The sequence below is a fragment of the Pteronotus mesoamericanus genome, unplaced genomic scaffold, assembly GCF_021234165.1.
Source record: "Pteronotus mesoamericanus isolate MK-2021 breed Mesoamerican mustached bat unplaced genomic scaffold, CSHL_Meso_final contig_228, whole genome shotgun sequence".
Classification (NCBI taxonomy): Eukaryota; Metazoa; Chordata; class Mammalia; order Chiroptera; family Mormoopidae; genus Pteronotus; species Pteronotus mesoamericanus.
In genome coordinates, this window is record NW_026555095.1 from 737,588 (window position 1) to 881,766 (window position 144,179).

The following is a 144,179-nucleotide window of genomic DNA, read 5'->3' on the forward strand; positions in this document are numbered from 1 at the left end:
GTTTCTTTTGAGAAATCAGTTGATAGTCTTATGGCACTCCTTTGTAGGTACCTGTCTCCTTTTCTCTTGCTGCTTTTAAGATTCTCTCCTTATCTTTAATCTTGGGTAACTAAATTATGATGTGCCCTGGTGTATTCTTCCTTGTGTCCATTTTCTTTGGGACTCTCTGGGGTTCCTGGACTTCCTGGAAGTCTATTTCCTTCACCAGATTGGGGAAGTTTTCCTTAATTATTTTTTCAAATAAGTTTTCAGTTTTTTGCTCTTCCTTTTCTCCTTCTGGCACCCCTATGATTCAGACATTGGAGCACCTAAAATTGTCCCAGAGGTTCCTAAGCCTCTCATTTTTTTGAATTCTTGTTTCTTCATTCTGTTCTGGTTGAATGTTAATCTCTTCCTTCTATTCCCATTTGTTGACTTGAGTCCCAGTTTCCTTCCCTTCGCTGTTGGTTCCCTGTATATTTTCCTTTGTTTCACTTTGTATAGTCTTCATTTCTTCCTTCATTTTGCAACAAGCTCAATCAAGTCTACGGGCATCCTGATTACCAGTGTTTTCAACTGTGTATCAGATAGGTTGGCTCTCTCCTCCTTGCTTAGTTCTTTTCCCAGAGTTTTGATCTATTCTTTCATTTGGGCCATATATCTTTGTCTCAGAGCTTCTGGTACAATGTAATGTGTGGAGCCTTAGGTGTTTGCCCAGGGGGTGGGGAGAGCAACCTTTTTTGCTGCCTTGTGGTGCTGTCCATGGGGGAGGGGTCAGAGAGGGAACTATGCCACTCGCTCTACTCTCCCCCAACTTCCATTATTCCCTCACTTCCCACAAGTAGATTGTGCCCTTTCAGATGCTGATTTCCAGGTGAGAGGGTTTGTGTACATTCTAGGACCCTGTGGGCCTCTCCAATGAACTCCTGTGAGACTGGGAGTTGCTCCCACCTTTGCAGCCCCCACAGGATTTTACAGCAAGAGTTTTGTTGTTGTTGTTCTTGTTGTTTTTTTAAGATTTTATTTATTTATTTTTAGAGAAGGGAAGGGAGGGAGAAAGAGCTGAAGAGAAACATCAATGTGTGGTTGCATCTTGTGCGCCCCCTACTGGGGACCTGGCTTGCAACCCAGGCATGTGCCATACACTGGGAATTGCATCTGTAACCCTTTGGTTTGCAGGCTGGTGCAGAATCCACCGGGCCACATCAACAGCTAGAAATTTTTGAGTCTTTAGTTTCCTGGTCCGCCAGCCTCCGCCTCGCCTTCAGTCTGCCACCTTGCCACTGGGTGGCACTGGGCCCTCTCTGCCCAGCTGCCTGTCTCCGTCCCTCCTACCAGTCTGGATGAATGTTTCTTTAACTCCTTGGTTGTTGAAGTTCCATGCAGTTGATTTTCTGTCAGTTCTGGTTATTAGTTGTTTTTAAATTGGTTGTTATCCTTCTTTTGGTTGTGCGAGGAAGCAAAGCATTTCTACCGATGCTTCCATCTTGGCTGGACCCCCTTATATTGATAAACTTTGAATTTTTTTTTTTAAGAATTATTTTTAGACAGAGGGGAAGGGAGGAGAAAAAGAGGTCAAGAAATATCAATGTGTGGTTGCCTCTTATGTGCCCCCTACTGGACACCTGGCTGGCAACCCAGGCATGTGCCCAGACTGGAAATCTAACCAGCGACCTTTTGGTTCACAGGATGGTGCCCAATCCACCAAGCCACACGAACCAGGTCTAAACTTTGAATTCTTGATTAAGTTTTCTTACTGACTTATAGGAGATTTTTACACATGGTATTAAATCTTTTTTCAGTATATAGTTTTTCCAAATTTATTTGTCTTTTGACTTTTTAAATGCTTTTGCGATGCAAATTTTTTAGTGTGTTCAATTTATCTGTATTTTCTTTTTATAATTTCTGAGTGTGAATCATACTTATAAAGGTACCTCCCCCCACACTTATAGATTATAACAATATTTATCCATGTTTTCCACAGTGTTATGCACTATTTTATAAGTTTTGGCATATGTATACATATGTGAAATTATCACCACAATCAAGATATTGAACATATCCATCACCCCTAAAATGTTCCCCATTCCTCTTTATTATTCCTTCCTCCTGTATCTCTCAGACCTCAAGCCCCAAGCAAATGTTCTGTTTCCTGTTTGATCTGTTTCCTCTCTCTAGAGATTGGTTTGCATTTTCTAGAGTTTTATGTAAATAAAATAATACAGTATGTTCCCTTTTTGGTCTGGCTTTTTCTCACTCAGCATAATTTTGAGCATCATATGTGAGATGACATGAGGACTTAATATCACCTTTATCTTATTTCTGTCCGAAGTGCATAATTGGAATTTAATCATGAAGAAACTATCAGACAAACCCAAAGTAAAGAATATTCTATAAAACAACTGGTTTGTACACTTCAAAAATGTCATGAAAGACAAGGAAAGACAAACTATTTCAGATTAAAAGAGATGATATTAGTTTGCTAAGGCTTACATAACAAAATACACAGGCTCGTTGGTTTAAACAACAGAAGGTTTTTTTTCTCATAATTCTGGAGGCTAGAAGTCCAACATCAAGTTGTTAACAGATTTGATTTCTCATGAAGCCTCTTTCCTTGGCTTGTAGATGGCTACCTTCTCCTTCGTCCTCATACAGTCATCCTCTGTCTGTAATGTCTGCGTCCCAATCTCCTCTTCTTTATAAAGACACCAGTCATATTGAATTAGGGCCCACTATTTCAACTTAATGACCTCTTTAAAGGTCCAGTTTTCAAATATAGTCACATTCTGAGGTACTGGGGGTTAGGACCTCAACAATGAATGGTGTGTGTTTGGGGGGTGGGGGGAGGGTGTGGGTAGAAGGGAATACAACCCGTAACAGAGACTAAGAAGACTTCTTATGTGTGGTCTTAGATTGGAAAAAAGTTGCCATAAAGTATTTCATTGAGACAACTGGAAACGAGTATGTACAGTGTGGTAGATTAAAAATAACCTTGAATTCTTTGGCATTTCTCTCACTGAGAAATGAGGCTATATTTCTTTATTAAATCTGGGCTGCTGTGTGACTGCTTTGACAAAATATACTGGAAGAGGAAGCAGAAATTGCTTTTTAAAGGTTGAGTTCAGAATTGGCATAGCTTCACTTCCGCTCTACTTCATTTGTCAAAGCACTCACAGGCCATCTCAAATTTAAACAGACAGGAAAGCCCTGGCTCTGTGGTTCAGTTGGTTGGAGCATTCTCTTATAACCGAAAGGCTGCACGTTTGATTCTCAGTCAGGGCACTTACCGAGATTGCAGTTGATTGATTCCCTGTCCCAGTTGGGGCACCAGTGATCCCCAGTTCCGACATGTCTAATCCCTTGTCCCGGACACATTGGGGAGGCAAAAAATCGATGTTTCTCTTTTGTACTGATGTTTCTCTCTCTCCCTCGCTCCTTCTGTAGAAGCAATGGAAAAAATGTACTCTGGTAAGAATTAAAAAAAAAAAAAAGGATGGGAAATATATCCCCATTTCTTAGTTAGAGGACTGTGGAAGAATTTGATGCTAATTCTAATCTATCACATTGTACATATTCAATGCCAGTTGTCTCTACTATGTAGTAATTTTTTCCAATTTAGGAATTTAGACGTTAAAACTCCTTAGAGTCCTTTAATCCGAAACAGTTCATCTTTTCTTGTCTTTCATGACATCGACATTTTTTTGAAGTGCATGGGCCAGTTATTTTGTACAATATCCCTTAATTCGGGTGTCTGACTGTTACCACATGATTAAATTCCAACCGTGTATTTTTGGCAGGACTACAATAAAGGTGATGTCATATCCTCAGAGCATCACCTCATGTGTGATTCCAAATTGTACTATTGGTTAAATTAACTTTGAGTACTGGGCAAAGGTGGTATCTGTCAGATTTCTCCAATGTAAAGTTACACTAGCCCCATTATAACCTAGGGACTTCCTATTTTTTTCTTTAAAATTTTCAAAAAGAAAGAAAAGCCTCTTCTATATTGTGTTAGACAATTCTAATATTCGATGTCCTTGGAGGAGGAGGAGTCTGAATCTGTTGGGTATTGGGTCCTGCTGACTGACACTTACGTGGGGTCTCTTGCGCTTATTATTATTATTTTTTTAAATTGTGAATTTGTATTTGCTTGAATCCTATGGGACTCAATAAAGGACGCTTCTTCCAGAGCGGGTTTCTATTGTTTGTGCTTAGAGCACAAGGCACTTGAAAGTCTTCAGTGCTCTTTCACGGTTTTGGCTTGGGGCAGGCAGCTCAGCCTTGGCTCTTCTTTCCAGTGCTTCGTGAGCATTTACTGGGATGGAATTGAGGAGTCGCCCAGTACCTCGGGCAGCATTGGCTTCAGACTTTAAGATCACTTAAAGCACAAGCTGTCCAACTCTCCCTACTCTCGGTGCCTGCCCCGGCGTCCGGGTGGGCTCGTTCGAACCAGGGGTGGAGCGCTAGGCCTGCGGAGGAACCGGCCGCTCCGCCCCCAGGGCAGCGCCAGCGCGACGGTCCGCACGGGGAGGGGGCGGAGCCTGCGGCCCGCCCCGGAGCCTGGCTCTGAAGGCCGGGAGGTCCCCAAGGCCAGTTCCCACCACCCTCTCTCTTTCCCCGGGCGGTGCTGACCGAGGCCACGTCTAGGGTGAGTACGCCGGGCCTTGGCTCCGCCGGCGCGCGGGAGGCGCACTTCCTGCGGAGGATGGTGGCGGGCGCCGCGTGGGCATCTCCGGCTGGTCCGCGGGATTCGGGCCAGGGCTGGGGCGCGTGGGCTGGCGCGGCCCTGCCTCGGTGAGGCTGTCCTACTTCAGTCCGAGCGGTCGGGCCGCACCGGGAGCCTGCAGAGGCCGAGCTGGGCGAGTAGCATCGGCTCAGGTGCGGGCGCCGTTGCGACGCTCCCTTCTGCCGCCGGCGGGGAGCCTGGAGAGGAGCTGCCTGGCGAGAAGCTCCCTGGTAGGAAGAGATTAAGGGGTCCCTCTCTCTCCTCAGGCTCGGCTTCACGATTCTGGGGTCTCTCTCCAGCTTCTCTCACTGAGCGGGAGCATCAACATGAAAAAGCCCCTTCTTCACTGGAGCCCTCTTTCCCTAGAGTTTCTACTGGGAAATTGACAGTTGATTCCAGCCTAGGGGCTTGCAGGGGTGAGGAGTTGTGAGAGCCATCTGGATTTTAAAGTACTTAATGCAAATTGATAGTTACTAAGTAGTCACTGGGATGTAATGTACAGCATAGGGAATGTAGTCAATAATAGTGTAATAAATATGTATGGTGCCAGGTGGGTACTTGACTCGTAGAAGGGGAATCACTTTTGAGTTATATCCTGTCTAACTACTATGTTGTATTGCTGAACCTAATACAATATTGAATATCAAGTGTAATTGAAAAAATAAAATTAAAAAAATGAAGTACTTCTGAGATACCTGCCCTTGGGCTCTGTGTCCACCCACGGCTGTCTGTGGGTGTTTATTGGGTCTTCCATTAGACAAGGGCTAAACCTAGGTTTGGGAGAAAAAAAAAGTTGTGGAGAATTGAGACTGAGAAAAGAAAGGTCTTTGGGTTGATAGCTTTAGGGCAGCAGTTACCAACTGGGTGGGCGTGCGCCAGGTTGAAGTGTTCAAGAGTAGGTGAGCGATGAGGACCCAGAGGCGGTCAGGGCACTGGGAGACCTTTCTAGCTGTTTGATGATGAAAACGAGGAAGAAGAAGATTATAATTTCAGAGTTGAGCAAAGTTTTTCATTGTTGAATTTTTAAATTTTTAAAGAAAAGAAAATAATATATTGAAAATGCAAGAAAGTCAGGGAATCTTGACTAGGAACGAATAGGATTCAGGATCCAGACTGAGAAAGTAGGCTTAAAAAAGAGAGAAGGAGGGTGATTTTAGGCACCTGGCTAACAGGAGTGCTGGAATGTAACTCTAGAGGGAGGAGACAGTGCTGTATTGGACCATGATTTATCTTTTGGGAATTTTATCTTTTAGAGCAGAGTTGGCCTTTAAACCCCATGAAATTGCAAAAACTTTCATGATCCATGCTTTGATCAGATCGAAAACATCTGTTGAAGAGAAGTACTGAACTATTTGACCACATAATCTTAGGGGAGGGGGATAAAACTAGCTTTACTATATTATTACATTTTACATGCCACTTGATAAAATAAGTATTTAGTATCTACATTAAATTGAGTGTTATTTAATGTGTGCTTTACCCAGAGATGCATGCAAGCGATTTAGGAACTAACCATCCCTTTGAAGATCTTTTATTCGGGGTGGAAATATCCAAAGCAAATCAATGGTGGTTTTCTTCTCTCTCTCTTTTTAAACCATCAATGAACAATTGTTTCTCAAACCGATCTGGCTTCCTGTTGAAAATATGGATTCCCTGGCCTAGCCTCAAGCCTTTGAAATAAAACTCTCTGGGGGTGGAGTTTAAGAATAGTAATTTCATACAGAGGCCACAGGATTTTCTGGCATTGAAATTATTGATAGCTTCTGAGGGTTTTTGTTTGTTTGTTTTTTGAGATTCAGGCTTGTTGGGGTCTCTTTGAAACAGACATACTCGAAGGTTATTTGAGTGAATTGCTGCCAAATTTAAGTAACTGAAAGTTATAATCCCCGTCTATTGTGTCATCTCTAAATTGTAATGTATTTTAAAGGAAAATTATGTAGTCATTTTGCCTGAAAAAATTGTTTATGATCATAAAATCCCATTTTAGAAAAATCAGAAGATATAGAAGAAACAAAATTTCCTTAATTCTGTAATTAAGAAATAACTACCAGTAATTTCTGTCATTTTACATTTTTGTCATTTACATGTAAAAGGCATGCACACCACACATATTTGGCATGATTGGGATTGTATTTTATGCACATTTTTATATTCTTTTTTTGTCACTTAAGCTATTATGAGCTCTTTTTCATGTAGTTAAGTTTTAAAACACCATTTTAATGAAAACATATGTTCCATCATATTGAGTTACTGTAATTAATTAAATCAGCTCCCTAATAGTAACACTGATTCTGTTCAGTTTTTGTTATTTTAGTAATCTTGGTTGATGAAGTCAAAACTTACTGAAATGCACTTTTAAAACCTAATTTGCACATGTCCTTATTGCTTTTCCTAATTAGAAGGAAAGTTAACGTTTCTGAAGGATCTATTACATTTCAGGCCCATTCTCTTATTTCAGTGGTTCTCAAACTTTAATGCGTCTAAGAATCACCTGAGGAGCTTGTTACAAATTCACTTTCCTGAGTCCCTGGCCCGGCTGCCCTGAGAGTAGGGCCCAGGAACCTGCAACTTTAACAAATACCCCTCTGTATTAGGTATTATAAGCATTCTTGGAACCACACTTTGAAAAAATACTTTTTAAATATTGGCAAAACACACTCAGAAATTTGGGTCACTTGTCCAAAGCCATTTATATGCCTATTAAGATTCGAACTCAGCTCTTTGAGACTTCAGAGGCCTTTTTTTCCCCATTACCTGAGACTTTTTCAAACCTTCCCATTGAGCTGTCCCTAATAACTGCAGAAGGGGAACTCTGACCCCAGTGCAGGGTTCTCTGGGATAGCTGAAAATGACACATCAGTACACATTGAATCTCCATTAAAATCTCCCATTAGAAATTCCTATGAATCCTGTTATATGGCATAACATAGACTGTATAAAACAATTTCAGTCCTTTGCTTGTTAAATTTACTTCATGTTACCTGACCTTTTTGTGACAATTCTTGCTGTAAAATGGGTGATGCAGGATCATCTGGTATCTCTTGCCCAGATGCTTCATTGTGCTCCATGCGTTTAGAGAGGAACAGGCAAATGAAGTACTCAGAGTCAGAAAAGAGGGGCACTGCTTTGGAGTGCTCAGTGGAAGAAGGGCAGAAGGTGGTGGGCATGACCAAAAGAAAGTCCCATCTAAGAGAGATGGAGCTCTCCCCTAGGAGAGCGCTGGTGCTAGGAAACTGACGGGAGCTAGCCCGGGAGTGGCGGGACGCCAGGGATGGGAAGAGGAAGCCTTTTCATTTTCTAAAATCTTCCCAAAATGTAATTTTACACCCCGTTAATTTTCCCCCTTCCTTATTAATCATTATTTTCCTCCTCTTCCTCCCCCTTCTTTTTTTGCATTTCAGCTGTTTTTATAAGGTCTTTATGTATTTTAACTACATATCCTACAAAGTAATTTATTATTTGCCAAATTCAGCCCTGGCTATGTGTCAGGTCATAGGAATACAGAAATCAGTGATTCTCTTTGAGAATTAAGTTAATTTTACTGCCATATGTTGGGTTATACTCAGTCTCCAACGTTTTTTTAAACTTTTAATTTTTATTTAATTTTAGACTTAGAGACAAGTTGCAAAAATAATACAGAGAATTAACTCAACTTCCCTTAATGTAATCCCTTATATAACCTTTGTTCAGTTATCAATACAATTAACTGCAGACTTTGTTTGAATTTCATCAGTTTTTCTGCTAATTTCATCAGTTTTTCTGCTAATGATACATTTTTTTCAGAGTATTGCAACATTTTTTATTAAGAGTACTGGCTTTGAATTAATAGCTAAAGTAACCATTGCATGAAGCGAGATTAGATATCCTGCATAATACCCATACTTGATTTATTGACGTCACTTAGCAATTTTTTAGACAAAGGTCAACTTTTTGTTTTTTTATTAAGCACATTCTATAGTACAAAGATGTCATGAATGATATCTGTACAATTTAATAGTTTTGATAGCTGTTCAGACACAAATTTATTTCAAATAGATAATTGGCAAGCATTATTAATTACAAGTTAGAATTAGACTATCCCAGTGCTTTAAAACATGAATAAAGCAGTGATTTATAGTTGCAAATTACTACTATAATCCCAGAAAGTCAGAATTCCTTGGGTGGCAAACTACCCTGCTATAATTTAGTAGGCAGTTTTCAAATGTGATATGAATATTCAAATGCCTTGATTTCCCAAGGAACAAGAACTTTATATTAAACAACAACAGAAAGTCCATTAATTCAGAAGAATTTCTTTCTCCTTTGTATTCCACTGCTCCCCAGGACTCTCCTAACCAGTTTGCTAGTAACACTGTATGATGAAGAGTGGCGAAAGTTAAATCTCTTTCACAACTACTGTCAAGCTTACAACATCTACCTTATGAGTGGAGGTTTATATTACTACACTTTTATTTTTTAATTTATTGATTTTTTTTTTTTGAGAGAGATCGATTTGTTGTCATTGGTTGATTTCTATATATACCCCCACTGAGGATTAAATCTGCAACCTTGGTATATTGGGACAAACACTCTAACCAGTTGCGCTATCTGGCCAGGACTGTTTTTTTTTATACTTTTAGACTCACCTTCTTAAAAATAGAAATTAATTTTGTAACATGTAGGACTGTATTTAAAAAAAAAAGGAAAAAACAAAGCTAACCCAATGAACAAATCACATACCCACACTGTTCTCAGTGCAGAGGACAAAACAGACTAGGGACCTTCCTTTTAGTAGTAGATTGTGCTTCCGTGGGAAGAGTTTTCATTAACAGGAAGTTCTTATTGGTCCTTTAAAATGGTATTGACATTCCTTGATCTTTGGAAACAATAGAAAGGGGCAAATCAAAACCTAATATTGAACAAGGGAAAAGGAGTGCCAATTGGATCCAAAGGGCTTTCCACCCATGGTTAGTATGATAGAGCCATTCACACACTTGGGCTGCTGAGCACTTTGAGACTCTTAAGAACCTTCCAGGGCCACATCGGCAGGTAACACTAGAGATGGTGGGGATGGGATTCATGAGTGTGAGCCTTTACCATGTAGGCTTACTTTTCATTCAAGATGGGCCTCTGAACCAGCGTGACCTGGTATATGGGCTCCAACATACAAGCATACCTGCTAAAATCCTGACAAGGCCAGGATACGTGAATTCCAGAGCCAGGAAACTCAGTCAACAGGGCCTTCTTGTTCTTCCCTCCCAAGGGTCACTAACCCACAGAATAATGATTTTTGACAGTGAAGTCAAATGAATATTATGGGAAGTGACCACTAGTACTCTGGAGAACTTAATGAGGAAAACAACAAAAGGTACCTCGTTATTGCATATACTGCACAGCAAATAAAACATTTTGGCCCTGACTGGAGTGGCTTAGTTGGTTGAGCATCATCCCACAAAATGAAAGGTTGCCAATTTGATTTCTGGTCAGGACACATGCCTGGGCAGGGCCAGGTCCCTGGTTGGGGCATGTACGAGACGCAAGCAATAGATGTTGCTCTCACACACTGATGTTTCTCTCTCTCTCTTTCTCCTCCCTTCCCCTCTAAAAATAAATAAAATCTTTAAAAAAAAAAGTACAAAAAAATTTCTGTGTTAAACTTTAGAAATTACATTTTAAAACAAGATTCCCATAAAAAACACACCACACACAGTGACAATGACAAAATAAAACATACGAATAGAGCAGGAAGGGTTCTAGATACCCCATATCAACCCTGGTATCAGATTCTTGAGCCCAGCCCATGACTAAGTGGGAACACACTCTGTAGTAGTATGTCAGGCATGGGGGAGGGGGAGGGCTTGACTTCATCTTGAGCTTAAACTTTTATGTACATTATATCTACATATGGATATAGTATTTAAATTAGGCAAACAGGTGTGTAAAGATGTTAGTCTACCAAATATCAAATATGGTTAATAAAGTATTACCTGTTTGGGGGTAATGTAACCTGGTTTATAGTTCTGAAGAAATGGCACAGAAAGAAAGTGTAAAGCAAAAAAAAAAAAGAAAAGAAAAAAATTACTAAAATAACCCAGAGAAATTTTGCCATTGTCTAACATATTCTTAGTACAAGTCAGAATTCAGAATGATGTGAACAGTCAAAAGGGGATGTTAACTTCTGAAAAGGAAAGCCCTGGACATTCTGGGTAGGTCCTGCACCCAAAATTTCACGGAAGAAGAATGTTCTTTGTTAATAGCAGACCAGAGTGCAAAGCAATATAAATTAGAGGCCAAGTCTTCTCTTGATTGTTGATTTACTTCTGGAGAATAGACCATATGTTCCTTCTATATGAACAATTTATATATGAAGCATTCGATGTTTTTCTCTAATGGAGGGAGGAAATGGGCTTCTGTCCTACTTGAAGTCAGTGAAGCTAAGGTATTCTCAAAGTGGAGGCTAGAATTGGAGGTGAGAAATGCCGGTACTTGAAGAGTTAGGCAGTTTTGCATCTGCCTAGCGTCTAGAACCAATTCCAGCTTATAACTAATGTGGAGAACTGCCTTAGGCATTGGTGGCCCTGTAGCCAGGAGTTCAAGACTAGGAAACTCTGGAAGAGGTAAAGTGCAGACTGTTATCTGGAGGTGTAAGTGTATGTTCTGGAGGAGAACAGGTCTCATTCTGGGCACTGGGAGACACATTTAAGAAATTCCAAATCAAAATAGTGTTATCATGAGAGCTGCTAATGATTTGCGGTTCATCAAGCTGTAGCCAAAACACACGTCCAGAATGTTCCACCAATGTGCACAAACACAATGTGCTTGCTGTGGCTCAAGGGTCGAGAACAACTTGCAAGTCCCAAACTTTAATATTCCCATCATAGGCCACGCTGACAGTTCTCTTCTTATTAGACTGGATGCATTAGACCAGTTCTTAATATCCCTCTAGAACCTTTAAACAGGCACCATTCAGTATCCCATAACTTGATGGTATTATCTGATGATCCACTAACAACCAGCCAGAGACAGGCAATAGCTCACTTGTGCCCATTCAGAGTATGAACAAATTCACAGGTACTCGCACTCCAGACTTTGATGGTTCTGTCACCACAGGCAGGCACGATGTCCTTATCATCAAAGTCTACTACATTGAAAGCAGCATGGTGGCTGACCAGGACATGAAGTAAAGTGCTAACAATTTGGCAGCAGCCATGTCGCACACAGCGATAGTACAGTCCTTGGAACAGGTCACCATCATTCCATTGCTGAAGCGGAGTGCAGTAGAGCCTCATCTGGTAAATCAGCATATTCAGAACTTCACCCATGTTAACCTCCCAGAGTCTCACTGTAGAGTCTAAAGACCTAGTTCACAATGACACATTCATCATCCTGGAGACAAAGGAGCCAGTGTTAACACTTTCAAACATTCGAAGCTGGTTTTGTCTCTCATCTTAATAGAATTATTTCATAGGCCACTGATAATTCTTTTCACCATAATAGTGTAAACAGTAGACACCTTTACTGTTTTCAGAGTGGCACTGAATCCTCTGCAAGTTGTGTGGTCCACATCGCCAGTTAGAATCTATAGTCTCTATATCCTGGATAATCTTTGGGTATAATGATCTGTCAAATGAATTGTGAGGGCCATCTGTAGGTTTGTTTTTAAACAGGTACTGATCACACTCTTTCTGAAAGTTCCTTCCACAGAGGGTCAGTGTGCACCATTCATTCCATCAGCTTCTTCCAAAGCATTCCTTCGGAGATCACTTGCTGTCCTTTATATACCAGCTCTGCTGCATACAGAGACCTGGCATGCAGGTAGGAAAGAATGTTTGCTGCTATGTGATCTAAGCCTTGCTCTGGTAAAGTGGCAATAAAGTCCTCAAAAGAAGCCAAGTGGCAACTTGGGCTTCAGGTACAAGTTAATATGTCCATACTGGTAATGATACATTCCAGAAACAGGTACTCCACAAATTCCACTTGATCCGTTTCAGACCACTGGTCAAAATATTTCATACACAAGTTTTTCTTTTTTGATAGTTTCCTTCTGATGGCCTCTTTTTTTGGAGACGATCATAGATGATGTTCCATTACTTATCAGGAAAATATTTTGTACTTCAGCCCTGGTTAGTGTGGCTCAGTGGGTTGGGCATTGCAAGCTGAAAGGTCACTGGCTCAATTCTGGGTCAGGGCACATGCCTGGGTTGCAGGCCAGATCCCCAGTTAGAGGCGTGTGAGAAGTAAACGCACATCAGTATTTTCCTCCCTCTCTCTCTAAAAATAAATAAAATAAATAAGAAAGAAAGAAAATATTTTGTACTTCAGATCCACCAACCTAGAATGAATTGGCGGTATTCTCTTTAAAACTAGCCTGAGAAAAGGCAACAGTCAAGCCATTTCCAAGATTCTTTCTGTTGACTGTATCCAGCTTTCTTCAACAAGATCCCAGGCGTGGCACTTCAGTAACTGTTGAAAGACAGAAAGCAACCCATACACCCATAATGGCATCAGTGGCAAAGGATAGCTACCAAGAAATGGAGGGCCCATGGAGTGGTGGATCATGAGCTCAACCCTCTTGTCCTCAATTGCCTTGGAGGGCTCTTGCTGCCAGCCGTCCCTTTTGGAAGCTGATGATTTATTTTTTTCTTTTTCCAGTCTATAAAGGATCCTACTCATTGCATTTAATTATTTCTCCTTAGTCTCCTTCAGTCTGAGATAGTTCCCAAGTTTTTTCCCTTGTCTTTCATTCTTTTGACCCTCTTAAAAGAGTACCAACTAGTTATTGTAGACTAAAGTTTTGTACACTAGTACCAATTAGAGTATTATTGATTCATGGAATTTAATGATCTTACCACTGGCGATACTAATCTTGATCACTTGGTTAAGGTGGAATCTGCTAGGTTTCTCCCCTATAAAGTTAACTGTCTTTCCTTTGTAGTTAATAATTATCCTGAGGGAGATATTTTGAGACTATAAAACTGTCTGTCCTTGAATTTTCACCCACTAATTTTAGTACCTGTTGGTGGATCTTGTGTGCACCAATTAATATGGTGGTGTTTGCCTGGTGTTTGTTTTTTCATGTCCTGCTTCCTTATTAATTGGAAGTTAACTATAGGAATTAATATATTTATTTGACCATTTATATCATTGCAGACTCATGGATATATACTTTATTTGGAGGCTTACAATACAATGCCATTGTCAACATAAGAAACATCCAAACCTATAGAGAGTTGTCATAAGAATTTATTTGAGCCAAACTGACAATGGCTAGGAAGCAAGATCTCAGATGCTTTGGAGAGTAACAGTTTCGTAGTTTCTTTTATGCATTTGAAATTAAAGAGGAACAGTAAGGAAGATTACATAAAGGTGGGAGAATGCAAGATGGGGATTGGATTACAGGTTAGTTAAGATTATGTGCTCTCTTGAGGGTGGTTAGGCCTTTGAGGCTATTGCTTATGACATTTCAAAGGTGTGTTAACCTAGATACACAAGAACAATGGACTGGGCTTGCTTAATAACGTTTCACTAAAGAAGTTACAGGCCTGATGTGTGACTGTGCACCATGACCTGCTCAGTTAGGAATACGATTACTTACAGATTTTCATATATACCATCATTATTTTCTTGCTCAAATGCTTCCAGTTTTGGCCATTAGGAGCTCAGTTTTAGAGTTTAAATGACTTGTATATATAAATGGCTGCCATTTCTCTCCCACCTTGTCCCCCACCCAGGGAAGCCTTGCTTCTTTAGGGTCTGGGCAGTGACTACTCAGAAACCAGGTAAAGGGGCTATAACTGGGAGAAGGAATACCAGAGCCCCGAGGAAGGTAGGACAAACGTGTGCAAAATAGTCAGCCCTCAGGCACTCTGCAGGAGTAAAGGGGTAGCAAATTATCACCTTTCCACTGGTGCTGCCCTAGAGAAACGAAGGCAGTACGACCATGTGCCTGGGGCCGCATCATGCCCGCTCTGAGATGCCCTTTGTCTTCAGGATTACCAGGTGGATTTAAAAACATCAGAATGTGGTTTTGGCACCTGTGGCAGCCAAATGGAAACCACATCCTTTCTTCCGAGTGGATACGTACTTAGTAAAACTTATGGAGCAACACCCCATGTCCTGTCCACTGTTCTTTCTGTCCCCCCACCACCCATGGTGGTGCAAAATTTGTGTGTATAGAGATTCTCCATGAATGATACTTAGCATTTGTGCTGATTTACCTTTTGTTATAGCTTGTCTTCCTTGCTAGAATTTTTCTTTGTTATTTGGAAAATTTCAAGCATATACAAAAGTAGGGAGAAAAAGAAAATGAACCCTCAGGTACCTATTACCTAGCTTCAATACTTCTCAATATTTTGCCAATCTTATTTCATTTATTTCCCCATTTTCAAGTTGGGCTAGCCTATTTGAAAACAAGTCAGAGACACTAAAGTCTAAGAAAGGATTGAAATAAACTCTGAGTGTAAGGACTATGCCTCAGTTCCTTTGTCTTCCCTTTGTATGTTCAGCTCTATGCCTGAAAATAGAAAGTGCTCAGGAAAGACTGTTTGAATTGAGAAGAGGAAAAACAAAATTATGAAAACATCATTTTGAACTAACTCTAGGGCAAACTTCTATAAAGGAAAAGGGTGGTGAGTCTTGCCCTAAAATAACTTCTTTCATGTTACCTGAATTTGTTCTCTACAGCCACGATTCCCTTTACTTCAAGACAGCCCTGACTGAAAAAGAAGACTCTTCAGAGAGAGTTCAGGGTCTCTCAGTTTTTTAAATGTTACATAAGTCTATCCTGATAACATTTTCCCCAAACACCAACCAGGAGTTTCCTGCCCTAAAAAGAATTTCTGTTTAAAAATTCTTATTTTTGACCTGGCTGGTATGGCTTAGTGGATTGAGTGACGGGCCTGTGAACCAAAGGTCACTGGTTTTATTCCCAGTCAGGGCACATGCCTGGGTTGTGGGCCAGGTCCCTGGTGGGGGGCATGTGAGAGGCAACCACACATTGATGTTCCTCTCCCTCTCTTTCTCCCTCCCTTTTCCTCTCTCTAAAAATAAATAAAAAATTTTTTGAAATCCTTATTTTTTTAATTATAAAAATATATGCTCATTGAAAGAAAAATAGGAAATTACAGAGAAATAGGAGATAAAAATCATCTATTTCAGTATGTAACTACAGAGGTAACATCTTGATTAGCATTCTGGTAAAATTTGAGCATGAATCACACTGATAATCAGAGTCAATTAATATTTAGTATGTTCTTGGGAATGTACCAGGTGTGTTTGTGTATATATATCTTATTAAATTCTTATAGTAACTGGTTTAAGTTTTTTTTTGTTTTTTTTTTACTGTTTTCTACCTGGAATAACATGCTAAAGGGATTGTCTTCAGTCACTTAGGAGATAAGCAGGCTGGGCAGGAAATCTGTCTTCAAAGACAGTTGTGTTATAGACCATTCACCTCTTGGATGTTTGCTCATAGGACTGTGGAGACCTCACACTTAAGCTTCCTTCATGCCAGCTCCATGTATAGTCAGTTTTGAGGAGAGCGCTCAGACTGGAAGAAGTGAGAAGTGATTATTTTCAACTGGATCCCACATAGTCTCAATAAGCAGGGTTAACAATGAAGCCTAACTATTAAGTAACCATTAAGAATGGCTCCTTTAATAACAAATTTCTTATCTTTGGCTTTATAATTAAAATTTTATTATAAAAGACAGAACTATGTCATACTAGTTCAGCAATAGTAGTCTACAATTATTCCCAGCTCACTGCTTTGGAAGGTTTTTAAATCTCTCCAAATTGCACTTCCTCCCTCCATAAAATGCTGGGGGATGGATGTGTGTGTTTTCTACTGCGTTACTGTGGTCACAAGTTCCTTCAGGCAGGTGGGCCTCCCTGGCAGGGGACTATCCCTTCACTGTTCCCAGTCTAGATTTTCTAAGATTGAGATTTGAATAAACTATTGCCAATACTAGCATTTAAGCTTCTTGTAATTAAGTCCATAAGAGGTTGTCTGCTTGGCTCTGGGCACTTGCAGACTTACCTGGGGGAAGACACAAGGAAGACTCCAGGAAGCCGTTTGAACAAACAGGCCCAAGAAAAGGGACAGGAGGATGTGGGAGAAAGGCAGAATGCTGCCAAAAGAGAAAAACAAACTACAACAAAAACTGTATTTCAAAGGTTTGTATTGGGTGCACCCAGGCCCCAAGAAGGAGATTGAAATGTTTATGTGAAGGATGTGGCAGAAGCCCAGGCTTTGGAGCTGACTGCATGGGCTCAGACCCTAGCTTCACCACTTACTACTTATGTAGTCTTGGGCAAGTTTTTTAATCTGTCTAAACCTTTATTTTCTCTATAAAATGAGGAGACTAATAATTCTTACCTCCTAAGGTTGAGATGAAAATTAAGTAAGTAATACAAGTGATTTAACCCCAGTGCATGGCACAGAGTAAATGCACAAATAATTGCTCTTAGCTATTGTTACTGTTATTTCTTAGGATACCTTCAAGACTAAATACAAGCCATACTGTTTAATTCCTTCCTGGGTCACATCTCTTTTGGCTTGACAGGAACTTAACTTCTATTTATTACATTGTGTCTAAAGAGAAATGCTTTCTAGGTTTTCCTCAAACAACCTAGAGCTAAATTTTTGAAATATCACCCTTCAGTAAGTGATGAGGCCATCTTAAGAGTTGCTAAGATTTTGTTTTTGTTTTTCATAGTAAATTACCACGTCCCCACATATCATTTAAAAAAAAGAAGATTTGTTTTTATTATAAAAGACAGAACTATGTCATACAAAATTCTGAAAAGAGAAAAAATACACCCCTGGTTAATCCCATATTTCTGACACAATTATTGCTAGCCTTTCGCTCTATATTTTTTGAGAGTTTTCTTATTTCTGTAATTTTAGTGGTAATCATGCACACATATAGAGTTTATATTCTCTCTTGTTTCTGTTACTTAAGATTTAATCAAGTGTTTCCATGTTGTCACTTGGCATAGAAAATATTTTCATCTCCATTCTATTCATTTAATTGAAGATATGTTTGGCTATAGAGATTATCAGTGCTCTGGCTTTAGCATCTCTGCATTCTTCTGATAACATGTTTAGAATTAGAAGTGGTTTTGGCAATACAGAGAGGATGTGCGACTTCATCACCTCAGTGCACTCACCATGGTCTGGGAGGGCTCTTGCCTGTGTGGCCTCAGAAACTGGACTTTTGTCAATAATTGAGAGCATAGCTGTCTCTCAGAGATGAAGTCATACTGAAGTGTGAAATCAGCACGGCAGTTTATAAAGTGACAGTGAGAAATATGGTAAAGTCGTGATCCTGGCAACCTCGAGTGTGTCTGCCTATTGGCTGTCACTAATCTAGGGTTACTTCAGGTGAAGTCATAGAACAATAGCAGCAGTGATAGTCACCATGGGTGCGTACTGTGTGTCAGGAGGTGGGCTAACACTTGATGTATGAATACATTAGGTCATCCAGTCCCACAATAACACCTCTGGGTAGGTACTATATTTATCCCCATTTTATAGAAAAGACCAGATTTCATGGCCAGTATGTGGTAGAGCTGTAGGTTTCTGCCTGAATCAGAACCCCTGACCGTAAACAGTTTTACCTCTTATTCTTACAGGTGATTGGCCTCCTGTGTCTGCCTTCTCCTATGTTTCTTGCCCCTTCCTCCCCCACCTGTTGGGATATGCCTAGCCGCGCCAGTGCCTCATTATGAAAAGCCTTAATTTTTCATCCCCTGCCGAGGAACACATTTTTCTAGCTCTCACAGAGAACAGCTTTTGTTTTGTTCTCCGTAACAAGATTTCCCCTGTTGTTAACCTTCTGTTAAAGCTGTGCCAGTGTTTTAGGCTGTGCCTAGCTCAGAACTGAGGAGACATTTATAGTCTCTGTTTTCCACCCCTGTGCAACATCTGGACATGGCTTTTCTTTCAAGTGGCAGACAGCCTGGGTGATGACCCAGAGAGAACTCCTGTGATGTGTATGTGATTGGAACCTTCTACCTCTCAAATCCTTGAGCTTCTGATCTCTAAACTCTGCTTGGAGAACGCCCATTACTGTTAGTCAGCATCCATTGGGGATGGGTTTTCCATTTGTGCGGATGTGAATTATTTCAGGATAGGATTTTCTTTTGAAACCTGTCTTTCTGATTGCCTTCTAGAGATTGCTGGAGCAGAACTACTGAGCAGAAGCAGGCATTGCATCTTTAGTTGTCATCAAGTGTACAATCAGATTGGAAAAGTTGAACTTGGAGCTTCCTGCCTGCAGTGAGGCAGAGTGATACATCTTGCTCACGTAATAAAAGACATGGGCCTCCACATGACTTTCTACCTTTCCTACAAATTCCGATTACTGTTGCTTTTCACTTTATGCCTGACAGTGGTTGGGTGGGCTACCAGTAACTACTTTGTGGGTGCTATTCAAGAGATCCCTAAAGCAAAGGATTTCATTGCTAATTTCAAGAAGGCCATGGTTTTGGGGAAGAAAGAAACTCTGATTAACGAAGTATCTGCAAATAAAGCAGATCTGGACAACTGCCCCTCTGTCTCTCCATACCTCAGTAAGTATTTTTTTTCTTTTTCTTTTTTTTGTTTACCAATGTTACATAAACTATTAGATACATGTATAGAAAAGTACAAAAATCAGAAGTGTACAGCTTGGTTAAGTTTCACAAAATGAACATACGTGTGCAGCCAGTATGTAAATTAAGAAATGGAATAGTCCTAGAAGTTCCCATACTTCTTTCATTTACTACCTTTACTTCAAGTTTCTAACACCATCCACAGATTTTTTTTTTCCTGTTTTTCAACTTTGCATAATTGGAAACATACACTGTCTACTCCTTTGTGTCTGATTTCCATTGTTCAATCTTATGTTTGTGAGCTGTATCCATACTGCTGATGTAGAGTGTTTTACTACATGAACATAGCCAGTTTTATTATGTAGCCACTTAAGTCTCAGAAGCATACACCAACAGGTATTATATAGCTCACAAATCTGGGGATGAGCTCAGGGTCAGTTGGCCTAGGCTGGTGGGCCTACTCCCTGTGTCTTCCTTCTCCTGGAACCAACAGGATAACCCAGACTTGTTCCTATCCTGGCATCTGTGGACCAGAAGTAGAGAAATGCAAGCACATTTAAGCCTCCACTTGTGTCCCATCTGTTAGCATCCCCTTGGCCAAAAGTATGCAGTTGAGGAACATGACTGTGTCTGTCCTTCAATGTTGTCTTTAGTGTTTATTTCTTAAATATGTTGTATGCTATGATTCCCCTTTGATACATTGCCTTTCAAGTTCAGTGAACAGTAAATTGGTTCTAGTGAACATGTTAATTAGAGAGAAAAACTCCACTGCAATATTATATATCAAACCTCTGATTCTTCAGAACATTAAAGTGCTAGTAGTTTGCCAGACACTCCTCTGAGCCTGGATGTTGCTCCCTTTTTCAAGAACGCCTTTCCTCAGTTCATGTCTGCCTGGCAGATTCTTGTTTATTCATCAAAAAATCTAGCTTAGATAACTTCTCTACCCAAAAGGTTCATGGGACTGCCCCAGAAATCTCATGCTCACTGTGTGTCTGCCTCTCTTTCTGTTGTGCTGACCTCAGTGTATTGTTCCTGTGTTTGCTTTTTCTTCCCCAGGGCATAGTGTGCAGGCAGGGTGAGCCTTTCCAGTCGGCAGAGTCCAGTGTCTTTTGTCCCACAGAGGGGGCTCTCTGCATGCACTAAATTAACTCTTTGTGGGGCCGTCTGGGGCTCTTTGGAGGCTTTTTGCTCTTAACAGAAACCTGCAGACCTGCTTTCCTAACTGAATCCCGGTCTTGTATTGTGTTCATATTGGCTTGCCACTCCTCTTTGCCTGGTCTTGGAAAAGACAGCATGCTACTTCTGATTGTGTGAGGGAATTATTCTGCTCCCAAATTACACAAGTTGAGATTAGAAAATGAGCTATTGAAATGCAGATCTGACAGTGTTATCCTTCTCGTTCAAAATCCTCACAACTTATTGAAGTAATAACTGCATTTGCAAAAATAGATGGGCAGTGGCACAAATCGATCAAGGACCTGGATTAAGAGAGTGACATAATTAGTGATGGATGAAGATGGACCAGAAGGAACAGAATTTGAGAGGATGTCATGAGGGTGGTAGGGAGACTGGTAGAATATGTGGGAACAGGAAGGTTAGGGCCCTGATGACAATGAGAAAGTAAGCAAAGGGACTGGTTTATATCAGGCTGTTGCATGGGGCTCTTTCAGGGGCCAAGAACAGAGATACAGAAGGTTAGCTTGGATGATGGGGCTTATGACAGACTGCACAGGAAACCATCTCCACAGCCACACGACTGTCCTCTCCCTGCAGTTCTGTGGCCTGGCAGCAGCTCTAGTAGATTGCCTTTCACAGTATTCCTTTTTTTGGTGCTCATTTTTAGGGCTTTAGGGCATTAGTGCCTTGTCATCTCTACGTCTCACATGCAGAGCCTTCAGGAAAGGCTCTTTCGTATAGGCCAGTTACTCTCTCTAGGTGGCTGTAAACAGTTATTTTCCCTTGATGCTTTTGGACAGAGTCTTTTAACTACTTCATGGACAGTAGAACCTGGTCTCAGCAGCCTCAGCCATGATAGGTGATGGTCACCTGAAACAAGGTACCATGACATACATAGGTAGGGCCTGCGATTGCTTTGCTCAGAAGAGGATAGCACCACTTGCAAACAACTTGAGATTTCACAGCCCAACCAGTGTCTATGGAATTTTAATAAAGTGTGGCTCAGTTTCCTAACTGAGCTCTGCCTCCTTTCTTACTAGTCAGCATTCCCCGTGAATTCAGATCCAAGAGAAAGGTCAGTAGCTTTAGCCTGATCTTTAAAGCCTTGTGCGAGTCTTGTTGCCATGGATGGTTCTTGGGTTTCACCAGGCTGCATCCAGACTCGCAGGGCAAATGTGTGTTACCGTGGCACAGCGGGACACTTCTGGCCATGTTGCACATACCTGTTGCTGCTGTGTTAGGGAGTGAGGCTAGTTTCTACTGCCTTGTGCTGTTTTACCTTCAGAGAGCTAGGATAGCTCCTAAGAGCTCAGGGAAGAACTGAGAAAGGTGTTTTGTCCATGAGCTTGATTCCATGGGATGCTCTTGATTTTTTTAAAAAAGATATTATTTATTTACTTTCAGAGAGAGGGGAAGGGAGACAGAAGGAGAGGGAGAGGAACATCAGTGTATTAGAGATAGCGGTTGCCTCTCACAAGGTGCCCCCAACCAGAGTCCTGGCCTGCAACTCAGGCATATATTATCCTGATTGGGAATTGAAACAGCAACCTTTCAGTTCACAGGCCAGTGCTCAGTCCACTGAGCCACACCAGCCAGGGTGGAGTGCTCTTGATTTTTTAAGAGGCTTCGCCCTCCTGTAGAATTTTAAGAAGGAAAAAATGGATAGAGCACATTTAAAGTTAGTCTAGTCTTGACCTCTGCTTTTTACCAGGGTCATTGGGAGAGAATACATTTCTTTTTCTTTCTTTTCTTTCTTTCTTTCCTTCCTTCCTTCCTTTTTTTTTTTTTTTGGTTGTCAAATGATCTGTAATTGAAATATTTTCCTTTGTAGTTCTTAACTAGCTGGACATTCCCCTGCACCACTGTTGACATCATCTATGATGTTATGAGGTAGAGGACCTCAGCATTGCAGCCCACAGACCAGGCAGTCCCCAAGATCCCTTTAATGGTTCCAGAGAGGTCTCTATCAAAAGATCAGTTCTGCATCTGTTGGGCAATGTTGACAATCACATCAAAAGTGATATTTCCACTGTGCTTAATATTTTCTTGCCTCTTTCTGTCTTGTGGTGATTCTTTGAGGGCTTTGATGATCAGGGCAGAGGCTTAAGGCACTACCTCAGTCTGGGCCTGTCTGTTCTGAATGGTTGGTTGCGTTCTCATCCTCAGATCCTTCCAATCACTAGTTGCTTTGGTGATGTCATCGCCAACCTCTTTTGGAGACAGGCTCAGGGGGCTGATCTTGGGGCCCACGGCAGATGTGGCACCAACTTCCCCACTGGTGCACCTCAGTTGTTTGACCTTGATCTCATTGGGGCTGAACTTCCGTGGCATGGTTGGAGGCAGCTGGTGGTGAATGAACCCAGATTTGGGATGACCAAAGAAAGTTGCACCTTTGCCTCCTCCGAGCTGAAAGCTGAAAGTGGGACGGAATGCATTTCTAATTTACGAATGAATCACAGAGCCAGAATTGGCTACCCAGCCATAAGGGAATGCTCTTAGATGCTATTTTCTTGCTTTTGTAGCCAATAACCTGAGTCACATGGTTCTGTGGTTGTAGTTTATGACCAAACAAGGCTTTAAAGTAGTAATAATAAAAGCTAACACATATGTAGAGTTCTGTTGGGTGCCAGGCAATGTTCTAAGTGCTTTATATGTACTAGCTCATGTAAGCCTCTCACCACTTAATGAGATAGCTACTGCTATTTCCTGTACCCTGTTTTAATTGTAGGAGGTCAGGACAAGCTCATTTTCAAACCAGATCTTACCCTGGAAGATGTGCAGGCAGAAAATCCCAAAGTGCACAGAGGCCGTTATCACCCAGAGGAATGTAAAGCTTCACAGCGGGTTGCCATCCTCATCCCACACCGGAACAGAGAGAGACACCTGACGTACCTGCTAAAACACCTTCATCCCTTCCTGCAGAGGCAGCAGCTGGAATATGGCATCTACGTCATCCACCAGGCAAGTGTGGGGACAGACCAGAGCTCTGCCTCAGATTCTCCTTTCCCTGATGGATTTGACCATTCCTCTGTTTCGGTTTAAAGAAATGTCAAACTACTGTCAAAGGAGTGGCCTCTTATCTTGTTCATCCTTGGAAAGAGTAAAGGAAATTCTAGTCTCAAGAGTGTGGAGTAATGGGACTTAGTGCTGGGAAATTTTCCTGCCTCTTAAAAACCTCTGGAGGAAGCCTGTTTTGTTGTCAGCCCTTCCCTCTTAGCCAGTGACTGCCCTGTAATTTCCCTGAGATGTACCTTACGTTTCGTTATGCATTTGCTATACACTACAAGTGAGATGTTGAAATTGTATTGCATTTTTGAGCATGGTTACTCACTGGGGACCTAGACAGAGGATTAAACAGACTACTGTCTGTTACTAGCCATGGAGTTCTGTGACCATTTCCACCATTCTGCCTTTAACTTTGCCACTATTTACTATGTAAAACATGTATAATTTTTACTTTTTGGTGGGGGGGGGGCGGCCAAGATTTATTTATTTATTTATTCCTCCCCCCCCTTCCCCTTCCTTCCTTCCTTCCTTCCTTCTTCTGTCTTTCTTTCCCTCCCTCCGTCTTTCCCTCCCTCCCTTCCTGTCTTTTTTCACCTTGATTTACTTATTAGGCTTCCAGAAACATGATTTAGTCGGAACATAGTAAGTGTGTTAGTTACTTTTGAAGAGTTTAGCTCTAAGTAGAATGGGTGATTACAGATGCCTTTATTTGGTATTAATGTTTATTGAAAGAAAAAAATAAGGCATCAACTTAAATATCCATGTCTAGCCTTTCAAACTTCCCTGGGCCTTCCAATTAATTTCTCCTCAAATTCTTACAAATGCTAAAATTGCAAGAAAAGCATTAATTTCATCCTTACTATTGGTTATAAGCTGTAATACTTGTTTTATGAAAACTTTTCACAAATCAGAGGATACAGCTCTGCAATGTATACTTTATAATAAACTGGGGTTCTTAAAAATTAATGTGCCTATATAATACATCTATACCTATTATTATAGTATTTGAAACAAAATTTTACATTTATTATTGTGTTTTATAATTCTTTTTGTTCTGAACGTTGTTAATAATTTTGAGTTCTTTCTCAGGACAGCCACTCCCAATGTATAATATTTATATGAATAGAAAGATACATGTGCTTTGTGGTGTTCTTTTCAGGAAAGTACTGTGGTAACTTTTGAGGGAACTGCCTATATTTTTGTTATGATTAACTGTTTATCGAACTGGAATTTACTCTGAAGGAATTTGATCCAAACAGCCATGAAAAAATTAATACTGTAAAATCTTTTTCATACTATACTCTGGTCTTCTTAGTGCTTGAAATGTGTTCCTTTTTTTACCCAGTGATGGGTCCCCTAAGTAAGGGCACTGTAAGGATTAGCTTCTGCCATTAAGTATTAAAACAGGATTCTCTTACAGTGATTCCAAGAGACTTTTAAGTAGCTTAGAAATATTAATAATGACCTTCTCTGTTTATAGGTCAAGAATTACTTTTCTTGTTGATTAAAAAAAGTCATTCTTTTTTCAATTTAATTTAAAAAATCATGTTTACTCTATTACAGTTGTCTCAATTTTTCCTCCTTTGTCCTCCTCCACCCATCTCATGCCCACCCCCAATAGTCAATTCTCACACTGTTGTCCATGTCCATGGGGCATTCATACATGTTCTTTGTCCAGGCCCTTCCCTTTCTTTCCACCATTGTCCTCCTTCTCCATCCCCTCTGGTCACTTTCAGTCTGCTCCATGTTTCCATGCCTGTGGTTTATTTTGATCATTAGTTTATTTTGTTGAATAGATTCCACTTATAGGTGAGATCATATGGTATTTGTCTTTCACTGACAGGCTTACTTCACTTAGCATAATATTCTCCAGTTTCATCCATGTTGTTGTAAAAGTAGGAGTTCCTTCCTTCTTTTTTCCTTCCTTCCTTGCTTCCTAAATGCAGATTGATTTTTATTTATTTTTTTAAATATCCAAATTCATTATAATATATTAAAAATTTAAATCCATTATAAAGTCTCAGCAATTAAAACAACATGACACCAGCACAGAAATAATCAAGTAGATCAATGAAGTAAAATGAACATTCTAGGAACAAATGTATCTATCTAACAATGTAATATATAATTAACTTGATATTTCAAATCAATGGTGAAAATGACGCTTATTCAACAAATAAGGTGCATGGGCGACTATTACTTGAAATAAAACAAATATATATCCCTATTTCACACATTATACAAAAAATATTTAGGTGAATTAAAAATCAATATGTAAAAATCTAAGGAGTTTTAGGAGAATATACAAAATAATATTTTTCTTACCCTGAAGGAAAATATTGAAATGCAGAAGCTATAAAGTAAAATATTGATAATATGACTATATTAAACATTTAAGACTATATAGTAATACACATATAAAAAAAGTTAAAGTACAAGTAATAGAATAGGAGAGTATTTGCAACACATCTAAAAAAGGGTTAATAGGTTTTTTTTAAAGGGAAAAAATTCTGCAAACATTTAATCAAAAAATGGGTAAAGAATACCAAAAAGTCATTTAAAACATATTTTAAACAGAAATAGGCAAGAAATATACAAAAACAGGTTTAGTTTCAACAAATAATTAAGTAACATTAAAATAACACATCATTCACAGTCAGATTAATACATATTAAAAAATATTGGTAATATCAAGCATTGGCGACTGTGAAAGGAACTGGATATTCATAGACCCTTTTTCTTCATCTTCTTAAAGCAGTCCCTTTAGCATGTCTTGCAGTGCTGGTTTGGTGGAGGTGTATTCCTTTCGCCTTCTTTTGTCTGGGAAACTCCTTATTTTGCTTTCCATTTTAATTGAGAGCCTTGTTGGGTAGAGCAGTCTCGGTTGCAGGCCCTTGCTTTTCATGACTTAGAATATTTCTGCCATTCTCTTCTGGCTTGTAGTATTTCTGTGGAGAAGTCAGCTGCTAGCTGTTCCGGGGCTCCCTTATATGTTACTGACCTCTTTCTCCCTTGCTGCCTTTAGGATTCTCTGTTTGATTTTGATATTTGCCATTTTAATGATGATGTGTCTTGGAATGGGCCTCATTGGGTTCCTCTTGAATGGGACCCTCTGTGCTTCCTGGACTTGTGAGACTTTTTCTCTCCTCCAATTAGGGAATCTTTCCATCATTACTTTTTTCAAACAGGTTCTCTATCCCTTCCTCCTCCTCTTGTTCTGGTATTCCTATTATATGGATAGTATTACATTTCAAGTTGTCCTGCATTTCCCTAAACACCTCTTCATTCTTTTTTAGTCTTTTTTCATTTTCTTGCTTTTTCTGGGAGCTTTTTTTCTACCTATCCTCCAGCTCGCTGATTCGATCCTCAGCTTCATCTAGCCTGCTTTTGATTCCTTCTACTGTGTTCTTCAATTCAGAAACGGTATTCTTCATTTCCTTTTGTCTCTTATTGATAGTTTCTGTGTCCTTTTTCATGTTGATATAGTTTGCAGTAAGTTCCTTATAGTTTCCCTGTAGTTTTTGGTAATTCTCTCTGAGCTCACTGAGCTGAATGAGCTTCTTTAGATCCATTGTTTTGAAGTCAGTACCTGATAGTTTACTTGCCTCTATTTCATTTAGTTCTGTTTGTGGGGATTCCTCCTTTCCCTTCAATTGGGAGGTATTTCTTTGTCTTCCCATTATTTGTGAGACATTTTTGCTTCTGCTTCTTAAATTGATCTGCCTTGATTTCCTGACTTTGTGGTGTGAACTTCTGTGGTAGGAAACCGCTGTTTTTTCTTTCTGAATCTGCCTCTGATGATGTCAGATGTTGACCCTGTCTGAACTTAGGCAGTCTGTTCGAGACTTCCAGGAATCTACTGTCTGTGGCTGTATCCTGCAGTTGTTAATCTAATCACTCTGCACTCAGCAGGCCTGCTTAGACACCACAGGGCAGAGCAGAGTCCTCCTGGGGGGCAGGTTGTTGGGTCCTCTCACGCTGCTGCCGTTCAGGGGAGTGGTCTGTCTGAGCCAGATGGTTGCTGCTGTATGAGGGAGGAGTCAGCACCGGGATCCCACTGGCTACTCTCTCTGTTCTTTCCCCAAAGCCTCCTTTCCCAGTCCCTCCTCAAGTCTCTAGCCCACTCTGCCTCTGCTGAAGCCCAGGGTAAGTGGCTGCAAATAAAATTTATGTTTGACCCTTTAAACAGCTCTTTACATCTCCAGCTGCCTGTCTCTGACAGAGAGCAACCCTGCTGCTTTTTCCAGCTGGCTCTTATCTGTGTACTTTTTGGGCTCTGGTACTGTAGGCTGGAGATCCCTGCTTATAGTTTAGACCCCGCTCTTCTCAAGGGGATCCAACTGGCCATTTCAATATCCTTCTGGTGCTGCCACCCGTGGGCACCCTGCTTGCCTTCTTGAGTCTCTACACTACTTGCTTACCAGTTAGGTTGTGCTAAAGCCAATTCCTCTGTCCATCTGAGGGTTAAGGCTCCTCTCTCGCTATTTTTCAGTTGTTTGTTCCAGGTGATTTTTCCACAATGTAGTTGTAATTCCAGAGTGGTCCTGGGAGGAGGTCAGTGTGACTTCCATTCACTCCTCTGCTATCTGGATTTTTTTATAGGTCAAGAATTCTTGATCCTTTTTGGCGTGCTCTGTTTCTTGGAAACTTAGTATAAATTGGTCACATAGAATAAGATTGGGCCGAACTGAGAGTTGAACAGTGAAACAGTGACATTTGTCAGTATGACAAGTGTGTAAGAAAGGTTTTGTAGTTTTATGTGGAAAATACATGTTTTTAAAATTTTTTCAATTATTTGTATTTGTATTTTGAAACTACGGACTTTTAAAAATGGTGATAAATTATGCATAACATGAAATTGACCATCTTAACTATTTTTATGTGTAGTTCAGTAATGTTAAGTATATTCACATTATTCTGCACCCAATCTCTAGAACTTTTCCATCTTGCAAAGCTTAGAATCTATACCCATTAATTGACAACTCCCCATTTCAAGGTATGTTTTTAAGTTATGGGATTTAAGTATATATATGAAACATAAAGAAACAAACCATCTTTTATTGATATTGTATCTACTGTCAGATTTTCATGTCACAGTATAGTTTTGTGTAGCAGGAGTTAATTAATACCAGCTCCTGCATCTTACCTGAAGGGGGCAGAATGTGAAACCTTGTCTCAGGAGGTCTTCAACTTTTAATTTCCCTATCTGTAGGCTGGCAGTAAAAAGTTTAATCGAGCCAAACTCTTGAATGTGGGCTATCTAGAAGCTCTCAACGATGAAAATTGGGACTGCTTTATATTCCATGATGTCGACCTGGTGCCCGAGAATGACTTGAACCTTTATAAATGTGAGGATCAGCCCAAGCATCTGGTGGTGGGCAGGAACAGCACTGGGTACAGGTAAGGCGGCTCTGCTCATACCTGCTGAGCTGGAGAAGCTTGCCCTGTAGTCATCGAGCCGTTTGGGATAGTGTCCAGAGTGTCTTAAGTAAATGAAAAATAGGGAAAATGGCACATGGCATATCACTTAAAGTTCAAACCAGGGACTGGAGAAATTAGGATTTTCCTTTCAGGAAAAAGCCCTATGACAACCTTGGCAGAGGACCCTGAAGAGAGAAGGGAAAAACAGGAGAGGGAGAATAATTCAGGCATTGCAAACCATGGCTAGCTTCACCTGCAGCATCTACGTACAGTGGAAATTTTTCAATCTGTCCCCTACTGTGTAAATTCAAGTAACTGGAATTCCTTGACTTCCGCCTGTAGTGGGCAACCAAAGCATGCTCCTTAGTTCAACTTTTAGGCTTTTGTTGTGTAAATGTGAAATCTCTTTCCAGAGGGTGATAATCTTTCAAGAGTCCTGAGGGAGAGTGAGGAGGGGACTCTTCACTGAGTAGTCTGCCCAATAGCCAGGACACCCAGGACAAGTTTCTCCTCTCAGAGCCACTGTGGGAAGTGCTTGGTTCCACCATTTCTGTCTTCACCATTCCTTGTGCACCCTAGGAGAGGCAGATCTGCTTTCCAACCTTATTTTATACCAGCTCCTTTTTAAGCACAAACAAGGGGAAATAGTGACCAAGAAAATTCTCTGCAAACTATATATTCGCTTATGTGTGTGCACATTTACCTATCAGCTTCCCCAGCCTGGCCATTTACTGTGCTCACGTCTGTGCTGCTTACTCTGCTCAGGGTCATGAGACCAATTCGAATGGGCCCTGTGCCTGCCATCAAAGAGCTCCCTGTTGTGTGCTGGTGTGGGGAGACAGCTACAGTAGAGTTGCATCAATTTTGCACCTAACTCTTGTAAATTTAACTGTAAGCATTGGTAATGAGTTGGGGAAAGGGAAGGAAAAAGCTATGGGAAAGAGGCCATGTGCCTGAATGGGGCAGGTGTGATGGGGAGGGCCCTGGATGAGAATCACAGGATATTTTTCCTTTGGGGAACTTGATCTTTGGATCTTAATCTTATTCTCTGGAGGTTTTGCTTTCTGTTTGAGTCACTTCTTCTTTGAAGAAGGCAGTATATCATGGTTGGACACCTTGGTGTTTTTCAGAAGCATGTCAGATCACCATTGTGCATTAGTAAGTTTTTATTATATACAGCACAGAATACAGGTATGTTGGACCCCCAACATAGATAACTTCCTAATGCCCAGTTCTTTCTAAACATCTGTAGTGAGAAATTATTATCACACAGGACTTTTTTTTTGTTTTTTGTTTGTTTGTTTTTGTTTTTGTTTTTTTGAGTGCAAATAACAGGATTGTTTTAAGGACAAGTCTTGTTGGAATTCTAGATTTTATCTTTGTGTTAAGCTGGACCACAAGAAACTGAATTCTTGGACATTCCTGCTGGGAATTGACTGTGAATAAAACTTTGATATCACAATCAAAGATGTCATCAGACGCTACTCTAAAAACAGCCCTTATATGAATCTTGCTGGGTTTTTTTTTTACTTTTTAAAATATTTTATTGATTATGCTATTACAGTTGTCCCATTTTTTCCTCCCCTTTATTCCCTTCCACTCTGCACCCTCCCTCCTAACAGCATCCCTCCCTCTGCCCCCTCAGTTCATGCCCATGGGTTGTATGTGTAAGTTCTTTGGCTTCTCCATTTCCTATACTATTTTTACCTCCCCCCCATCTATTCTGTACCTACTATTTATGTTTCTTATTTTCTGTATCTTTCCCCCCATTCTCTCCACTCCCCCTTCCCTCTGATCTCCATTTCTGTGATTCTGTTCCTGTTCTAGTTGTTTGCTTAGTTTGTTTTTTGTTTTTGTTTTTTTTTAAGTTCAGTTGTTGATAGTTGTTTGTTGTCATTTTACTGTTCATCATTTTTGATCTTTTTCTTAGAGAAGTCCCTTTAACATTTCATATAATTAGGGCTTGATGATGATGAACTCCTTTAACCTGACCTTATCTGGGAAGCGCTTTATCTGCCCTTCCATTCTAAATGAGAGTTTTGCTGGATAGAGTAATCTTGGATGTAGGTCCTTGTCTTTCATGACTTTGCATACTTCTTTCCAGCCCCTTCTTGCCTGCAGGGTTTCTTTTGAAAAACCAGCTGATAGTCTTATGGACACTCCCTTGTAGGTAACTGTCTCCCTTTCTCATGCAGCTTTTAGGATTCTCCCCTTATCTTTAATCTTGGGTAATGTAATTATGATGTGCCTTGGTGTGTGCTTCCTTGGGTCCAACTTCTTTGGGACTCTGAGCTTCCTGGATCTCCTTGAAGTCTATTTTCTTGGTCAGATTGGGGAAGTTTTCCATTATTTTTTCAAATAAGTTTTCAATTTCTTGCTCTTCCTCTTCTCCTTCTGGCACCCTTATGATTCGAATGTTGGATGTTTAAAGTTGTTCAGAAAATTCCTAAGCCTCTACTCGTTTTTTTGAATTCTTGTTTCTTCATTCTGTTCTGGTTGAATGGTTATCTCTTCCTTTTTTTCCCAATCGTTGATTTGAGTCCCAGTTTCCTTCCCTTTACTGTTGGTTCTCTGTACATTTTTCTTTATTTCACTTTGCATAGCCTTCACTTTTCCTCCATTTTGCAACCATACTCAACCATTTCTGTGAGCATCCTGATTACCAGTGTTTTGAACTGTGCACTTGATGGGTTGGTTATCTGTTTATTGCTTAGTTCTACTTTTGGAGCTTTGATCTGTTCTTTCATTTGGGCCATACTTCTTTGTCTTGGATCTCCTGTTACATTGTATGGGGTGGAGCCTTAGGTATTTGCCAGGGCGGGGCAACCCATGTTGCTGTGTTGTGAAGCTGCCTGTGGGTGCGGGGTCTGAGAGGGCTCAGTGCTTCTTCCTGTGCTCTCAGCAGGCTTTCAGTCACTTCCCTGGCTACCCACAAGCAAATTGACCCCTTTTTATATCTGTGCTGTATCCCGGGGTGAGTGTGTCTGTGTACCTTCTAGGATCCTGTGGGTCTCTCCAATGGACTCTCCTATGAGGCTGGGAATTTCTCCTGCCACCACCACAACCACCACATGTTTTACCCCCAGGGGTTCTGAGGCTGTCTGTTCCCACGCTGGAACCCTGGATTGCGCGGTCTGTCTCGCTCTCCAGCTGTTCCTCCTGGTTTATCCACATGCCAATATGGGCCCGCCTGGTCCTCTAGCTGCTGCCTTGCCGCACGTCTTCTCTTCCTGGCTGCCCGTCTCTGCTCCTCCTGCCAGTCTGGATGAATGTTTCTTTTTTAAGTCCTTGTTTGTCGGACCTCCATACAGTTAGATTTTCTGGCAGTTCTGGTTATGTTTTGTTTTTAAATTTTTTGTTGTCCTTCTTTTAGTTGTGCAAGGAGGCAAAGATTATCTACCTATGCCTCAATTTTGGGCATAAGTCAATAATTATTTTTGAATTTTAGTGTTTTAACTTGGTATTGTAACTAGCCATATATTTCTTTATAACTAGCCATCTGAAAGTCTTTGTCTTCCTTGATTAACTGGCAGATTTTCTTAATGTGAATTAGGGAATTGAATGTGTCCGCTCTTTTCTTCTGGATGCAAGAAGCCCTGAGCCAAATCCATAATGTTCTTTTTAAAGCTGAAAAGAATCTTATTTGCAGATCAGAATTCTAATATGTTTCTCATTGTAATCTTCTCTCCTGACTTATGTTTTCCTCTGGACCTGATTTGTCATTTATATATATTTTTTACTTTGTTATATGTATCATGTAAATTGCATCGTCTACTGTGGCCAGGAAGAAGCATGCATAAGTAATGATATATCCCCTCTCCCCAGTCCCCCCTTTCCTTCGCTGCTTTGGGCAGAATCCCTCCATTGCTTACAGCTGTGGTGGCAGGCAACTAAGTGTGTGCTCCCTGCTGGTAACTGTGTGTCCCTGTGCCACGGAACTTAAATCAGCAAGGGCTTTATTCATTGTCACAGTGGTCCCATGAGTATGATAAGTTCAAGAAATGCTTTCAGGAACTTTTAGTCAAGATGGTGGCATAGGCAGACATGGCTCACTGCCTCCCACAACCACATCAAAATGACAACTAAAATATAGAACCATCGCTCATAATAGTCAGAAATCAAGTTGAACGGAAGTCTGACAACTATGGAATTAAGAAACTACATCCATCCAGACTGGTAGGAGGGGTGAAGATGCAGAATGGGCTGGCACCACACCCATGTGTGGTGGATAGAAATTTGGGAGGGATATCTCAGGAGTAAGGAGTCCCAGACCCCCCAGCCCAGGGTTTCCATGCCAGGAAGATAAGTCTCCACAACTTCTGGCTGCAAAAAACAGCAGGGATTGAGTCAGTGGAAGAAACTTCTAGAGCCCCAAGCAGTTCCTCTTTAAGAACCTACACATGGACTCACCTACTCAGACTCACTCCCTCTGAGCTCCAATAGTAGGGTAACAGCTTGAAAGGCACCAGTGTCATACTGGGAGGAACTGAAGTGGCTGGAATTAAGGCAGGCAGAGGCCATTGGCTCTTTTCTAAACCCTCCCCCAACAAAGCCATAAAGCTGGTGCCATATCTGAGACTCTGTCAACCTGGCTAATACTGTTTGACCTGCCTTGGTGATCCCCTGAGATTTTGCCCCACCCAACTTATGGGCCCACCCAAGCTGCTTTTCTATATGAATGGCTGGTCTTGGCTCATGCTTCACAGCTTCCTAAATCCTCTCAAACAAGCAACAGCTGGCTTCAGTGAGCCCGAGGCCTGGCACTAGCAGTAGTTGGCTTAGATTAACAGCTTGGCTTTGCCTGGGAATCTCCAAGCCCAGCACAAGTAGCAGCCATCTCAGATTTCTTTATAGCTTAGATAGGGTGGCCTGGGGTAAAACACAGGTTGGGGCACCACCAGGGAAACCCCAGAGCCTTTGTACCCAGTAGGCAGCTACAGACATTAGAGCACCACCACCCTGCCTTTGCACAGCTGATCCTCCATGGAAGGCAGAAGTTGGTTGTCAGTGATCATAGCCAGTCCTTGCCACTGACTGGCTAGGGTAAATTCCTCCTATTGACCTGCCAACAGCAATCACGGCTCAACTACAAGAGGAGGGTCTACTAAGCCCCCATGAAGGGTGCATATCAAGTACCTAGCTTGGGTGATAGGGGAAACTGTGCCACTGGACCCTATAGGACACCCACTACATTAGGTCACACTACCAAGATAGGGAGTTGAAGGAGCTCTACCTAATACATAGAAACAAACAGGGAGGCTGCCAAAATGAGGAGACAAAGAAATATGGCCCAAATGAAAGAATAGATCAAAACTTCAGGAAAAGAGCTAAGTGAAATGGAGATAAGCAATCTGTCAGATGTAGAGTTCCAAACACGGCTTATAAGGATGCTCAAGGAACTTAGTGGGAACCTCAACAGCATAGAAAAGATCCAGTCAGAGATGAAGGCTTCACTGATTGAAATAAAGAACAATTTATAAGGAAACAACAGTAAAGTGGATGAAGCCAAGAATCAAATCAATGATATGGAACATAAGGAAGCAAAAAACAACCAATCAGAACATCAGGAAGAAAAAAGAATACACGAAGACAAGGATGGTATAAGCAGCCTCTGGGACAACTTCAAGGGGTCCAACATTTGCATCACAGGGGTGCCAGAGGGAGAAGAGAAAGAGCAAGAAATTGGGAACTATTTGAAAGCATAATGAAAGAAAACTTCCCTAATTTGGTGAAGGAAGTAGATGTGCAAGTCCAGAAAGCACAGGGAGTCCTAAACAAGATGGTTGCAAAAAGGCCCATTCCAAGACACATCATAATTAAAATGCCAAAGGTTAAAGATAAATAGAGAATCTTAAAAGCAGCAAGAGAAAAGAAGTTAGTTCCTGCTGGGGATTACCCATAAGACTGTGCATTGATTTCTCCAAAGAAACTTTGCAGGCAAGAAGGGGCTGGAAAGAAACATTCAAAGTCATGAAAAGCAGGGACCTACAGTCAAGATTGCTCTACCCAGAAAAGCTATCATTTAGAATTGCAGGACAGGTAAACAGCTTCCAAGACTAGAGCTAAAAACTAAAACTAAAACACATCTAAAGGAGTTCATCATTACCAAACCATTATTATATGAAATATTAAAGGGACTTATTTAAGAAAATAACATTAAAAACTATGAACAGTAAAGTGCCAAAAAACACGTATCTCTTAATAATTGAATCTAAAAACAAACTAAGCAAACAACAGGAACAGAGACAGAATCATGGATACAGAGAACATTTAGATGGTTGCCAGATGGGAGGGAGTTGTGGGGGAATGGGGGAAGAGGTGAGAGGATTAAGAAGTAAAAATAGGTAGTTACAGAATAGCCATGGGGATGTAAAATACAGTGTAGGAAATGGAGTAGCCAAAGAACTTACACACTAGACTCACGGACATGAACAATGATGGGGGGCATTAACTGACAGAGTGGGGGGTGCTGGGGGAAGGGGGCAAAAGGGGAAAAATTGGGACAACTCTAATAGCATGATTGATAAAATATTAAAATAAAAAAAAGTTTTCACTGTACATACATGCAGAGTTAAGAAGTTTAAGTAACTTGACCCAAATTTCTAGGATTCTGATAAAGGCAGAAATAAATCTTGTTTATCCCACTGACTGTGAGTCAGCAATAAAGCTCTGGACCTGCCTGTGGCAAATTTTACTGCCAAGAATTCCTTTGGTACCTGCCTGCTTTCTACAAGGATTATATTGTTATTTTATGATGACATTTTCCCCATCTTTTAGCCCTTTAAAAACAGATAAAACTGTTACTGGGCCAATTAAATAGTTGTGCGTTTCTAGATAGAAGAAAAATCAAAGCAAAGATCAGTAAGCACATTTGCTATCCAAAAGGCCACTGGGAAATGGAGTTCTTTTTAAAAAAAAATTGGTTTATTTTTAGAGAGGGGAAGGGAGAGAGAAAGAGATGGAGAGAAATATTGATTGGTTGCTTCTCGCACACCCCCAACTGGGGACCTGGCCCAAAACTCAGGCATGTGCCCTGACTGGGAATCGAACTGGCTACCTTCTGCTTTCTGGGATGATGACCAGCCAGCTGAGCCACACAGGACAGACCTGAAATGAGAGTTCTTTGAGCTTTTTTTCCAGCTGCCCTCCTGCACTTCCACTGCAGCGAAACTGGTCTCCAGGTACTGCTCTGACAGCATACACTTTTCTCTCCTTTTCCTTTTTCTCATGAGTTCTGACCACCTCCATGTGGTCCCCATTTTTTCTGCCTATCTGAATCCTCCAATATGTGACCTCTCCTTCCTCAAGTCTTGTTAGACAATGCTAACCTCCTGTTAGACTATAAGTTCTTTGAGGGCAGGGCCCAGGGTTTACGGTATATTGCCAGCTGCCTTGCTCACAGTGGATAGTGGTTACTTAATAGATCATTGTCAGATCATCAGTGCTGTTGCCTCCTGGTGACCCTTCCAAGGAGCTTGGCAGGTTATTTCTGGGCAATAGTTGTACTCTGTCCTGATGAAGCTACTGGTCTCTAGGTAATTAAGAAGCCAATCCCAGTCAGAGTCCAGTAACCACAGCAACACATCACTGTCATAGATGTCATGGGCAGTAAGAGCTACCTTCTGAGCATTTTATTTCCTTTTGTTTGCTTTAGGTTATAATAACACCATTTTCTAGAATTTTAGGTTGAGGGTATATAAATACATCTGTTTCCATAATGGGTTAAACAGGGTCCTCCCCGTCTATCCTCAGAACGTAGAAACACATAGTTGAACTACAGATTACCTTGACTCCACCTATTAGATGTCATGTGTCTATATGTTTATTGACCTTTTGTTTTTTTTCTTATCTGGAAAATCAGAAATATTTCATAAGTCTTGGAGCACTTTGGACCTAAGGTAATTAAAGTTTTATTCAGAAACATCCAAGTTAACAAGCTGCCTTCATTTGCATTTCTGAATTGGTATAGTGTTATCTTCAGGGATATCTTTATTTCTTGGATTTGCCAGTTGGCTCACCAGCAATCATAAGAATCCCATGAGACTGAGAGGTACCCTCTGACTGGTCCTGCTTGATCTCTTCTTTTTCCCCCTTTTCCTGTGGCTGTCTTCATGGCTCCACCCTCTGTCCTCTCCTCACCTACTATATTGTCCTCAGGCAGTGTAGTTTTTCTACTGCTGCCCTCCAAGTACAACCTCTTAATAGCTTATTTCCAAAGCCATATCTTTAGCCTCTCTTCCCTTTTTAGCTTGGACCTCATATCCTTTTGACCACCAGCAAAAGCGCCAGTGTTATCTCAGATTCCACTTATCCAAAATTTACTGTCTTCCTTTCAAAACCCAATTATTGTTTTGTATACTCTTTTTTTGTGAAAGGCACATCATCTACCTAATTGCTCAAGCCAGAAACATCAGGTTTGTTGAAGTGTATTGAGTTCTTCAAGAAACAGACTCTGTCCTTTACGGAGCTTTGCATGCATTGATGTGGAGATTTGCACACAAAGTGTGTGCAGGAGCTGTCTTCTGCTTTCCACCTCTTCCCCATTCCTCCAAAAAAGTGAAAGTGAAAAAAACCCTAAAACCCAGTATATTCTCAATGACAGTTATTCATGCTTAACCTGGATGCAACCTCAGAATCCTTCTTAACCCAGTGCCCTTGATAGCTATGACTATTCATTAGATTGGCACATGAGATGAAATCTGTCATTCACATCTGATGTTATGGTCCACACAGGGACCTTTATAGACCTCTACATGCAAACATTAAACAGTAATGATAACAGGTGGGTGGCACCTTGCTTAGTGAGGGGATGTGAGCACTTGTCTCAGCAGAGGAATGAAGGGCAGATAGGGCAGGACAGGAATTTTGGGACATAGATGCCCAGCAGGAATGGCTGGGTGGAGTACAAGGTCTTCACAGTGTTCCTAGAATTCCAGCCTTGAATCAGAGACTTCTCAAGTGTCTGTGGGGAACAAAAAGGCTGTGCTAATGTTCTTCTTCTCTCTTCTGCTCCAGGTTACGTTACAATGGATATTTTGGGGGTGTTACTGCTCTAAGAAGAGAGCAATTTTTCAAGGTGAATGGATTCTCTAACAACTACTGGGGATGGGGAGGCGAAGACGATGACCTCAGACTCAGGTGAACAACAGAGACAGGTCCTCTTCACAGGGCTCTGCTATCAGTGATGGCTCTGGAAACCTACATTTTATAGCACCTGTAGACGCTAGTCCAGCAGGGCAGGAGGCCACAGCTTTGGGCTTAAAGGGAGGCAAGTGCGGAAGGGAGGGCAGGATGACCCAAATTGCTTCACTGGCAGTGTGGAGGTGCTAGAAGGTGGTCTGTTTCTGGCTCGTGGGCATTAGGGGTCCACAAGTGTTGATGGAGGTCTCTGTGGACTTGTCACTGGGCATTGCTTACTGAGAAGGGTCTCACCAGTGAATTAAAAGTTCCAAACTGTGAAAGGTCTACACAGGTGCAATTTGAGGGCAGTGGCCAGAGGGCCCAGCATAAGCCTATGCTTCCTCCCGGGCTCCAGAGAATCCCTCGCAGTCCCCAGTGGATGAGCAGGGAGTGCCAACAGCTTGTGAGGACCTGCACACCCTGAAGCAGGCCACAATGTCCTCTCTGTTAGGCATTAGCCAGCCCCACCTACTGTGGGGGTAGCTGCTGGCCTGACTCCTAGACCAGGCTCCAGGCTACCAGCATTATCCTCAGGTTCTCCTGGACTATCTTCTGCCTGGGGGCTTCAGAAAGACTATATCTGGCCTCCTCTCTCAGCAACCTCCCCTGAATTCAGGTTTTGGGGCCAGATAGTTATGGGGAGCCCTACCTACCAGAAATAAGTAATTATTCAAGAGCCTGGGGCCAGTATCTTTAGACTTGTAATAACAAGGTCTCCCTGACTATCAGGAGACCCTCCTTTCTCCTGCTGTTGTCTCTTGGAAAGGAACTCTCTTAGCCGTGGTTTTGAATTAATAGATATGTGACTGCCAGAACTTCTCCCTTCAGCATAAAGAAGCCAGGGCTCCCTGCTGCTCTTGTTCCCATGTGTAGGCTGAGAGTCCCTGGGATATTTCTGGCAGGAACATAAGGGATTTCCCTGGCTCAAGTCGCCATAGGAAGGGCCACATGACGGGAGGCAGCTCTTCGAGGCCCCGCCCATCACTAGTCTGTGTGGCCAGGGCTCATGAAGTGGACAGAGCTAGATTTCAGGGCAAGAGTAGCAGAGGCTGGAGGTAAACAATGTCCATCACCTCCCCCAAATCCATGTTCCTGCCCAGATGGGAAGGTTAGAATTTCTCATTGATCACGTATCATCATTGTCTTTTTTTTCCTGTGTTCCTTCTCTTCAAGGTTGAGGGGAGTGCCAAATTTTGCTTTTGTTTGATAAGAACATCAGGGCCTTCAGAGTGGTTCTTGACTAATGTTAATGATAAGTAAATGATTTTAACATAAAAGTTGGTTGAAATTTGTTCACAAAATATTTATTTTCTCACTTGTGCAGCAGGCGCCACCCTTCTTTGCGCATTGATAGTGCATTACAGTTTGCAAAACATGCCCCTTGTGGACTCTGATTTGAGCCTGTCTGATCAACTCCTTTATGCCATTGGCATTTTATAGGTGGGAGACCAAGACCTAGAACAATGAACTGACTTACCAAGATTGAAAATAACAAAGCCTAGATTAGAACCTAGGTTCATGGGCTTTAAAGCTTGTGACTTTAAAAAATCATTACTTTTCTTTGTTAAAAGAAGGAAGCACTAAGTGAACTAGGGATCCCAAGAGACTTGATTCTTCTATTCATCATAATTTTTTAAATTTATTTTTCAATTATAGTTGACAAACATTATATTAATTTCAGGTGTACAACATAGTGATTATACATTTATATATCTTATGTCGTGATTTTTAAAACATGTATTTTCTCAGTTGTTTTGGGAGATGACAAAACTTGTGAATTGACACATCACCTTGTACCCCAGTAGTAAATGTTAAATGTGATTTTTTATGGACTTACTGCCTGAGGCACAACATTATAAGACAACTCTTTTTTTAATATCCAAATAATCAAACTATGTATGTCTCTATGTGTGTGTGCACATGTGTAAGTTTTTGGAAATGATTCTTTTTAAGTGTCTAGTGGTAGATAAATAGGATGGAACTTTTTACAAAACCACCTCTGTTATTTTTCTAGGGTTGAGCTTCATAGAATGAAAATAATCCGGCCAATGCCTGATGTGGGTAAATATACAATGATCTTCCACACTAGAGATCAAGGCAATGAGGTGAATATAGAACGGTAAGTCCTGGTTTCATGTGCCTAGTAGGCTCTACCTACTTAGTCTCTTCTGTCAATAAGGAAACTGCTGAATCTGATCAGATGAGGCAGTTTATTTTATTCAGTGTCTTTACTGAGGCAGTTTTCAAACAGACACAGAAGTAGAGGCAATGATGTAGTGCACCCTCATGTACCCCACACCTAGCTTCAACAGTTATATTCATGGCCTCTTTTTTTCTCCCACTTTTTTCTTCTCCTCCACTGGTTTATTTAGAAGCAGATCCTAGATATCACAGTGTTTCAGGTGTAAATACTTTAGTATGTATCCTTAAAATATAGCAAGTCTTTAGGAAAAAAGAACCACTATACCATTATCATACCTAAAACAAAATTAACAATACTATCTTTTTTTTAAATTTTAATTTATTTTTTCAAATACATTTGTCTCTGCCTACCCCCTACCACCTTCCCTTGCCCCCTCCCTCCTTCCCTCCGTCAGCTCTTCCCTTTGGTTTTGTCCATGAGTCCTTGCTATATGTTCCTTGACTTTCCCCTTCCCTTCCTTTTCCCCGACCCCCCCTTCCTTCTTGTCTGTTGCTTTCTTTTCCTTTCAGTGTTGCTGGTCTTATTTTCCTTGCATCTTTGTATTGTTGGTTATGGTATTTGTCTTTCGCCCCCTGGCTTATTTCACTTAGCATGATGCTCTCCAGTTCCATCCATGCTGTCGCGAAGTTTAGTAGTTCTTTTTTTCTTTCTGCTGCATAGTATTCCATTGTGTATATGTACCATTACTTTTTGATCCAATCATCTACTGATGGGCATTTAGCTTGCTTCCAACACTTGGCTATTGTCAATTGTGCTGCTATGAACATTGGGGTGCATAGGTTCTTTTGTATTGGCATTTTGGTGTTCTTAGGGTATAGTGCCAGCAGGGGATCCAGCAGCCACTGGATCAAAAGGCAGTTCCATTTTCAGCTTTTTGGGGAAATTCCACACTGCTTTCCACAGTGGCTGCACCAGTCTGCATTCCCACCAACAGTGGACTAGGGTTCTCTTTTCTCCACAGCCTCAGCAGCACCTGTTGTTTGTTGATCTGTTTATGATGGCCATTATGACCTGTGTGAGGTGATACCTCATGGTGGTTTTGATCTGCATTTCTCTGATGACCAGTGATGCTGAGCATCCTTTCAAATGCCTCTGGGCCCTCTGTATCTCCTCCTAAGAAAAGCATCTGCCCAGGTCCTTTGCCCATTTTTTGATTGGATCGTTTGTCTTCTTGGAGTGGAGTACAGTGAGTTCTTTATATATCTTGGAGATCAAGCCTCTATCTGATGTATCATTAGCGAATATATTTTCCCATATGGTTGGCTCCCTTTTCATTTTGCTGATGTTTTCTTTTGCCATGCAGAAGCTTCTTATTTTGATGAGGTCCCACTTGTTTATTCTTTCCTTTATGTCTCTTGCTTTAGGAGTCATATCAGTGAAAAAATTGTTGCGTGGGATATCTGAGAGTTTCCTGCCAATGTTCTCCTCTAGGACTTTTATGGTGTTGCAACTTATATTTAAGTCTTTTATCCATCTTGAGTTTATTTTGGTGTATGGTGTCAGCTGATGATCCAATTTCAATTTTTTGCATGTAGCCGTCCAGCTCTCCCAACACCATTTGTTGAAGAGGCTATATTATTGCTCCATTTTATGCTTCTGCCGCCTTTGTCAAATATTAGAAGCCCATATAGACCTGGGCTTATTTCTGGGCTTTCTATTCTGTTCCACTGGTCTATGGGTCTGTTCTTGTGCCAGTACCAGATTGTTTTGAGTATAGCGGCTTTGTAGTATAGTTTGATGTCTGCTATTGTGATCCCTCCTACTTTGTGTTTCTTTCTCAAAATTGTTGAGGCTATTCGCGGTCGTTTATGGTTCCATATAAATTTTTGAAATGTCTGTTCTATTTCTGTGAAATATGGCATTGGTATCTTAATAGGGATTGCGTTGAATCTATAAATTGCTTTGGGTAGTATGGACATTTCGATGATATTAATTCTTCCAATCCATGAGCACAGTATATGCTTCCATTTATTTGTGTCTTCCTTAATTTCTTTTTTCAATGTTGTATAGTTTTCTGCGCACAGGTCTTTTACCTCTTTGGTTAAATTTATGCCTAGGTACTTTACTTTTCTTCTTGCTATATCGAATGGTATATTTTTTCTGATTTCTTCTTCTTCTATTGCATTGCTGGTGTAGAAAAATGCCTTTGATTTCTGAATGTTGACTTTGTATCCTGCTGTTTTGCCAAATTCACTTATTAGGTTGAGGAGTTTTTTGGTAGAGTCTATAGGGTTCTCTAGGTACACTATCATGCCATCTGCAAACAATGATAGCTTTACTTCCTCCTTTCCTATTTGGATGCCTTTTATCTCTTTCTCTTGTCTGACCACTGTGGCTAGGACTACCAATATGATGTTGAAAAGAAGCGGTGAGAGCGGACATCCTTGTCGTGTTCCCGATCTTAGTGGGAAAGCTTTCAGTTTTTACCCATCGAGTATGGTGTTGGCTGTAGGTTTTTCATATATGGCCTTTATTACGTTGAGGAATGCCCCATTTATTCCCATTTTGCTGAGTGTTTTGATCATAAATGCATGCTGTACCTTAATGAATGCTGTTTCTGCATCTATCGAGATGATCATGTGATTTTTGTCTTGTCTTTTATTTATGTGATGTATCACATTTACTGATTTGCGTATATTGAACCATCCTTGCATGCCTGGGATGAATCCCACTTGATCGTGGTGGATAATCTTTTTAATGTATTGCTGGATGCGGTTTGCCAGTATTTTGTTGAGGATTTTAGCATCTATGTTCATCAGCGAAATTGGCCTGTGGTTTTCTTTCTTTGTAGGGTCTTTATCTGGTTTTGGGATCAGGGTGATGCTGGCCTCATAGAAAGAGTCTGGGAGTCTTCCCTCATCTTGGATTTTTTGGAATAGTCTGTGAAGGACAGGGGTTAGCTCTTCCTTAAATGTTTTGTAAAATTCTCCTGTGAAACCGTCCGGCCCTGGGCTTTTGTGTGCCTGGAGTTTCTTGATTACACTGCTTCCATTTCCCCAGCTGTTATCAGTCTGTTCAAGCTTTCTGTTTCTTCCTCCTTCAGTGTTGGAAGATTATACTTTTCTAAAAATTTGTCCATTTTATCAAGATTTTCAAATTTCTTGGCATATAATTTTTCATAGAAGTTTCTGACAATCCTTTGTATTTCTGTGGTATCAGTTGTTATTTCTCCTCTTTCATTTCTGATATTATTAATTGGGTCCTCTCCCTTTTTTTCTTGATGAGTCTGCTTAAAGGCTTGTCAATTTTATTTATCTTTTCAAAGAACCAGCGTCTGGATCGGTTGATCTTCTGAATTGTTCTTTTTGTGTCTATGTCATTCAGTTCTGCTCTAATCTTGACTATTTCCTTCCTTCTACTTGCTCTGGGATTTATTTGTTGTTGTGTCTCCAGTTCTTGAAGTTGTAGTGTTAGGTCTTTTATTTGAAATGTTTCTATCTTTTTTAGGTAAGCCTGTATTGCTATGAACTTCCCTCTCAGGACCGCCTTTGCTGTGTCCCATAGGTTTTGGACAGTTGTCTGTTCATTTTCATTTGTTCCCAGAAATTTTTTGATTTCTTCTCTTATCTCATTATTGACCCATTCATTGTTTAATAGTCTGCTGTTCAGTCTCCATGAGTTTGCAAGTTTTTGAAGTTTCTCTTTGAGGTTGATTTCCAGTTTCAAGCCCTTGTGGTCCGAGAAAAAGTTTGGTATTATTTCAATTTTCCTGAATTTGCTGAGGCTTGCTTTGTGTCCTATCATGTGGTCTACCTTAGAAAAACTGCCATGAGCATTTGAAAAGATTGTGTATTTTTCCTCTTTGGGATGTAAGGTTCTATATATGTCAGTTAAGTCTCTTTGATTCAGGGTGTCATTCAGCGCCACAATATGTTTATTAATGTTTTGTTTGGAAGATCTGTCCATTTTTGACAGTGGGGTGTTGAAATCCCCTACTATCAGTGTGTTGCTGTCTATATCTTTTTTGAAGTCATCCAACAATTTCCTTATAAACTTGGGGGCTCCTATATTGGTAGCATATAAGTTTACAATGTTGATGTCTTCTTGATAGATTCTTTTTTTAAGTATGATAAAGTGCCCCTCTGGGTCTCTCTTTATGGCCTTTGCTTTGAAGTCTACTTTGTCTGATACAAGTATGGCAACCCCGGCATTTTTCTCATGCCCATTTACTTGGAATATTTTTTTCCATCCCTTTACTTTCAATCTGTGTAGGTGTCTTGCTCTGAGGTGGGTCTCTTGTAGGCCGCATATGTGTGGGTCATGTTTTCTTATCCATTCAGCTACCCTGTGTCTTTTGATTGGGGCATTTAGTCCATTCACATTGAGAGATATTACTGATAGAAACTTACTCATCTTTTGTCTTTGTACCTGTGTTCCTCTCTCTCTCATTCTTTTCCTTCATCTGCTTAAACCAGTCCCCTTAGCATATCTTGGAGTGTTGGTTGGTAGAGATGTATTCTTTTAGCCTTCTCTTGTCTGGGAAACTCCATATTTCCCCTTCTATTTTAATTGAGATCCTAGCTGGGTAGAGCAGCCTTGGCTGTAGGCCCTTGCTTTTCATGGCTTGGAATATTTGTTGCCATTCCCTTCTGGCTTGTAGTGTTTCTGTTGAGAAGTCAGCTCCTAGGCGTATCGGGGCCCCCTTGTATGTTACTTTCTCCTTCTCCCTTGCTGCCTTAGGATTCTTTCTTTGTCTTTGATATTTGCCATTTTAATGATGATGTGTCTTGGAGTGGACCTCTTTGAGTCCCTCTTGAGTGGGGTCCTCTGTGCCTCCTGGATCCACGAGAGCCTTTCTCTCCTCAAATTAGGGAAATTTTCCATCATTATTTTTTCGAGGAGGTTCTCTATCCCTTGCTCCTCTTCTTCTCCTTCCGGTATCCCTGTTATGTGGATATTATTACGTTTCAGGTTGTCCTGCGTTTCCCTAAATGCCTCTTCATTCTTTTTGAGTCTTTTTTTTCCCATTTCTTGTTCTTTCTGGGAGCTTCTTTCTACCTTATCCTCCATCTCACTGATTCGATTCTTGGCTTCATCCAGCCTGCTTTGGATTCCTTCTACTGTGTTCTTCAATTAAGAAATGGTGTTCTTCATATCTTCTTGTGTCTTCTTGATAGTTTCTATGTCCTTTTCCAGGCTGATATAGTTTGCTGTAAGATCCTGATAGTTTCTCTGCAGTTTCTCATAGTTCTCTTTGAGCTGGCTGAGCTCATTGAGCTTCCTTAGAACCATTGTTTTGAATTCAAAATCTGATAGTTCCCTTGCCTCTATTTCATTTAGCTCTCTCTGTGGGGAGTCCCCTTTCCCACTCATTTGGGGGAACTTCTTTTCTTCCCATTTTTGTGAGAGTCTGTTAAGTATTTTTGTCCTTTACTTTTCTTTCTGGGCCTGCCTCTGATGATGTCAGTTGTTGACCCTATAGGACCTTGGGTTGTTTGTTTGAGCCTTCCAGGAGCCTGTGTCTGACTCCTGCTAGGGGCAGCTCTGTGACCCCTTCGGTCAGGGCTGGGCTATTTTTTGGGATCTCTCTGTACTCTCACGCGGGCTCCTTGATCGCGCTCCCTGCGCGGCAGGATCCCCCGCCTGCCTGGGCTCACATGTGCTTGCCCCAGACCAGGGGCCTTATTCGTGACCTCGCGTACTCATCTGGCTCCCCTGGCCGGCGAGCTTTACGGCACTGGTCAGTTTAGGGTCTTCTATTGTGTGTTTTCCCTGCTTTTGGCTCTTTGGGTGCGTTGCTTGCCCTCGCCAAATAGGGACTACGGAAATGGGAGGAAGTCAGCTCCAGGACTCTCTGGTTAATCCTGTCTCTGGTCTCTCCTCCAGGGACCCTGGGCAGCTCTGTGACCCCTTCGGCTGGGGATCTACTAATTTTGTGGGCCACTCCGCAATTGCGGGCGGGCGGGTCAATTTACGCCTGCCCTTGCCGCTCTGTGCACTCCCTCGCAGGCCGTATCAGTGCCAATCTGTGGGAGGCCTTGCTGGCCGGTGCAAGCGTTCGCCAGCCCGTGCGGGTCACACACACGCTCATCAACCCTCGCCGGTCACTCGGCGCAAGTGTGCGCACCTGCACTGGGTGTTTTTGGGGTGTCTCTGTGTGCTTTTCGGCTTTTGGCTCTTTGGGGGTGTGGCCTCTTCCCGTGCAATGGAGACTATGGCAAGGAGAAGGATTCGGGACTCCCCGGTTCCTCCTCCCGTTCTTTCCCCAACGCCTCCGTTTCTAGTCTCTCCTCAGGGGACTCTGGGCAGTTCTGTGACTCCTTCGGCCAAACATCCACCACCTGTGCGGCCTGCGTTTCAATAGCAGGCAGTCTGGTTCCTGCGTGCCCCTCTTCTGCATCTTTGGGGGTGCGCCTTTCCAGCCCACAATGGAGACTACAGAATGGGGAGGGAGTCAGGACTCCCTGGTTCCTCCTCCCATTCTTTCCCCAACGCCTCTGTCCCCAGTCTCTTCTCAAGGCTCTCCCAGCCAGTCTGCACTCAGCCCCCCAGCTCACATGCACAAGCTATGTGCGGAGCGCACAAAAGGCAGGTTAATTGATTCCCTTTTGCCTGAGCGAGATGGTAGCTGCGGAGTGGGAGGTGTGTTATCACCCGGGCTCCACCGGCTGCCGTGTCAGTTCTCTTCACAAAGTTTTCCTCACCAGTCTTTTCCCAGGCACCAGCCCACCCTGCTGCCACCTCTACCCAGAGATCAAGGAGGATCGCTTCAATTTCTGCATTGGCCCTTTAAATGTCTCTTTGCATCCCCAGCCGCCTGTCTCTGGCAGAGAGCACCCCTAAGCTTTTCGGGGTTGCGTTTTGTCTGTATTTTCTGGTTTTAGCTGCTGTAGTTTAGGGGTCCCTCTTTATGATTCAGACCCTGTTCTTCTCGGGGGAAGCTAACTGGCCATTTCAATGTCCCTCTGGTGCTAGTGCCCGTGGGCACCCAGCCCACCCTCTTGAGCCTCCACCGCACTTCTCACCCATTGGGATGTGTGGGAGACGAGTCCACTGTCCACGGCTCCAAGGCTCCTCTCCCACTATCGTTCCATTGTTTTCCAGGTGATTACTCCACTATTTAGTCACAATTCCAGTTTGGTTTTGGGAGGAGGTCAGCGTGACTCCCATTCACTCCTCTGCCATCTTCTCTCTCTGACAACAATACTGTCTTAATATCATCAAATATCCAGTCAATGTTTAGATTTCCCTGATTGTTGCATAAATGCTTTAAAATTTTTTTTTTGCCTTGTTCCAATTAGGATCCAGACAAACTCCATACACACATTGCATTTGCATGGTCTCTCTGAAATCTCTTTTAATCTGTAGATTCCCTCTCACCTTTCTTTTCCCCATTGCAATTTATTTGTTGAAAAAAGCCAAGTCATTTGTCTGATGGAATTTCCTACATTGGGGATTTTGCCAGCTGCGTCCCAGTGGTAGAACTTAGTCTGTGCCTTTGACCTCTGCATTTCCTTGTGAACTGGGAGTTAGGTCTTGAGGCTTGACGGAGTCAGTACTATTTCAGGGCAGGAACACTTCATGGATGGTGCCATGTACCTCCTCTCGTGTCACAACAGGACAGGATGTCTGGTTGTGTCTTTGATACCAGGATCTGTGGGTTCAGGTGTTGTCAGCCCTGTCTTCCCATTGTGAGGCTTCCCATCAGTTTTCACCTAATAATTTTAGCAGCTGTTGCCATTGCTGATTGTTGCCTAAATTTATGACTCAATTAGGGATTACAAAATTCTGATAGTGTATCATTCCTTCTGCATCTATTAGATAGATCTTTCTACAAAGAAGGACTTGCCTTTTTCATCTGTTTGAGTGCCCTGGGATATGGTTCTTATAGAAAAAACAGAATTAAGGGAAAGAATCAGCATAGCTTTTTCACTTTTCAAAATGATGAGTTGATGTTCCCTGGCATCCTTCAGGATGGAGTTCATTCTTGTCAATGCTTAGCTTGCCTTGTCTTTGGCAAATGGAATCTTCTTCGTGTTGACTCCTGAGTCCTCTGACATAAATACACTAGTTTTGAGAGCTTCCTTCCTTTGCTCTGGTGGGATGTGCTGTTCTAGGCTCACCTTGTAATTCTGCCCCAGGAATTAGCCATTTCATTAAGGAATGCTGACAGATAAGCCAGTTCTTTATGGGACTATGACTGAAGAATCTGTGTTTTTTCTGTTTTATTCCCTCTGACTCTTAAAACAGCACTAGAGGGCTTTGGCCCTTTTGTTAGAGTACATTTTAAAACAATATTCATGGGCTTTTAGCTTAATATTATTGAGCGTTATTAGAGTCTGTATTTTAAAATAATATTAAAAGGCATTTAGTCCCTTTGTTAGAATCTACCACTTTAACTAAATAGCTATTTCTATTTTCCATGTGTTAATAGTGCTTATCCATAGGCATGCATTTTTCTCTTTAAATAAAAAATAATTATTAGTGAGTAGATAAAAAGAATACTTATAAATTGTATGAAAAATCTGAATATTCTTGATACCATGAACACTGGTGGTATCCCTCACCCAGTTTACGCCTTTCATCTGTGGGGCCCTCCCTAATTCCATATCTGGCCCACTCCCATGGCAAGAGGCAACAATTTCCTGAATTTTTATGATGATTATTTGTGATAATTATAATTTATGCTATATCTCAGTTTTCTTGTTTCCTCATATATTTGTACCCCTATACAAAGGATTGTTTAGTTTGCATGTTTTTCAATTTTCTATAAATGAAATCATGCCATATTATTTTCTGATTTTTTTTTTTAGGTCAACATTATGCTCCTGATCTCCACCCACATTGTTACTCTAACTGAAATGGATTGTTTTTCCCTGCTAGGCTCCCAGAGACCCCTCAGAGCACCACCCACCCACTCTTCCTACATCCCAGGGCTCCAGCCGCATAATTACTTCTTCTTCTTCAAATGCGTTCTGTCGGTTTGCATGTCTGTGCATCTTGCACAGGATGGTTTCTCTTGCTCTCTATCCTTTCCCTCACCTTCTTCACTTAATGCATTCCTTCTCTTTTAAGCCTCAGTCAAATTTTCCTTCTCTCTGACCCCTCTGCAGATTCCATCATGAAGTTAGGTGCCCTTAACTCATCCTTCTCTACCTACATCCTGACTTTCTTTGAGACTGTTAGGAAAGCTATGTGCCCTCCCTGCATACAGACACAATTTTCCCAACAATATTGGAGGAGTCATAGATCCCCTGAAGCTTATCCAAGGACCTGTTAGCAGTGGATGATACATTTCATATTGTATCAATGTTACCTGTATGTCCTTCTGTCCTGTAGACTGGGGATTCACTCCATGCAAGTGCCATTATTATATGACACTTTTTATCATTGTTCTCCAGGGTCTCGCTTGGGGTTCAACACATGAACACATGAACCATGGCTAACATTGGTGTCCCTTACCTTGGATAGGGAAAATAAACTTTTTTTGCAGTAGAAAATCCAACAGGTGGGGTAATTTACCAAGATGCTTTTGCTAAATTTTGCAGTAAGATCAAAAGCAATGGAAATATATGTTACCTTTTGTCTTACCATTCGTATTTGTTCTTTTTATCTTTAGGATGAAGCTGTTACATCAGGTGTCACGAGTCTGGAGAACAGATGGGTTGAACAGTTGTGTTTATAAATTACTGTCTGTGGATTACAATCCTTTATATATCAACATCACAGTGGATTTCTGGTCTGGCCCATGACCCTGGATTGTCTGGTGATGTTTGGAAGAACCAAATATTTGGAATGATTTTGGCCTAGATTCTTGCCCTAGTAGCACACATTAAGAACTTGTTGCAGCTAATTATCAAGCTGACTTTTTCCTTTTAGTATTTTCTTAGCAGAGCTCCTGGTGAGATGGAATGTAAAACAATTCTAGCAAAACAGCTTTTTTATTTGTTTTGATCATGAAGGTTAAAATATTATAGATACTTGAAGGACAAAGTATAAAAGGAAGACTCAGAAGATATCATGCAGTCTACTTGAGAATGCTAACTGAAGATTTAAGTTTGAAGTGATACATTTTGGGATAAAAAAGTCCATAGGAAATAAGATTGCTGAATGTCAGAAAATCAGACTTGTTTTGATGGAGGGAAAAAGGTACGAAGATGTATTTCCTTTTATCCTGAGTGGTCATCTGTGAAGACGTGGGTTCCATGTGAGAAGTCAGCAGCAGGAAGGTGGAGAAAGATGAACCAAGAGGCAGTAAACTTGGGGATTTAAGAGGTGGCGGCACTGTCAGATGGAGAGGCAGCCATGGCTGTACTGGCTGCCGCCGCTGCTAATACTGTGCAGATGGTGTCACCTGCCGGATGCTCCTTCCAGTAAGACCCCAGCAGAAAAATACATTATCTGCTAGTTTTTTAAGCATTTTTGTAAAATGATTTTGTATATGTAGGATATGAATTAGCAGTTTACAAATTACATATTAACTAATCATACATCAAAAATACCTCTGCAGTAAAATATAAAAAAACTTTGGGTGCTCAATCTTGTTTTTTACTATTGTGTGAGGCCTACAGATATGTTTATTTCAGTATCCATAATGCTAAACAGCTTAAAAACAAAACAAAGGAGACCAAGCCCTCCTATTCCCTCTCTTCTTCATCCTTCTGTGCCTCTCTCCTGTTCTGCCTGTGTACAGCTGCCTTGTGTAATCCGCTTGAGGCCCATGGCAGGTGCCTCTGTGTCTAGGTTCCTTGGCCACATGGTGGTTTTGCTCTCTTCATCATTTTCGGTTCCTTTCTCATTATAGGTAACAGGTGCAGCAGGGCTGGCCAAAGGGGCATGGCTGGTTGGTCATAGGACAGGAAGGAGTGGCGCCCAGGGCTTGGAAAGCCTTTCATTTAGGAGGAAGGTGGGACGATGGCAGTGATTTGAGTACTGGCAGTAATTTGGGAGAGAAGCAAGCCACCAGTACTGCTGAGTTTCCTGGGGCGGGGGCGGGGACATGGGAGGACAATCTAAGGAGGGAAATAGGAGATGGATACTGAGTCCACAGAAAGAAAGTGTTTCGTTTGCATAGGTGAATGGATACACACATATTACGTGGATAAGCATGTTCTTAAACAAGTATTATGCCGCTGTGCCCCAGGGTCTCTCAGTCCATCATTGTTATATGACACTTTGTTAAACTTTGAACATGAATCATTGCCAGCCATAAAGTATAAATAATATCCTTTCCAAACAGGAAGAGGGATGGAATGGACTCCCAAGAAAGACAACAGTCACCACCCAAGTGGTTAAGGAGAATTTGAAGGGAAAATACATTTTATAGACATGATAGGTTTACCTAGGGCTGGCCTGGTTTACCTTTAACTCGTAGGGACAAGTAAAAGCTTTGTTTGTTTCTTGATTAGCACAGAAAGAATGATGGTTTTCATATTTTCCCTCTCTTGATCTTCTCTCTCCTGCAGAAGCTTTCTTTAGCATTCTATTCCAATTTTCTTAAATATAATAACATACATACTGAACTATCATAGTGGTCAGCAGCCCATGCCAGGGGTCCCCAGTTTGGAGCCTGTGGGTCCCTCATGGCTGGGGAAGGTACTGCAAAAGAATCATGCATATAAGGAATTTGAGGATCTATGAGAACTCCATTTCTCATTCAATGGAAATGAAATACAGTTACTACCATATGGAAACTCCCTGTGCATTTTCAGCTATCCACAAGCCACCTGCATTTTTATTTATTCTTTTTAAAGATTTTTTAAAAATTTATTTTTAGAGAGGGGAAGAGAGGGAGAGGAACATCAGTGTGTGGTTGCATTTTATGTGCCTCCTGCTGGGGACCTGGCCTGCAACCCAGGCATGTGCCCTACACTGGGAATCAAACTGGCGACCCTTAGGGTAACAGGCCTGTGCTCAGTACTCTGAGCCACACTGGCCAGGGCGCCATCTGCATTTTAAAAAATGTTAGTAATCCCTGTACCATGCCTATTACTATTCTTCAGATAATTCTTTCAGCCAAGATAAGGTACAAGTCATTTAAATGACTCATTATGAAACTTCTTGAGGCAGAAGATAACTTTTTGAGACCTTTATTTTGCCACTGGGCCACTTTCCCGGCACTGACAATAGAGGCCCAGTGACTGGCTGCAGGCATGTGGCCATCTGCTTGATGGCTGCCATCCTGCTGCCCTGTCACAGCTGGGCAGGAGAGTTTGGTCTCTGAGGAACCGAGCTTTCCTCTAATTCCTGCACTGTGTATTTTTCATTGTCAATTGCCACTTAGAGGCCAACTTTGTGTGTGTATTGTAGATATGCCTACCATAATTGCTAAGGATTATATAAGGATTATATGGGTGCGGTCTATTTGGATATCACAATACTGCTCATGAAGGCTGTGCTACTTTGAAGTTTTTATTGTTTTTTCCCTCACACTACCACTTGTGGCACTCTATGGCTGCGGTGTTTTTACATGGACTTTATTGATCCTGTGGAATCCTGAGATAAGCAGGGCAGATTGAGGAAGTGGAGGTTAAAAACAGGTGGGGCGACTTGCCAGAAGTCCCACAGCTCGTAAGTGGCAAACTCGGGGCACAAACTCGGGGCACACACTCAGGTCTTCCTACTACAAAAACCATTACACAATAACTCCTTTACCTGGCTTCTCTCATTATTTAAGGCAGTTTTTCTGACTCTAAATCCCTGTCCAAGCTCTTAGAGAAGCTTGGTACTTCTGGGCCTTAAAGAGTATGTTCCATTCTCATTTGGTCTCTTTGAACTTTTTCCCAGATGTCCTCCTAGTTTTTTTGGCCCTTAGTGCTCTCATTTCCACTCAAACTCCTATCAGACAGGTTTTCCCAGGGCCCCCAAATGCTCTGTGAGTGGATTCTTGGGTGAGATGAGATGTTTTCTGGCAGGCTTGAAACCTCCACTTTCCCCATGTCCTATACATATGCAGTCCCTGTCAAAAGCTATTAACATGTCCCACAGGATGGAGCATAGTCAGGTACGTTTCATAATTTCTTTTTTGCCAATCACATTCCAAAACTTTTTAAAAGTCTGTTTCTTAGTTCCTTATATATGTAAGCTATTGCCTCCCTGAGAGGGTCTGATAGGTCTCAAAAGGGCTGAGAGGTCCCATTCCCAGGGAGAATACCTATACAGGCAAAGTCTCCACCATTCTATTGACAACTGTTGAAGTTGAAAATGCAAATAAAATTGAACCCTGTGTGCATGTGTGGGGGGTATATGTTTATAATTTTGGACTTTGGGGGAGAGGTTGGTAAGGGATAGGGCATAGCAATAACTGAATGCTTGCTTATTAGTCAATTTCCCTGTGTTTTTAATTTTAACTTTCCAACGGCCTTGTAGCTGCAAAGAGAAAACAGACTCAAGTAACTCCCCAAAGTTGCTAAGAGGCTCTCTTGACTCCAATCTTGATCTTCCTCACCCCCTCAGAACATCATATTGTCAGGATATGATGAGATTTCTCTGTGAAGGCATCATGGGCAGAGATATTATTTGTAGCTAAAAATAATACACAAAACTTGAGATGTATCCATTAAAATGCCTTATCTTGATGACCCTAATACATTCTTCCACTATGGAGTAGGAGTTTTGCTGAAAAGCTATTACTCATAGCTATTGTTTGAGGGCCAGTTAATTTGGACCAAAATATTTGGTCATTAAACTCATTGCAATAAATTGAAGCAAGATGACATTAGTTGGCATGTTCCCAGGGATTATGGTCCAAGCAGAATTCTTGCTGAATTCTCCCAGTTCCGTGTGAGGGTAGACATGTTTCCCTGAAGCAGTTTCTGAAAGGCCAAGGGACCTGCCAAAGTCATACAGAGCTGGGGTTTGGAGCCAGGTATCTTACTCCATCCAACGCTCATGTTTTAACCACTTCATGGTAGTAGACAACAGATACACAAAGGGGAAATAAGGATGGGCAAACATTTGGAGAGTGTGATGTCCTTCAACAAAAGATCTCTCAGGAACACATCTGTGGATAAATAAATTGGGATTATGACTCATTGCAGTGACTGAGAACATACCATGGGGAACAATGAGGTATCTCAAGAAAAGGGAGTTAAAAAGAAACTATGAGACCATTTGGGTTTGTGTTGGGTCACTTGGGGAGGGTCTGAGGAAGCAAGATATGCTCTATGTGGGATACTGTCAGAAAGCGGGGACAATTCTGTGATGGTACACCTCCATACATTTTATCCATATGGAAGGACTAGCAGGAAATTAGAGCTGTAATGGGTAAACACGTAGCAGCCACTCATTCTAGCTCAGAAAGGGTGTGTTTGGTGTTTTGTGGATGGCACAGTGACCCTGATTTTTTTTTTCTTTTGTGCTTAGATAGAATTATAAAGTGGCCTTGCTTTGCCTCATGTTATCTTGGTCACAGAGTAGCCTTATCTGAGGCTGGGATTCTCCGAGATTGTGTACATCTAATAAGAGAATAACACGCCTCGTCGTGAGTGCCAGGCTCGCCTCTGAAGGTCAGGGACTTTTTTTTTTTCCTCCCAAGAGTAACTCAGAGTAGAGGCCACTAGAAAGCAGTGCATGATGGCACCATTTCTCTTTAGCCCCAGGATTTGGCTATTTGTCTCCCTCAATTGTGTGTGTTGGGAGTTGCTGGGGACCTGGGGGCGGGGAGGGTTGGAGAAAAATCTGAGAACTATGAATTTCTCAGGAATGCGGCCTTTTTCCCAAGCTGTTTTTGGATCTCCTCATTGGATGTGGACACTTGAGCCATATCATAAAAATGTCACACATGAAAGCAAACTCAATAGCTTACAACCAGCCTACTTCGGGTTTCTTTTTTGATTCAGTGTACCCCCCTCCCATAGGATGTGATAAGAATCTGGGTGAGGTGAAGCAGGGAAGAGAAACTAGAGGAAATACTAGATACAGAAGGAGAAATGAAATTGTACAGTCAATAGAAATGAGAAACAAGCTCAGTTTCCAATCCTTCAACCAAGGCGCAGCTTGTCAATCAGTTTGGCTGGTGTTGGGGTGAAAGAGAGAGGAGATTAGATTTTCAGATTCTCATGATGGTGATTATTATTATTCTTTTCTTATTGGGTATCCAGAGAGTACCAGATCTGCTGCTTAGAAAATAAGCAGTTCCTATTTATTCTAGCTGATGGGGTTGGCGGAGGCGGAGGGGTGAAGAAAAAGCTACAGACTTGATAATATGAGCAGTGGGCTTTCTAATGCTCAGTGTAAACAGCCTGCCAGGAGCCTGAGTAGCAAGCTAGGGAAGGAAAGTCCAATCAACAGGGCAGAATGACCCCTCTGGTGTTGCAATCAGGTGAAACCTAACCCAGACTTGGTCTGACATATTTCCGGTGTTAGGTAATCATTTTTCATTGCCCACCTGAGAAACAGGAGGACAGACTGTTGTAGAAGTGGGAAGTTTCATAAGATGGCTTTGTGTGGACATGTCTTAAACCCAGCAACGTGCCAGCAACCAGATTCTCCAACTCTCTTTCCCCTCCCTGGTCTGGGGGGAAGCTGAAGGTGGCTCTAGGGAGGCTGGGCCTGGGCCTCACCCGGGATAATGGCTTGGGTCTCACTGTAAGACCCGCTTCTAGTGTCAGATGCCAGATGGAAGAAGGGAAAGGCTGGGTTTCCAGGGAAGGCAGAGGGGATGGAAGCAGGAACTGGGCAGAGCACAAACTACCCTGAGGTTAAACTGAAAACCCTATAGCAGGATGCGCAGAAGTCTTGAATGGCTGGACTTCCTGTAGGAGAATCCTTGGGCCTAGGTCTGTCATGGCTGAAGGGTGTGTCCTCCCCAAGTGTTGGGGGCTTGGACATAGTGGGTACCTGGGTTCAGGGCCTTATTTGGTTTTGGGAGCCCCAGAGCCTGTCCACATGCATCTGCAGGGGTGAGGCATCTACTAACTGATGACTCATTCTCTTTCAGTTACTTCTTGGTAGAGAAGGCAGGTGGTAAGATGGCAGGTGGGCCATCTTGCTTTACAATAGTTCTTTCCTTCTCCCATGGCTACCTCGGAGTCTACCAACTAGAGATCAATTTCTGTTACCAAGGAAAAAACCTGCAGAGAAGATAAAGAGAGTGGGCACTAGTTGTCACTCACCCCTTAGTATGAATTAGTTTTCCAAAAGGTTTACCTTAACCTAGTTGAGATCCAGTCACAAAAAGAGTGGAATTTTGTATGTGAAGCATGAAGCCCTGGAGAGGAAGGCAGGGTGGGCAGGACTTGCTGAGCCAGTGGAGAGCAGGAGGGCAATGGAAAACCTGGTTGGCAGTGGGAGAAAAAGGCACCAGAACACAAGAGGATATGGAAAGGGATGTGGGAGAGGGGCATTTCAAAGCTTAGCCCAGAGTTCTTTTTTCTTCTAAAAAACACAGACAGAACCTTCTCAGCCAAGTGCAGGTGTAATTATTTACTTTGACACTCAAGTCCTGCCTGAAGAGATAAGGTGAGACAGGGGCAGGAGAAGCTGATTGTGTGTCAGGACATGGGCTTTCAGACCCCCAGGTGTAGTGTAGAGGCATGTCCTCTGTTCCTCTCTTACCTCTCCCTGTCCCAGGGCTCAGCCTAAGTCACAGGAACCTGGTTGGGAGTGTGGCATTGGGGTACTCCCTGTGACTGGGGTGGCTGGGAGTATGACCCTGAATTGACAAGTATATTTTCTTCGGAGACAGTTCAGCAGTTGGAGTCAGGGATGTTTCCCTTGCTTCCAAGATCAAGAGAGGAAAAGGATTTGAGTGGCAGCAGCTCCATTACCACTTCTGGGCTTCCGTGTAGCAGGAGCAAAAAGTAAAGGTAAACATAGAAGTTCAAACCATTTAACTGTACAGCAGGGTTACTGATGTCCAACAGGAAACCACACCCTACTTCTTTTTCCATCTTCTAAACTTTAATTCCCATGAGCCTAATAAGCTCTTGTGTTGGAAAATCCATTTTGTTAGACTCATATATGACAAATTAGGATGCTGGTAAAAACAAAAGAACGTGAATATATTTAAGAGCCCTCTTTATTTATAAGACATGTTGAATTATATGACCTTTCTTCAGGGCCACAAATGTTCAATAGGGAAACATTTTAACAGTAAACAAAAATCACCATGAATCACCTATCTAGTAGCTGGCTTGCTTCTCTATTTGAAAGGTGTTTCTAGTTGAGACTAGTAAATACATATAAAAGGCTTCTACTTTGCCTCAGAAATTCCAAAACTTTTAATTAATGGGAGGTTGAGGTTACTGAACACATGTCTAACTCTACAATATCCAAGAGGAAATTTTGGCCATTGATAACTCAAGAGCGGGCATTGTCCTGGAGAGTAAAAGGATCCCAATGTGGCATTAATCACCCGAGTCTCCATATATAGAGAATAAAAAGCAAAAGATATAATTCAGCACCTTTCCTTAGTTCTTTCACACAGAAAATACTGAGGAATGAAAGCCTTTGAAAGTGTCTTTTAGAAAGTTGTGAAAAATACAGACATATTTGCTGTTCAAATAGGCTTGGCTAGCTGTGATAACACAAGGTCCTCTCTTTATGCTCTCAAATTAAAAATAAACAGAGATGGGAGTAGTTATTACCTCCTTTCCAAATTCTCCTGCTTCTACAGTCAATGAAATGTTGTAGAATCCTAGACTAGGGTGAAAACAGTGGTGAGAACTGACATGGCCACTTGAGTGAGAACACATGTTTCTGGGGGGCACACATGGCGTAACAGGAGAGAGCAGTTCCAGCACCAAATCCAGAGTCACTGGGGGAAGGTGGGACCATGGAGACACTGTCTTCTTAATATTCAATTCTGCTCCAGTAGAACATGGTACCCAGGAGAACCCAAAACTAGAATACAAAAGAAAAAAAAAACCCAAAGAAAAATAATAAGGAATTGGTTTAGGAACATCTCATACTTGGGAGAAAAATGACGTTAGGCTCATTCAGGCTTTCTGACACTGGATATCAAAGGGTACTCTTGCCTGAGCAACATCAGTCATTTCTGTGTTACACTAGCCTCCTTGGGAATTCTTCCTACTTCCCATCAGGGCTTATGACCCTCTAGTGCATTCCTACTTTTAGTATGTGTCATTTTGGAATATGAATTTCTTGCTTCTAGTATGAACTTCTCTTCCCAGGGGACTCTCTCTTTTCCCAAAAGTGCTTGTGATGAACAGCCTCCCTCAAGGAACTCAAGATTCTTGCCTCAGGCAAGGGGTTAGAATATATGGGTTCTATGACAGATCTGCCAGTCACTCCCTGAATCTGTAAAGTAATATAATAACATCTTCACTGATCCCAGAGTTAAAAACATTGAATGAGATAATGAAGTAATAATAATAGTGTCGTGGGGGGCAACACGTCTTGGGGGAGCATGGGGCACAGGCGCTCCTGGATCTGAGGGTCACTGTCTGGAGCCAGCTGAGGAGGGAATGGGGCTCTGAATCCCTCAGAGCCCATCCCGGGGTTGTCACGAATGGAGGCAATAAACATGGGTCATTGCAAACACTTCTCTGTTTGTCAGGAGAGGGGACATGGCAACTTCCCTCTAGTGGAGAAAGCACCAAACCCCTGTGTCCAAAGGCTTTTACTGGGAACCATATGCACAGGGGTATGGATGCGAAGTTCAGCAATCAATGTCAAAAGGCTATGTTTATAGAAAACAAATAGAGATCATAGATAACAATTGGAGGAACACAAGAGATCTGCCCCGGGTCAGAGTCTATGAATAATGTAAATCTCCTTTCCAGCATGAGCCAGTTATAGCTTTTGAGGGAAGAACAAAGCATGCTTAGAGGAACTTACTTCTAGATCTGATTGTCCTCAGGGTCTGATCCAGTTTAGGGCTGTACCTGCCTTTAGTGTTGTTTCAAGCCTGAGCCAGGTGGGCAGGGCAGAGCCACCAAGAGATAAGGAGGCTTCTTTCAGATAGAATGACGCCTCCGGCCTTGTCCAAGTTGAGCCAAGGGGTGCGGGCCCTTTTGCCCTTTCTCCATGTCCCCCAAGTCCTTGTCCCGCTGCCCACACCAGCTTATGTCTGTCTTTGGTTGTTTCTCCTCATGAGAGAACTTACCCGTCATCAACAACTGACCATCACAGGGCCAAGCAGGGTGATGTGACGGAGGCAGGGGCTGCACCCCTGCCAGGGAGACAGGTTTCGTCTCCTCAGTGGCCTGTTTTCCCAAGACCTCGTTGATTATCTCCAGCCTTGGGGCCCTCTTGCCTGTCGGTGGGGTTACAGTCCCTGAAACCAGACAGGGCATTTCCCAACATAATAGTCTAATGTTTATTGATAATTTACTATATATCAGTCCCTGATCTAATACCTACATGTATAGTTCAATTTAATGATTCCAAAGCTCTATTAAGAAACTGAGGCCCAGAGAAGATAAGTAACTTACACAAGGTCATAGAACTAGCAGGTGATAAAGCTGGGGTTCAAGCCCAGGCAGTCAGCTTCAGAGTTTATCTGTTTAGCCACTATGGCAAAGCCCTCCACAAGCAGCAGTGAACTGGGCGTGCCCAAGAGCTCTTCCTGAGCACAGTTCTTAGGAACTCTGTTGAATTTCTCTATTCCTTCTAAGATAGGAGTCTGGCCACCTACCTAGCTACTGTTGTGGGGATTTAATGTTAAGAGTATTTGATCCGGTGTCTTGTCTGTAGCAGGCCTTCAATAGGTCTAGTTTCCCTTTCCTATTTTGTACTTCAAGCAGACTTATAAGATCCAGAGCCTAGACCATCTGATGCTTCTAGACATATCAAAGATTTCAACTGTTCTGGAGTTCTATGAATCTCAAAAGCCTTTAAACATGAGCCCATACAGTTTCTGCTAGCATGACATAAAACAAACTTCACCGTTCACCATTTTTTATTCACTCAACGAGTCTTAAGCACCTACTGCACGTCCTGTTAGGCACTGGGGATACAAAAAGCAGCTGGTTGCGAGGTTTTTGGGAAGAGACAAATCCCTCACAGAGGAGTGGTTCCCAGCTAGAGGTGTGTGCAGGGTGTCGCGGGGGCTCCTAAGAGGGGGCATTGAGGGCTCATGGGAGACCTCTCAAAGCAGTTGATTTTCCCTTCCTTCTTGCCTCGCTCAGTTTCTCACCCCAAACCCAACATTTAATTAATTAATTAATTAATTATTGAATTTATTGAGGTGACATTGGTTAATAAAATTATATAGATTTCAGGTGTACAATTCTCAACATTTTTTCAAGCGTGGTGTACAAACAACTTATGGGCTCTTTTAGGGGTCTACAATGAAAGAATATTTACATAACAATATTAAAACTTTAGTTGCCCTTTTTGCTGTTTTCACATTTGCACGGATGGTGCAAAGGCGGTAGAGGTTAAAACTGCTGGCATCTTAGCAAGATTCAAGGCAGAGGCATAAACTGTATTGGTTATCATTATATTCTTCACTGCAAGGCACTTGCAGGAGAAAAAAAAGCTAGCTTTACTTGAGATTGTCCTCAATGAAGCAGTAAGAATTAGTAATTGTATTAAATGTTGACCTTTAAGTACACACCTTTGTTATATTCCGTAGGACAGAAAGGAAGTATGCTTCAAGCAGTTTGGTTATAAACTGAAATATGATGATTGTCTTGAGGAAAAGCACTTGGGTGATTGTTTGAGTTGTGCACTGAACTGGATATTTTTCATGGAGCACAATTTTTACTTGAAAAAAAAATGACTAACAGATGAGCTATGGTTATTTAAAGCTGGGTGTTTGGCAGACATTTTCTGGAAAAGTTATAAAGTGAATCTGTTACCTTGAGGAAAACAGCTGACAATATATTTTGCTAGTGATAAATTTGAGCTTTCAAACCAAAATCATAAAACTTGTATTTGTCACCACAAACTTGCTAGCATCCCAGTACTTAAGTTCTTTTCCACTGTGGCAGTATCAGTGACTGTGATTTCTTGGTATTGCATGAAAAAATCAACCAACTTTTGGAAGATTACATAACACAATGAATCAATATTTTTCCAAATAACCAATGCATGATGTTATAGAGTCATGTGTGGGTTAAAAGATTTATGCCAAATGCAAGACAAACCAATGTAATGTATTCTAATGTAACAGAGTCTGAAAAGTTAATTGACATAGTTTTAGAGTCCATATTGCAACGAACCCTTCAGAATACTACTTGTCAAGTTTTGTGTAATAATACCGAAGAAGAATATTCACGCTTATTTTTAGGTAAGGGTATTGAAACATTTGTTTTTTTCCCAATTATCTGTGTGAGGATGGATTTTCTTTAAATCCTTCAACCTAAACAACATATTATGACAGATTGACTGAAAAACTGAATATGAGAATCCAGCTGTCTGCTCTTAAGCCACACATTGAAGAAGCGTTCAAAAATGTAAAATAATGCCACTCTTCTCATTACTCCTTTTGTTTTGGAAAATAGCCACTTTCTCCACAAAATATGTTGTTAACGCTAACATGCAATTGATTTATTATTGTTATTAGTATTTTGAAATTTTGGTGTTGCTTTTCAGTAGTGTAAACATCAATAAAGATATCCTCCATAGTTGAAAGCTCTTTGAAGACCTTGGTAATATTAGAGAGTAAAGGGGGTACTGAAACTACAAGTTTAGGACTGCTTCCCTAACGCAGTGACTCTTAATCCTGACAGCAAATTGGAATCATCTGGACAATTTTAAAAATGTCTTGGCTCTGCCCCTAGATCAGAAGTTGGGGTCCAGGCATGCTTTGTTTTTTTCAAGCTCCCCCAGGAGATTTTGATGCGTAGCCAGGGCTGAGAACCACTGCTCCACCCTCTTGCTGTATGTGCATCCAATAACGTGGGCAGCTGGACAGGTGAGACTGACTGAGGCAGCTCTTTGGAAGGAGCCAGGCAAATTAGTGTCTGGCAGGAGCCATCTGGAGAGACAACAGTCTTTGAGAGCGCACTATGCTGCACTGTGAGATTCGGAGACCCGGAGGAGCAGGCAAGTGCATCTCAACCACCCAGAAAAAAGATCTGGTTAAGAGGGCCCATCCCTTCCCTGGCAGGGGAAGGAAACTCCCAACCTCCCAGGGGAATCTGCTGGCCTCACTCAGGTGCTAGCAACTTCCTGACTAGCCCTCAGGTCTGAAGTTTTATTTCTAGACAGTCTAGTGTGGTTGGGCTAACCAGGAGCAATTTCAAGTTCTCTCTTTATCGTCCTCTCAGAAAAAAAGCACGTGCCAGGAAATACTCACAGTCCAGCAGAGAATGGCAAATCCAAACCAGGCAACCCCCCAGGCATGTCGGTTCATTGGTCCAGAAATCAGTTCATAGCAGCCCTGGAGAAGTGGACGATTCCACATTAGTGTGAGAGGAACCAGAGAAACGTAAGAGATGAGCGAGGAAGCAGACTGTTATGTGAATCCAAGTCTATTTCCACATCCCCATGCCAGTTACTAACAGTGCTTTGCCCAAGGGAATAGAAATAATTCTGTCAAAGAACTTTTCTATATCACCTTTATTTGGGTCTTTATCATTCAATCTAAGAAAGGTCTTGCTATTGTTTTTGTAACTACTTCCAATTAAAGCTTTTTTAAAAAAGGTGCTGCTTTTTTGGTTTACCATTTTTTCATATTGAATATGTGAGTAATGTAAAATATTCTGAATAAAATTTGCATTTTTTCTTTTCCGAAGTATTTTATCGCCGAATTGTTTGAGGGTAGTTACTTTGTGATTTGTCTGTTTTTGAATAAAAGTTCTTCTGGTCTATGAAAACAAGAGAGTTTGTTTTTTTTTTAATCATTAAAGGGATCCCTATACCATGCTTTCTAAATTTTCATTTGACATCATATTTCAACATACCTTTATTGGTTCTACTGAGACCTTGAAAAGTCTTGGCATGTGTGCAAAAGCGTGACTCACTTTTTATCCATCAAATTATTCATTTATGCATGCCATAATCTAGTTAAGTTTTTATATGGCACTCTCTGCTAGTCACTATGCGAAGTGCTGGAGTGATACACACGTGTAGGTCTAGACCTGCTCTCCGAGTGACCTCCTTAAAGCCCTGGGAATCACAGAGAATGCCTAGGAAATGCAAAAAAAACAGACTGGTTCCCTGAACCACAGAGGTTCACAGGAAAATGTCCTTGAAAGGCTGACTTTGAAGCTTAGACCCCACCCAGTGGCTACAGGTGGCCACTTGAGGTTCTGTCCTTTCCATCCCAGTCCCTTGTCAATCCACTGGCATGCCTCATCTTTGCAATGCCTTGACTTCTCCCTAATTCATTTTTCTCCATTTCTGTTACAGGCACCTCCATTCACCTAGAGGCCCAAATGAAAAATCTTGGAATTACCCTAAACTATTTTTTTCTTATTTGACGTCATATATAATCCTGCCGCGTCTACTTTTACAAGATATCTCAAATCCAAACACGTAGTACTTCCTGCTACCACGTTGGTCTACCGTGCCCTCTTCACGGCAGGGTTACCTCAAGAGCCAACTAACTGGTCTTCCACAGGCCTGATCCACTCTTGGCACTCTACTAGTCTTCATACGATGCCAGAGGCATCCTTGTAAAACAGGAGTCAGATCACTTCACATCCCTGCTCAAAACCCTCCAATGGCTTCCCATGCCTTTAAAATGACATCCTAGGCCCTCACAGTGGCCTATAGCCACTGCATGATATGGCCCTGCCTCTCTCTATGTCCCCAGCCTCACTGCCAGAGGCTATTTCACTGCAAAGCTAGTGAGCTAGAGCTTCAGGGCTGCTATTTGCAAGACCATTTCAAGGCCTTGTGCCTAATTTTTAAATTTTTAAAATATTTTAAAATGATTTTATTGACTTAGTTTTAGAGAGAGGGGAAGGGAGAGAGAAAGAGAAGAAGAGAAACATCAGTGTGCGAGAGAAACATCGATCAGTTGCCTCTTGCACACCCCAAGCTGGGGACCTGGCCTGCAACCCAGGCATGTACCCTGATCAGGAATCAAACCAGAGACCTTTCACTTTTTGGGATGACGCCCAACCCACTGAACCATGTTAGTCAGGGAAGCCTGGTACCTAATTTTGTGTGTGTATTTATAATTGTTTTTCCTGAGGGCCCCTCTCTACAAATTTTATAAGTTTCAGTCCTTACAAATCTAGACCCATCCTGACCTTCCACTCTTCTTTCTCTCATTCTGTCTTGCCACATGACTTTGCCATATTGATGTCCTTGGTGTTCCTCCAAACAGTTAAGAATGCTCTTCCCTGAGGGCCTTTGCACTGGCTGCCTCTTTTGTTTAGAATCCTCTTGCCCAATCTCCTTTAAGTGAGGGTCTCATTCCCTTAACTAATTCAGAACTCTGCTCAATATCATTCTTAACGAAGGCTTCCCTGACAATGATAGAGACAAAGACCCTTTTCCCCATAATTCTCTATATACATATCCTGCTTTATTTCTGTTCATGGCATTTATCGCTACCTGAAATTTATCATGCATTTGTTTGGTGATTTATTTATCATATATCTCTTCAGGGCTTTTTGGGACTATTTCCATGTTCTTTTTTGACTTTGAATCTGGGCTCTGGAGCCAGACTGCTAAAAGGGCAGGGGTTCTATCCTGTTTATTTTTGAATCTCTAGAATCTCTAGAACAAGTACCTTGCCCAATAAACCTAATAAACCTTGGTAGGATGAATGAAACATGATATGAACAACAAATCATATGTGAAGGATTTATCATTCACACTCTTATATCCAGTATTCACTTGATCCTCCTGACAATTCTGGGAGGTGATCATTTCTCTAATAATGTATATTAATCCACTTATGTCAGGTGCTAGGCCCTGGGCTGTACATTCAACTGTGAAAAGACAGAAATGGGTTTTGCCCTCATAGAGCTCACAAACAAAAACAGCTTTTTTTCACCTTTTCTCATTTAGTGCCTTTCCATGATTATAATGGTGCTTAACTGGTTCTTCCTTAGCTCCATCCATCATAACATTCTTGAGTGTAGTGATCAAAATTTACACATTACATTTCTGGGGCAGATGTACTGTGAGGTACTAGGTCTGTCCAGAAGGTATCCAGCCATGTAATATGAAATCTAGAGACATTTATTGAAGAAGATACAAGATACGAGAAACATTGTATGTAGGACAATGATTCCTTAGTCCCCTTCAAAGTAGGCACTTTGGGACTTCACACTCCCAGTCACCATCAGCTACCCTGTTGTATTTTCCTGCATCTCATCGACGGTCTGAAATCTCTTCCCTTTCAAAGGTGATTTTAGTTTTGGGAAAAGCCAGAAGTCACAGAGTACCAAATCTGGGCTGTAGAGGGGTTATAGTCACCTGGGTGATTGGATGTTTTGCCAAAAAAACTCTGCATGAGACATGATGCATGAGTGGGCGCAATGTTGTGATGAAGCTGCCTATCACATTGCCCACAGCTGCAGCCTTCTGAATCATCCAAATAGTTTCTCTAGAGGAGTGTTCAAGCTTAATATAAAATTCAATGCAGATTTGTTGCTCTGCTTCCTTGATCATTTTGAATGTGATTGCCACACAGTACACATGCTCATTCAATGGTGTCTACCACCCCCACTCACTAGTACAGTGAAGTTGTCATTGTTCACACATGCACATTCCAGTCTACTCTCCTTGGCTCTCAGGTTTCATCGATATTGTGCAAACCGTTCTTGTGATATTAACAATGGTTGGATTTTTCCGGACAGACTTTGTAAGAATATACACATCTGCATCTGACAAGCTATATAAAAATGTGGTTGACATATTATTACCACACTTAGGATGACTTCCCTAATTTTGTTAGCATTCATTTGTACAAAGTAGACCTTGAAAAGATACAATATGAACATGAAAAAAAGAGCCATTCATCTTTTGCTTTGCCCACCCACCAAATATTTATCAATGCTTACTTTGTGCCAGACATTATGCTAAGTTTTGAAGATACAGAACTAAATAATGCATGACCCTCAAGTAGACTAATAGAAAAAAACAAGACTTGCAAACAAGTAATTACAATTTAGGTCAAGGTGGCAACTGCAAGAATAGAAGTGAAGTATATGAGGTAGTAGGGTAGCTTATTTTGATTTGTGGAGCAGGATTGCTATAGGAAAATTTGCAGGCCCTCTAACTCAGAAGAAGGGTGATATGTAAGAATTTGGGAACAGGGATGGGGAGAATTGGAAAGCATTAATGGATAAGAGATTACGTTGCGGGTGAAGATGAGTGAGATCGGGAAAGTAGGAACACGGGGAGCCAGGGACAGAGGAATTTCAGAATTCAGGAATTTGGCTGGGGAGTAGGGTTGAGTGATAACAAGTTTGTAGTTGTGGTGCAGCTGGTGGGTAGTGGAGGTGGAAATGTTCAGGACAAGGTGAGGCCAAGGAACTGTAAGGGATGGTGCCGGAAGGGTTGTATAAACAAGTGCGGAGGTCCCTCGTTACTAGAGTGTAATAGTATTGCTGTGAGATAAAGTGATTATCTGAAAGGAAAGATTTTTTTTTCTCCCTTTCAAAGAGATTATACAGTTTGTGTGAAGTTACAGTCCAATCAAGACATATCTGCCTGGGTCAGTTCCAGGGTTGAAACATTGAAAGCATTTTATGACTCCTGAGAGTGATAATTATATTGTGCATTATGATTATAGGCAATACATTTAATTTTTATAGCAGTCTGAATATAACTGATTAAAACAATTTTGCTGAAAAGCTAAATGAGGGTTCATTTGAACAGCTCTGCAAAATCTGTATTTTTCTTTTCTGGAGAAATCTGTATTTTTCTTTTCTGAAATCTTTTCTTTTTCTTCTCTTTTCCAGGCACCCTTCCAGGTGTGGCCAATGATCAGCAGTGTTGTGTCTTTCTTTCTGGAAGTGCACTTAGTATTATTTCCTTCAAGACTAAGGAGGCTGACATTTCTCAATTATTTAATGAACTGGCACACAACTAACTTTCCTCAAAGTGGTTACTTGCAAAATAGTGCATAGCACTTTAGAGGTTGACTGTACATGGGTGAGGATTCTCTTCAGGGCTTTTTGGGAATATTTCCAAGTTCTTTCCTGGCTTTGAGTCTTGGCTCTGGAGCCTAATTGCTATGGTTTGAATCCTCACCCTACCCTTTACTAGCTGCATGAACTTGGGCAAGGTACTTACTAGAATCTCTGTATTTCAGTTTCCCCTTCATAAAATAGGGATTATACTGGCACCCACCTTTGAGGATTAAATAAGTTAATATATGTATGGCATTTAGAACAGTTTCTGGCATTTAATTAAGCCCTCAATAATTGTTAGTTTCTATCATCATTATATCATCCTCATTAGGCTGGAGATACTTTCTCAAAAACCATCTCTATGTAAATTACCTTCTACCCAAATCATTATTTGAATACTTTATTAAGATTATCCTGCCCTGGCTGGTGTGGCTCAGTGGATTGAGTGCAGGCCTGTAGGCCAAAGGATTGCCAGTTCTATTCCCAGTCAGGGCCCATGCCTGCATTGCAGGCCAGGTCCCCAGCAGGGGGCGCATGAGAGGCAACCACACATTGATATTTCCTTCTCTCCCTCCCTTCCCTTCTCTCTGAAAATAAATAAAATCTTAAAAAATATATATCCTATATTATTACTGAATAAGGAATGGGATATAAATTACTGCATTCACCCTCATCAATTACCGTTGCTTTAGAACTGGCAAAAGATTCTTTTTTAATACCACTGCTTCCAATTCACATTTTGCAAAAATAGACTTTTTTTTTTTTTGAGACACCAGTTCTACACACTGTACAGACTGTTTTCATTTAAACAAATTTGGATTTTGCTACTGCTATTCTCATGTTCTGTTAATTTTATTAAAATTTCTCAGATCAGCCCTAGGTTAACATTCACATTTTACTAGTAGGGAAGAAAATAATTAATATAAGCTATAGGAAAAAGGATGCAGAATTCCTTACTGAGCCACTATTACCAATAGTTAACCAGTAGATTCTTCATGGAGAACAGAAGCAACTTCTGGCAGGACTTGGGGGGAAAGGACTCACCTGATTGTGATAATAACCAGGCACTCCTAGTTTGCAGGCCTCCAGGTTGAGGGGTTCTTTCAGCTTGTTCATAACACAACACTGGCGAGGCCAGGGATAGTCAGCATCGTTATTCCCAGTCCGGAAGGCAGACGTGTATTTCTGCCAATCTGATGGACCGTTCACACCGCAGCAGCTGTCCTGTTGACAGATGCGAAATACAAAATTCTCTTCGTTGGCCCTCATTACAGCCATCAGTGTAGCAATTGAGATTTTACAGAGAGTGAAAATATGGGAAGGGTACCATATTTTACATTTACTAAAAATCCCCCAATGAGAGCTGAAGGTATCGATAACTTACATTTTAGAGTTTGTAAATTTATTACTTTACTAGCCATTAACGAGCTCTGTAAACTTTGACAAGTTATTCAAACTCTCTACACCTCAGTTTCCTTAATTGCTTTTTGTCTTTATTTAAACTTTCCTTAATTATCCAAATTGGGATAATTAAAGTACCTACCCCATATAGAGTAGTTGTGAGGATTAAATTAGTTAATACACTTAACATGTGTAGTATGCGGCCTGGCTCATAGTGAACTCTCAGTAAATACTAATACTTAGGAAATACTAATATCTTGATACAAAAATGTGAGAGAGGCATAATTAGTCTCATATTACATATGAGCAAGTTGAGAAACAGAAAACTAAAATTTCTAATTATAAAGAAATTATGAATATTTTTTGTTTTACTTTTAATATTTTTAACATTTTCTATAGTAATTATGTATTACTTTTATAATGGCAGAAAATAAACTGGAAAAATAATCTAAATCCTGTGACACACAGCTATGCCTCTACATAAGAAAGATCAATTAACACATAGCCAATATCCTTACAGTCCAGGTAGGATTGAGGATAGAAGACGAAACACGATTCATATCACTTTCCTTCCTTTTTATAAATTCTGCTAGAATATTTCAAGGGAAGAAATTGAAACTATGGGCACCTCTCAACTGTTAGAACAAATATATTCAAGCAAACTGTATGATAAATCAACTACCTGTAAAGTATGTCCTTTTATGCTACTGGATTATGGAAAATATATTAGCAAAGAAAATAATCATCCTATATTTGGACTTCAGCATTTTGGGAAAAAATGGTTAAGTCTGAGTCAAGCTTATTTCAGACTGAGCTTTAAAAGGTTGGTAAGTGGATTTTTCAAGTCTGTGAGCATTCACATTTTCATTTGAAGAGCTTAATTCTTGCTAACAAGAGGCACTAGAAACTAAAAAAAAAAAAAAGTGGCCAATGAATTGATCGTCCAAATAGGGTAAAAAAAAAAGTTACTGAAATGGGAATATTAAAGGAAATTAAAGAAATTCCAGAAGATAGAGGGTAAAGAGAGAGTTCAAAGAAGGGGCGGAGGCCATAAGGGAGTTTGCCGCTTACGGACTGTGAAATGTAGGTGGTGGGGTAGGGTTAGGGGTGGGGGTTCGAGGGCCATGTGAGAGTTGGTCTGTGCATGGGATAAGAATTTATGTACATACAGTAATTGAGAGGTGATGGTGGATGTCAAAAAGATTTGGATTTTTGATGGTATTTGAGGTAAACTTCGATATGAGGTCTGATTGCCAGGTAGAGAAAACTCGGTGATCAAGCCAAGCCATAGACTGGTCCTTAGCAGGACTAGTCTACAGGAAGTGTGGAAAAATACTAAATACGCAACATGGATAGTAGTTACCATTTGAGCTCACTGTGAAATAGAGGAGGCAACATTTTTCTTTTAATGTAAGTGATGCCTGAGTTCTAAGAGACAGAGTGTGTGATTAATCTAAATTTCTTGAAAATGTCATTATTCCTATACCAATAAGCTAATCAACATCATAGCTTGAAATAAAATATAGATCTAGGTGTCCCACTGACTCCTGTATATGACTCCAGTCCCCTGCTGGCAAATAAAAGCCTGGGTCAAGTCCGTTTGTGAAGGAAATCCTCTTAGAGGCTGTGGTCCCCACCCTTTGACTTCACTCCCAACCACACATACATCTCTGGAAACTGGTCTGAGTACAAAATGGCATCTTCCCATGATCACAGGCATTACCTGGAGCATAAGCCTGTCCCAGGTTTTGGTGACTCCGCTGTTTTTCCACCGGTCATCATTATTTGGGGGGCTGTTATTTTGGTATCTCTCCAGCATCTGCTTCAGGAAGAGGTTGGGTGTGAACTGAGGAGGGAGGAGGGGACATAAAAGGGAGCGTGAGCCAGCTAATCCGCAAGGAGGCAAAGTGATTTGCCCTGCCCATTGCTGGGGGCACTGAAAAACTGTCTCCTGGAGTAAAATTCTCTTCAGAGGCACTGACTAGGGGTGGGGAGGGGAAAGTATGAAGCTGCTCTGGGTGGCTGAAGTTCCAAAGGAAGGAGAAATCCTCATCTTCAAAGAAATCCCCATGAGAACAGGGTGGACAAGCATTGATGGCTGGGTGGCTCAGGCTAGGGATTGGAGAGAAGAGAAAGCAAGATGCTGACTTGAGAAGTTTTAGATGTGGTGGATTGTTGATTATTTTATTGGGGAGCCAGTGGCCATAGCAAAGTAGTGAAGAGTGTGGTGGTTACAAACCTGAGCCCCGGGAATCACACACCTGGACTCAGGAATCTCCCTTTCCACTTACCAGCTGTGTAACTTGGACAAGTTACTTTACCTTGTTAGGTTTCTCTTTTTTGTGTGTGTATACAATGACAATAGTCATAATACCCATTTCATAGGGTTATTATTAGGATAAAGTAATACTATATATTTATTATTAATGAGCATATTAGGGTGCCTAGTATGGAGTAAGGGCTTAATACATATTAGCTATTATCTTATTATAATGATAATGATAATTCCTATGATTGTTTTGCCCTGTGCTTTTTGGGATTGTACTCACAAAGTCTCGTTGTGTTGCTGCTGTGATACAAGATGCCACTTCAAAGCCATAAACAATAAACATCAGAAGGAAATACTGTGAGGGAAACAAATTTTTTAATACAAGTTACATTTATCTCCAAGGGAAGATTTTTTAAAAACTAATAATTGTTATGTTTTCTCAGTACAGAGGTAGGCAAAAGTAGGTTATTAATAATTAATAAATAATACAAGAATAAATTATGCTTTGGGTACTCACAACTATAAACCTTTTGCTCACCCTTGTATATTCACATAAATATAATCATCCAGTAATTCATGTAGTTATTCAACAAACCCTCACTGATCAGCTGCTTGGAGGAAGGCTTAGAGCTAATCAGCTCAATTCTCTCCTTTTCTTCAAAGAACAAATGCCCATTGAATATAGAGCTGTCTCAGTCCAGTATCCTGCATTTCAATTTTAACTGAGAAAAAGAGAGTGAACTGGTATATGTGTGTGTGCTCACGCACATGATGTACTCACACCACACTGCCCCTATTTATGTCTGGAAAATTTCTGAACAACAAACAACCTCTGAATCTGAGATGATAACTATTTGTAAGAATTCTCACTTTGCTTTCCTCAGCTTTTTTTTTTTTTTTAAGATTTTGTTTATTTCTTTTTAGACAGAGGGGGAGGGAGAAAGAAAGAGAGGGAGAGAAACATCAGTGTGTGGTTGCCTCCCACATGGTCCCACCTGGGGACCTGGCCCACACCCAAGCATGTGCCCTGACTAGGAATCGAACCAGTGACCCTTTGGTTTGCAGGCTGGCCCTCAGTCCACTGAGCCACACCAGCCAGGGTGCTTTCTTCAGCTTTGCACATACACTTTTGGTCCTGTGTTCTGGGAAAGTTGTATTTAGGTCAGTGTTGGTGGGGGAACACATGTTAAAATGCCCCCCCTCAGCAGGACCCTCTGCTGCCCTCACCACTAGGCCCAGGGCAAAGCTTTGGCTGGAGGGTGAACAGCAGGAACATGTTCAGAGGCCTCATAACATTTTCCTCCCTCTGTGAGCTGCTGTTTTGCTCTCTGTCAAGAGCTTGGCTGGCTCCTGTTAAAGAAGCTCAGAAACCCCTTAGAGACACTCTGGAAAGGAGGCCAAGGGTACTGTGGTTTTCTCTGTCAGCCCCTTGGCAGACATCCTGCTCCTTCTCTTCAGGGGCATTGTGAAGAGGGTTCTCCTCTAGCTCAGTTCCCCTGGCTGAGTCAGGCACACATGACTGGCCCACAGAGAGCCTGAGATGCAGCACAAGCATGTCTCTAGGGACATCTGTCCCTCCCCTACCTTTCCCTGCATTCCTTTCTCCACCCTTTAAAAGTGGGTGCTTTAGTTCTGGAACTAACTCACACTAAGGAACCAGAGAATGTAAATGGTCTGCATTCCCTGGGTACCAGAACAAGGTCAGAGCACAGTGAAAATGAACCAACAAGCACCTTAAGTTGCTGGATTGGTTTCATAAAGGTGGAACTCGGGTCTGAAAGCACTGGGTAGGAATGGGGGTGGGACCCCATCATAGCATGAGCAACTACTGTCTTGAGCCTGGGGGTAGAGAGTAGAGGTCTGGACCCAAACCCCAGGGTTGTTAGCTCTGCTGATTTTTGCAAAATATCTCAAATTTACTTCCTCTTCAAAGGCAGGGCATGTCTTGCCATCTGCGGTTTGGGGCCAAAGCCTCCCTTTGGATACACAGAATGAGAGCTTCCGCTGTCAGGTAGGAGCTGAGGCTGCACTCTAGGCCCTGTGCATCAAGCTCTGCCAGGGTCCCTGAAAAGCAGACTGAATGCACAATATGAGTAGTGCAGGCCAACACACAAAATCATCAGCCCTGAGCCCAAAAATATCTGAAAAGGCTCATGCTTCCTCTTAAGAATTCATGCATATTTTGTGTCCTAATATTAAATTTTGAATTTTATACCTTAGTTTTAATACTGACTAGTATTACAATAATATTTTAAATCTCTTACTGTCAAGAGAAAAAATATAATTATGAAGTTTTCACTCTGTCCTTTGGGCTACATTACTCTTGGCTGTACCAGTTGGGTGCCTGCAGACCCCAGCTGGAGAAGCAGAGATCTCAGAAACACTCAACAGGGGTTCACCCCCAGGGCTTTCCCCTTTGGGTTCCCTACACTGGAATCTTCTGCACTTGCTATAGCAGAAGGCATCTTTGCCCCCACTTGGACAAGCTTCACTGCAGAGTCTTCCATCCTCCCATCCCACATGGCAACCTCCACCCCACTAAAGATCAAAGCACTGTGGTCAGGGAAGAAGAAACAATCCATCAACGTTGGTCCAGGAGACAACTGTAGAGAGTTTTAAGGTCTTACTGCCAGAAGGAGTTTCCTGCTGGACTTCATGATGCCTACAATGCCTAGAACAGAGAGGCAGAAGAGACAGATGCCAACAAACATGCCGATCCAGGCTGCCCCGTAGATGTCGTCATTGTCTGTGGCTTCAAGCAGTGGGTAGAGGCTATGCTGGTCCGATACAAAGAAGATGCACTCTGCAGTCAGGGCGATGCCGCACATCTGGGGGCAGAGGGGCTTCTGTCAGTCTGGTGGGAGGGTAGCATTGGGAAGGGATCGAGAAGTGGGGGTTGGAGTGTAAGAAAGGCTAACTCTGTCCCCTGCATAGGCTTTAGCAAGTGACTCAAACTCATTGCCAGGAACTCAAACAGCTCCTTTCATCCTTCTAATTGGTTGTATGCCTCTGTCCACATGTTGCTCTGTCTGTGACATTGCTATTTGGGAAAAGACCCAATTTCAGACCGTTATAAAGTTCTTGAGGTATGAAGCATTCAAACGTCTTCTCGAATGATGCTAATCTCCCATGTCCAGTCTCTATCATCCAAATTCCCAGGTTGTAATATTCAAGTTGGTCCTGGTCATATTTATCAGTGCCAGAGAACCACTGAATGTTAGAGCTGGAAAGTACCTTGGTTTGTATCTTTCCCACTCTCTGTGTTTTGTGGGTGAGGGGTCTTGACCCTGAAAGACTTGTCCAGAGTCGCATGGAGTCAGAAGCAGGGCTGGGCCAAGAGCCAGTAACCCTGACTCCTAAGTGTTCTCCTACCACAATGCGCCCTGCAGCTTGGCCTCTGAGCTACTCTCACATTCTGGAGTGGCCTCTGGGTGACAAGAACAAAAAGATGATAACATCTCCCCCCACAATCTTAAAAGCAGAGTTCCATGAAATCAAATGAAGGTGAAATAGGAAAGAAACACTAGAGCCTGTGTGTGCGGTGGGAGTGTTTGGATGCTTACTGTGACTGGCAGGACTCTTTTTAGATTCTGTGCTTTAAACTTAGGAAGGAAATACTTATTTTTTCAATCTATTCTTTTGCTATGTTACCTAACTATACATAATTATTGATATAGTTAAATTGGAGCTAATATATTTTACTAATACCTTTCTTCAAATGAAGAAAAGGTGCAGGGAGCCCATTATTACATCATTATTTTCATTTAAACTTTCACTTTCGGTTGAGCTAAAATCATGATTACAGGAGGAGCAGAATTGCCTGAAAAATGCTCATTACTTACACCAATAATCACATTTCCAAAAATCAGGAGGCCCTGGAAGCAACGAACGGTGGAGTCATCTTTGGCCATCTTCAGGAGTTCCCCTGAGCTGGAGACACAACTGAGAACATTACAACTTAATAGGAGCAAGTGACAAATACTACTACAAGTTTCATAACATGACTACGTAACACCATTGTATTTTGCCTTCTCATTCAAAACAACCAAATCAAATGAATGAAATCATGTAGTGGTGGAGGATATTTGGTTACTAAACTCAGTAATCATTGTCATTTTATAAAGAAGAAAAAAAGTGAAGCTTGACAGAGTCTGATTAGTCATTTTCAGGAGTTCTTTAAGGTAGGGAATATACACACCACATACTTCTGAGTGATGAACTGAGATCCTGCAAGCCATCAAGGGCAGACCTGAGGGGCGATGACTAGGCAGGGCTAAAGCTCACCAAGGGTCCTTGGGGTGAAACTCAAAGGGTAAACCCATGGCCAGAGTAGGCAGTGTGTTTCCTGTGGGATTCTAGGCAGCGGTTAAAACCATTATTTTCAGAATGTTTTGTTATCTTCAAAGACAGTTGGCACTTGTTCTCTGGATCTATGAGTTTGTTTTGTTTTTTAGATTCCATATAGAAGTGAAATCAGAGAACAGATTGTTGCTTAAGGAGATGGGGGTAAGAGGGAAGGGGATTAGGAAGGGTAAATTTCCGTTATAAAATAAGTCATGGGGATGTAATATACAGCACCGGGAATAGAGTCAACAAATTGTAATAAATTTATATGGTGAATGGTTCCTAGACTTACCGTGGTGATCACTTTCTAAGGTATATAAGTGTTGAATCACTATGATGTATACCTGAAACTAATATAATACTATATGTCAATTATAATTAAAATAAAATAATAAAAATAATTGGCAAATAAAAAATTACATTGTTCCACAAGAGGAGTGGGAGAAAAGAGGGACTAACATATTTACTTTCTTCTACATGTCACTCTATTGGGTATTTTACATACACACATCTAAGTCTCATAACCCAATTAGGTAGAAACAGGAAAAAGGTGAGGAGGCTCATTTTGCAGATGAGGAAACTGAGGCTTTAATTTAGGTAAATGAAGTTCCCTGGAATTATACAACCAGTATGTGGAAGAGCCAGGCTGGAGATTTTGGTCTGTGTAACTCCAGAGCCCAAGCGTGTCTGCCCAGCCCACACCAACTCCCAGAAGTTGTTTACAAGGTTTAGTGCTTTGTATGGTACTAAAAATTAGTGGGCTTCTCCCTCCCTGAGAACTCTATGGAAGGAACACAAGGGTAAGTAGCTTTTGCACTTGAATCACTTTGAGAAAAGCCATTCACATCTCTCAATGGTTTATTAATTAAAGTAATTAAATCATCACTTCATGCATTCATACTCTGAATAAAAATGTATTAAATGATATAACCTGCATTTTGAGATATACAAAGAAATGTAAGGCAGATTGTTGTAGTCTGGGATTTTATGCTTCAGGGAAGCTGAGACATTTTTCTAAAGAGTTATAATACAATATACCTAGAAAGACCCTAAGTTCCATGGGGGCTCTGAGGAGGGAAGCCTTGCAGAATATGTATGGTTTTGATAAGTAGACTGGAGGGGGGTGGGTATGGGAGGAGGGTGGGATGGCTGACATTCTAGGTAAAAGGAAGGCTGGGCACTGGAGCCTGGAAGAGCCGGGAGCCGATGAGATTGCAATCTAGCTGGTTTGGCTGAAGCCCTGGTTTATGTGGGGATCAGTAGGCGGCAAGCCTTTTATTTGACTCAGACCTTGCTAAATTTTAAGTTCATTGTGACACTCAAATGTTAGTATTAACAACCTTCCAAGTAATCTTAAATATCTCTAAATATTTTCCCTTTCCTGTTCACCTGAGAAGCTGTGAGAACTAAAAGAGTTAAAATTTATGTGTTTTTAGCACAGCATTGGGCATGTAATGGGCTCTCCATTAATGTCTGCTGAATGAATAGAACACTCTGGCCACTGTTTCAAGATTCCCAAGTATAGTTTCTTCTTAGGAATGACATTCATTTTTTTCTGTTGGAAATGTCATTTCATGCTTAGAAATGGCACTCATTCTTTCCAGAGACTGTTAACATGCTAGACTGAGAAGAGCTGGCGTGCTCCGGAGGAGTTAACTCACAAACTCCCCCAAGGGAACCTTACTCATATACCTGGGTCAGTCACATTGTAAAGTTCATTACTGGTATGCACGGGCATTGCTCCTGACCAGTTGGATTACCACCTAAACTTGAGACACGGGTAAACTAACCATGAAAGGTAGAAGCTCAGACAACGCAAGACTAAAGAATAAAGGGGGTAAATCTGGAGAGGCCCAATTCAGCACCATTATCAACCACTACCAATGATGCATCCATTTGCCAGGTGCCAGCCTATTTGTGATGATTAGTTGGGCCTAAAGAACAGAAAAAGCAGTTTGTTCTTTCAAAGAATTTAAAGTGCGACTACAGCAACACGGATTCAATGCAAAAATGACTGTAGGGTAAAGGGGGGAAATAGGGCCATGGAGAAAAGGAAGAAGGGTGGTAGGTCACCAAAGAGGGGTTTGTTGATCCAGAAAGGAGCTGAAGGGACCCCAAATAGCCACTTGGCACCAGTCACCCAATTATGTTCCATAACATCCATACTTTCCTAGAGGGGATTCTGACACACAGTTTTAAAAGGGGGAGAGATAATTGAATACTCTGTGGGAGAACTGCAAGTCAGACTCCGAGTGAAACAATGCAGAAAAGAAGGCAGAGGGGAGGTTGGTTTGAGCAAAAAGAAGAGTAAACTGAGGAAATCTAGACAAACACATGGGAGGAAATGCCAGGAGGCAGCCTGGCTGTGGGTTAGATGAGGAATAGATCAACAGACAAGCTATTCTGAAGTTGAAGATTAGATTTTTCTCCTTCTTCACTATGCATCCTCTTCTCCTTCAGGTCCTTAGCATCAGTGTCACATAATAATTTAGGAAGTCACTATTTCTTTTAAAGCAACAAAATGATGAAGAAAACTGTCATTTAATGAGCATTTATGATGGTCTCTGCACATGCTCAGCACTTAACTTCATCCTCTCTCAACAGACTGGAGAGATGTATTTTTACCAAAATCTGTATTAGGTTTTTATTGCTCTTGTAACAAATTACCACAAGCTTAGTGGCTTATAGTGGAATACTACTCAGCCATAAGAAAAGATGAAATGCTGCCATTTGCGACAACATGGATGGACATTGAGAATATTATGCTAAGAAAGTCAGAAAAAGCTAATGACCATATGATTTCACTCATGTGTGAGATATAAAACTGAAACTCATAGACACAGACAATAGTATGGTGGCTACCAGAGGGAAGTGGGGTGGGGAGGATAGTAGAGGGTAAATGGGACCAAATATATGGTGATGGAAACTGATTTGACTTTGGGTGGTTGGCACACGAGCAATATACAGATTGTGTACCATAGAAATGTAGACTTAAAACCTATATAACCTCATTATCCAATGTCACCCCAATAAATTTAATTAAAGTAGATAAAAAAAGGAAAGAAACAACCCTACACAAATGTATTCTCTTACAGTTTTGGAGGTCAGAAGTGTAAATTGAATCTCACTGGGCTAGAATCAAGGTGTGAGCCGAACTTCCCTATTCCTGGAAGGTCTAGGGGAGAATCTGTTTTGTTGTCATTTTGCAGATGAAGAAAAGGAGGCTTGAAGAGATTACATTGCTTGACCACATTGCTAGAAGATGCAAAGGTGGAGATTTAAACCCAGCTCTGCCAGGCTCCAGGTCATTTACTTAACACTCTGCAGTTTATTAAATCCTGTCCCATAGCTAATGCTTTTGGAAAACAAAACAAAACAAAACAAAACAAAACAAAACAAAACACCTGGTTCACTTCCTTGCCAACCCAGGAGCAGAGAGAGAGCAGACACACTTTCCCTGCTCAGATGATCTGCCTTGGCAAAGGTCAGGATCGACAGGCCTCTCTTCATTGACTTCTCTAGGATCTTGTCTCTTAGCCCCTCGACACTGCACTAATATTTGCACATTTTCCCCCAACCCAGTACTGTGCCCACATGATTTTTTTTTCCAGGAAATGTGTCTAGATGTATTCCAAAGCTGGGGCTCCCTCACCCATCCCTCAGGGTTGAACCTGTTGGAAGTAAAAGATACAAATGTGCAGGTCAATGTGAGAGTCCACATTTCATAGCTTCTCCTTGACCACTTGTTTTTTAGTCTTGGTTGGTGTCTGGAGAACATTTGTTTCACTCACAAACAGCCATAAATGTCAAAAGGGATGGCAGTTAGGGAGTCAAGTCTACACCTCTGGTAGTTGGCTCACAACTGTGGTGGTGGTGGTCTCATGGCTGTGGTCTAATGGTGAGCATGCTGCAGCTGGCATCAGAATGCCTGGATTCAAATCCCAGGCTGGCCCATTCCTATTGTGGATAGCCCTGGGCAATTAATTCCACTCATTTTCTTCTGCATTTATAAAATGAGTGAAACACACCTTATTTGATGGGATTGTTGTGACAACATAAAATATGCAGAAGCGGTTGGCAAACACTAAAATTACTTACAGACATAAGGAATTGTGAACAATAACCAGGGGGATATTTAAGAAGGGAAGGTATTAGGTTATGGTTTTGCTTTATGCACCAGTGACCCTTGGGCCTAGGAGAGAGGTTCTACATAAATGGTCCAACCACCAAGGGCTCCGAGGTTGCAGTGAAGCAGTCTCTTCCACCCCAACCTTCCTTCTGCTGCTTGCCCAGGGGCTGCTATGCCAGAAGGGACTGGAGACCTTACCCATGTGTGCCTCTTTTTATTTTCCATGGAAGTGTTCATGGGGGAAAAAAATCTCTCTTTGGAAGAGAAAAAAAAAACAACAACTTCCCAGTTGTGCTTGGGGTGTAGCCAGAGTCAGATACTGGGCAGCAGGATGGGAGAGGCCCTCTGCGCATTCCATCAGCATTCCTGAACAGTTACCGCCCACCATTGGGCCTTGTCCCTCAGGCTTTGGCCAGGTGATGCAGAGGTGAGTCTTGACATTTTATCTCCTCTGTACCAGGGTTGCTTTCTCCCTGTTGCAGAAATTCCTCAGGAAGGACTCTGTTCTGCTCCCCCTGTTCATTCCTTTCCACTGGTATCAACCGAGGAAGGGCTGTTCCTGCATTTTACTGTAATAATCTCCAAAGCAGGAGAAGGTGCTGGGACCATTTTATTTGTCCTTGTAGGTCCAAGGTGGCACAGTGCTTGAAACATAGTGGGCGCTCAAATTATTTTTGCTAAATAAAAGGGCAGGTAAAGTACATTTTAAAAACTGTGTATTTGTCAGCCTGCTCCCTATCTATAAATCTATCTCTATTTTGCTTGTTAGTTCTGGGGAAGGTTGAAGGTATGGAGAGATTGAGCAAAAGTAAAAAGAGAGAGAGAGAGAGAGAGAACTCATGGACACAGACAACAGTGTGGTGATTGTAGGGAAGGAGGGGTGGGTAGAGGTGGAAGAGAGTATGGAGGGATAAGTAGCAATGGAAAATAAATACATAAATAAATACAAAATTTAAAAAGATACAGTAAGTGGGAAAAATATGTATTTGAATGGATGAATGAAATATGAGTGTAAAGTTTGCCTAGACATTTATTGCAGAACTGGTTAGAAGTGTGAGGTAGATAGAACATAGGCTTTGGGCAGACCCGAATTTGAGTCACAGCTCCACCACTTGGCAGTTTTGTGACCTCAGGTAGTTACTTAATTTGTGGACCTTTATCTCCAAATTGGCATTGTAATACTTAACTTGAAGGGTTACTGTGAAAATTAAATGAGAATATATATGAAATTCTAACACAATATTACCCATACAGTATTAACTTTCTTTACTTTTGCTTCAGTTACTTGAAGCAGACAGACCAGAGCTAATATCAACTATTGAATGGTGAATGTACCTAAAACTAGTGATTTAATTGCATTTTAAAACAGAGCCACATTTTCAAAGGAAATATGAAAATACGATTTCCTTATATAATTAATATATAAAAAGAGATAAAATCTGGCCGAAACAAGAGTAGGGAGTCTGGGCCTCACACAGCTTCCCCTAATCAGCTTTAAACTTTATAATCACAGGGTTAGCTCCAGAGTGGTTGGAAACCACTATTTTAGAATTAACAGAAAAGAAACATGAAGGACCCCTGACCAGCACGGCTCAGTTGGTTGAGGGTCATCCTACAAAGTGAAAGGTCACAGGTTGGATTCCTGGTCAGGACACATGCCTGGGTTGTGACCTGGAGCCTGGTTGGGGCATGTGCAAGAGGCAACTGATGGATGTTTCTGTCACACCATCACTGTTTCTCTCTCTCTCTTTCTCTCTCCCTCCCTCCCACTAAAAATAAACAAAATCTTTAGTAAAAACAAAAGAAAGAAACATGAAGGTAAATTACTGAGCTCAGAAGGACGTTACCCAAGAATTTAGTAGACACTCAAGAGTGAAGTTGGAAAACTCCGGTTGAAATGTGTAAATTGATATTACATAGTCTCTGCGTCAAAGAGACCCCCATTCAGCCCTGATCGTAGTGGCACAGTTGGTTGAGCATAGTCCCACAGAGTGAAAGGTCACTGTTTTGATTCCCAGTCGGGGCACATGCTTTGGTTGCAGCCAGGTCAACTGCTAGGGTTGTGTGAGAGGCAACTGATTGATGTTTCTCTGACACATTCTCTTCCCTCTCTTTTTCCCTCCCTTCCTCTCTCTCTAAAACTAAAATAATTAAAATCTTTTTAAAAATTTAAAAGAAAGAGACTGTCATTCAGTGAAAGATTTCTAGGGAAGTCTCCTAGAAAACTGGAACAAGTGAATTTACTTCCATAATAGATAAGCTGGAGGAACTTAAGGAAGGGCTGCAGTCCTGGTAAGCTTAGAGGAAAGGCAATGTGATTTACATGAAAGAAAACAATCAGGTCAAGCTAATCTTTTAGAACTCTTTGAAAGCTATTATCCTCTTGTGCCCAGAGGAGACTAAAGAACTTATGTAGCTTAAAAAAAGAAAAACTTTGATAAAGTTTCACACCAATAGCTTTTTAAAAAATTATGAATTCATTGACCTTTCCAGAGAGGACTGGCATAGAGAGAAGACAAAAGGGATGGACAAATGAGCTACATCTAAAACATAAACTGTGGTGTTCTCTCAGCCTATAGTTAGTTGTTGTGCCTTAAGAAGTTAATAACAAGAATTCTTGAGTTTTGTCTTTGTCTGACTGATAAGGAAATACCAAAATGAACACTCTGTGATGGTTAATTTTGTCAACTTGATGAGGATATGGAGCCCAGTTGTTTGGTCACATGCCAATTTAGATATTTTAGTGAAGATATTTTTTTAGATGAGATTAACATCGATATCAGTAAAACAGATTATCCTCCATAACATGGTGGGCCTTATCCAATCAGTCAAAGGGTTTAAGAGCAAGGACTGAGGTTTCCTGAAGAAGAGGCAATTCTGCCTAGAATTGCCATACCTGCCGTACATAGAAAAACCATACCTGAATTTCCAGTCTGCAGGTCTGCTCTACAGATTTGACTTGCCAGCCCCCAAAACCACATGAGCCAAATCCTTAAAATGGGTGGAGGGAGAGAGAGAGAGAGAGAGACTATATGTTCTGTTTCTGTGAAGAACCCCTAATTTGGATTGACCTGTATTTTTGATAGAAGCAAAAATGATCATTTTCTGATGTTTTCTGAGGCCTACTGACAGCTCTTATCTTCTGGCTCAGATGAATTCGAAAGTCTCTGTTTCTATGCCACACAGTGCTTCCAAAGCGAACTTCTAAAGCAGAGGGTCTCAATGATCCTGCAGAGCACAGATATTCTACCTATTGGGACAACATGTTTTGAGCCAAAATTGAATAACTGCAGTCATTGCATAACTTGAAGAAAAATTAATGAACAAAATTTGTCATTTTAAGCATTTCCCTCTCACAAAATTTTCTTGAATCTTGGGTGCTTGCTACCACCTGTCTAGTTTATAGCATAAATTTAGGCCAAAATGGTCTACTTAATTATTTTAAATTTAATATACCAACACTTTGTGGTGATATATTAAATGCATTGTGATTTGACAAAGATAAACATGCCAAGTGCCAGCCACTCAATCAGTCTTGAGACTCACTGTCCTAAACCACAGCTCTGATTTTCTATCACTTCCCTGCTTAAACACCCACAAAGGCTCCCTATAACCTTCATTCAAAGGAGAGCCCTAGCTAGTTCCTGCTGCCCCCACAAGCTCTGCCACAGGCTTCTCCTTACTTCCTGTTGCCACATGGCTCCTCTTGTCCACTCATTCTTTCTTGCTGACCAGTCTCTTCAAATCCAGATTTCTCATGAATTTGAAAGGGTTTTGATATTTAAAAAAAATCTTAAAAAAAATGAAAGGTTTTCGACTTTTCAGCTCTTGGAGACAGACCGATGTCTTCCCTTTGCCTGTATCTACAGTATTTGTCCAGACCCAACCATTTCATTCTCCTAGCCCATGGAAGAGAGATTGGGCAGCCTAAGAGAAACAGCGCAAGCTCCTTAGCTTGTATTCAAGACAGTACCAGCCAGATTTCCAATGGCCTGCTGCTTGTCTTCCTCTGTTACCCTGAGTTTCCAGGTTGTGCTTAGTTGTCTCTCCTTTTGGGATCCTTTCTCTCATTTCTGCCTGTTGAACTCCTTACCATTGTCTGAAGCTCAGGTGAAAAACCTCTTCTTTCTTCAAGTACTCTTGCCCCAAATTATCTTTTTTTTCTTGCCTACCTCTCTTTGACCTAGGTGAACAGCTCTCCAGACAGGTTCTGTTTGGTGTATATGTGGGTATGGCTTTTCTCCCCTACTAGTCTCCTCCACAGCAATCTAGCCTGGTACTTCATTACCTCTTTGACTTACCAGCTTGTTTAAACAGTTATTCTGAACCAACAAAGGGATAGATTACATTGAAAAGTCAATTTGACAAATAATTACACTAAAGGAATAAAATGATACACCTTCAAATTAATTGATGAGTGAAACCTAGAAGTCAATAACTACACCCTTTGTAGCTTTTGTCTTGTTAAGAGGATACGCAATTAGGGAGAAATTAAAGTGTTATTTATCTTCAGGCCATTATTGGCCACATGCCCATTCATATCATGGTGGAATATCAGCTTATTGCTGATATCGTGATTGTGATTGCAATCTTGGAGGCTTGGTAGCCAAACCCCTAATTGTACAGATGAGTAAGCTTAGGCTCCAAGAGGGGTTCAGGATCATCAATGTGTCATTGCAGAGTCAAGATCTGAGTCCTGATCTCCTAACTCTTAAACTAGCCTCATACTGGATTTTCTGCTAGTCATTCCTATTTTTAAGGTCCGGAAATACCACCTCCCTTTATGCTTTTTTAAAATTAAGAGTAACTTCCAATGCCCTGGCTTAGAACCTGCCCTTTTCTCTTACAAGTTAAGCCACAAAGGGAGTCTCATAACAAAGCTAGAAAGGAGAGAAGAGAGCCTTTCACTCTTGTCCTCCTTTTAAGTCTTCCTTACTCTTCACCGTAATTTCTGAAATCCCACAACTGGAGAACATTCCTTTGCTGCTGCTGATTAGAATGCAAATACTGCTTATAAAAGAGGCACACAGAGTCTCATGAGTCATCAACGTCAATGTTATTGTGAATGTTGTTATCAGGTCCCTTCCTCATGTTCTGAAGCGAGAGAGAAGATGCCATGAGAGGGAAAGGGTCCCAAAGAGAGGGTAGAACCTACAAAGACAAACACCTCCTAACTATTGATTTGGGGTTTGGGGCTGTCTCTGTGGACAGAGACTGACTCCTGATAATATGATGTGTCTTCCCTTTCCCCTTCCCTTTTAGCACCTAGTAGGTTTGAGTTATTTTAAATATGGGATTTACTGAAATTTTCCTATTAATCCAAAGCAGGACTTCTCGCATGTTTATTAGATTTTTTTTTTTTTTTAATCTGGTAGAGCTAGAAAAGGTGCAGTTGGGATGGGGTGATTTTTTAAGAGTGGGATTGATAGAAGGCAGAGGGCATAGTAGCAGCTGTCCACTTCAGAAACGATATTGCCCCTGACTCAAAGTGCACAGCTCACCTCAAAATGTTTTCTGCATAATGTTTTCACAGCCCCTATGAACCCAACCCTATGGAAAACTGCCCAGTGGCCTGCCACCAATATGATTTATTCAAATTACTCAACATCTTGGGAGTTGTTTTTCTCTGAGGAGTAGGGATTTTTTTCAAAAGCTGGAGTTTTACTCTTTTTTTTTTCCCCTGTGACTCCATTTAGTTTGTTTTCTTATAAATATTATTTATATCTGTAGTGTTGATGTTTCCATACGCATCAAATAAGTCTAAAAAAACAATGATTGCTAACTAAACAAACTAATTTTCAGAGAACAAGAAAGACTCACCCACCAAATATGAGATCATTTTTTTAAGGTCACTACTTTCCCTCACGTAGTTTGTTGAACCAAATAACATAAACCACACCTCAAACTTTTGCATGCTAGAGAAGTTTGCATAAACAAAAGAAAAGGTGAAATAGGAAAGGAAGAAACAAGAAACATAATATGCTGTTGCCTTAGCCCTGAGCCTGAAACCCAGAACAAGAAAAGACCATTGTATGATTTGGAGGTGAGAATAAAAGTGGGTGTGGAGGTTTTCTATCAGGACAATTACTGGTCTACTTAAATTTAGGGTGGGATGCGTCCCTGGGGGTGATGAAAAGAGGAGCTTGTTCCCAAGACTATGACATCCATAAAACACAATATTCATTAGTTTTTCTTGCTTCAGAGCTTTAAACCTGCTCTGACCAAAATGGTACCTGGTGGCTGCAAGTAGCTATTTAAATTCTAATCATTTCCATTAAAAAGGTTTCAATCTTTGGTTGTGCTAGCCACAGCTCTAGTGCTCAACAGCCACATGTGGTTAGTAGCCACTATACAAGGTGGGGAAAAAGTAGGTTTGCAGTTGTCAGCACTTGAAACTCAGGGTTTATTCTTACGTTATTTATTCATTATTATATTAGTTTCCATATGAACAACTGTAAACATTTTTGCTCCACCTTGTACGGAACATTTCCACCCTCACAGAAGGTTCTATGGGACAGTGCTGCTCTAGACTCTGGATGATGGTTGTGATGACCTCAGCGTCATACACCCACCGGAAATCAAGGGCTGGGATGAGCAAGGGCTCAGGCACTCCCAGCCAAGTGAGGGCCTTGGGCATGTGTCATGCCAGTGGCCTGCCCAGCCCCAGGGCACAAATACTATGGAGAATCCTTGGGGGATGTGAGATTAGGGTCCCTCTTCATGAACTTGGTCTCTGCCCCAATTAAGGAACAGTAGCTCATAAAGGGTGTGGGGAGCCTGTCTGTTCATGAGGCCCAGATACCAATAGCAGAATGAAGCATATTTTGGGGCTTGTCAGTGTTTGATCTGGGTAAGAGTGTATGAGTAGAGGTCAAATGAAATTTTGAGCCCTGACCAGTGTGGCTTAGTTGGTTGGGTATCATTCCACAAAGTGAAAGGTCACTGGATCACTGGTTCTATTCCTGATCAGGGCACATGCCTGGGTTGTAGGGTCAGTTGGGAGGCATGAAAGAGGCAACCAGTGGATGTTTCTCTCTCACACCAAAGTTTTGCTCCCTCTCTTTCTCCCTTCCCCTCTCTAAAAATAAATAAAATATTTAAAAAAAATTCCAAAATTTCTTTTTCTTTCTTTTCTTTTTCTTTAACTATATGGTGTCTAAAGTGTCCTTTGGATCCGAAAGTCTGTGATTCTTTCCAGGTAGTTAAAATTGATGAGTTGATTTTTTTTCAATTACAGTTTGTGAGTTGATTTTTAATCCTAGCAAAAAGCAAAATATCTGTTGTAGCAAAAAAGCAAAATAAGATTTTTTCTCCCCCTTGAGAAAAGTTAATTAATAGGAAAACCATTTCTTCACAAAGTTTAAGAAGTCTATAACCCAAGTTATATATATATATATAACTGAAACACATATATAAATCTGAATTCTTATGCTTAGCAACTCTTTCCAGGCAAGAAATGGTCAATAAACATTGGTCTTGATTTTTAAAAAAGGCATTAAAATTAATAAAAATTCAAGTCATAAAAATCTTTAAAACTAGTTAAACTGGGGTTTTAAACTTATAAAAAGAATACTGGCATTATTTGAAACCTAATTTGGGTGATATGCAAAAATGATGTTAGAACAAAAAATATATTTAGGACCTGTGGATCATCTAATTGGTGAAGAATAAAAATGACATTGTATAGATAAAGCTAATTTGATGACATTTCAAATGACACATACTTAAGCAGAGTTGTTTGCAGAGGAGAAACCTGAGTAAACTTCACAAATCCCATTACAAGTTGGCAGAACCAAAAGATTTCTGACAAGGAGGCCAGAAAACTTTCTGCTAGGCTAAGAGACTGATTATTAAGAATACGACCGGTTTCCTGAAAATTTCTACTTTTCTGACTCCGTGAAGAAACTTGGGGAGGGGAGGCGGGGTCCAAAAAGATGTCTATCTGAGTTTTAATCAGGAGATACAGGTTTTTCCAGGGTTCTTGGTCTTTCTGTGAGGCAATCTGAGGTTGAAATCAGGGTGGATGAACAACACCCCCAGAATAGCTTTAATCTGAGTTCTGAGAACTGGACAATATCAAAGGGTTTAAGAAAGCATTTGTACAGTTTTAGGTAAAAGAGAACAGAACAGTCACAATGTCCTCAATTAAAAAAAAAAAAAGACAGGAAATTAACTTCCTCCCCTTTCAGACTGCTAGCTGCCCTCCTGAGAAAAGAACCCAAACACTGAGAGCCCCATCGTCTTCCCTGTGGGGTGAAACCCGTTTACTCACGGTGCCCTCTCCTTCTCCTCTTCTTTCTCCTGGAGCAGTGCTGGCCCACTCTGCAAGCCAAGTTAGCCTGAGGTGCTTTTCTACCCTGCAGCAAATCTTTGAACCTTTAGGACCAGGGAAGGATGGTCTGTGATTGGGAGGAGGCATCTCACATGGGCTGAGCCAGATGCTGTCTGAACCTGCCCCCTGAGGTTTGAAGTAACAGGAAGTTTTCGGTCAGTAGATTTCTGCTGTTTTGGAATGTGTGATTCTGACAGATGAAAGCACCTTGACAGGGTTCAGTGCATCACTTCTGGCTCCTTGGTAGTCTGGGCTTTCCTCAAACAATCACTCTTAAAGCTTTTTTTAGTTTGTTTTTTATTAGTGTGATTTGATCCTTTATTCTACTTTTTTGTGCATTAAAAGCCTATTTGTTGTTCTGACTGTCCATAGTCATGCTGGTTCATGTATATCTGCCCAGGGTCATGTCTAGTTTCAGTTTTTATAACTTGCATATGCTGCATTGATGGGGCTACTCATTGCTCAAGTAATGCTCACACTGGGGTGGTCCAAAGACTAGGGGACAAAGATCTGAGAACAAACAGATTGGGTGAAATTCAGGCATAGAGAGGATGCTCAAGTAATTATTCGATGATGTCCAATTCCTCCCTCTGCTCCCCCCGCCCAATTTTCCTTCCCTCCTCTCCCCTTCCCTTTCTTTCCCACCTTCCTCTGGAGCCACAATGTGTCATACACAGCATCAACAATTTATGAGCAAAAGAAACCACATTTCTTTTAATGACTGCATAACATATCATGATAAACATGCACCAGAGTTTATTTTGCTTGATTTAGCGGTAAGTAATGGCAGTAATGTTAGAATTTTAAATCAATAGACTCAGGAGTTCTCATGGGTCAGGACCATCTCTGCACAGGTTAGGTATTTCAGGAAGCCAACTCTGAGACAGAATTTAGTGTGCAGTATATTTATTTGGAATTAAATACCCATGACAAGGAGAGGGAAGAAATAGCATTGGGCTGAAGAAGTTGAGCTGCCATGCCGGTTGGACAGCTTCAGGCCTCACCCCTTCTCTGGCCCAGGAATGCTCTGCATTGGGCCCCTCTGTGATCAGTCCTCAGATATGGGTCACCCTGGGAAGGCGGCTTTCTGTGGCCGAGGCAATCCCTGAAGCGGGCTGACAGTGGAGGCTGGGGCTGCCAGTGTTTCCAGCGGCCGGGCAGCATGTTCCCCCTTGAGGGGCCTGTGTGGGGCATCTCTGTGTCCATCACATGCCTTGTTCCTCCTCAGCTCTTCAGGAACTGGTTAGATAGAGCATGATAATTCACACAATGGAATTCTATGCAATTGTGATGGAAAAGGATGCCACAAAAAATGTTTAATGACAAAAATATGTTCACCAATTTATTCAACAAATATTTATTGAACACATGATATGCCAAGCGCTCTTCTAAGTGCTAAAAGTGAAACAAGTAGGTTACAAAATAGTTTGTATAATTTGACACACTTTTATTTGTTTGAAGTATATTTATTGCATGTATGAATTTAAAAGTTAGGAAGAATATAAATAGTAACAGGGTTATACCTGGATAATGTGATGTGGATGACTTTTTTTTAATAGTTAACATGTTTGCAAAGGATCTATATTATAATTATAAAAAGATAAATATGTAAGTTATTTAAAACATGTACTCTTTTGGAAATCTTGTGATAATGTAACAAAGAAGCAAACAAGGACATATATCTGCATTTATATCTTAGGCATTTTATGTTCTATTTACTAGAATTATGTGGGGAGAAAAATAAACAAGAATCTTTTTTCAAAATACATAATATGAACACAAAATTCATAACAAGAAACAAGAAACTAGCTATGAAAAGGAAGATTAACTTTCAGATAATAACTGCAACTGATTAGATGAGGAATTTCATGTCCATAACATATAAGTATGATTGGTTTATTTTTCTAATAATTGCTTTCTAATTGTGTTCTGCTAATCTCTCCTTTTCCTTAACCACATCTTAACTCAATTCCAAAGCTCATCATTGAATTTTCATTACTAAGAATCTCAATTCAGTTGGAAAGACTTAGATATTTTCTTCTTATCACTACAACTTAGACTTGAGACTCAACGTGGGGTGGTTTTCTCCCCAGTAACCACCCCCCACCCCCAATTCCCTGTATATACTCCTATGAGAGTTTAGCAACATCATCTTATGTGACTGGCCTGGGACAGGCTGCTGTCCCTTTCTCCAGGTCATCACCACCATCCATCAACTGGCTCACCCACCAGCAGCCTCAGTGTAGACAGTGGGTGGTTCACAGGTCTGGCTTATGAGAGTTCTCACCCAACCCCAGCCAGCTCTCCTAAACCCAAGAGGGTGCTCTGTTCCCTTCATTGGTTTGCAGCCAGTTTGTATCCTCTAATCTCATCCAAGCTCCAAGACCCCAGTTCTCAAGCTGAACCCATCTTCAGTACATTTCAGGAACCTGGAGCTTAAGGAAGGTGTACATGTTCCCCCTCTGCCTGGTCATACCACTGCACCATCACCCTCCAATGCTTTCCTTCTCTGCGTTCATTCCAAGGCAATTTAACAAGCCTGATGACTAATGTGATTTCTAAGTGTGTTACAAGATGTTGGTCCTACACACACACTCAAACTTTCCAGCTCCTCATGGGGATTTTTGCTCTCATCTCTGGGACAAGGTACCACTGGAATGTTTCTATTCACAAACACTTCATTCACTAAAGAGACCCCTCACTTAAGATCCACTTTTTTTTTTATGGGGGAGGGAGGGAGTTGTAGTGTAAACTGGGTGGAAAAGAGATGGCCCAATACCTGGAAATTGTCAGGATTATAAATGTGGGTTACCCATTTTGCTCTAATCACCAGCTTTAGGAAAAAGGCTTCTTAAGCCATAATGTTGTTTACCACATTTTTAGTACTTAACTAAAAGTCCCAGGCATTGTCAAATTTACTCTTCATAATGACCCTGTGAACTATATACTATTATTACACCCTATTTTGTAGATGAGAGAGCTGCAGGTTGAGAAGATTAACTTGCCCATGGCCATAAAACTATTTAGAAGTAGACTCCAGTTGGTCTGTCCTCACAGCCTACACTCTTAAATACTAGGCTATATTGTCTGAGTGTAGTTAGACAATCACTGTAAATTTCAAAATGGTATTAAAGCTCAGTTTCCATATTAAAAGCAACCAAGCCCAGCCTGAAAACTATGTTCCTGAAGTGTCCAGGTCCACATAGTTCTCTAGTGCCTCTGAAAAAATCGCTTTTTCTCCAGCAGGTCTTGACTCTGCAAATTTTACTAAACTGTATAAATTCAGGTTTTTTGATCTTTAATGGGTCCTCTTTTGTACTCAGCAATCCTTTTGCTTAACACTGATATTCTCATATCCCCTTCAGTTCCTGTGGATGATAAATGCTTTACTTAGTTCATATTTTTAGATCATGGCCATCAAAAGATGACTTCTGAGAAAGCAGGTCTAGCCCTCTACCAAATAAGGGACATGCCAGTATTAGTAGTCTCTTACAATTAAAAGAGGGACCTTAGCCCATTTATGGTTATTATATGAAATTATTATATGGAATTACCATATTCCAATAAAATAACCAGTTAGCCCAATTTTTCACCCAATGAAGAAAATCCTCTATAATACCTCCGGATGTCCAATATGAAGGGGCAGGAAGGCTATGAAACCTGATATGATTATTGCAGAGATATTATTGAGAATGTTGTGTACAACTGTACATGTCAGGTCTCAGTATCTGGAAAGATCATACTTTTCCTAATCAACTGATTTGTTTTTATCTGTTGGACACTATAGATAAAAAAACCTTCACCAAGATTCAATCTTGCCTCCATTCTTACCACTCCATTGAAACTGCTTGTCAAGTTACAAACAACCTCTACATTGCCACGTCCAGCAGACACTTCTTTGTCTTCATTTTAGTGGGTCACTCAGCAGCAATTGATACAGCTGATGACTCCACCATTCTTATACTACTTTCCTCTCTGGCTTCCATAATACCATGTTCTCTTCATGCTTCTCCTGTTTCCCTGGTTGATCCTTCTCAGTTGCTTCTCCCCATTGCTGTCTCCTCTTTGGCCTGACCAATTATGTTAGAAGACTCCAGGGCTTGGACCCAGCTCTCAGTTCTGAGTCTAGCTCTACACCTGCACTTCCATCAGGGGTTAGCCATCCCTGTGCCCCAACTTCAATCCCTCCCACAACTTCCTGGTCAGAAGTTCAAAAAGATAAAGGAACACCGTCTGAATTTAAGGGTAATAGTAAAAATTCCAGACCTTTGCCTTTTTATGAATACAGCTATATTTCTCTGCTTTTTTCCCTGGAACCTTCTTTTTCTTTCCTTGGCCATCCACTTTGGAAGAACAGTGAATGAGATTGTGACCTCTTTTAATTTGGTATCTGGGAAGTATATATACTTTCTATTTTTTAAAGTTTTTGTTTATTTTATTGAGGTGGAAGTTTCTTTGATGCAATTTAATGCTGCCCTCTTAATCAAAAACATTCTGAGAACTTTTAAGAACACAAATCAGACTTTGTTGTTCCTCTGCTTAAAATAGTTCACTGGTTTCCCTTTGCACTCAGTGTAAGATCCAAATGCCTTACCATGGCTCCCAAGGTGCCCCTGTATTCTTCCCAACTTCATTAGGTGCTACTTATGCTCAATGTACACTCCAACCACATGGCTTTTGCATTTGCTATTCCTGTTAGTGGAAATTCACTTCTCCTAGTGTTTTCCAGAGCTGACACCTTATACCCTTCAGGTACAGCTCAGCTCACTTCCTCTGAGAGGCTTTTCCTGTCCACCCTAATAAAGTACCTGTCCTTTCTACTCCACTCACTGTCTCCCATATCATTGTTTTATGTCTTTTGTATACATAACCAGAATCAAGTGTTCTCTTATTTATTTGTCTTTTTTCTTCCACCCTTGCTGCCTCACCCCAACTAGAATAGTTTTGCGTGAATGAACGAATTTCTAACTTGACAGGTTTAGTGTGAATTCAATCTTCTCAGTCCTGGGAAAAACCACCACCACCACCTTGCATTAAGTAATGCTTGGAAAGAGCCAAAAGTGCATGATCAGAGTGCTAGTTATATGATGGTATCTGCATTTTCTTAAGGATTGCTCTGAAATTTTCTCAGCTTTTAAAAACACCATTCATTATTTTATTCTGATAACAAAATGAATGTATGTTTGTTGTAGGAAATAAAAATCACTATACTTCCTCATGCAGTGATAAACACAATGAACATGTTGGTATAGAATTATCCATTCAGAAAATATTTGAGTACTAGTATGTGTCAGGTACAGTTCTAGCAGGAATAAAAGAGAAAAAAAAAATCTCTTCCCTCATGGCACTCTCTGTCTTTCTTCCTTGCATTTCCCCTACATAATTGGGATCATTCTTATTTATGGTCTTCCAAACCAGTTATTTACACTTACAATATGGTGCGTACATTTCCTATGGGATTCTTCTACAACATAAATTTAATGAATGTATTAATCCCACCACATGACTATGCTATTAGGTATTTAATTGAATCCTTCAAGTTGAACATTTAGATTTTCAATTTTTCAACATTATAAATAATGACATGGAGAATATTCTTATACATAAAATTGTAAGCATGTTTCATTATTTCCTTAGTAAGAAGTCCTATAATTAGAATTTCTGACTAAAGAGCATGCTCATTTTAAAGTTTTTAGATTTACATGGTGAAATTGCATTCCAGAGAGTTTGTAAAATGTATACTCCCCATTACAGTCTAAGAAAGTGCCAATTTCTTTACACGTTTAGTCAGGTTAACTACTTTCTTAAAAAAAGTCTATGAAAAATATTTAATTGGCATCTGATTTTTGTTTTAATTTCTACTTCTTTGGCTCATTACATGTTTTTCTCAGTAAGTTTCCCATTCATATTCTTAAGCCTGTTTTTTGATTGGGCATATTTATGGTTTTAAATTGATTTATGGGAACTTGTTACAGATTTAGAATATTGCTCTGCCATGTTCATTGTAGCAATTACTCTCAGTTAATCCTTTGCCATTTTGCTAACTTTTTTCTCCAATCTGTTTTATATTTCATATCAGTTATATAAATGTTTTTCTAAATAATTTCTGTCTTTGGCATTATGCTTAAAAGGGGCTTTCCAATTCAAGATTTCATATTTCCTTATTCTCTTATTTCTTTCCATTTTTCTCTTTCTCTATTTAACTATTTTTATGTATGTGTATATTGTTATGTATGTATATGTATGCTGTTACATGATATGAGATAGAACTAACTATATACATTCAAGTAATTAAACAATAATCTCATTAATTGGATGCATAACATTTCATTGCATGGATACATCACAATTCATTTGATCCATCTGTGGTTAGACAATTATCCCACTTTTTTCTCAGTATACAAATTTGACACAAATCTTTCCTATAAAATTCTCCAGGTTCAGCGTCATTTCTGCAAGTGTAATTTGTCTATATGAGTGATTTCATTGTGGGATAGTTTAGGTGTAGGTGACTAATAGTGTGTAAAGGTCATTAGAAAGGAGGAGCCCTTTGTCACTCACAGCTCACTCCCTTCTGCTGTGCTTGCCCATGTGGGGCGTGGAGTCCTCTGAGGCTCTGCCTGGAAAAATGTCTTCTCCATCCACTTAACTGCCTTTGTGGGTTCTGAGATGGGACCTCCCCGCTGGCTTATCTGTCATTCTATCCCATCTGCTTTCTGTTTTCAAAAATCATAAAAATCTCTGGTCTCTCTCCCTCCCGCTTTGAGTATTAAAATAGATTTACTTCTTTTTGTAATTTTTATTGTATTTTTAATGAAGTTCGAGAATGATTGCTTTTTCTTTTTCTAAAAAATTAAAACACAGAATTAGGTGAACTACTCTCCCTATTAGGATCCTATGTGTTCATATTACTAGGTCACACTACCACTCTCCAGGGTTAGCTTATTGCAAATCCTGGCAACGCTACAACAAAAAACAGCAGTGGGAGGCTAATATTGATTGTTACTCATAAAAGCAATTATCTCCGAGTTTTAGCTTTCCAATGTTTCCAACCAAATAATTGGCATGAAGATTCAAGCATAGGTACACAGCCATCTGGAACCAGATTCTCACTCTTAGTGTTTACTCCTTGCCGGAGACTATGTCCTACACTTAAGGACTAAGAAATAAACAAGTACTTTTAGCCAATTGATCTACACGAGACAGCTCTCTTTTGTAGGGAAATTCACTCACTGAAAGTGAGGTTTCATCCCCATTTTCTCCCTTCTCCTTTCAATCAAATATGTTTAGACAGGATTGCTGAACCATAACAAGCCCATCCCTCTGGTCCACTGCCTCAGTGAGAGGTCAAAGTGACAGTTGTGAAATGTATCACAGAAAGCCAATGAAAAGGCTGGAGTAGCTGATGTGGTCTGGTTTGAGGTGTTCTGCTTTAATAGATATATTAAAGCTGTCTGGTATCAGGACTGAAACCCAGTGAACTAAATTCAATACTTAATTTCAGGTGTTATGGATAACGTTCCAGTGTTCAATCACTAATAATATTGTTGGCCCTTCAATCTTTGGGTTATTTTATTTGACCAACTGATTAATTGTAACCTTAGTTATGTCACTTAACATTTTCTTATAAGCTCACTGATAAGCTTTCATCTGGTTTTGCCAGCCCACAGCTGACGAACAAGCTGTCTCTCTGAGCGGACAACATTTATCGAGTGTGAGCACATGCACATTTTGTGGACAACTGAAGAAAAACTCAAACTTTGAAATTTTAAAGAGGAGATTTTTGGTAAAATTATTAGAAATAAAATTCAAGTATAAAAAAAGATTTGTGCATGAATGTTCAAACATTGATTACACTGCAACCACATAATCACACCAAGTCACCAGTTAAACAATATAAAAATATCAAGTCTGCTTTAATGTCCAAATAGAAATTAAATAAAGATTTTGCTCACAAAAGTAGTATCAAATGATCATCTCTGTTATGATTGCTGGGCAGGTACACTCATACCAGGCAGACCTCCTTAAAACTTTTTGTTTTTAAATACCAGTTTGACTGGTTACACATTCCATCAATGTAGATACTCTTCAGGGAGCAAAGGTAATGAGAAAGAGATATTCTGCCTCTCCCACAGGTGTGTACAGAGTAGTATAACGTGTTTGAATTTTGCTGTAGGTTAAAAATCAGGTGGGAACTGTCCTCATAGATAGATTAAATTACAGCTACTAATGGGAGAATATAACAGATAGGGTTATCTGTTATAAAGAAGAAAATAGTAAAAATACATTGAAGGTACTAAGAAATAAGAAAAAAATTACAATAATTATCTTCCACTAAGAGAAAAAAGTGCTGGTACAAATTATTTTCCACACATTATCTGGTTTGTAAATTTTACAAACAGCTTGGAGACATGAAAGATTTTTAATCTCTAGGAGAATTGCATGTAAATTGCTAGTAAATTGCTAGTTTTTGATTCCCTTAGGGATTAGTGAATTTGTTATTGTTTGGTACTTAGCAGGAATGAGTATTGAAATATCAATGCATGGGTAAGTATAATGTGTATATTTTTGTATGATTAGCCAGAGGTATCTGTACACAGTATGTGAATTATGCAAATATACCCTATAGATTTTTACTTAAAAATTAAGAACACATTTAGGCAGAATCACTAATAATGAGCATTCAAAAACCAGTTTTTAGGGTAAGAAACAGAACATAGTGTTGACACTGATGGTTGTAAACAATGTTGAAGAGAGATTCATTCTTTGTAGGTTTCATTTTTGTTTCTGTTATTTATCATTTCCTGTACCTGAGGAGAATGAAAAAGAATTTTTTGCAATTGCAATTTTGATCTACTTGGAATTACCAAGTAGTTGTGGGGTTAAAATATGTAGATATTGTACTGAAGCCCTTCCACTGAACAAGAAAAATAATTTAGACTTTGGTAAGTCAAGAATACATGTAATCTCTAGGAGAACCAGTAAAAACATAAGAGGATATTAGGGCAATGACCCTATTCTGTATGATACTATAATTACAGATACATATCACACACATTTTTTAAAACCTATAGAATGTACAACACAAGAGAGAATGCTATGTAAACCATGGACTTTAGTTAATAACTATAATGGCTCATCAACTGTTACAAATATACCACACTAATGCAAGATGTTAATAATAGGGGAAACCAGGAGTGGGGAAAGGGAGTACATGGGAACTCATTGTACTTTAATATTTCTGGAAACCTAAAACTATTCTAAAGCATAAAGTCTATTAATTTTAAGAGGTTACCCCAATTTGAAACCAGAAAAATTTAAGAGAATACGACTTCTAAATTAATAGAGAGAAAAATGGAGTGATAAAGGAAGGTAAAAAGTACAGGAAAAGAAACAAAACAGGTAGGACACATAGGTAGCATATGGTAAGAAAATAGATGTAAACCAAATATATCTTTAATAACACCAAATATAAATGGACAAATATTTAAATTAAAAGCATGTAAGATATTAATAATGATAAAGATATAATATATGTTATTTACAAGAAAGACTTTTGAAACTTAAGGACAAAATTAAAAATAATGATAGTGTACCTTTTAAACATTGACTAAAGTAAATCTGGTAGAGCTATAAAAATATTGAACAGAGTAGTTGGAGTTTGTGTTACACCTCTTAATGATAAAAAGTTCAATTTACTGGAAAGATGTAAAAACTCTAAATTAACTTTCACCTAATAACATAGCCCCGACTACGTAGACACAGTATAAATTGACAGAACTATACGAGATGAAGCAAACTTACAATCATACTGGAAGACCTGAACAACTGTTTAGCAAATCTGGCCTAATCGATATATAGAGAATACTCTCCAATAATTACAGAATAAATATTTTTCAACTCCAATAAGTCATTCACAACAGTTAACCAAATACCGCATCATAAAGCAAGTCAACACATTTCAAAGGTTTGAAATCTTGTTCTGGGTAAAGTGCACTTGACATAGAAATCATTAACTAAAGGGCACCTAGAAAACCTAATATGTGATAATTTATATAAAAAATCTCATGTCCAAAAATCCAGAGGTTGAAGAAATCATAATAGAAGCTAGAAGCTATTTTGAACTAAATAAAGTGAAAATACTTAAATTTATGAGAAAACCTTAAGCGTATATATTATATATAAAAAAGGAAGATCTGCTTCCTGATATGCTAGAGTAATGCACTTAAAAAATAAATCCTGCTCTGGCTGGTGTGGCTCAGTTGATTGAGCTCCGGCCTGCAAACCAAAGGGTTGCTGGTTTGATTCCCAGTCAGGGCACGTGCCTGGGTTGCAGGCCAGGTCCCCAATATAGGGTGTGTGAGAGGCAACCACACATTGCTGTTATCTCCCTCTCTTTCTCCTTCCCTTCCCCTCTCTCTAAAAAAAAATAATAAATCTTTTTAAAAAAATAAAAAAAAAATCCTGCCAATAACAGTTGTTCAATATAAACAAAACACAATCTTCCCTATGCTGAAGGACAAAAACCAGATCAAACCAACCAAACAAAAAACCCCCACAACCATCATAGGGTTCTGGAGACTGAACAAAGAGAGGCAGATTTTGGAGGAGAGTCAAATCTTGGAGCTGCTGGCCAAACATGAAATGAATTCCCCATTATTTATAACTTTGACCCAATGATAGTCACTGCCATAGGGGTGCCTAAAACTCACAGAAATGCCTAAAACTCTGAAAGCCCCCTGTCTTTCAGGAGGAAGAAACAGGAGGAGTAGTCTCACCAAATATGTCCAGATGTTGAAGAATGAGGGGTAAACCTAGAAGAGAGAAGGAGGTTCTCTAATTCTGTGCATGAACCTTACACAAGACTCAGGCTGACCCCTGGATCATGCACTCACAACACAGATTCAAAGTAGTGTAGCAAAAGCTTAACGAATTCACCTGAGCTATGACCACCAACACCAGAAGTCAAGAGAATTCTTACAAGTTGAATCTAACCATGTTAACTGCCAGAAAACATAATATTCACAATGTCCAGGATATGATTTAAAATTATTTTTCCATCTCTATACATCAGAAATATGTGCCTGTAGTTTTCTTTTCTTGTGTTTTGTCTGGCTTTAGTATCAGGATAATACTGGCCTTGGCATTATGCGTTTGAAAATGTTCCCTCTTCTTCAATTTTTTTGAAGAGTCTGAGAAGGATTCATGGAAATTCTTTAAATGTTTGATAGAGTTCACAATGAAGCCACCTTGTCCTGGTCTTTATTTTTTGGAAGGGTTTTGATTACTGATTCAGTCTTCATAGTAGCTTTAGGTCATTCAGTCTTTCTATTTTTTCATGATTAAGTCTTTATATATATATAAACTATTACAGTTGTTCCATTTTTTTCTTGCCTTTATTCCCCTCCACCCTGCACCCTCCTCCCACCAGCAATCCCCCCTTCTTAGTTCATGTCCATGGGTCATACATATAAGTTCTTTGGCTTCTCCATTTCCTATACTATTCTTAACTTCCTCCTGTCTATTTTGTAACTCCTATTTATACTTCTTATTCCCGGTACCTTTTCCCTCATTCTCCTCCCTCCCCTACCCCTCTGATCTCTGTTTCTGTGACTGTTCCTATTCTAGTTGTTTATTTTTGTTTTTCTTCTTTTTTAGGTTCAATTGTTGATAGTTGTTTTTGTCATTTTACTGTTCATAGTTCTTAATCTTCTTCTTTTTCTTAGAGAAATCCCTTTAACATTTCATATAATAAGGGCTTGGTGATGATGATCTTCTATAACTTGATCTTATCTGGGAAGCACTTTATTTATCTGCCCTTCCATTCTAAATTATAACTTTGCTGGATAAAGTAACCTAGGTTTGCTTCTTGGGTCCAACTTCTTTGGGACTCTCTGAGCTTCCTAGATCTCCTGAAACTCTATTTCCTTGGCCAGATTGGGGAATCTTTCCTTCATTATTTTTTCAAATAAGATTTCATTTCTTGCTCTTTCTCTTCTCCTTCTGGCACCCCTATGACTCGGATGTTGGAATGTTTAAAGTTATTCTGGAGGTTCCTAAGCCTCTCCTTATTTTTTTGAATTCTTGTTTCTTCATTCTGTTCTGGTTAAATGTTTATCTCTTCCTTCTGCTCCTAGTCGTTGACTTGAGTCCTGGTTTCCTTCCCTTTACTGTTGGTTCCACGTATATTTTTCTTTATTTCACATTGCATAGCCTTAACTTTTTCCTCCATTTTGCGATCATACTCAACCATTCCTATGAGCACTCTGATTACCAGTGTTTTGAACTGTGCCTCTGATATGTTGGTTATCTCTTCATTGCTTAATTCAATTTTTGGAACTTTGATCTGTCTTTTACCTGGGCCATATTTCTTTGTCTCAGTGCTCCTGGTTTAATTGGGAGGGGCAGAACTTTAGGAACTCACCAGGGTGGGGCAATCCAGGTCTCTTTTTGTGACCCTATCTGTGGGGGTAGGGTCTGAGAAGGAACAATGCTGCTTGCTCTGCTCTGGGCCAGCTTTCGGTCATTTCCCCTGCTGCCCAGAAGCAAATTGGGCCCTTCTGGTGCTGAATCAAGGGTGGGTGGGTTGTGTATGCTCTAGGACCCTGTGGGTCTCTCCAACAAACTCCCCTGCGAGGCTAGTATTTTCTCCTGCTGCCACATGCCCCAAAGGTTTTTACAGCCAGAGGTTTGGAGGCTTTCTTTTCCTGTGCTGGAACTCTGGATTGTGCAGTCTGTCTCACTCCTCAGTTGTTTCTCCTGGTTTATCTGTATGCAAATGTGGGACTGCCCAGTTCTCCAGCTGCTACCTTGCCACTAGTTCTCTTGCCCTGGCTGCCCATCTCTGCCCCTCTTACCAGTCTGGATGAGTGTTTCTTTTTTAACTTTTCGGTTGCTGGACTTCCATACAGTTCAATTTTCTGGCAGTCCTGGTTATTTTTTTGTTTTTAAATTTATTGTTGTCCTTCTTTTGGTTGTGCTAGGAGGCATAGTGTATCTACCCATGCCTCCATCTTGGCCAGAAGTCCCTACATGATTAAGTCTGCAGAGTGTATGTTTCTAGGAATTTATCCATCTCTTGTAGGTTATCCAGTTTGTTGGCATTTAATAAATCATTCATACTAGTCTCATATGATCCTTTTCATGTCTCTTCTTTTACTTCAGATTTTATTTGAGTCTTCTATCTTTGTCTTAGTCTAGTTAAAAGTCTGCCAATTTTGTTTATCTTTAAAAAAACTTTTATTATCATTTTCCTATTGATTTTCTATTTCATTTATTTATACTCTAATTTTTATTTCCTTCTGCTAATTTTAGGCTTAGATTGTACTTTTTCTAGCTCCTTGAGGTGTAAAATTAGGTTGTTTAATTGAAATCCTTCTTTTTTTTTAATGTGTTTATTGCTATAAACTCTCTTCAAACTCTCTTTGATGCATTCAGTACATTTTGGTATGTTGTGTTTTTATTTTAATTTATCTTTAGGTATTTTTAAATTCCTTTTTTATATTTTTTTCTTTGACTCAATGGTTGTTCAAAATTGAAAAGGAAGAAGTAAAATTTTCCGTTTGCAAATGACATGATCTTACAAAAAGCCCTACATACTTCATTTTAAAAAACTTGATAGAACTAATAAATGAATTAGGTAAAGTTATACAATACAAAATCAATGTACAAAAATCAGTTGCATTTCTAAACACTAATCAATAAACTATCCAGAAAGGAAATAGTAAAACAATACCATTTGTAATGGCACCAAAAAGAATAAAACATTTAGGAATGAACTTAACCAATAAAGTTAAAGACTTGTATATTAAAAACGATAATATTTATGAAAGAAATTAAATATGACACAGACAAACGGAGAGACAGCCAATGTTCATGCATTGGAAGAATTAATATTGTTAAAATGTCCATACTACTCAAAGCAAACTACAAATTCAATTTAATCCTTGTCAAAAACCCAATGGCATTTTTCTTTTAAAGAAGTAGAAAAAATTTCTAAAATGTATATGGAACCACAAAATACCCTGAATAGCCAAGTTAAGCTCAGGAAAGAAGAACAAAGATGGAGGCATCACATTTCCTTATTTCAAAATATATTACAAAGCTATAGTAATCAATCCAGTATGGTACTGGCATAAAACAGGCATATAGACTACTAAAATAGAATAGAGAGCCACGAAATAAATTTATCCAAATATGGTCAACTGGTCTTCAACAGCAATGCCAAAAATACACAAGAGGGAAAACATAGTCTCACTAACAAATGATGCTGGGAAAACGAAATATCAACATTTGAAAGAATAAAATTGGACCCTTATGCCATAGACAATAGTCAACACAATGGATTAAAGACTTAAACATGAGACATGAAACTGTAAAACTCCTAGAAAATGACAGGGAGAAATATTCATGAATGACATTGGTTTTGACAATGATTTAATGGATATGACAGTAAAAGCTTAGGTAACAAAAACAAATAACCAAGTGGACTACATCAAACTAAAAATCTTCTGTACAGCAAAGGAAACAATCACCAAAGTATACATGTCACCTACAGAATGGGAGGAAATATTTGCAAACCATATATTTGATAGGGGGTTGATACCCCAAATATATGAGGAACTCCTACACCTCAATATAAAAAAAAACCTAATAACCTAATTAAAATATGGGCTAAAGACTTGACTACACATTTCCCCAAAGAAGGCATGCAAATGGCCAACAGATATACATGAAAAAATGCTCAATGTCACCAGTTATCAGGGAAACACAAATCAAAACCACAATGAGATATCACCTCACATCTGTTAAGATAGCTATTATCAAAACAACAAAATATAACAAATATAATTGATGATGGGGAGAAGGTGGAACCTTTGTACACTGTTGGTGGGAATGCAAAATATTGTAGCCACTATGGGAAACAGTACAGTGGTCTCTCAAAAAATTAAAAGTAGAACTGCATGTTATTCAGCAATCCCACTTTGGGATTGCTCTATTTATCCAAAAGAACAGAAATCAGGATCTTGATGAGATATTAGCCCTTCTGTATTCATTGCAGCACTGTTAATAGAAGCCAAAATGTGGTAACAATCTAAATGTCAATCAACAAGTGAATGGATGAAGGCAATGTGGATTACGTACAACTGAATATTATTCAGCCTTTCAAAAGAAGAAAATTCTGCAATAGGTGACAACATAGATGAACAAGGGTGTTATGCTAAGTGAAATAAGTCAGTCACAGAAAGACAGGTACTACAGCATTCCACTTACATAGCATGATGTTTCAGTTAAGCAAGATAAAGAAGCTGTAGAGATCTGTACAACATTGTACCTATAGTCAACAATAATGTATTGTACACTTAAAATTTTAAGAGGATAGACATCATGTTAAATGTTCTTATCACAATAAAATTAAAAAAATAAATGTAAAAAGCAATCAACATATGCCAACTCCAAGATGATCTGATATTGAGATTGTTAGACAAGCATTTTAAAGCAGCCATTGCAACTATGTTCAATAAAGTAAAGGAAAACACACTGGATATGAAAGAAAACATAAGAAATCCCAGAAGAGAAGTATGAAATATAGAAAAGAACAAAATAGAAATTTTAAAATTAAAAAATAAAAAATTAACTGGATGGGTTTAATAGCAGAAAATAGATGATAGAGGAAAGAGACAGTAAACTTGAAAACTGGACCAAGGAAAACTTGGGGAAAAAAGGAAGAAAACTTAAAAGATCAGTGAGGTAATATCAAATCATCTGATAAAGGTTAACCTTAGCCTCAAAAAGGGAAGAGGGAGAAAGTGGAGCAGGGAAATACTTGAAGGAATCATGGCAGTCAACCTCCAAAACATGATGAAAGACACAAATTGATAGATTCAAGAAGCTCAGCTGGCAACCCAAAAGATAAATTACAGTGAGCATCATGATAAAACCCCCTGGAAACTAAAGAAAAATGGAAGATCATAAAGTCATCCAGAAAAAAATGACATATTACATACAGGAGGACAACAATTTGGCTGACTGTGAACTTCTGTCAGAAACTATGAAGGTTAGAAAATAGTGAAACCATGTTTGTTTGTTTTTTTTAAGAGGCAGGAAGAAAACTCAGTTCAGAATTCTATTTCCAGCAAAAATGCCCCATAAGAATGAAAGTATAAGAGACTTTCAGATAAAAGAGACCTAAGAGTGTTCATTGCCAGCAGTCCTGGCCAACAGTCCTGCAGTACGAGAAATGCTAAAAGATGTTTCTCAGTTTGAAGGGAAATAATTTCAGAGAGAAACTTGGAAATTCACAAATGAATAAAAAGCATTAGAAATAGTTATCTGTATGAATGGAAATGATTAATTTTTTCCTTTTAAATTCCTTAAAAATATATGATTATTTAAAGTCAACATTTTTTTTCTGAAAAGAGCTAGATAATACATATCTTAGGCATAGCAAGATAGGCACTATCCGTTGTTGCTGTTGAATTGCTGTTTCCCTTCTTTTATTTCTTCTGCTCTTCTTTATTACCCTGCCTCCTTATCCATTTTCTCCTCCTCTTCCTTCCTTCTCTTCTTCCTTCTTCAATCACTTTATAAAATGTAAATTCTTTCTTAGTTTGAGGGACACCTAAAATCAGATAGTCCATGGTTTTTCAACCCCTTTTCTACATAGTTAATTAAAAAGCAGAGATTGGCCCTGGCCAGTGTGGCTCAGTTGGTTGGAGCATCATCTGTGCACCAAAAGGTTGAGGATATGATTCCCGGTCAGGGCACATACCTAGGTTGTAGGTTTGATCCCCAGTCATGGTGCATACAGGAGGTAATCGATCTATGTTTCCCTCTCACGTCGATGTTTCTCTCTCTCTCTCTCTCTCTCTCTCTCTCTCTCTTCCTTGCTCTCTAAAATCAATAAAAATATCCCTTGGTGAGGATAAAAGAATTAAAAATTTAAAAAAAAGCAGAGGGTGTCAGAAAAGATAATCAAAATATATGGAAATTTGTGAGATGCAATGAGAGTAATGCCTAGAGAGAAACATTTCAAAATATCTGTATTAGAAAAGCAGAAAGGTCTAAAATCAATTATCTAAAATTCCACCTTAAAAAAATGGAAAAAGCAAAGTAAACAAAAATTAAGAAGAGGGAAGGAGATAATAAAGATAAGTGCAAAAAGGAACAAAATTGAAAGATGAACAATAGGGAATATCAACAAAGCCAAATCCTGGATAGGTACATGCAAAAAAAAAATGAAACTAGACCACCAACTTACATCATGCACTAGAATAAACCCAAGATGGATAAAAGACTCTAATATAAGTCATGACACCATAAAAGTCCTAGAGGAAAACATAGGCAGTAAATTTCAGATATCTCACACAGCAATATTTTCACCAATATATCTCCTAAGGCAAGGGAAATAAAGGAAAGAGTAAACAAAAGGGACTGTATCAAATTAAAAAGCTTCTGCAGGGCTAAAGAAAACATCAGCAAAATGAAAAGGGAACCAACTGTATGGGAAAACATATTTGCCAATGATACCTTGGGCAAGAGTTTGATCTCCAAAATATATAAAGAACTCATACAACTCAACACCAGGAAGACAAATAATCCAGTTAAAAAATGGACAAAGGACCTGAACAGACACTCCTCCAAGGAGGACATACACAGGGCCCAGAGACATATGAAAGAATGGTTAACATCATTAGCCATCAGAGAGATGTAAATTAAAACCACAATGAGATACCACCTCACACCTGTCAGAATCATCATCACTAACAAGTCAACAAACAACAGGTGCTAGTGAGGATATTATTGGTGGGATTGTAGACTGGTGCAGCCACTGTGGAAAACAGTGTGGAATCTCCTCAAAAAGCTAAAAATGGAACTGCCTTTTGACCCAATGACTCCACTGCTGGGAATATACCCTAAGAATCCTGAATCACCAATTCAAAAGAACTTACGCACCCTTTTGTTCATAACAGTCCTATTTGCAATAGTGAAATGCTGGAAACAGCCTAAGTGGCCATCAGTAAATGAGTAGATCAAAAAACTGTGGTACTTTTACCCAATGGAATACTACGCAGCAGAAGGAAAGAAGGAACTCCTACCTTTTGCTACAGCATGGATGGAATTGGAGAGTATTATGCTAAGTGAAATAAACCAAGTGGCAAAGGAAATACCATATGATCTCACCTAGAAGCGGAACCTAATGAATTTCTATTTTTAGAACCAGAGGCATGGAAACAAGGAACAGATGGACAGTGACCAGAGGGGAGAGGGGAGAAGGATAACGGGAGAAAGAAGGGGAAGGGTCTAGCCAAGGAACATGTATAAAGGACCCATGGACATGGATAATGGGGTGGGGATTGATGTGGGAGCAAGGGTAGGATAGGGGAGGGGAGAGAAGCGGGGGAAAAATTAGGACAACTGTAATAGAACAACAATAAAAAAAGAAAAAAATATTCAGCAACAACAGGAAAACCAAACAAAAAGTGAAGCCACATGCTGTCTTATAAAAATTTTTAATTGTTATTCTATTACAGTTGTCCCAGTTTTTTCCCCTTTGTCCTCCTCCATCTCTCCCTTCATGTCTGTCAATATTTGTTTTCTATATTTAGGTGCTTCTATGTTGGGTGCATAAGTGTTGACAAAAGTTATATCCTCTTATTGGATTGATGTCTTTATCATTTTATATTGCCCTTCTTTGCCTTTTATTATAGCACTTGTTTTAAAGTCTATTCGTCTGGTTTAAGAACTGTTACCCCAGTTACTTTTTCTCATTTGTATAAAATACCTTTTTCCATCCCTTTACTTTTAGTCTGTGTGTGTCTTTTGATCTAAAGTGGGTCTCTTGTAGGCAGCACATGTATGGGTCTTATTTATTATCCATTCAGCCAGCCCCCCCTTTTTATTGGAGCATTTAATCCATTTCCATTTAATGTAATTATTAATAGGTATCTAGTTATTGACATTGTACTTATTGTTTTCTGTTTTGTGGTTATTCTGTGGCCTTATTCTCTTGTACTCTTTTATGCTGATGATTTTCTATAGTGTTATGTTTGGGTTTTTTCCTCTTTATATCTTGTACATTTTGTATAGGTTTTTTGGTTTGTGGTTACCATGTGCTTTTCATTTATACCAAGCTATGCTTATAGCACTCTAATTTAAGTCAATGGTTGCTTAAGTTTGAATATATTCTAAAATTATTAGAGTTTTTTACTTGTCACTCCAGTGTTTATGTTTGTCATTATTTTATATCTTGTGTGTGTGTTTGTGTACCCCTTAATTTATTATTGTATTTACATATGATCATCCTACTTTTGTCTATTAACTTTTGTACTAGCTTTAAAATTGGTTGACCCACTGTTACTACTAAGTGCTTACCTTTGTCAGTGAGATTTTTTTCTTTCCTATATATTCTTATTTTTATTTTTGATATTTTCTCTCTACTTAAAGAAGTCCCTCTAACATTTCTTGTAAAGCTGGTTTAGTAATCATGAACTTCTTTAGTTTTTCTTGTCTGGGAGGCTATCTCTCCCTCAATACTAAATAATAACCTTGCTGGTTGGAGTAATCTTGGTTGTAGGTTTTTGTCTTTCATCACTTTGAATATTTCTTACTAGTCACTTCTGGCTTGCAAAGTTTCTGTAGAAAGATCTGCAGATAGTTTTATGGGAGCTTCCTTGTACATAATTAATTATTTTTTCTCTTGCTACTTTTAAAATCCTCTTTTTGACTTTAACTTTTAATTATGATGTGTCTTGGTGTAGTTGTCTTTGGGTGCACCTTGTTTGGGACTGTCTGTGCCTCCTGGACTTGTATGTCTATTTTCTTTGCTAAGTTAGAGAGATTTTCAGTTATTATTTCTTCAAATAAGTCTTCAATCCCTTTTTTCCTCTCTTTTCTTCTAGGGCTCCTATAATGTAAATGTTGTTATGCTTGATGCTGTCCCATAATTTTAAAAAATACTATTCTCATTTTAAAAACTGTTTATTTTTTTTTGTTCCAGTTGGGTGTTTTCCAGTACCTTGTCTTCCAGATCACTGATACAATTATTTGTTTCATCTAAACCATTGTTGATTCCCTCTAGTGTATTTTTTTCATTGTATTCTTCATTTCAAACAGATTCTTTATGACAGATTCTTCATGTTTTATATAAACTGTTTATTGTTTTCTATCTTTTTGTTAAAGCTCTCATTGATACCTTTTCTTGTATTAAGTTGATTAAACATTCTTCGAACTCTTTTTCTGGTAGATTACATGTCTCCATTTTGTTTAGTTCTTTTTCTGGAGTTTTGTCCTGTTCTTTCATTTCTGAGCTTGACAAATGATTCTAAATGCTGACATGGCAATGCACAAGCCTAAGAACATCCAACATACTTAAAAAAATAAGATGTGAGGACTTATTCTTATGGATATTAAGATTTTTTTATAATGCATGCTAATTAAGACAGTCTCATGTTAGAGCAAGGATAGGCAAATATACCATAAGAATCAAATAAAGAGTGAGGGTATGATCTTTAAAAATTTTTTTTTCATTTTTATTGTTGAGAGTATTACAGATGTTCCCACCTTCTGCCTTTACCTAGCCCCTACTCTCCCTTCCCTCTGGCTATCACCACAGTGTTATCTATGTTTATGAGTTATACATATATGTTCTTTGGCTAATTCCTTTACTTTCTTCTTCTTTTTTTTAAATAAAATGTGCTTAGACAGTTGGATATCTACTTGGGGAAAAAAAATGAAACAACACCATGTCATATCCCATATGAAATCAATTCCAGATAAGAGTAGATATAAATGTAAAAGGCAACAAACAAACAAATTTAACACTCCCCAATAAAACCCTACAAATGAACTTCTACAACATGATATAGGGGTCTATGGTTAGGATCTTTGACTAAGGAGAGACTTCTAAAACAGGACACTAGAGGTACTAATCATGAATAAAAAGATTGTTAAATTTGACTATCAAAATTAAGAATTTCTGTTTATCCAAAAATACCTTTGAGAGATAAAAAGGGGAGGCAGAGGTGAAATAAGATCTATAACAAACGATCAACAAAGAGCTCACAACCAAAATATGTAGAAAACTGCTACAAGTGAATAAAAAATAAGACTAACAATACAATAGAAAAAGAAGTACTTCCCAGTGGCTAATAAACAAATGAAAAGATATGCAACTACTTTACTAATCAGGAAAAAAAAAGAAACTGCAATGATTTATTACTAACCATCATCAAAATGGCTAATGCTAAAAATACTGATAATACTAAGTGTTAGGTATATCCTAGGTAAGGATATAAAACAACTAGAACTCTAATATACACTTCTACTGGGAGTATAAATTGGTACAATCACTTTGGAAAATTGTTTGAAATAATCTACTAGAGCTAAGCAAACCCATACCTTATGATCCAGCAATCACTCTCAGGGTATGTACTCAGAAGAAATGTGTATATATGTGCACAAAGAGACATGTACATGAAGGTGCATAGGAAAACTTTTGTTGCAATAGTTCTAAGCTGGAAACAACCTGGATATTCACATATATCATAGCATGGATAAATTATGACGTTTCATACATTGATGACTATACAGCAATGAAAATGAACTTCAGCTATACAAAACAGTATAGATTAATGTCATAGACATAATTTTGAGGAAAAGAAATGACACAAATGAATACCTAATATATGGTTTCAATTATATAAAGTTCAAAAGGCTGAAAAATCTAAACAAAATTTTATCATGATTCAAGTTTAGTGGTAAAATTATAAAGAGAAATGAGGAAGTCAATATCAAAAGAGTCAGAATAATAGTCCCTTTGTGGGGAGTAATAACTGAGGGGGAAAAAGAGAGCTTCTGGGATTCTAGCAATATTTTAATTTTTAAAATTGGAATGGTAGTTACAGGTTTGCTCATTTCATGATAATTCACTGAGTTATATATGTTTTGTTTTAAATACTTATGTGTGCTGTATTTACAATAAAAAGAATAAAAAGATTGTTTTTTCTACTATTCCATACCTGGCACAGCATAAAACTCAGGGGATCCTCTGGCCTTTCATAGACTAAGTTTTCAGTGATCTGCTGAGAGAGCATAGACATCACATATGGTTCTGAGCTAAAGTTAACATGGTAAAGTTATATCTGAAGCAATGTCCAGCACTAAGCTAACATGTACCACAGAATTTTAAATAAACTCATATATATCTACAAAGTGACAAATTACTTTCTTACTACTGATAAAATTAGGTAAAGTAAGGTAAAATTTGGATGAATAAAAATTTAAATAAGTAGACATGGCTATTTCTCTAGTTTTCAAGATCAAAGAGGTAGTGAGAAAGTTCTGGAGAAAGTCTTTGTTTTGAGAGCTATAATTTTGCTAGACTGAAAAATTAACATTAGTCAGAGAAAAGTATTTTGAGTAAAATTTAAAAATGACTATATAATTTTACATAGAGCCTTCCTTCTGAGACATTTGATTTTAAATGGTAAAAGTTATATTCATTGTTTCTAATAATAAATGAGAAAGCATATATAAAACTTCAGAGATTCACTACCATATTTTTTTTTGGTGTTGAATACCCTCCAAAAATTATAATAAATTTTTCTCATCTGTAAGGAACAAAAATGGGACAAATTTTAGGCATAAAATATTCAAGGTCTGTTTAATGTATCCACACCAATTATGTATTTCATATGTTTCTATTGAACATTATTTGGTAATTATTTTTTTTCTTATAACAATGTTGAATGTATAAGCAAGCATTGTTTTTCCTTGACAGATGAAGAACATTATTTGTAGAATGATTAGAATTCTACTTTCTTCAACAGTTTTCATCCTTAAGTTTAAATATTAGTTGTTCTTTGATTAAAGCCAGAAAACCCAGCCATAAGTTCTCTCCCACAAAAGGACATTTTAACAAAGAAAAGACATTGAGCAGGGTTAATGAAGTATCACTTATCCCTATTTTATATAAGGAAATTGAGATTCACAGCTGTTATGTAATTTTCCCCAAATAACAAAGGTGAAAACCGGTCAAGTTAGGTTTGGGCCTCAGGCTAAATTTGCAAAGTGTGTGCTTTTTCTCCTATACCCTACTTCTTTAAACTTAAGTTTAAATGTTTTCATTTGAGGTGGACCATTCTTATTTTTCGCCTTTCTAACCACAAAGTACTTCATGTATTCATGTATTATATATGAATATGTACCTTGCTGGGTAATAATATTAACATAAAAATAAACATGTCAGACAAACAAAAACAAAAATAACTCACCAGACAACAAACATTTTATAAGTGTGATAGTCTCTCGTAATTCTATTTTGGCCAAATATATCATAGTTTTAAGAAGTTTCCCCATATTCCGAGGTCAGTAAGATTCAAAATTTCAAGAATTAGAAGCAATTCTTAACTACTCCCCCAACTCCCTCCCAAAGGATGTGGTTTCTTAGATGATTACAGGGTGGTTGTCTTTTTAAAGTATTATATTCTGCCTGGAAAGCCCTTTTCTTTCCTTTTCAATGTCCATGTTTTGTCCTTCCTTCCTAGTCTGGCTCAGACTTTAATTCCTGGCCACGTTTTCCCTATCAATCATTCTACCTGAGCCCTCTGAATGGCTTCATATCATGGTATCACTCATTTGGTGTTTATCATTTACTACTTTTGGTTATTACATCTTACTGACTTCTTAGAGTATATCCTTTCTATAGCAAAGGTCCTTTCTTGTACCACACAAAAGCCAGGTCTAAGTTTATTTTTTATACTATAATTACTGAAAAACTCACAATTAAAAAAAAGGAGTGAGAGGTTTACCTGGAATATTTGCAGAATGTGGTGTTTTTCCATGTATTGTAGTGAAACTTGATAAGGATCTTGATACACTATAGAAGGAAACCGCCTCCTATGGGTTTTGTTGTGAGCATGAGAACTCTTCCTTTCTTGGTATTCTGAAATATCAACCTGAAATGGAAATACAACACACCCCCCCCCGACCAAGAGTCTAATAAATCAAAAAACCTCAGGAAGTTTTGTTCTTATTTTTGCTGTTATTAGTGGAATCTGGTGATGATGGGATCTGAACACCAGGATGTCGAGGAAAGACACATTATTGTGAGAGCCCTGGCTGATCTTCCAAGCAATATAATGCACCTCAAGTCCTGGGGGTTACCTGAGGCTTCTCCAATCTACTTCAAATACTTTTCCCTTCACAGGGGTCTCCAGTTTACTCCAAATTCTTTACCTTTGGTAAAAGCCCAGAGAGGGGAAAGTGACTTGATGTTTTAGAGTTAGTAGACACACCAGGACTTGAAACCCAGGTCTCCTGAATGCTGGTTAATCAATCCTTCCTGAATGGCCTTAGGGTAGCAGAGAAAGCAACACATCTCTATATATCCCACCATTCTCCTGTCCTTCCTGAATCCCATAGGTTACACATATCAAAATGTTGGTTTATTCCTCATCCTTGATCCAACCTGTGTCCACCCTCCACTCTCTATACCACCACCACAGGCCCCTGGTTTGGCCTCCAACCTCCCAGGTGGGTACCAAGTGCCCTTTTAACCTACAGGCTTAGTTTCTACGGCTTGGGTTTTGTCTTGACTGATGACATAGTCCAATTGGGTTGAGATGATGGGGAATCTTGAGGAAAAACCTTGGCCTTTTGCTTGGAAGTTACTGATGAGCCTGGTATCAAATGAGTTAAATGCTTGCAGAAAGCTTGTACTTTCAGTGTCAGTTACATCTGAAACCTTGGAATCACTGAGGTCTGTCTGGCTAGTCTCAAATTTGCAGGGCTGTACTCTGAAGTCAGCATCTTTGTCCTCCTTGATGGCAAATATTCTGTCATCATACTGGTGGTCACTTTCTCCATAGTGAAACTGTTTGTGTTCTATGTCATCATCTTCATTCATTAAGTGATCAACATTGTCAGATTTACTGTAGTCATATTTATCAACTGTAGGATGATGGGTACTGCTGTCAGCTTGGTCAGCCACCTGGTGTTCAGCTAGTTCAGTAGTTTGGTCATGCACTTTGTGGTGAGTCTTTACAGATGTGTTATAGCCAATTTGGTCAGACAATCTATGGTCAATCTGTTCAGAAGTTCTTCGTTCAACCAGACCAGACAATCTGCGGTCCGTCTGTTCAGAACCTCTCCGGTCAGCCTGGCCGGACATTGTGCTGTCCATCTGTTCAGAAGCTCTCCGGTCAGCCTGGCCGGACATTCTGCGGTCCATCTGTTCAGAAGCTCTCCGGTCAGCCTGGCCGGACATTCTGCGGTCCATCTGTTCAGAAGCTCTCCGGTCAGCCTGGCCGGACATTGTGCTGTCCATCTGTTCAGAAGCTCTCCGGTCAGCCTGGCCGGACATTCTGCGGTCCATCTGTTCAGAAGCTCTCCGGTCAGCCTGGCCGGACATTCTGCGGTCCATCTGTTCAGAAGCTCTCCGGTCAGCCTGGCCGGACATTCTGCGGTCCATCTGTTCAGAAGCTCTCCGGTCAGCCTGGCCGGACATTGTGCTGTCCATCTGTTCAGAAGCTCTCCGGTCAGCCTGGCCGGACATTCTGCGGTCCATCTGTTCAGAAGCTCTCCGGTCAGCCTGGTCGGACATTCTGCGGTCCATCTGTTCAGAAGTTCTTTGGTCAGCTTGGCTGGACAATCTACGATCAATGTGTTCAGGGGTTCTTTGTTCATGCAGAACCCTCCTATGTTTGTCAGTCTTTTCAGATTCTACAAGATCAGCTTGGTGAGATTCCTTGCTGTCTGTCTGTTCAGACATTCTTTGGTCAATCTGGTCAGTTGTTCTATGATCAACAACATTATCATGGTTGGATGCTCTGAGGTCAGCCTGATTAGATGTTCTGTGCCCATTGGATTCAGATACTTTGTGGTCTGCTTGGCCAAATATGAGGGGTTCAGTCTGGCTAGATTCTCTTCGGTCAGTCTGGTTAGCTGTTCTGTGATTAGACTGGTTATCTGCCTCCTCTTTGTCCAGGTTCTTCCAGTTGTCTTCCTGACGACCTGCGTGGCTGTCATATGGATCTGTATGGCTGTCATTTGGGGACCTTGCTGTGCTTTCAGGTTCCAAGGATTCCTCTTCAGCCTCTTCTGGAGTCTCTTCCATTTCCTTCCAGGTCTCAGTTGCTAGAGGCTGTGGGTGGGGCCAGGCTGGGTTGTCTAGGCGACCATAGGAGAACGCAGGACAACAATGCCTGTGGGCTTGATGCTGCCTCAGCGCACTGATTTTTCCGTTCTCCTTTCTTCGGGGAGCTTGGGCAGTTGCCTGGCGGTGATCCGCGCTCCCGCGCAGCTATCGCTGGGCAAGCGCTGCCTCCAGCTCTGGGCACAGTCGGGAGAGGGCTTCTGCTGATAAGCGAAGTGGACGCCCCTCTCTTGAGAAAAGGTGATGACCACACGCTGGCGCCGCCACTGTCCAGCAGTTAGATCTCAGGGCTCTCTGGATGGGTGTTTCAGAATGGTGCCCTCCTTGTTTTCATGAGAAAATTCACAGCGGTGCATGTCAAATAGGATTGTCAGGTACCATTTCTAATCCACAGCACAATGTTAGGGGATGAATACCCACGCAACCACACGAGGGCAGCATACTTGAAAAGAGGTGGCTATTGCCATTAATCAAATCCAAGCTTCCTTGCCACTGACTTGTCTAATCACTGCTTCCTGTAGTTATTGGGCACTGTGCTAGTAAATGGTCCTGCTAAATGGTATTTATTCTTTTTTAGACTGTAATTGGTACTGTGGTGATGCAGCCACGTTATGTTTTCAGTTTTAATTTTTTTTAACCCTCACTAGAGGATATGTGTGTGTGTGTGTGTGTGTGTGTGAGAGAGAGAGAGAGAGAGAGAGAGAGAGAGAGAAACATTGATGGGTAGCCTCCCATATGCAACCTGGCCAAAGATCAACCTGCAATCTGTCGGTGTACAGGACACTGCTCCATCCCAGCCAAGACTTCAGTTTTAATTTTTTAAAACCATTTTTAATCCTGCCTTTACAAACAGTGCTGGTACTGTTTTCAGTGATATCCATGTTACCAGACAGGAGCCTGGACCTGAGTGGATCTGCCTAGGGAGAGTTGTAGTGTTGGGGGTTTTTGACTTCATGTGGGAAAGCTTTCACAACATGAGTCCAGGTGATTATGAGGCTACATTTATTAAAGCTAGGGACAGTGAAACAAGGAAGGGCTTAGCACAGAAGCAACAGGAGAGCCTAGGCTGGGGCCACTTTAGCTCACTGGGAAGTCAGAGAAAAGGGGCCTCGGAGACAAGTTCAAAGGGTTAACCTGGGGCAAGCTGCCAGCTGCCCATTGCCTTAGAGTTTAAGACATATGTTCCTCTGAAGAGAGAAGGTGGAGTGGATAGAAGGAAGGAAAGGAAATGGTGCGATGGCGCTGGCTGCTCCCCAGAGGGAGAGGTCACATCCTGGGCCATTTGTCTTGAGGCTTTTATCACTTTCTTGCAGGCTGGAATCTTAGGTGACTTCTTGGGGGATAGTTTTAGCAGAATATTCATCAGTTCTTCATCTGTGTCCTTTCAGGGTCATGATCTCCACTGATAATCAGTGACAGGGCAGAGGGTCTTTAGTCATTGCAGTTGGTCCTGGTGTCACCCATCTGGTTTTGCTGCTTTCCTGGATGTAGAGCTGAAATACAACTGAGGCCTACATGTTATCTCTAGGGAGGCAGCCTTTTGTGTCTGGCTATAAATTGCTTGGCTATTGTGTTCAGTTATCTGTCTCAGTTTCCCTATTCCATTTGCCAAGGAACTTTCCTAGCTTCTTACTATCCTGTCTCACAGGGAAGAGGTTTGTCCTCTACACACTCATGTTACCAAAGTCACAGAGGTCTTCCGGTAACCAAACACAGGTCCAGCTGCCTGCTGCTTCAAAAGCCGATACTCAAGAGTCAGGGGCTGATGTAAAGGAAAGTAGTTTTATTAAGGTGCCATCAACCTGGAAGATGGGGGACTCGCCTCAAAACCCATCTCTGCATTTCAGGGGTTCTGGCTAGTTTATACAGGGGAACATGGGAAGAGAGGAATGAAGGAATTTCTGATGATAAGCATTTTCTCAGCTCTGCTCCTGGGTGGCTTCAGGGTCGTTTCCTGTGCGTGTCATCATGTAGTTTCATAGCTCTATCTGCAGTTTCACTGGTGATATCTGGGGACAGAACATGCAGGCGGCGTTTCTGCTGCTTCTAACAGGAGTTGCTGAGGCTCGCCCGATTTCTTGTGATCAGGGCCATTCCTTGGTTAAGCAGGAGCCGCAATGGCTGATGTCTATAAAATACTTACAAGGAAACTTTTAATACATGAGTCGTCTATGAGTTTTTTAGTATAGCTTATTCTATAATTACCACCTGATTAGTATGTTATGCTTATTTCAATCAGTTGCATTTCCTCACAGTAAAGAGTGTGGAGAGGAGAGTTTTGCTCCCCTGCAACCCCTTGGCAGTCATTGCTGCAGGACCATCCTCTTCTCTTGTCTTAACGGACAGCTGAGCAGCTGTTTCCCATCCCCTCTAGGAAGAACTGTTTTGGTTGTGGAAAATCAAGCCCCATGGTGTTTTGTTGATTTATACATACATATATGGCTGGAAGTTGAGAGGTAGGAGAGGTCATCCAGTTAGAATGGGTTCTAAAATCACATCATCTAATAATTTGATAGCAGAAGTAGGGGTGAGGGTTAGGAAATAGGGCTCCAGAAAGAAAGGGAGTAGGAAAGACAAGAGAAGGGACATTGTACAAGTGGGGAAATCTGCACTTGGTGGTGGTTAGTGTGGCCCAGATTTTGAGATCTGGCCTTCCCTGTTTGAAATAAACCTGCAGAATCCGCTTCAGACCAGTAGCCCTCTACTTTCAGGAGTTGAGCAGTACAGTGGTAGTGATTTACAAGACATTTGATTGCCTCTCCTAAGCCTAAAATCACTGAGGCATACCAAGAGTTGGTGGTATATTGCCAGATATTCCTTTAATATGGGCTTAATGGCATTCAATTAATTAGAGATAAGACTTAACATACAAATGCAAATAGTTATGATTAAGGTATGAGAGAAAGAGTGAGTATCCTTGATGCTACACTTAGGAGCAGAAAGTAGAACCTAGGTATATGAAGTAAAATCACTTATATAACAATACCTAGAACATAGTAGGTATTCAAGATGTGTTTGTTGAACACAAATGTACGAATGATCTGCCTTATTTACTTACTTAAAAATGTGTGGAGCAAATGGAGGTTGTATTTTGCAACTTCAATGGGGCACTGTAATTGCCGATTCCTTTTTCCATTTATAAGTTAAATGTAATCATTGTAGAAAAGTAAGAAAAACAAGCATAAAGAAAAAAAATTCACCTGACTTATACCCGAGTTACAACCTTTATCAGCGTTTTGATTTATATCCTTCTAGAATGTTTCTCAGGCAAACCTATATGTCTAATATCTACAAGTATATGTATATTTTACATAATAGAATCAAACTGTGCAACTATTCTCTCAGTTGCATTTTCTTGCCTTTAAAAATTTAAAAAAATTTTTATTTTTCAGTTGCAGTTGACATACAATATTGTGTTATTTTCAGGTATACAACACCATGAGCATTTAATATACCTTACGAAGTGATCTCCCAGATTGTCTAGTACTTATCTGACACTATATATAGTTGTTACAATATTATTGACTATATTCCCTATACTGTACTTTACATCCCATGACTAATTTTATAACTGGCAAATTGTACTTCTTAATCCCTTTCACCTTTTTGACTCATCCCTCCAATCCCCCTCCCATCTGGGGACTAAAGTATATACTGCATTTTCATTTAACATTATGGTATAAATGCTTTTCCTTCTCAATAAAGGTAATCTAGATTAAAGAACACAGACTTCTGAGTCAGCCCAAGCTTGTTCTAATTCTCTCCCTGACATTTACTAGATTGTTGAGCTTGGGCAAATCTCATTGCTTCTCTGAACTTCAATTTTTTCATTGCAGATGAAAATGGGAGTAATAGTTCACACAGTTCTTGTGACAACTAAATAAGATAATATACATAATTAGCTCATATGTGCTTCATAAACAGTAGCTATTTTGAAATTTGCATATAATCAATTATATGAATTTATTCTGTTCCTTTTAACAGTGATGTATTGACCATCATTGCACTGACATTTTACAAGCTTGTCATTTTCTTTCTTTCCCTCTCCCTTCCTTCTCCTTTTCCCCCTCCCCTCCCCTCTTCCTCTCCCTTTCCCTCTCTGGAAGAAAATTGGCTAATAGCTTTATTGCTTTGGGGGCAGGGAGTGCTCAAGACCTCTTGGTGGGGCAGGCCCACTGCCTTTTCACCCCCGGCTTCTGGCTGAACGGGATGGCGCTGGCCCCGCAGTTGGCGGCTGTGCGGAGATCTGGGCGGTGCTTGGTTTTGCCCTTTGAGTGCCTGAGGCTCTGCTCAGGGTGGCCCGGGTATTTTCGTTGATGGTGGTTCACACTTGGAGGTGGCCAGCTTTCTTTGGCCGGATCTCCGCTTTATGAAGATCACTACAACTTTGCTATCGCCCTCTGGCTCCCCACCCATCGTCTTGCGGTGAATCAGCCCGTTGCAGCGAAGAGGAGTTGCGGGCCTTCAGGTTTTTGGGTTCAGTGCTGTATGCCTGCTGGCTCCTCTTGATCAAGAAGCCGAAGCAGTCCGGCATCCATGGCAGATGCACAGACGTGGCGGGAGCTGCAGGGAACGGGGCCTCCACTTGCTGAGGCAGGCAGAGACGGAAGGAGGATTTTTTTTTTTTAAGACAACTTTTTAATGTGAAATTGCTTGGTTAAGGAAATATGTTCATTTTGATCTTTCGAAAGTACTATATTTAAAAAGCTTTCCTGAAAAGTTGAGCCCATTTATAGCTCCACTAGTAATATATGAGAGCTTTATTTCCCTACACCAACTCCAATTCTGTATATATTTTTCATTTTTGCTTACCCGATGAATGAAACATAGTATCTTGTTTTAATTATCATTCCTTTTTACATGCATAATGGCTTTTTGATATCTTTTTTTGTGTGTGGATGTCCTAGTCATGCTCTTGTTTTTTGCTTAAAGATTTGTAAGAGTTTCTAATAAGCATTTTAATTCTCTGCTGTATAAATTGCAAATAAATTTTCCTGTTCTTTTTTGCCATGTAGAAGTTTTACATTTTTTATTTTTATTAAATTAATTTTTTTCTTTTCACAGTTTTTAAAAAAGATTTTATTTATTTTTTGAGAGAGGGGAAGGGAGGAAGAAAAAGAAGGAGGCAATCGTTGACTGGCCGGCTCTAGCACATGCTCCCAACTTGGACCCACCTGCAACCCAGGCATGTGCCCCAATGAGTCAAACCAGCCACTCCTGCTTTGCAGAGCCATGCCCAGCTGAGTCACACTGGTCATAGCTCTTTGTAAGTTTTATCTTTGAAGTCATGCTGAAGAAGACCTTACCTGACTTTTAAGATTACAGAAATGTTGCTCACGTCCTTTTTCAGTACTTTTCAGTGTATGTGTATTTCTTTTTTTTACACAAAGTTAACACTCAAGTGTGCAACTTGATACGTTTTCCCCTATGTATAGATCTGTGTATACACCACCAAATCAAGATGTAGAATGTTTCCAGCACTCCAGCAAGTTCCCCCATGACCCCACCTAGTGAATACCCTTCCCAAAGTTAAGTGCTATTCTAATCACTGTGTCTATAGCTTAGTTTTTCTGGCTTTTGAACATCACACAGTATGACTTTTGTTACAGCCTCTTTTATTTAACCTTATGCCTGTGAAATTCATTCATATTCCTACATGTAGCAGCAGATATTTTTCATTACTCTGAAGTATTCCATTGTATTATAGCACAATCTATCAATTCTGATGTTGGTTGACGTTAGAACTGTTAAGAACTTTCTTGTACACGTGTTTTGGTGGACCTAAGTGCTCATTTCTCTTAGGATATACCAGATTATGGGATTCCTGCATTTTAGAATACACTTATATTTTTCTTTAGTAAACACTGCCAAGTCTTCCAAAATGGCAGTACCATTTTACACTCTCATCAGCAATGTGTAAGGTATTTGAGTTATTCCATATCCTTGCCATTTCACTGTTGGCTGTTCTGTTGGATTGGTTCTCATTGGGGTTTTTATTTGTATTTCCCTTATGGCTAATGACGTTGAGCACCTTTGCAGATACTTATTGGCCAATTGAATATCCTTTTTTATGAAGTACTTGTTCACATTTTTTGCCCATTATTATATTGGATTTGTCTTTTTCTTATTGATATGTAGGACTTCTTTATGTAACATGATTGTATGTGAGTGTATTTTTTAAACAATTAAGCTTTAATCTTTCTGTATTTTATTTTGCTATATGCTGTAAGATCTAACCTAATATTATTTTTAAAAGGTTAGCTAGATATTCTAATACCATGAAAAAAAGGTTATTTTTCCACCAATATAAAAATACTAGCTTTTCTATATACCACTCTCTAATATATACTTCAGTCTATTTCTGGACATTTCACTCACATTTCATCAAGAAAAAAATGATCTGTCCTGGTATCTCTACCATGCTGTTTTTATTGTTTTACCTTGAAAATACACATTAATATCTCATAAAGAAAATTCCTTTTCATTAGGTTTTTTTAAAATATTTATTTTTAGAGAGATGGGAAGGGAGGGAGAAAAAGAGGGAGAAAAACATCAATGTGTGGTTGCCTCTAGCATGCTCCCTCCTGGGGACCTGGTCTGCAACCCAGGCATGTGCCCTGACTGGAAATCGAACCGGTGATCCTTTGGTTTGCAGGCTGGCACTCATTCCACTGAGTCACACAAGCCAGGGCTCATTACTTTTCTTTAAAAATACTTCATAATTTGTTCTTCCAAGTGAATTTTAGAAGAATTTTGTCCAATTCCAACAACAGCATTAAAAAAAAGCCTGATGGATTTTGATTGGAACTATTTAAATTTAAATATTGATTTGAGAAAGAAAACTTCCAAGGAAAGAATGTGAATCTGGTTTGCTGATGTTGTTTTATTTGCATCTACTATGGACTGAATTGTGTTCCACCAAAACTTGTGTGTTGAAGCCCTAACTTTCAATATAATTATTTTTGGAGATGGGGCCTTTAAAGAGGTAATTAAGGTTAATTGAGGTCTAAGGGTGGGATCCCAATCTAATCTGACTGGTGACCTTGTAAGAAGAGGAAGAGACCAAGGATGCACTCACACAGAGAAAAAGTCATCTGAGGACCAAGCTAGAAGACAGCCATCAGCAAGTGAAGGAGAGAAGCTTCAGGAGAAACCAACCCTGCTGACACTTGGATCTTGGATTTCTAGTCTCCAGAACTGTAAGAAAATAATTTTCTGTTGTTTTAAGCTATCTAGTCTATGCTATTTTGTTATGGAAGTCCTAGTAGACTAATACAGTTCTCATAATTTTTTTTTTAAAAACATCTGATTCTTAGATGTTATTTTAATATTATTGAAGAATAGAGAGGAATCTGATAATTGAATACATTTCAAATGAGGTAATGGGGTATTTCTTTAAGTTAAAATTCATGTAACTTTAAATTAACTACTTAAAAATATACAGTTCAGTAGCATCTAGTACATGAACAATGTTGTGCAGCCACACTTTTATCAAGTTCCAAATATTTCATAATCCCCAAAGAAAACCTCACATCCGTTAGGCAGTCACTCTCCATTTCCCTTTTCCCACAGTCTTTGAACCCACAAATCTTTTTTCTGTTTTTATGGATTTATCTATTCTGGATATATTTCGTATAAATAGAATCATACAATATGAGGTGTTTTGTTACTGGATTTTTTAACTTAGTATAACATTTTCGAGGTTCATTTAAGGTGGTAGCATGTATTAGTATTTTATTTATTTTTATAGCCAAATAATGTTCTTTTGTAATGTATATACCACATTTTATTTATCCATTCTTCTGTTGATGGCCATTTGCGCTGTTTTTACCTTTTGGCTATTGCAAATATTTTTGGTATGAACATTAGTATGCAAATATTTGAGTTCTTGTTTTCAATTCTTTGCGATCTCTATGAGTAAATTGCTGAATCATGGCAATTCTTTGTTTAACTTTTGAGGAATCAACAAATTGTTTTCCATAGCAGCTGCACCATTTTATATTACCCTAGCAGTGCATAAGGTTTCCTATCTCCACACATCATTACCAACACTTATTTTACATGTTTCAGTTATAGCTGTGATATTAAGTATAAAGTGATATCTCTTTGTGGTTTTGATACCTTAATGACTAAGAATGTCTATATGTGCGTATTTGTCATCTTTCTTTGGAGAAATGTCTGGTTAAGTCCTTGGCCCATTTTTTTTTTTTTTTTTAGTTATTTGTGTTTTGGAGGTTGTAAGAATTCTTTACATATTCTGGATACTATGATATCTTTTGACACAGTTTTAAATTTCGGTGAACTCCAATTTATGTGTCTTATTTTATTTTTTGTTGCTTGTACCTTTGGTGTGGTATTTAAGAAATTATCATCTAATCCAAGGTAATGAAGATTTAGACCTATGTTTCCCTCTAAAAAGTTTATGGTTTTAGTCTTTATATTTATGTTTTTGATATATTTTAAGTTAATTTTTGTATGTGGTGTGTGGTAGGGCATCCAACTTCAATCTTTTGCATGTGTATATCTAGTTGTTCCAGCACCATTTGTTGAAAAGACTATTCCTTTCCTTTGAATGGTTGGCTGCCCTTGTTAAACATTAATTGTCGATTATATTGGTTTGCTAGAGCTGCCAGAACAAAACACCACAGACTGGTGGCTTAAAACAACATAAATGTATTTTCTTACAGTTCTGGAGGCTGGAAGTCCAAGGGAAAGCATCAGCAGGCTTGGTTTCTCCTGAGGAGAGAATATGGTTTGCAGAACGCCATCTTCTGGTTGCATCTTCACATGGCATTCTCTTTGTGCCCACGTATCCCTGGTGTCTCTATCTGTATGTTCTAATCTACTCTTTTTATAGGGACCCCAGTCAAATTGGATTAGGGGTCACTCTAATGTCCCCACTTTCACTTAATTACCTCTTGGCTCTATCTCCAAATACAGCCATACTCTGAGGTACTAGGGGCTGGAGCCTCAACATATGCATTTGAGGGATACACAATGTAGTCCCTTACAACCACAGATGTGAGCGTCTATTTCTAGAGTCTCAGTTCTATTCCATTGGTCTTATGTGTCTACCCTTATGTCAGTACAACATTGTTTTTATTTCTGTTGTTTTATTGTAAGTTTTGAAATTGGGAAGTGTGATTTCACTAACTTCTTTTAAAAATATTCTTTTGGATATTTAGGACCCCATGAAGTCACATGTGAACTTTAGGATTGATTTTCCCAATTCTTCAAAAGGCCTGTTGGAATTGTGATAGAGAGTACATTGAGTCTGTAGATTGCTTTGGGTTGGCATTGCCATTTAAACAATACTAAGTGTTCTAGTTCAAGAATACTAAGTTTTCCAATTCATGAACATGAGATGTTTGTTCATTTATTTATGTCTTTAACTTCTTTCAGCAATGTTTTGTAGTTTTCAGTGTACAGGTCTTTCACACCCCCACTCCTTAGTTCAATTTATTCCTAGGTGTTTTATTCTTTTGGATGCTAAATGAAATTTTTTTAATTTCATCTTTTTGGATTGTTCATTGTGTATTTCTAATATATTGAAATACTCCTGTTTTTTTTGTAAGTTGATCTTGTATCCTGCAACTGCTGAATTTGCTTATTATTTCTAATAGTTATTTTTGAAGGATTTTTAATATATGAGATAATGTCACCTGTGAATAGGGATGGTTTTATTCTTCCTTTTCCATGAGGATGGCTTTGATTATTTATTTACTTATTTCAGTTGCTCTAAACTACAACTTCCAGGACAATTGTAAATAGAAATGGTGAAAGTGGGCATCCCTGTCTTATTTTTGATCATAAGTGGAAGGTTTTTACTATTTAGGATGATATTTGTTTTTTCATAAAAGCTCTTTATCAAATTGAGTAAGTGCCTTCCTGTTTCTCATTTTCTGAGTGTTTTCATCATGAAAAGGTGTTGGGTTGTTAAAATTGATTTTAATGCAGCAGTTAAAAATGGTTGTGTGGGTTTTTTTCCCCCTCCTTTATTTTGTTACTTCAGTGTATTACACTGATTGGTTTTTATATGGTAAACCACACTACATTACTGGGACAAATCCTACTTGGTCATGGAGTGTGAAGCTTTTAATATTCTTCTGGATTTAGTTAGCTAGTATTTTGTTGAGGATTTTTGCATCTACATTTATCAGAGATATTAGTCTGTAGTTTTCTTTTTTGTTATATCTTCGTCTGTTTTTGATATCAGGGTAATTCTGGCTAGTGAGTTAAAAAGTGTTCCCTTCTCTTTTATTCCTTGGAAGACTTTGAGAAGGTATTAATTTTTCTGTAAATTATGGGTAGAATTCATCTTGTTTTTTTGTTGCTGGGAGGTTTTTGATAACTGATTCAGTCTATTTATGCGTTACAGGTTTGTTCAGATGTTCTGTTTCTTGAATCAGTTTTGGTGGTATATGAGTTTCTAGGAATTTGTCTATTTCATATAGATTATCTAAATTTTTAGCTGAACAGTTATACAGAGTATTCTCTTATAAACCTTTTTACTTGTGTAAGGCCGATAGTAATGTCCTCAGTTTTATTTTTAGTTTTAGTTACTATTTATCGCTCTTTGTAAATCTAGCTAAAGGTTTGTTAATTTTTTGATTTTTGCAAGGAACCAACTTTTTGTTTTGTTGATTTTCTCTTTTGTTTTTCTAGGCACTATTTCATTTATCTCTCTATTCTATTCTTTAGAAAAGAATTTCTTCCCTTCTAGGTTTGGGTTTAGTTTGCTGCTTTCTTTCTAGTTCTCTAAGGTGTGTAGTTCTTTAAGGGGTAAAGTTATATATTCTAGATCTTTATTTAAAAAAAATGTAGACATTTACAGTTATAAATTTCCTTCTGAGCATTGCATTTGCTGCATCCCATAAGTTTGGAATGTTGTGTTTTCATTTTCATCCATTTCAAAGTGCTACATTTCTCTTGTAATACTTCTTTGACCCATTGTTGCTTAAAAATGGGCTGTTTAATTTCCAGATATGTGTGAGTTTTCCAGTTTTCCTTCTGTTACTGATTTCTAGCTTCATTCCTCTGTGCTTAGAGAAGATATTTCGTATGGTTTCAGTCTTTTACAATTAATTATGACTTGTTCTGTGGCCTAACATGTGGTCCCTCTGACACCAGGGGTTATGGTCCCACCCTGTGAACATGGACTGTTAACTAAAAACTGCTGCTGAGTTGGAAGTGAGGGAGCAAGGAGAAGTAAAAATGCTGCAATGCTTTCCTACTGTTTTTACGTTATTTCTTTCTTGACTCGGCATTCTCTTGGTTGCTGTAAACCTTAGTCTATTTTCCAGAATTTCAACAGAGTTGACTTGACTGTCTTTGTTCATTTTTCCATTGTTTCTGTGAAAGGATGAGCCCCTGGAGCTACCTCTTTTGCATTTTCACTGATGATACTCCCCAGCTGCCCTTCCCCTCATTAATATTTTAAAAGTGGAACATTGTACATCCACATCAGATTTCCAGCTTCTTTTGAAGAATTGGAAAATATGTCAATATGGGCCTGCAGTTACACATCCTAAGTGTTGCCTGGTGAGGAACAGTTACCTGGTTTGGGCAGGACAAACATTCTTCAATTCACCTACATTTTCCTTCTGCCCTTTAATCATTTAGGTTACCTGACTGGTTCCTTCACCCATTTTAATTTTCAATCTCTTTAGTATTATATAGTGACTAAGTACCCAGGTTTTAAGCCAGACAAAACTGGATCTGAATATTGTCCTCACCATTTAAAGGTTGTGTATCCTTAGGCAAGTGACGTGCCTTCCATGATCTTTAGTGTCTTGTAAACGAGGATAAACATAACTACTCAACTGAGTGGTTGACAAACTTATACCTAACATTCAGGAAGTAAATAGTAGTTATTATGAGTTTTCATGAAAATTTATTAAAGCCATCTTTTGTGTCCCTTGCTAATGTATGGAATTTTTTACATTGGGTATATTTGCTTGAAAAGGTTAATCTTATGTAATTTATGAGTGTTATTGATGTGAATTGGACCTTTTTTCCTAATATATTTTCTAAATGGCTAAGGGTAGCCCTGACTGGTGTGGCTTAGTTGGACATCACCCTGCAGAGCAAAGGAAGTGTCACCAGTTTAATTCCCAGTTAGGGCAAATGCCTGGGTTGCAAGTTCAACTCTAGTCGGAGCAACTGATCAATGTTTCTCCCTCACATTGATGTTTATCTTTCTCTCTTTCTCCATTCCTTCCCCTCTCTTTAAAAATAAGTAAATAGGGAGTGAATGGAAGTCACACTGGCCTCCTCCCCCGACCAATCTGGAATTACAACTAAACTGTGGAGAAATCACCTGGAACAAACACCTGAACAATAGCGAGGGGAAGCCTGATAACCTTGGACAGACAGAAGAATCAGCTTCAGCACAACCTGACTGGTGAGGTGGGGGGTGGAGGCTTGAGGAGGCTAGATGGGCACCCATGGGTGGCAGTGCTAGAGGAATATTTAAGCAGCCAGTTGGATCCCCCTGAGAAAAGTGGAGTCTAAATCATAAGCAGGGGTCCTTAGCCAGAGCCTAAAAAGTACACAAATAACAGCCAACTGTGAAAAGCGCTGTTCTCTGTCAGAGATGGGTGGCTAGAGACACAAAGAGCCATCAAAAGGGCCAAAACAAATACAACACATTTTTATTTGCAACCATTTACCCTGGGCTCTGAAAAAAGTCGGGGCAGAGTGGGCTAGAGATGCCTGAGGAGAGACTGGGGATGGGGGTTTTGGGTAGAGAACTGAGAGAGTAGCCAGTGGGATCCTGGTGCTGAGCCATTCCCCAAACAGTAGCAGCCATCTTGCTCAGGCAGACCACGCCCCTGAGTGGTAACAGTGTGAGAGGAAACAATATCCCCACCCCCAGGAGGGACTCGGCCCCGCCCTGTGGTGCCTAAATCTGACTGCTGAGTGCAGAGTGACTAGATTAACAACTGAAGGAGACAGTCACACACAGTAGATTCCTGGATGTCTTGAAAAGACTGCCTAAGGTCAGACGGGGTCAACATCTGACATCCTCAGAGGCAGATCCAGAAATAAAAAGCAATGGTAAGTGCTAGAAGCTACTGAGATTAAATCCACTGTGGCCTTCTCCATGACTTGCAATATTTTCTTTATTACATAACTTTTTAACTGTGGGTCTATCAAATTTGTGCATATTAAGTCGTTAGATTTTATACTAATAGTTTATTTCTCTCCTTTCTTGTAATAGTCTTAATCTCTTTATAGCCTTATTAATACTGGTTCATTTGCTGTTGATAGTGAGACGCATGGGGGGGGGGAGTTATTTTTGCATATGTGAGTTTGTTTCCTGGGCTTTGTGATTTTGTTCGGGTAGCACCTGCACAAAAACATACGACATGTTGGGCAGAGTGACCGTCAGTCAACCAGCTGGAAGGAAGGACCCACCAAAGAATGACAAAACTACAGTCAAATCCCCAACTTCCAGAGAGCCAACATAAATGGAATAAAAGATATCCAAAGAGCATGAAGTTCAGGAGATCAGGGAGACTGCACACCAGAATCTCACAGGTCTCGTACCATAGAAATTCACACCACAAAGTCAGGAAGTCAAGACACATCAATTTAAGAAGCAGAAGCAAAAAAAAGAAGAGTCTCACAAATAATGGGAAGACAAGGAAACATCCCCCAATCAAAAGGAAAGGAGGAATCCCCAGAAAGAGAACTAAATGAAATGCAGGCAAGTAAACTATCAGATATTGAGTTCAAAACAATGGTTCTAAGGAAGCTCGGTGAGCTCAGAGAGAATTACCAAAAACTACAGGGAAACTATGAGGAACTTACTGCAAACTGTATCAGCATGAAAAAAGACATAAAAACTATCAAAAAGAGGCAAAAGGAAATGAAGAATACCATTTCCAAACTGAAGAACACAGTAGAAGGAGTCAAAAGCAGACTACATGAAGCAGAGGACTGAGTCAGCGAGCGGGAGGGCAAGGTAGAAAAAAGTTCCCAGGAAGAGCGAGGAAATGAAAAAAGACGCAAAAAGAATGAGGAGGCATTTAGGGAAATGCAGGACAAGCTGAAATGAAATAATATCCGTGTAATAGGGATACCAGAAGGAGAAGAAGAGGAGCAAGGGATAGAAAACCTGTTTGGAAAGTAATGATGGAAAACTTCCCTAATTTGAGGAGAGAAAAAGTCACGCAAGTCCAGGAAGCACACAGGGTCCCATTCAAGAGGAACCCAAAGAGGCCCACTCCAAGACACATCATTATTAAAATGGCAAATATCAAAAACAAAGAGAGAATCCTACAGGCAGCAAAGGAGAAACAGGTAGTAACATACAAGGAAGCCCCAATTCGGCTAGCAGATGACTTCTCGACAGAAAGACTGCAAGCCAGCAGAGAATGGCAAGAAATATTCCAAGTAAGGTAAAGCAAAGACTGCTCTACCCAGCAAGACTCTCAATCAAAATGGAAGGTGAAATAAGTTCCCCAGACAAAAGAAGGCTGAAAGAATACACCTCCACCAAACCAGCACTGCAAGACATGCTAAAGGGACTGCCTTAAGAAGGTGAAGAGTGAGAAAGAGAGGAACACAGGTAAAAACGGAAAAAATCAATAAGGACCTATCAACAATATCTTTAAATGTAAATGGATTAAGCGCACCAATGAAAGGACATAGGGTAACTGAATGGATAAGAAAACATGACCCATGTATGCTTCCAACAAGAGACCCACCTCAGAACAAAGGACCTACACAGACTGAAAGTAAAGGGATGGAAAAAAATATTTCAAGCAAGTGGACAGGAAGAAAGGGCAGGGGTAGCAATACTTATGTCTGGCAAAATAGATTTCAAAACAAAGGCCATAAAAAGAGACACAGAAGGACACTTCATAATACTCAAAGGAAGAATGCATCAGGAAGATAGAAACATTGTAAACCTATATGCATCCAACATAGGAGCACCCAAATACATAAGGAAAATCTTGGAGGACTTCAGGAAAGATATAGACAGCAATGCACTGATAGTAGGGGATTTTAACACCCCACTATCAACAATGGATAGATCTTCCAACAAAATATCAACAAGGGTATTTGTGGAACTGAACGACACCTTAGATCAAATGGACTTAGCTGACATACGTAGAACGTTTCGTCCCAAAGAAGCAAAATACACATTCTTTTCAAATGCATATGGAACACTCTCAAAGATAGACCGCATGCTAGGACACAAAAGAAGCCTCAACAAATTCAGAAAATTAAAATCATAACAAGCACTTTCTTGGACCACGAGGGCTTGAAACTAGAAACCAACCTCAAAGAAAAAACTCAAAAACATTCAAACTCATGGAGACTGAAGAGCATGCTGTTAAACAATGAATGGGTCAATAATGAGGTCAAAGAAGAAATAGAAAAGTTTCTGGAAACAAATGAAAATGAACGCACAACAGTCCAAAACCTATGGGACATGCCAAAGGCAGTCCTGAGAGGGAAGTTCATAGCAATACGGGCCTGCCTAAAAAAGACAGAAACATTTCCAATACACGACCTAACCCTACATCTTCAAGAACTGGAGAAACAACCACAGACAAAGCCCAGAGCAAGTAGAAGGAAGGCAATAATCGAGATCAGAGTTGAATGACATGGAGACTAAAGGAACAATTCAAAGGATCAACAAATCCAGGAGCTGGTTCTTTGAAAAGATGAACAAAATCAACAAGCCTTTAAACAGGGTCATCAAGAAAAAAAGGGAGGGGACCCAAATAAATAATATCAGAAATGAAAGAGGAGAAACAACGACTGATACCACGGCAATACAAAAGATTGTAAGAAATTACTATGAACAATTATACGCCAAGAAATTTGAAAACCTGGGTGAAATGGACAAATTTCTAGAAAAATATAACCTTCAAACGCTGAATGAAGAAGCAGCAGAAAGCTTGAACAGACCGATAACAGCTGGTGAAATTGAAGCAGTCATCAAAACACTCCCGGCACACAAAAGCCCTGGACCGGACGGTTTCACAGGAGCATTTTACAAAACATTTAAGGAAGCGCTGACCCCTGTCCTTCTCAGACCATTCCAAAAAGTCCAAGAAGAGGGAAGACTCCCAAACTCTTCCTATGAGGCCAGCATCATCCTAATCCCAAAACCAGATAAAGACACAACCAAGAAAGAAAACTGCAGGCCGTTATCGCTGATGAACATAGACGTTAAAATCCTCAACAAATCAGATATCGGCAAACCGCATCCAGCAATACATTAAAAAGGTCATCCACCATGGTCAAGTGGGATTCATCCCAGAGATGCAAGGATGGTTCAGTATTTGCAAGTCAATAAACATAATACCTCACATAGACAAAAAGAAAGACAAAAACCACATGATCATATCAATAGATGCGGAAAAAGCATTTGATGAGGTACGGCATCCATTTATCATAAAAACACTCAGCAAAGTGGGAGTAAAGGGGCATACCTCTACATAATAAAGGCCATATATGGAAAACCTACAGCCAACATCATACTCAACGTACAAAAACTAAAAGCTTTCCCACTTAGAGCAGGAACAAGACAAGGCTGTCCGCTTTCACCACTTCTATTCAACATGGCATCGGAAGTCCTAGCCACAGCGATCAGACAAGAAAAAGAAATAAAAGGCCTCCAAATTGGAAAGAAGGAAGGAAAACTGGCATGTTTGCAGATGACATGATAGTGTACACAGAAAACCCTATAGACTCCACCAAAAAACTACTTAACCTGATAAGTGAATTTGGCAAAACAGCAGGATACGAAGCCAATATTCAGAAATCGAAGGCATTTTTGTATGCCAACAATGAAATATCAGAATCAGAAATCAGGAAAGAAATATCCCATTTGCTATAGCAACAAGAAAAATAAAGTACCTAGGGATAAACCTAACCAAGGAGGTAAAAGACCTGTACTCAGGGGAGCTACACAACGCTGAAGAAAGAAATTAAGGAAGACACAAATAAATGGAAGCATATACTGTGTTCATGGATTGGAAGAATCAGCATCGCCAAATGTCCATACTACCCAAAGCAATTTATACATTCAACACAATCCCTATTAAAATACCAATGATGCATGTTTTACAGATAGAGAGCAAACATTTCAAAAATTTATATGGACCCATTAATCGCCCTGAATAGCTGCAGCCATCTTGAGAAAGAAGAACAAAGTAGGAGGGATCATAACACCTGGTATCAAACTGCATTACAAGGCCACTGCAATCAAGACGGACTGGTACTGGCATAAGAACAGACACATAGATCAGTGGAACAGAATAGAAAGCTCAGAAACAAACCCATGTCTCTATGGCCAATTAATATCTGACAAAGAGGGCGGAAGCATAAAATGGAGTAAAAATAGCCTCTTCAACAAATGGTGTTGGGAGGCCTGGACAGCTACATGCAAAAAATAGGAATTCGACCGTCAACTTACACCATACACAAAAATAAACTCAAGATGGATAAAAGACTTAAATATAAGTCACGACACCATAAAAGTCCTAGAGGAGAACATAGGCAGGAAACTCAGATATCCCACGCAGCAATATTTTCACTGATAATGTCCCCTACGGCAAGGGACATAAAGGAAAGAATAAACGAATGGGACTTCATCAAAATAAGAGGCTTCGGCGCAGCTAAAGAAACATCGGCAAAATGAAAAGGGAACCAACCGTATGGGAAAATACATTTGCCAATGATGTCTCGGACAGGGGTTTGATCTCCAAAATATGTAAAGCACTCACATGACTCCACTCCAGGAAGACAAACAATCCAATTAAAAATGGGTAAAGGACCTGAACAGACATTTCTGCAAGGAGGATATACACGGGGCCCAGAGACATATGAAAGGATGCTCATCATCACTAGCCATCAGAGAGATGCAAATTAAAACCACAATGAGATACCACTCCACACCGGTCAGAATGGCCATCATGAACGAGTCAACAAACAACAAGTGCTGGTGAGGCTGTGGAGAAAAGGGAACCCTAGTGCATTGTTGGTGGGAATGAGACTGGTGCAGCCACTGTGGGAAGTCAGTGTGGAATTCCCTCAAAAACCTAAAAATGGAACTGCCTTTTGACCCAGCAATTCCACTGCTGGGATCATACCCTAGGAATCCCGAAACACCAGTTCAAAAGAACCTATGCGCCCCAATGTTCATAGCAGCATTGTTTACGATAGGCAATTGATGGAAACAGCCTAACTGCCCATCGGTAAATGAGCAGATGAAAAAACTGTGGTACATTTACACAATGGAATACTACTCAGCAGAAGGAAAGAAGGAACTCCTATCCTTTGCGATGGCATGGGTGGAATGGAACTGGAATGGCTAAGGGAAATAAGCCAGGGGGTGAAAGACAAATGCCACATGATCTTACCTATAAGTGGAACCTAATCAACCAAACAAACAAGCAAGAAATATATAACCAGCAACACTGAAAGAAAAAACAAACCGACAGTATCGAGAGGGGAGGAGTGAGGAGGGTGCTGGGGAAAAGAAGGGGAATGGTCAAGTCAAGGGACATGTATAAAGGACCCATGGACAAAGCCAAAGTGGGGAAGGATTGAGGGTGGGAGGTTAGGGTGGGTGGGGCAGGGGAAAGTGGTGTTGGGGAAATGGAGACCAATGGATTTGAACAATAAAAAATAAAAATAAAGAGAAAAAATAAAAATAAGTAAAAAATTTTTTAAAAAATAAATCAATGTCTAAGGCTATATGTGCGACAGGCAATAATTTCTCTGTCTTCTATCCTGCCATCATTTTTACTTTACTAGATTAAATAAATTCTCATATTTATTTTATTTTTTAATAGACAATTATATAAATTTTCCTCTTTACAATATTTGTACCTCTTGTTCTTTTCATTTTCTTATATTAAACAAGACTGTCAAATAATTTTTAAAAATTATGAAAATTATAGATATCTTTGTTTTATTTCTGATATGAGAATATTCCATTAAGTACAACACTTAATTTTGGTTTCTGATATATACATATGGATATATATATGTATATATTTTTTCTATTTATGTTTTATAAAGGATTTTAATTGGTTTTTAATTTTATCAAATAATTTGTAGCATCTCTTGCTACATGATTGTCACTTTTAATTTTTGCATGTATTTACATTAATCAATATTTAAATATTAAATCAGTTATCCATTCCATGGAAATGGGGCCCCATAATAAAGCTGACAAGCTCAGGGGAGGCCTGCATGGTGGACCTTGCAAACTCAGAGACAGAAAGTAACCTCGCAGGAATGTCTGAAGTTAAAGCTTTCTAACTAAAAGTAAGTTATGGTGGACAGTCATGTCCTAGGCTAGTATCTTCTTTAATGAAGGTCGATTTTTACCTTAACTAGGCCTATCACCTTTTTCTATTGGAAAACTGAAAAAAAGCACCATGTAAATCTATTACTAAAAAATATTGGCAATCCACAGGAATGGCTGGTAATAAGGTATATGGATTTGGAACCACAAGATATCTGAGAATAACTATCTTATTTATAGCTATGAGAGTCTGTACAAATGTTCATCCTTTCCCATTGAGTTTATTTACTGGAAGGACAGGAGAATTACAGGGATTTGTACATGGAATTGTAAGCCCTTTTTAAAGGGTAATCTTGTATTTTGGGCTCAATTCCAACATGTGCATAAAGGATATCGGTGACTGAAAAAGGCCTGAGGTTGTATTGGAATATCTTGTAACACATGTTCAGTCAGCCTCAAGATTAGTTTCCTCTTGGGGAGGTTTTTTTTTAAAAATTATTATTTTCCCAATTGGTTTAGTATCTGATTTATTTCGTTCTAAATACATTTCACCCTTCCTGGAAAAAGATATGTGAACATCATGGGTTTCAAGGAACTCTCTCCCTATCTGGTAAATTGGGGTCGATTTGACCAGTAAAAAATGTGTTGCCCTGTAACTTTCCCTCATCGGAAGGGGACAGGTTCTGATTTAAAAATAGTCATTGGTTGATAAGCTACTCCTACCATTTCCACAGAAGCTTTACTCCAAAGGGGAAGGCAACTTAGCTGGGTATGGTTAAGAACAAATAAAGTGACCCCAGTATCTACAATGGCCTTTGTCACTCGACAGGCATGTGGGATTCTGTTGCCTTCCACCCATACATTCCAGAGACAGAGGCTTGGTGGAAAGGAAAGGTGTTTTTTATTTAAAGGCTATACAATATTGGAAGAATAACGGCCTCTGCCTCAAAGCCCATTCCCTTTAAAACACCCAAAGGCAACTAACCTCTCCACCCTCTGCCAGCTCAGTTCAAGGCTGTGCCTGGAATCCCTTCTCCCATTTAAAAATACTGTCCTTTGCAACGTGGAGGTGGCTGCAGCATGATTATCCAGGTGGCTTGGTGGTTTTCTGGGTTCAGGCATCTCTCTCAAGTCTGTGTGCACCTGGCTGGGTAGGGCCATGGCGCACCACTAATGCTGCACTTGCTTTTCATGCAGGGAGGGGCATGCAGCTTGTAGCCTGGCCAGGGAGTCTCCAAGGCCCACCAGCCCAGGAACACTCTGGCCCCCTGACCCTTGACCACACTAGCAAGGGGGAGAAAAGTGGGCAAGCTTCCATATGTGTTCTGTTTTTGGAGTTCCAGCCCCAAATCCCACATGCACAAGAAGCCAGTGGGAGGGTCATTTTCCTCTGCCCAAACATTTTGCTAGCTGGGCTCATGGGAACCACGTCTCTACCCAAGGCAGGGCATCACCTTGTTACATGTGTGTTGTGACCTTTCCATCCCGGTGCAGGCTCTGTGCAAACTGTGTCATGAGCTGCAGTTAGTTGTTTACAGTTCCCTCAGGATATGGAAGCTATCAAGCAGCAGCTCCAGTTTTAATCCTGGGCTGCCTTCTGCACTTCCCAAACCCTCTGGAAGGTCCCCCTGTTCTCTGGGGAAGGCAGGCTCTTTTGCCAGCTGCTGCTTCAGTCTTCTCCCTTGGGGTTTCATCTGACCCATCCATTCTCCAGGGGAGAGCAACTTCTCGTGCTGGATCAGGGCTCCCCCACTCCCCAGGGATCTGGACAGACCCCTCTGTTACATGTTTTAATTTCTCCTTTTATGGTAATATCAATTTTGTCTAAACTAATAGTTTTAAGGAGCAGGGGATGTTTCTGTTTCTAAATCCCATTTTTGTTTTACTTGAGGTGAACAGACTCCTTCACAGGAGTTTCCCAACAAACCTTATTTAGTAATTCTGTTGTTTTGCTCCCAGAAACCAGTAGGTATATGAATTGGAATAGGTCAGAATAGCCAGGATCACATGTTCTAACAGCTAAATTCCTTTGCAAACTCATCAGGGTCCCAGAGAAAATCAGGGAAATATTTAGGTAAATTCTTAATTTTGTTCTAGTCCAAGGAATATATGTAATCACTGGTTGTCCTCTGCCTGGGACTGGCTTTTCCTTGAATGGAACTTTTAGAATTCTTGGATTGTTCTTTGCTATATTTCCAATCTCATTTCCCCTTAGGTCAGTAGGGAGTAGTAATGGAGGAGATATAGAAGAGATAAAAGGAAAAAGAAGGGAGCGGGAGGGGCAAGTCTGGACAAGGAAGCTCAGAGAGCAAAAGATATATTGGAGGAGCTGTAGAAGTGGGAGGAATGGGGTGTTGGCATCTATTAGATTTAGAAGACTTCTTTAGTTCAGAGACAGTCTCTGAAAATTCTTAACTTCCTTTTAAAAGTGAATTTATCTATGCTCCTTGTAGAAGCTTCTAATTTCCAGTAATGATAAGCTTCTTATTCATTCAGTTTAATTTAGAGCCTATTTTTTCTAATTTTGCATACAAAAAAATTAATTCAAACATCAAAAGAGTTCCCTTTTGACTATATTAAGTTTTTATCTCCTCTAGTTAAATCTTCCCATTTCTGTAAGTGCAAGTAAGGCTTTCTCTACATTGTATAGCTGCAGGAGTATTAATGGGAGCTGGGATCTGGGGGTTTTCAGCCTTGGGGCATGATTTCCCATAATAGTTGTAGTTTTATTTTGGGATCTGCAGAGTCTGGACAAATTTATAGAGATAGTGCATGGTGAGTTGAAATGTGTTGCTTATGGGTTGAGCTCCAAGGGACTGTCACCTGATTCACATCAATCCTCTTATATGTCTGGGTTTTTCTCTCTGGCTGTCTAATATGGGGACGTGAGGACTTGAGTGCTAGGTAACCAACCTTTATGTACACATCCCAAGATGAGTCAATTATTTAACTACAATTGAGTTGGAATTTCCTATGGGGCTTCTGCATATCATGAGGGATGCCTTCTGACACCTCCACATAGATTCTTAGTCACCTAAGAATACATGAGATTCGAGCTGGAGGAAGGAAGTATCCCTTACTTTTGGACTTGAATTAGTTCAGGCTTTCATTTATCCAGGAAAAGGTTTTGTTTACACTCCCAGAAAGCAATTCCAATTGAAGAGCCAAAGTTAAAAAACAGCCATCCATTTTTTTCAGTCCTGAGTTATCTTGACTCATATTTAGCCTGGGTTGGAGGATTATTTTTTTACATACAGTTCATATAAAGTCAGGTAGCTAACCTTAAAACAGAGAGCTCTGGAATTCCTAGGAAAACTCACCCAAGCTCACCCAATGCAAAGTGAGGAGCAGATGGTTCACAATGGGCCCCTGCAAGTACCTAGTGCTAAGGTGGCCATTGACGCAGGCTGTGAAAGAATTCACAAAGAGAAGAAATGCACCCAGCAAAGTTTATTCACTTTCCAAAGAAGGAAATGGCTAGGCATGGAGAGATGCACTAGCACCCAAAGTTTGGGACTGGGAGCTTTTATTGGATTATAAAGGATGGGAGGGAGAGGGGTCGCTGTTGTATGGCTCTGGGCTGTTAAGGGCGTTGCAACACTGGAGGTTTGGGTTGGTAAGCTGCATTTTTCTCCAATGTTACCTTTTTCCTGTGGCTGTGGGGAGCAGTTAGTCATGTTTTCTTCTTGATTTTCCAGTAATTTTCAGTCCTGGGACATAAACTCAGAAGAGTAAAATGACAGTTATGTTTAATGAGGTCATACATCTGCTCAGTAAATGGTACCACAATAGCAAATGGTGCTGACTTTGTCCTTTCATTCCCCACTCTGGTTTTAAAATTATTTCATTGTTAATGATTCCACTTGATTCTGAGGAATATGGGTGAAAGTCTCATCTTCTTATGGCTATTTCTTGCTGGTTAGGGATATAGAATTGTCCCTATCTGAGGGTCTGGGTACAAGTCATTAAGGGGAAGAGGGTGGAATTGAGCAGCTCTAAAAGCCAGAGCTGTGGCCTGAAGCTGTTTGTGGAGGGAATCTCCCAGAGCCTGGATGCTCTGTTCAATTAAGGATATGAGATATTTGAGGAACATGGCCCAAAAGTGAGAATAAAGAAAAAGGCTGCTGTAATTCCTAGGAAGGATGTTACCCAGGAAAACCAGGACCATATTGGCCTTAAAATCCCACCAAATTCTCCCAAGTTCCCCTCTTTATAGAACTTGTTGCTTTGTCAAATGATGTTTTACAAATTGTTTTGTATTTCCAGATTAGTGAACAGAAAAAGAGCCATCTTTGTTAAGCACAGCACTGACCACTCCCTGGTTAGCCATTTGTAAGTCCAGGGCTTGCTTGTTCTGTAGAGCTACTCCTGCTAGGGAGGTGAATTTTTAAGGAGTAGTGGCAAAGGTCGCAGGGGCTTATGTGTCTGCTGTCTGGATTTTGGTGAATCAGAGCTTGGTGTCACTGAGAGCCTTGCTTGGGTAGAGTGGTGTGTCTAGCATCGGAGGCTCAGGTGAGTCTGAGAGCACACCACACTCAGCAGGGAGACAGCTGATAGGTGTTCCTCATGGCTGAATTCCTGGGAAAGTAATAGATCTGATGCCAGAGTTTATGATGAGATGGGATACTAAGCTATCACTTTCAACAAGGCCAATGTTTTTGTCCCAAGCTTTAAAGAGACTTACAATCACTGACCATGTAGAGGGGTGGTGGTAGTGAGGAAGAGGCTATCCACAGAGTCTGGAGAGATGGAAAAGAATTAGAATCCTCTCTCCAAATCTTGCAGAGACAGAGTTAGGGGGGTAAGCCTGGGATGAGCCTCCACTACCCACTGCTCCCATAGTTGCAAGTCTCAGGAGGCAGAGGAGCAGGAAAAATAGAGAATGTCCCCATATGGGCCACCAAAATGTTAGGGTGGCCATTGACATGTGCTGTGAAAGAATTCACAAAGAGAGGAAATGCACAAATTATAGGAAAGGGGCTAGGCACAGAGAAATGCACCAGCACTAAAAATTTGGGACTGGGAGCTTTTATTGGGTTATGAAATGAAGGGGGTTGCTATTGTATGCCTGCTGGGCTGCTAGGGGTGTTGCAACACAGGAGGTTTTGGTTGGTAAGCTGCAGTTTTCTCCAATGTTATCTTTTGCCTACAGTTGTGAGGCAGTTAGTCATATTCTGTTCTTGATTTTCCAGACCTGGGGGGAAAAAAGTTCAGAAGAGTAAAATGGCAGTCATGTTTAACAAGGTCATAGGCCTGCTTGGCAAATGGTACCACAATAACAAATGGTGCTGGCTTTGTCCTTTCACCTAGTGGGGGTCCAGGTCTGCAAGGTCATCCTTGGTGGGCTTCTCTGGAATCCTGCCATACTATACCAAGTAAATGTCAATGTAAGAAACATTTAAATGTTTCTTTTATCAGTTTATTTGAGCCAAACTGATGGCAATTGCTGTGGAACAAAATCTCGTTGGATTGAGAAAATGCTCCAGAGAATGGCAGTTTTGCACATTATTTTATACATAGCAATCAAAGGAGAAGGCATAAGGGGTTACATGAAATCCATTGATGATAGCTTAGGGACACACAGAAAGCAAAGCTGGAAATCTCTGGGACTGGATAAAAGGTAAAACAAATAGACACAATTCTTTTTTACATTTGTGGGTATAAGAAAGTTAATAACAAGACAAAAATAACAATGAGGGGCTCTGTGATCTCCTCCTTTGGTGGGAGACTGTGCCCTGAGGAATCTGGAAAAAAGAAATCCCCCTGATACTACAAAATATTATCATAGATGCAAAAAGAAAATAGATAGGCTCAGTTAAGGTAAGGATTGACCTTTGTTAGGAAAGATATAGACATGAGACTAGACTACTCACCATGACACACTTTCAGATAAAAGTTTTAAGACCATCACACATGGTTACTTTCTGTCTTTGAGTTTTCCCTGTTTCTCGGGTTTAATATGTGGTTCCTTTTTCATCCACAAACCTTACTTGGTCATCTATATTTGTCTCTTATACAATTCTGGAATCAGTTATTAATATTTTTTTCTTATTCCTTTTCTTTTTTTTATTGTTCAAATCCATTGGTCTCCATTTCCCCAACACCACTTTCCCCTGCCCCACCCACCCTAACCTCCCACCCTCAATCCTTCCCCACTTTGGCTTTGTCCATGGGTCCTTTATACATGTCCCTTGACTTGACCATTCCCCTTCTTTTCCCCAGCACCCTCCTCACTCCTCCCCTCTCGATACTGTCGGTTTGTTTTTTCTTTCAGTGTTGCTGGTTATATATTTCTTGCTTGTTTGTTTGGTTGATTAGGTTCCACTTATAGGTAAGATCATGTGGCATTTGTCTTTCACCCCCTGGCTTATTTCCCTTAGCCATTCCAGTTCCATTCCACCCATGCCATCGCAAAGGATAGGAGTTCCTTCTTTCCTTCTGCTGAGTAGTATTCCATTGTGTAAATGTACCACAGTTTTTTCATCTGCTCATTTACCGATGGGCAGTTAGGCTGTTTCCATCAATTGCCTATCGTAAACAATGCTGCTATGAACATTGGGGCGCATAGGTTCTTTTGAACTGGTGTTTCGGGATTCCTAGGGTATGATCCCAGCAGTGGAATTGCTGGGTCAAAAGGCAGTTCCATTTTTAGGTTTTTGAGGGAATTCCACACTGACTTCCCACAGTGGCTGCACCAGTCTCATTCCCACCAACAATGCACTAGGGTTCCCTTTTCTCCACAGCCTCACCAGCACTTGTTGTTTGTTGACTCGTTCATGATGGCCATTCTGACCGGTGTGGAGTGGTATCTCATTGTGGTTTTAATTTGCATCTCTCTGATGGCTAGTGATGATGAGCATCCTTTCATATGTCTCTGGGCCCCGTGTATATCCTCCTTGCAGAAGTGTCTGTTCAGGTCCTTTACCCATTTTTAATTGGATTGTTTGTCTTCCTGGAGTGGAGTCATGTGAGTGCTTTACATATTTTGGAGATCAAACCCCTGTCCGAGACATCATTGGCAAATGTATTTTCCCATACGGTTGGTTCCCTTTTCATTTTGCCGATGTTTCTTTAGCTGCGCCGAAGCCTCTTATTTTGATGAAGTCCCATTCGTTTATTCTTTCCTTTATGTCCCTTGCCGTAGGGGACATTATCAGTGAAAATATTGCTGCGTGGGATATCTGAGTTTCCTGCCTATGTTCTCCTCTAGGACTTTTATGGTGTCGTGACTTATATTTAAGTCTTTTATCCATCTTGAGTTTATTTTTGTGTATGGTGTAAGTTGACGGTCGAATTCCTATTTTTTGCATGTAGCTGTCCAGGCCTCCCAACACCATTTGTTGAAGAGGCTATTTTTACTCCATTTTATGCTTCCGCCCTCTTTGTCAGATATTAATTGGCCATAGAGACATGGGTTTGTTTCTGAGCTTTCTATTCTGTTCCACTGATCTATGTGTCTGTTCTTATGCCAGTACCAGTCCGTCTTGATTGCAGTGGCCTTGTAATGCAGTTTGATACCAGGTGTTATGATCCCTCCTACTTTGTTCTTCTTTCTCAAGATGGCTGCAGCTATTCAGGGCGATTAATGGGTCCATATAAATTTTTGAAATGTTTGCTCTCTATCTGTAAAACATGCATCATTGGTATTTTAATAGGGATTGTGTTGAATGTATAAATTGCTTTGGGTAGTATGGACATTTGGCGATGCTGATTCTTCCAATCCATGAACACAGTATATGCTTCCATTTATTTGTGTCTTCCTTAATTTCTTTCTTCAGCGTTGTGTAGCTCCCTGAGTACAGGTCTTTTACCTCCTTGGTTAGGTTTATCCCTAGGTACTTTATTTTTCTTGTTGCTATAGCAAATGGGATATTTCTTTCCTGATTTCTGATTCTGATATTTCATTGTTGGCATACAAAAATGCCTTCGATTTCTGAATATTGGCTTCGTATCCTGCTGTTTTGCCAAATTCACTTATCAGGTTAAGTAGTTTTTTGGTGGAGTCTATAGGGTTTTCTGTGTACACTATCATGTCATCTGCAAACATGCCAGTTTTCCTTCCTTCTTTCCAATTTGGAGGCCTTTTATTTCTTTTTCTTGTCTGATCGCTGTGGCTAGGACTTCCGATGCCATGTTGAATAGAAGTGGTGAAAGCGGACAGCCTTGTCTTGTTCCTGCTCTAAGTGGGAAAGCTTTTAGTTTTTGTACGTTGAGTATGATGTTGGCTGTAGGTTTTCCATATATGGCCTTTATTATGTAGAGGTATGCCCCTTTACTCCCACTTTGCTGAGTGTTTTTATGATAAATGGATGCCGTACCTCATCAAATGCTTTTTCCGCATCTATTGATATGATCATGTGGTTTTTGTCTTTCTTTTTGTCTATGTGAGGTATTATGTTTATTGACTTGCAAATACTGAACCATCCTTGCATCTCTGGGATGAATCCCACTTGACCATGGTGGATGACCTTTTTAATGTATTGCTGGATGCGGTTTGCCGATATCTGATTTGTTGAGGATTTTAACGTCTATGTTCATCAGCGATAACGGCCTGCAGTTTTCTTTCTTGGTTGTGTCTTTATCTGGTTTTGGGATTAGGATGATGCTGGCCTCATAGGAAGAGTTTGGGAGTCTTCCCTCTTCTTGGACTTTTTGGAATGGTCTGAGAAGGACAGGGGTCAGCGCTTCCTTAAATGTTTTGTAAAATGCTCCTGTGAAACCGTCCGGTCCAGGGCTTTTGTGTGCCGGGAGTGTTTTGATGACTGCTTCAATTTCACCAGCTGTTATCGGTCTGTTCAAGCTTTCTGCTGCTTCTTCATTCAGCGTTTGAAGGTTATATTTTTCTAGAAATTTGTCCATTTCACCCAGGTTTTCAAATTTCTTGGCGTATAATTGTTCATAGTAATTTCTTACAATCTTTTGTATTGCCGTGGTATCAGTCGTTGTTTCTCCTCTTTCATTTCTGATATTATTTATTTGGGTCCCCTCCCTTTTTTTCTTGATGACCCTGTTTAAAGGCTTGTTGATTTTGTTCATCTTTTCAAAGAACCAGCTCCTGGATTTGTTGATCCTTTGAATTGTTCCTTTAGTCTCCATGTCATTCAACTCTGATCTCGATTATTGCCTTCCTTCTACTTGCTCTGGGCTTTGTCTGTGGTTGTTTCTCCAGTTCTTGAAGATGTAGGGTTAGGTCGTGTATTGGAAATGTTTCTGTCTTTTTTAGGCAGGCCCGTATTGCTATGAACTTCCCTCTCAGGACTGCCTTTGGCATGTCCCATAGGTTTTGGACTGTTGTGCGTTCATTTTCATTTGTTTCCAGAAACTTTTCTATTTCTTCTTTGACCTCATTATTGACCCATTCATTGTTTAACAGCATGCTCTTCAGTCGCCATGAGTTTGAATGTTTTTGAGTTTTTTCTTTGAGGTTGGTTTCTAGTTTCAAGCCCTCGTGGTCCAAGAAAGTGCTTGTTATGATTTTAATTTTCTGAATTTGTTGAGGCTTCTTTTGTGTCCTAGCATGCGGTCTATCTTTGAGAGTGTTCCATATGCATTTGAAAAGAATGTGTATTTTGCTTCTTTGGGACGAAACGTTCTACGTATGTCAGCTAAGTCCATTTGATCTAAGGTGTCGTTCAGTTCCACAAATACCCTTGTTGATATTTTGTTGGAAGATCTATCCATTGTTGATAGTGGGGTGTTAAAATCCCCTACTATCAGTGCATTGCTGTCTATATCTTTCCTGAAGTCCTCCAAGATTTTCCTTATGTATTTGGGTGCTCCTATGTTGGATGCATATAGGTTTACAATGTTTCTATCTTCCTGATGCATTCTTCCTTTGAGTATTATGAAGTGTCCTTCTGTGTCTCTTTTTATGGCCTTTGTTTTGAAATCTATTTTGCCAGACATAAGTATTGCTACCCCTGCCCTTTCTTCCTGTCCACTTGCTTGAAATATTTTTTTCCATCCCTTTACTTTCAGTCTGTGTAGGTCCTTTGTTCTGAGGTGGGTCTCTTGTTGGAAGCATACATGGGTCATGTTTTCTTATCCATTCAGTTACCCTATGTCCTTTCATTGGTGCGCTTAATCCATTTACATTTAAAGATATTGTTGATAGGTCCTTATTGATTTTTTCCGTTTTTACCTGTGTTCCTCTCTTTCTCACTCTTCACCTTCTTAAGGCAGTCCCTTTAGCATGTCTTGCAGTGCTGGTTTGGTGGAGGTGTATTCTTTCAGCCTTCTTTTGTCTGGGGAACTTATTTCACCTTCCATTTTGATTGAGAGTCTTGCTGGGTAGAGCAGTCTTTGCTTTACCTTACTTGGAATATTTCTTGCCATTCTCTGCTGGCTTGCAGTCTTTCTGTCGAGAAGTCATCTGCTAGCCGAATTGGGGCTTCCTTGTATGTTACTACCTGTTTCTCCTTTGCTGCCTGTAGGATTCTCTCTTTGTTTTTGATATTTGCCATTTTAATAATGATGTGTCTTGGAGTGGGCCTCTTTGGGTTCCTCTTGAATGGGACCTCCTGTGCTTCCTGGACTTGCGTGACTTTTTCTCTCCTCAAATTAGGGAAGTTTTCCATCATTACTTTCCAAACAGGTTTTCTATCCCTTGCTCCTCTTCTTCTCCTTCTGGTATCCCTATTACACGGATATTATTTCATTTCAGCTTGTCCTGCATTTCCCTAAATGCCTCCTCATTCTTTTTGCGTCTTTTTTCATTTCCTCGCTCTTCCTGGGAACTTTTTTCTACCTTGCCCTCCCGCTCGCTGACTCAGTCCTCTGCTTCATGTAGTCTGCTTTTGACTCCTTCTACTGTGTTCTTCAGTTTGGAAATGGTATTCTTCATTTCCTTTTGCCTCTTTTTGATAGTTTTTATGTCTTTTTTCATGCTGATACAGTTTGCAGTAAGTTCCTCATAGTTTCCCTGTAGTTTTTGGTAATTCTCTCTGAGCTCACCGAGCTTCCTTAGAACCATTGTTTTGAACTCAATATCTGATAGTTTACTTGCCTGCATTTCATTTAGTTCTCTTTCTGGGGATTCCTCCTTTCCTTTTGATTGGGGGATGTTTCCTTGTCTTCCCATTATTTGTGAGACTCTTCTTTTTTTTGCTTCT

The 144,179-nt window shown here is 40.1% G+C and overlaps 3 protein-coding genes and 2 pseudogenes across 4 annotated transcripts; 1 reads left to right on the plus strand and 4 right to left on the minus strand.

Moving 5' to 3' along the window:
- The first annotated feature begins 4,550 nt into the window (after positions 1 to 4,550).
- On the plus strand, positions 4,551 to 50,657 carry B4GALT4 (beta-1,4-galactosyltransferase 4). Of its 2 annotated transcripts, XM_054572294.1 has the most exons (8): positions 4,551 to 4,627; positions 12,377 to 12,499; positions 18,860 to 19,258; positions 23,187 to 23,419; positions 28,677 to 28,864; positions 37,901 to 38,023; positions 40,080 to 40,184; positions 49,828 to 50,657. In XM_054572294.1, exons 3-8 carry the CDS (start codon positions 19,006 to 19,008, stop codon positions 49,958 to 49,960), a joined length of 1,035 nt encoding a protein of 344 aa, XP_054428269.1. In that variant the 5' UTR covers positions 4,551 to 4,627; positions 12,377 to 12,499; positions 18,860 to 19,005; the 3' UTR covers positions 49,961 to 50,657. The 2 variants fall into 2 exon arrangements, with proteins under 2 accessions (XP_054428269.1, XP_054428270.1); XM_054572295.1 differs by lacking the exon at positions 12,377 to 12,499 and having other exon boundaries at positions 4,563 to 4,627.
- Positions 11,317 to 13,357, minus strand: LOC129069637 (F-box/WD repeat-containing protein 11-like; annotated as a pseudogene).
- Positions 50,658 to 57,178: 6,521 nt separating the features above from the next.
- On the minus strand, positions 57,179 to 87,653 carry UPK1B (uroplakin 1B). The gene is made up of 8 exons (XM_054572296.1): positions 87,575 to 87,653; positions 74,672 to 74,759; positions 73,457 to 73,657; positions 71,110 to 71,184; positions 70,284 to 70,406; positions 68,204 to 68,383; positions 62,419 to 62,502; positions 57,179 to 58,052 (listed from the first exon to the last, which is right to left on the minus strand). The coding sequence occupies exons 2-8, from the start codon at positions 74,738 to 74,740 to the stop codon at positions 58,002 to 58,004; spliced, it is 783 nt and encodes a 260-aa protein (XP_054428271.1). The 5' UTR covers positions 74,741 to 74,759; positions 87,575 to 87,653; the 3' UTR covers positions 57,179 to 58,001.
- TEX55 (testis expressed 55) lies at positions 84,337 to 113,750 on the minus strand. Its single transcript, XM_054572300.1, has 5 exons — positions 113,236 to 113,750; positions 112,197 to 113,145; positions 111,445 to 111,591; positions 109,654 to 109,716; positions 84,337 to 84,396 (listed from the first exon to the last, which is right to left on the minus strand). The coding sequence occupies exons 1-5, from the start codon at positions 113,748 to 113,750 to the stop codon at positions 84,337 to 84,339; spliced, it is 1,734 nt and encodes a 577-aa protein (XP_054428275.1).
- A 4,187-nt stretch (positions 113,751 to 117,937) lies between these two features.
- On the minus strand, positions 117,938 to 118,323 carry LOC129069639 (60S ribosomal protein L28-like; annotated as a pseudogene).
- Positions 118,324 to 144,179: the final 25,856 nt, after the last annotated feature.

Excerpts from the sequence above, each read along its gene's own strand:
- B4GALT4 (XM_054572294.1), top strand. The coding sequence starts at position 19,006 with ATGGGCCTCCACATGACTTTCTACCTTTCCTACAAATTCCGATTACTG. Across the intron at positions 28,865-37,900 it reads AGGAACAGCACTGGGTACAG|GTTACGTTACAATGGATATT; the intron begins GTAAGGCGGCTC and ends CTTCTGCTCCAG. Across the intron at positions 38,024-40,079 it reads GACGATGACCTCAGACTCAG|GGTTGAGCTTCATAGAATGA; the intron begins GTGAACAACAGA and ends TTATTTTTCTAG.
- UPK1B (XM_054572296.1), bottom strand. The coding sequence starts at position 74,740 with ATGGCCAAAGATGACTCCACCGTTCGTTGCTTCCAGGGCCTCCTGATT. Across the intron at positions 68,384-70,283 it reads GGGACAGGCTTATGCTCCAG|GACAGCTGCTGCGGTGTGAA; the intron begins GTAATGCCTGTG and ends ATCTGTCAACAG. Across the intron at positions 62,503-68,203 it reads CTGGTTATTATCACAATCAG|GGCTGCTATGAACTGATTTC; the intron begins GTGAGTCCTTTC and ends CCACTTCTCCAG.
- TEX55 (XM_054572300.1), bottom strand. The coding sequence starts at position 113,750 with ATGGAAGAGACTCCAGAAGAGGCTGAAGAGGAATCCTTGGAACCTGAA. Across the intron at positions 113,146-113,235 it reads GAACAGATGGACCGCAGAAT|CACAATGTCCGGCCAGGCTG; the intron begins GTCCGACCAGGC and ends ACAGATGGACAG. Across the intron at positions 109,717-111,444 it reads ACATTCTGCAAATATTCCAG|CAGATCACTGAAAACTTAGT; the intron begins GTAAACCTCTCA and ends ATGCTCTCTCAG.